Here is a 144179-nt window from a genome sequence, read left to right as displayed (position 1 = left end):
GCTATTAGAGATCACAATGGGTTGGGAGATGGGTACAGTTTGATATCTAGAATGGAGAAACCTCATTGAGCTAGTAATTGGGGTATTAAGGAGTTATCTCAAAAAGCCACATCTTAGCAATAGAACTAAACTAATTCCACAATTAATACTATTCTAACCCCATTCTAATAAGCTGAAAAACAAGCCTCAAAAGTATTAATATGGTTTGCAAATTTTAAAACATTTCTAAAATACAACTCAATATTCTTTTAAAATACACAACAGAATTCAAATAACAGTGTGATATTACTATAGCCACCATCTAATCAAAAATTACTATATATATGAAGAAAGAGAGTAGAAAGCCCACAGTTAGAAGATAAATCAGTCAGCAGAAATGTTTTCAGAAATGGTATAAATGGAGGGTCAACCGTCTTTTTCTATAAATGGCCAGAAATACTTTAGACTTTGAAGACCATTGATAATCTTTATCATATGTTTTTCTTTGTTTTGTTGTGTTGTGAAAATGCAAGTGAGTGTGTTTAACAACACTTCAAAAACATACAAACTACTCTTTGCTCCAACAATATAGCTTCTGAGCATTATATAGAGCAATATAGAATGAACAGAAAAGGAATTTAAAGTTGATTTAAATATGTCGAAGAATTTAAAAGAAAATATGAACACAATTAGAAGAAAAAGTAAATCCTATTCTAAAAGCAGCAAATGGAATTTCTTAAGATGAAAAGTATAGTGTATGATGCAAAAAGGCACCAGATGGGTTCAACCATATGTTAGATACCACAGAAGAGAAGGCTCAATGACAATGGATGATGGTGGCAATGAAACCTATCAAAATTGGTGTGCAGATATTAAAAAATATATAAAAATGAAATGTAAACAGAGATGCAATGACTTTTGGACATTAACAAGATCTCTAGCACATGTATAACTGAAATCATTGATGAAGAGGAATATAAGGCTATAATAAGTTTGAACAAATAAGAAATTTCTTCTTCAATTCAAGGAAATTCAATGCTTCCTTACATTTTATTTAAGTTCAAGAAGCTTAATGAAACTCAAACTGGGTATGTATAAGTAAAACCACATCCAGGCACATCATAGCCTGACTACTGAAAGCCACTGATGAAGAGAAAGTCTTCAGAAGAAAATTATATATTACATATAAAGAAACAAAGAAATTCAAGTGACACCCCACTACATAACAACACAAGCCAAGAGAATGTAGAAAGATATTCTTCAATAGTTTGGAGAAAAAACAAGTTGAGCAGGAATCCTATATCTGGCACAAATATATAGAGTTCTACATATTTCAAAGCTAAAAGTAAAATTAGACTTTTTTAGATTAACAAAAGCTGATAAATTTGTCACTGTGAGATTTGTACTGAAAAGTATGTTCAAGAAAATTCTTTTAGGCTGAAGAGAAAATTTTTCAGATAGAAACTTATACTGCATGAAGGAAGCAAAAGTGTCTCAAATGGTAGGAGGAATGTAGGAAACTGTATTACTTTTTATCTTAAAATTTGATTAAAATTTATTTACCTGATTAAAGCAAAAAAGGTAAAAATGTGTAATAGGGTGTATAACACACATGAGTGCAAAATTATTGACAAGAATCGAAGAAAGAGCAGGAAGGCAGAAATTGAAGTATTATTGTTGTAATGTTTGTACATTATACATGAGTCCATAGCATGCCAAAGAAATTATTTCACAAAAGAATATATACACATAAATATCAAAAAGTATGTTATTATTGAGAAGTTTCTGTATAAAGGTTTACTTCTCCTGCCAGGAAAAGGTCCTGTTAAAAAAACCTGGCCCATATACCACTCACCATTTGCTAGAAAACAAATTAAGTTTGATCTGAAATGTACGAAATCCCAAGTGTATTATTCTTCTTGTGATGGATAACACTAAGCACATATACTGTGTTTGACTGAAACACACCTGGGGAAAAATTGCTGCTAAACTTGTACATTTGACAAACAGTAATATATTATTTGAATCCTGAAAAGGATTTGCTTAACAAAAATGGGGAATTCTATCAGTGTGATGAATCCCAGGAAGGTGTCATCAACAAGTAAGAAGAGTAGTTGCAAAAAATTATCTTGGGAAAGAATTCTAGTTTTTTTTTTTTTTAATACAACAGAATCTCAAATGCATGGAAGAATCTTTTTGGTGTGTGCATGTGTGTATTGGGTGGGGGCAGGGGTAATAGAAAGTTCTTGCACATATTTACCTTTGACTTTATGGGTGGATTTGGGAAGTTTTTGCTAGCTAACAGGGGATTTCACAGTATATGTATTTCACAGGAAGATTTCTAAATAATTGTCTTCTTGGTGGTAATATGCATTGAAACCTTTAATCCGAGGACTATGACAATGGATGAGAACATGTATCTGCCGTCTTAATGCCCACACAAATAAGATATTCCTTAAATTTCATGGAAACAGTATATTTATTTAATATGTGTCTGATGTTTAAATAAATTATACTGCTAAGTTGTCTATTTAATGCAGATTTAAGGTTTATTATAATAGCATTCAAGCAAGTACTAATGTGTAGAGATAACTGAAATGGTAGGCCAGAAAATTAAAAGTTTTAAGACTGAATGGCCCTCTATGGGAATAATTTTACCAGCAAAGGGGTCAATAGCTTGAAGAAGGGAAAGTCAACATTAATAAATAAATGGCAAGTGATTCCACAGTTGCTTCTTTGCCAAAGTGTCCTGCTTATTTATAAACCTTATACAATCATTTGTATTTTAAGCAGATAGTCAAGAAATCAAAAGCATTGGGAAGCTGGTATAGACAAATTTTAAAACTGCTTTTAATATAAACTTAGTAGAACATATATCCTAGTATGAGTAAAAAAGAGTTAATTCATATATTGCTCAATTGTTCAAGAATCTACTACTTTAGTTATCGAATATTCTCCAGAGAATATAAAAATGTCAATTCCCATTTGGGTGGAGAGAGAGGGAAAATAAGTAAACAAACCTATATTCAGTTTTTACCCCAAAGTGCTACCAGGTTGAATAACCAAATGAAGAGATATGGACAGAGAAAGGGTGGGGTGTGCTATTTTAGAGTGGTCAGGGAAGGCTTCTCTTTAAGGTTGTATTTGGGTATAAACTTGCATAAAGTGATAGAGTGATATTCATTTATCTACAGAAGCATAGGTATATAGATTTAGCTATGAATAGTTCTCCGGGCAGAGGAATAGCAATTTCAAAGGTCCTGGGGAAAAATTGCTGCTAAATCTGTACATTTGACAAACACAAATGTCCTTGGCATATTCAAGGAGCAGCAAGAAAGACAACATACCAATGTAGTGGGGCAGAAAGCACCATCAGAGTGGTAGGAGATAAGGCCAAAGAAATGGTCAGGGACCACAACAGGTAGGCACTTGAAAGTAATGTTAAAACTTGGGAATTTATTCTGAGCAACAGATGATATGGGAAATCCTTGAGCTCAGGAGTGATAATGTGAACTTTATTCTGAAAGGGATCGATTCAGATAATTATGTGGGAAATCAAAATAGCAGAGTAAGCAATAAGAGTAATTGCAAATTACTGTGATATTCAGGCAAAAAAAAAGTTAGTGACTTGTGTTAGGGGTTAATGGTAGTAATATTGGTGAAAATAATCCTTGCTGCCCTCCCTCCAAAAAAGAAACCAATTACCCAAAGATCAAAGGTTGCAGGAAGCAAAATCTGACTTACATGAGTGATACTCATATGCTCCAAACAATACGTCTTATGACATTTCTTTCCTTGTTATTCCAAACTTCTGTCTCTTCCAAAGGATTTAAGAACCACCAGAGAGGAAAAAGACACCATTATATAATGTTAAAGCATCCAAAAATAACCACAAATGACCCACTTGGGAAGACATTGCTGTTGTATCATTAGTCCAATGCTTTAGTGAGTCCGATCATGAATTTTAATATGGCTTAGATTTTGGAAAACAAGTTTTAAATAATTAAATTAAATCGTGTCTTTAAAATACATAGACCTCCTCTGATAACACCTTTTATTTCCATAACTAACTAAAAACTACCTTGTAAAGCAACTTCAGGCTGAGGTACTTCAATATAATGTATTTGAACATTATATCATGATCATTAAAATATGGCCTTCTGTAATGATGAAGAATCCGTTTTAACTCACTGTAGTTACACTTCCATGGCAATGGTATAAAGCTTATAAAACATAATGAAAACTTTGAATAACAGAAAGTACCTAATGTTAAACTAAAACCAAATATTTGAGAATCTTTATTTTATAAACTTACATTCAAAGTTACAATGGAAAATCAAGAACAAGAGCTTGGATTAAAGGCATTTCTTGCTCCCTACATAAACTAAAAAAGAAGAATGGCTGTTTCCATTGAGTCTTCTTTTCTTGAGAAGGTGTACAGACGGTAGCTAGGATTTGAGTTGGACTTGAGACTATGACAGCATGCGTGAGCCTCAGCCAGGGACAGCCCTTTTAAAACCTCAGGCAAAGAAAAATTACAGGCTACTGTTTTCTTAAGGCAAAGAAAAATTATAGGCTGGTGTGACTCTGGGTCCCACTAATGGATTCTCTACGGGGTCTTAGCAATGTGTGTATGGGAAGGCGGAGCATGGACTGGTTTCCCACAGTAATTTGATGCCACAAGCAATTCTCTTCTAATGGAGTTATAATAGACTCTTTACTTCAAACAAACATTGATGTTAGTGGACGTTAATTTTCATGGTGTTTTCCCCTTTGAAAGGAGGGATTTTGTTCAGGACAATAAGACACTGTTTCAATTTATGAGATGAAAGTTTTCAGAGAGAAGAAAAAAGAGGAGTCTCTGCTTTTATGCTTTATCTAGGATTCGTCTCAACTCTTTTCTGCTTTGTCCTCTGGCCATATCTATATTCACGATTTACTGCAGTTGCAATTGATAGCTTTGCCAAATGGTTGTGCACTGTGGTCTTTACAATGTTTGCAATAAGTACATTGATGGTCAATCCGATACAGTCAATAAAAGCTTTCTTAAGAGCAAGGAAGACAAAAAGTGCCATGTCAATTAGATTTTGTGGTCATCTGATTGATTGGTGTTTTTTTGTTTTGCTTTTGTATTTAATTCTTCAAGATTACTAGAAAATGTTCAAATCCAATGCTTCATATTGGATTGGACATTGTTTTGGAATTGAGGAGCCTATAGGTGTCACAAGAGACAAATATTGGTAACTGTTTTTTGAGATTTAGGGTTCCTTGACTTTTTTTTTAATCCAGATTTATGATAGTGGTGGTTAATTTCAGACCCTGATTTTAGGCTTAATTTCTATCCACTAATTTGGCACCTGTTTCTGACCCAGAAAAAAAGTTCTGTGATGAATAGCATTTAGATTTCCAAGTGTCATTCTTCATCAATTTCTACTCATACCCATAGGTACCAAGAAGTCCTTTCACATTTTTAGCAGAGATAGGCAATAAATTTGAAGCCTTATTATTATGCATGAAATATGTGCCATGCAGAATATTTACTATAAAATTATCTACTAAATCTCCTGACATTCCACATCTCTTCAGAAACATACTAAATAAAGCACAAATCAACCTGTACTTTGTAGCAGCTTAAAAACCTTCAGTAGCTTTCCACTGCCAATAAGTAAGATCCAACCTCCTTGACATGGTATTTGAAGCCTTTTGATCTGGCCCTTCCCAGGCAAAACATTTTACAATTTACTCACATTCTTTGCTATTTCTTACCTTTGTGATTTTATTAATTCCATGACCCCTGCCAATAATTCATTTCCCTTCTCTTCTTTCTTGAGTTGCCTCTTATCCACAGGAATGATATTTTCATAGAAGCATCCAATCACCCAGGTTATAGTATAACACTCTCTGTTCCCATTAAGGAATTTTTCTGTCCTTCTAATTGGCACATTAAATTATCATTTACTCTATTTTTTTTCCTCTCTGTCTTCCAAGACACTGTGGTCTTCTTAAAAGCAGGCGACGTTAAACTTTAATTCCTTGTCAAGAGCTGTGCCCAGCTAAAGACTGAGCAAAGGCTAAATACGCATTTACCAAGTGAATGAAAGAATGGACCAACAGGGATCAACAGGAATGAAGAGGGTTAATATCAGATACTGCCAGCTTTAGTGTGTTTATTTTATTGGTCTTCATCTTGCCTCCCTTAAACACCTTGAAACAAACACATCTTGAAGGATGCATTGTGCATTCCATTACAACTCAGATGGGAAGGAATTTGATATGCTGCAACAACTAAGGCACAAGAAAGCCCTGAGAGAAAGCGCGTTGGTGCTGGAGTAGAGTTGTAATGATACCAGAGGAAGAGTCCTAGCTTGTGATTTGTTGCCTGAAAGTTTTCAGTGTGAGCACAATTAGTGCACTCTTAGAACGGCTCCAAATGAGGAAGGATTTAATTACATCAAGGAGCTCTACCTCCAGTGCTAGAGAGATAGACATAAATTTGTGTTTCTATTTAATTTACTTGAAAGAGTTTTGATTTTAGCCACAAATTTGAATTTAAATGAATTTAACTGGAAGCTATAGTTAAAGTCCATTATTTCTGAGAATCCAATGATTAGAGATAAAAATGTTTACATTTGTTTAATTCAAAGGAATAGCCTGGTTCCCATACTAAACAGCCAAGCCTACTTTTTCTGTAGTTTCACGCAGCAGCCTGGGAGGGGTTTTCACAGAATCTTACAATCCTTTTTGTTTTAACCTGGAGTGAGTAAAAATTCTAGATGCTGTGAAATTAAGAATTGTATCATTTGATTTAACTCTTGGAAATTTATGTATCTTTTTTGTTTTATAACAATGCGATTTTAATTCTGAAAAGAACTTAAAAATATGTATTTGATATTTTGTTCAGTAAATTTTAAGCTATTTTATTGAAAGCTGGGGTGTCACTCAGTGGTACAGAACTTACCTAGCATGTGTTAGACCCTGGGTTTGATCCCAGAGCGTGTGCCCAAATGCACGCACGCGCGCATGCACGCACACACACACACACACACACACACACACACACACACACACATGAAATTCATTTAACATACTATTAATCATTTCCAGCATGCAATTAAGTGGTGTTTATTTGTGCTTGTGCAAACTTATGCATCCAATAACCCTGTCTAATTTCAGAGTAATTTCATCACCTGCCCCCAAAGAAACCCAATATCCATTAAGCTGTTATAATCCATTTCCATTTCTTCCCAGGCCTTAGCAAGCAATAATTTATTTTCTGTCTCAATGAATTTGCCGTTCATGGATATTATATGTTAGTTGCTGTGTCCAAATACCTGAGATAAATCAACTTATAAAGAGGAATAATTTATCATGATTTCAGACCATGGTTGATTGGCCCCATGGCTTTGGGCCGGTGGAGAAGCAGGATATCATGGTGGGGAGCACAAGGGAGAGGAAATCTGCTCACATCACTGTAGCTAGAAAGCAAGGAGAGAGAGAGAGGAGGAGGCTGGCAGCCAGTGTCACCTTAAGGGCACAACCCTGGTGATCTAAATTCCTTCCATTAGGCCCTACCTCCTAAAAGAGTCAAGCAGCCCCTAAGAGCTCTGTCAGCTGGGGACCAAGCCTTTACCATGTAAATCTTTGGAGAACACTTAAGATCCAAACCATAACAGACAGTTCATATGCAATATGAGGTCCTTTGCGACTTCTTTGACTTAGCATAATGTTTTCAAGGTTAAATTTTATGATACTTCCTTTTTATGTTCAAATAATTTCACTGTCTGAATATCCCACATTTTATTGATCCATTTCTCTTCCTGGCACATTTTACTTCTTGGTTGTTTTGAATAATTCTGTTAGGAACATACATCTGCAAGTTTTTGTGGACTTTTAAAAATTTTCTCTTTGGGATATACCTAGAAGAGTACTTTCTGGGTTGCATGGCAACTCTTTAACTTTCTGAGGAGTGACCAGATGTTCTTCACAGTGTCTACAGCATTTTTAGAGTCCTCCTAGAAATGTTTTAGGTTTCAAATTTCTTCATGTATTTGTCAAAACTTGTTTTCTGATTTATAAAAAATATTCTAGCCATAGTAATAACTGTTAAAGTAGTATCTCATTGTGGCTTTTAATTGTATTTCCCTGATTTCCATCACTCATATTGTTGAGCAGATTTTCGTGTGCTTACTGGCCATTTTATATTTTTGTAAAAGAAATGTCGATTCCACTTCTTTGCCCATTTTTAAACTTTGTAATCTTTCTGTTGTTGGGTTATTAGAGTTTTACAAATCTGTTCTGGATACTTGTTCTCTGTTAGATATAATGTCTACAAATGATCGTCCATTGTTTGGGTGGTCTTTTCAATTTCTATAGTAATCTTTGGTGAAAAAATGTTTTAGGTTTTGATGAAGCTCAAGTTGTCTATATTTTCTTTTGGTTCATATGCTTCACAATCATACTTAAAAGACCACGGCCTACTCCAAGTGCACAACTATTTGCATCCTGCTCTAAGAGTGCTGTAGTTTTAGCTCTTAAATTTAGGTTGTTGATCCATTTGGGATTAATTTTTGTGTATTGTGTGAAGTAGTGTCCCAAATTCTTGCCTTTGTATGTGAACACCAAGTTGTCCCTGCATCTTTTTTTGAAGAGTCTATACCTTTTCTCATTGAGTGCTCTTGACAATCATGTCAAAAATCACTGAATCATCAGTAAATGTATTTATTCATAGACACTCAATTCTATTTCATTGATCTCTCTTTATTTCATCATCACACTGTTTCTATTACTATAACCTTGTGCTAAGTGTTGAAATTTCAATACTTAGAATTGAAAATTCAAAGTGTGAGTCCTCTTTTGTTCTGCTTTCTCAAGATTGGATCACACAGAGTTCATTATGTTGCATATAATTATGGGATAGCATATCCATTTCAGGAAAAAAAAGCATCTGGGATTTTGATAGGGATTGTATTAAATTTGTAGATTAGTTTAAGGAGTATTGGCATACTAATATTAAGTTTCCAAATCCATGAACATGGAATATGTTTTCATTACGTGGGTCTTTAACTCTTTTCAGCAACCTATTGTAGTTTTCAGTGCACAAATCTTTTGTTCCTTTGATTTAGTTTATTCCTAAGTATTTTATTCTTTTTGATGCTTGTATATGAAATTGTTTCCTTATTTCATTTTCCAGATTGTTCATTGCAAGTAAAAGAAATACACTATATATTATATATACATATAATATATATATGTGATGCATATCATAGATGTATAATAATTGTTTGGGTTTTTTAAATTTCATGGACTTTATCGATAAATCAACACACATATGTGGTATATAATGATCAAATTAGTGCAGTTACCATTTCCGTCTCCTTAAATATTTTTAAAAACATTTTAACTAGCATGTAGTAGCTGCACATGTTAATAAGGTATAGTGTGATAATGTATTATTCCTGTAATATGCAGCTGAATTCAGCTTGCTACTATTTTGTTTGGAACATGGGCCTTTATATTCATAAGAATGCGGTCTATAGCTTTATTTCTTTTCTTCTTCTCCCACTTCTTTCTCTTCTCTTATTTTTTTTTTTGAGGGGGTGAGGTAGGATAGGAGTCTGCTTTTATTATCAGTGTAATACTGGCCTTCATAAAATAACTAAGTATTCCCTCCTCCATTTTTGAAAGTTTAATAAAAATTGGTGTGAATTCTCATTGAATCATTTTATAGAATCCACTAGTGAGTCTATTTGCTATTTTCATTGTTCAGAAAGATTTTTGAATTTGAATTTTATTTTTTTATACAAATGGATCACAACTTTTCATTTCTCTGGTTGTTCATGATATCCATTTGTGCAATCATACCCATACATAAGGGTAATAATGTCCATATCATTCTATCATCTTGCCCTCTATACCCTCCCGCTCCTCTCTCCTCCCTTTCCTCTTTCTTCTCTGCTAAATCCAAGGTTCCTCCCTTCTTCCCTTGCCCTGGCTATTATGGATTAGCATCCACTTATCAGAGAAATCATTTGTCCTTTGGTTTTGGGGGATTGGCTTACTTTGCTTAGCATGATATTCTCCAATTCTGACCATTTACCCATAAATGGTTCCTTTCTTCTTTAAAGCTGAGTAGTATTCCATTGTGTATATATACCACAGTTTCTTTATCCATTCATCTATTGAAGAGCATCTAGGCTGCTTCCACAGTTGAGCTAGTGTGAATTGAGCTGCTATAAACATTGAGGTGGCTTCACTGTAGCCTGCTGCTTTTAAGTTCTTTGGGTATTTGATTACCAATTCAATCTCATTATCTGTTATAATAAGTCTATTGAGAATTTTTATTCTTCTTGAATTGGTTTTGGTGAACTGTGTATCTCCAAGAATTTTTCCATTTCATTTGGGTTATATAAATATTGACATATCATTATCCATTGTATATTTTCAGAATTCTTTTTATCTCAGTAATGTCTATCATAAAGTCCTCATTTGTTATTTCTGATTTTAGTAATTTGATTCTTTTTCTTTTTTCTTTTCTTTTTTGTTTTTAGTTTACCAAGTTGGCCAACTTTGTTATTCTTTTCCAAGAACATAATTTGTTGATTTTCTCCATCTTTTTTTCTAATCTCTATTTTGCTTATCCTTATACTAATGTTTATTATTTCCTTCTTTCTGCTTGCTTTGTGTTTAGTTTGTTCTTTTTTTAGGGTGGAAAATTAGATTATTTACTTGAGAGCTTTCTTTTCTCTTAATGAAGGTAATTAAACTGTAACTTTTCCTCTGAGTACAGCTTTTACATCATTTCCTAATTCCAGCATTTTGTGTTACTGTTTACATACATGTCACAGTATTTTCTAATTTCCCCTATTGTTTCTTTCACCTATTGTTATTCAGGAGAATATTGTTTAATTTTCATATAGCTGTAAACTACATGAAAAACAATAAAAAACACTCTGTGTTTACAACTTCATTTCCTTCTGTTATTGATTTCTAATTTCATTCCATTGTTGATAGAGAACATATTTTTCTATGTGACTTTAATCTTCTAAATTTATTGAGACATTTGCTGTGGCTTAACCCCTGTGGTCTATATTGGAGAGTGTCCCATGCAATCTTGAAAAGAATGAATTTTGTGGTAAAGGGCTCCATATTGCCTGTTAGGGATAGTTGGTTTATAGTGTTTTTCAAGTCCTGTAGTCTATTCTTTCAGATCTTATTTCTAGTTTTCTATCCATTTTTGGAAGTTTTGGACTGAAGTCTACCACTATCATTATAGAACTTTCTATTCTCCCTTTTAGTTATCCATGTTTTCCAGTTAGTATTTGCTTCATGTATTTTGCAGCTTGATATTTAGGTGGCTACACATTTGTAATCTTATCTCTCCTCTGTATTATAATTCTCTTGTTCTTTTAATACATAGTCATATATTTTTTATTTCTTATATACACACATATATACACATATATGTATATGTATGTATGTGTTTTATTAGTGAAAGTCCTGTAGATTTCAATTAACATTTAATTTATAATGATCTAGTTTGAATTAGTACAACTAATTTGCAACGTATGCAAAATTTTTTCTCTAATTTAGTTTCATTCCTCTTATTTATATTTTTATTTTTACAAATTACATCTTCACAAATTTTGCCCCATCTACATAGGCTTGTAATTATTGTTTTATGAATTTATTGTTAAATCAGATAGTAAGGAGACATCAATATGACTCATATATTAACCTATATCTTTAATTTACCAGTGTCTTTCTTTTTTTGTGCATTTATGTGAGTCTGTCTACTATGCTTTTATTTTATCTGTAAAGGTTCCATGAAGCATTTCTTGCAGAGCAGATCTAGTAGCAACAAACTCAGAGTTTGCTTATCTGAGAATTTATTAATTCCTCCTTTATTTTAAAAGATATTTTTGTCAAAGAGAATTTTTGGTTGCCACATGTCTTCATCTTTTTTTTTTTCTTTCAGAACTTTGAAGAATACATCATTCTACTATTTTCTTGCTTCCATGCTTTTTGATGAGAAATTAGCTATCATCATATGGATGATCCTTTTTAAGTGATAATTACTTTATTCCTACTCCTTTCAAAATTCTTTCTTTGTCTGAGTCTTTCAGCAATTTGATTATGATGTCTCGATGTAGATTGTTTTTAGTTCATCGAATTTCTTGGATGTTTCATTTAATATTTTCCATCAAATTCAGGAAGTTTGGTGCCATTATTACTTCAAATATTCTCTCTCTTCATCTCTCCTTTGTGCATTTGTTAGTACACTTGATGATATCTCACAGAGCCACACAGATTCTTTTCTCCATTTTTTTTCCTTTTTCTTCCTTAGACTAAATAATCTCAATTTACCTAACTTATTGCTCACTGTTTGCTTTCTTCTTCCTGTTCAATTCTGTGGTTTTTGTCTCTCTAGTGAAGTTTTCATTTCAGTAATTTTCTTTCTTTTTTTTAAAGAGAGAGAAGAGAGAGAGATAATTTTTTAATATTTTTTTTTAGTTTTCGGGGGACACAACATCTTTATTTTATTTATATGTGGTGCTGAGGATCGAACCCAGTGCCCCGCGAATGCCAGGCGAGCTACGGCTTGAGCCACATCCCCAGCCCTCAGTAATTTTCAACCCCATAATTTTTATTTAATTCCTTTTAATAATTTCTGTTTATTGACATTTTCTTTATGGTTCTTTTAGGTCTTTGAACATGGTCTTCTTTAAGCCCTTGAACATATTTAAAATATATGATTTAAAGTCATTATCCAGGAGTCCAGTGTCTGAGTTCTCTCAGAGACAGTTTTTATGATATTTTTCCCAGCACATTTTGACCATATATTCTCATTTATTTGCAGGCCTCATACTATAGTTTTAAAATTGAAAAATGGGACATTTTGAGTATTATAAAGCTACCTCTAGAAAAAGGATTCTTCTCCGCTCTGCTCCATTTGTTTTTGGTGCTGTTGTAATTGTCATTGTGTCATTGTGTGTTTTGTATGGTATATCGGAGAGAGGAAGGTCGAAGTTTCTCTTTGTTATGTCAGTTGTAAGCTAATCATTGGACAGAGATTATTTTAAGGATCTGGATGCAAATTGTAACTTCCACATCCTCCAGTCTTTGCAGATGGGTTGTATGTATTGGAGTACATTTCCAATACTCAGCTGGACTGTTTACAACTTTGCTTTAGACTTCACTTTCTGTTTGAGCCGAGCTTCAATATCAATAATAAGCAAGATCATAGGGCTGTTTCATAGTTTCTCCTGAGCATGCAAACAGTTTTTGCTATGCATGTGGACTCGTAATTTCTCAGGAATATACTAGAGCTTTTGAAACCCCTTTCTCAAAAATATCTCATTTCCCAGCATTTCCTACCACATTTTAGTTAATCTATTGCTTGGCCCAAGTGTGAAATTCACTGCAATATACTAGAGCAATTAGTACTTTCTCTGGCCTTTTTTTGTTGTTGTTGTTTGTTTGTTTTGACAAATGCCCTTGTCATCATTGGAAAAGTGCTGGAGTTAGGTGAGTCAAAAGAAGGTCCTGTGAGCCAATCCTCCATTGAAAGGCACAAGATAGGTCAAAACCATCCATAATTCTTTGTAAATGCAATCCATTCTCTTCCCCCTCGTACTAGCATCTGTACTAGAAATGGAGGCTCTTTCCTGAGGGCCACCACTGAGCTATAAAGAGGGGGATGATAACCATGGCAAGTTACAATGCCACGAATACTATTGTTCTGACCAAATCCATCTGGGTTTGTATAAAATTGAATCCTTGTTGTTGGAAAGTTTTGCTTAGATTCCAGAGTTCTGAAAAAGTTAGTTTTGGTAGTTTGGGCCAGATTTATCAGTTCTTTTATCAAGGAATGGATATTTAGAGCTCCTTACTCCACCATTTTGACTGACATCTGTCTTTGACAACTTTTTATGGCACTTATAGCTTGTTCATCTCATCATTAAGCATGCCTTAAAATCTCAAAAAAGATTTTTGTCCTCTTGAGGTAACAATGCATGCCCCCATCAACTCTTATAGTGTTTTTTTTTAGAGAAGGACTTGAAAATAGTGAACCAGATATTTTATTTCAATTTCTTTTTTCATTCCACAAATAAAAACAAAACAAACTAGGAAATGAATAGTAAAATTTGACCATGACAAAAATGGATATATTCTTTAGTTCTAAATGATCTTATTTGAAAATGCAATAAAAATGTAGAATTACTAGGTAATGTGTACCATTTCTCATTCTCTTCCTTTCAAATAATAACTTAAAAATAATGGATAAAAATAATAACATTTTGTTAATTCATAATATTCTGATACAGAAACCCTGTGCCACATCTTTTTGAATGTGACTTGCAGAACCAAAATCAAAGACTATAGTCTGAAAAGAAACAAGATAGAAGTATATGTAAGGAAATACTAGGAATGGAAGCAGGCTCTGATGCAGGTGGTAGTAGTTAAAAGCAGTTTAGGAAACTCACTTTGCCAGGCCTCTCCTTCAATCCTTAACGCTCAGGGTTTTTCTTCTCTTGACAGTCAAGTGATCTGATACTAATCAGTAAGATTCTAACAAGAATGAAATCCAGAGTTCAGCCTGGCCTGGCTGAGACTGTTGGTAGCAGTTTCCTAGGATCTTTTAGATCCCAAATAACATCTTTACCTGAATTAGATATAATAGTATTTTCCAAGATAATTTTTTCATTTTAATAAGTTAGTATTTTTATCTGCATGGGCTAAAGGGTCTTTTGAGTTGAGAATTTTTTTTTTATCTATTTAGATAGAGAGAAGGATAGAGAGAAGAAGTTTATGTAACAGACTCACACATAAACTTTTGAAACATCTCTTATTCTTCAATCAGGGAACTCCCAAGTTTCGGTCACCACTTATATTCTGCCTCATATTCTCAGGGCAGCCACAGGAGCAAGCAGTTCTATTGCTGCAGCCAGGGCCAATTTGTGCAGGTGTATCCTGACAACACTTGGCCCCAGGCCTTCAGCAAAGGCCTCTGCAGACACAGCTGCTGGGGTGGGGCAACTCTCTACACCCAAGAGCAACCTGGAAATATTCCAAAGGACAGACCCTTGGCTGATGAGAGACAGGAGCTACAGGTACATGTTTCCTCCATTCTTACTCTATAAAGAAAGTCCTAACTGCATTGTAAGTCCTTCAAAATGTCTTGTGGAATTTAACACCCAGCTGCACCACAGCAGAGCCAATTCAGGGTATTATCTTTCTATTAGTTTTCCCCTTTTTCCTGCTTCACTCATTTCTGCTTTCCAGATCACAGTTTCTAATAAATGACTTCCTCTTATGACTTTGTTCCTGGTTCTAACTTCTGGGAAAGCCTGTCTAAGGCATCCTTAATTTAAAAAGATCCATAAAGAATATAGTGAAGAATTATGTTGATGTAAAGTAGGAGGTTTGAATAACAAAACGTGAACACTTAAATATTTGTCTAGCTCTGTTTATAGAAGTAAATGTATTGTTGAACACACACACACAATCATTTTATATCTTTATTATATCCGATCAAAGAATTATATTTTAGGAATGTGGTATCACAACTCAAATATTGGACATGGTCAGGTCCAGTGCTTTTGATTTGACAGTGGAAATAAGTTTCTCTAGGCAAACTAGAATATGGGCTGAGGATTCAATAAACTGAGGTCTTTAGCCTAAAGAAGGGAACGAACGAGTCCTGTGTCTGGTGTTTCCTTTAAGTCTTTCCTGGTGGGAAAATGAAGTGTCTCTGGTTTTAAAATTCGGGTACAAGCTATCACAAAACAATTGTGAACAAAATTCCATCAGCTGAAAGCTTTGCTTAATGTGTCAAGTAGGAATACGATGCAGGCTCATTCTGATAGGCACTATCACATTTTGTTCACACGGCGCCACATGTTCACACTGACTTATCTAAAATCCATGCACTTTAACGCTTTGGCCGGCTCTCCCTGGAGATCACACATGCTTCATTCATAGTCTGAATGCTCCATATGCGTCTTATAGGAGTCCAATGCAAGAACTAGCTAAACTGTCTCCCGTGCACTGAAAGCTCTGTCACTCCATATCATCATTGGTCCTTCTTTGGCTAAGCTTAGACACTTTGTTTTTTGCTGCTGGAGGAGGATCCTGAGAAAGCTATTGAGTGACAGCAGTGGTATCAGCAGATACCACTTGGCATCCTTTATTTGTCCAAATCATGCTCCAGTCTTGAATTTTAAATGTTGATTTCCTGTGTTCCCCCTCCCCCCTTGGTTTAATGCTCTCTGAATAACAAATAGTAGAGTTAGAGTAGAAGGCTTATATGTCCCTATTAATATAAGAAGAATTGGTAAAAATATGAAGGCAAAGTAAATGACTGTCCTCATGGTCCATTATCTCAAGAACTGGAAAAGTTTCCAAATATCTTTCTCAGAACAAAATGGGTAGCTGAACTTTCATCATTATCTGTTTAGTACTGAATTTAAAATCAGAAAACTTAGTGTTTAATGATAACAGTACTTAGCTTATTGCATACCTGTGATAAATTACATAATCTTTTCCCCTTATTTTTACTACCAATAAAGTATAGATTACGATGCATGTGTGACTACTTTATAGAACTGTTGAGGGGGGTGAATTAGAAAATGAAGGCAAAAATGTGTTGCAAACTATATAATCTATACAAAGATAGTGAGTTAGTATTAACAATAATTCTCTTCACTAGTGATAAAAATATATGTAATATCAGTTGATTCATATGTTTATTTGAATTTAATGGATTTAAAACTATATTTCCATACAAGATGCCCTAGGATTTCTGAGGCAAATAGGTAGAAATTAGTTTGCTAAAAAATGATGGAAACAACCAGAAAGAACAGTATGGAGTTCTGAAGATAAATTTGTCTACTTTTTAATAAAGCTGAGATTTGATTTGGATGAGAATAATTTGGCTTCTGTCTCCCAATCTGTGAGAATAACTGGCAGTCTTCCAAGTGGGCTGACAATCAGTGGTGCTACCTCAGGGCAGTGTGCCTGTACCAAGGAGGCAGGTTGCATTGGGCCATTCATGCTCTACCCTCTGGGACTGGGGAGATGAAGGGAAGCAGCCATGTTTTTCCATCTCATTCTTCCGTGAAAGAAAAGTAATTTTCTTGCATTAAAAAACATGCAAGGATTACACTTAATGAATACTTCTGCAACTGATGACTTTTGTCCACTATATTCATGAAGGATGGTGGAGATGCTGACTTTAAGTTAATAGGAAAAAGAGAAATTTCTCTGGCCTGTTGAACTCGAGTGATATGCATTTACTCTCTCTTCTCTGAACCCACAAAGCACTTTACATGTCTCTTGTGATAGTCATCATATTCTGATGTTGTTGTTTTACTTGGCTTTTCCATCCCTCTCACATCATTTAAATTTCAAGAATTCTGAAGACAAAAACAATGTTCTACTCATGTTCCTCTGCATACAGGCAATTGCTGCAGGGTCCTCGTAGGAGTCGATGACTAACTAAAAAACAAAATAATAAATGAAAAATATAGACAATATGATGCACATTATTCTGATATAAGAATACCTTACCTGGCAATAAGGTAATGAGGCTATGTATAGTGGTGATTTTAGTAAAAGTTGGAAAATGGGTTTCTACTTTGTATGCAGACCATCCCGTTAATTGTTTTTTTTAAACGTGTCTTTCTATATTTTCATGATAAAAATACTAACTCAGACTTGATTCTAAACTTGAAAAGATCCAGATATAAAGCCACCTGTGAATAAGGAAACTCCTAGAAGACTTCTTATTTCTTAAATTAAAAAAAAATTAAAGAAATAAAATATGAACTTTTCATATCAAAATAAATTATCTGGAATTTCTGAAATATAAAGGATTGACATGCCTTAAGACTTTTCTTACAAGGAGAGGACACTACTCCAATAATGCAATTTTTTAAAAATGGATTTCTCTACAGAGGAGAGAACTGCAGTTTAGGTAAAGGGAAAAAGAAAAAGTCTAATAGCAAAAATGTGGTATTTCCACTTGAGGAAGACAATCTGTAGTGAAACCATTAGTCTACAGATGAATTTCTTTGAGAAAGCTATTTTGCAGAAATGGAGAGGCCTCATACTGTGCTCAGCACAATGGTCCTACCAGTTGGGGAGTCTGTGGATGAATGTGAAGTACACAGTGGCCTGCTGTGTAATTAAAGAGGGATGTTAGAAAGATTGAGAAACCCCATACTGTGTCCACAAAGAACACAAATACTTTTAGGGAGATGTGATGGAGTTATACAACTAGTCACCAGGTTTTCAAAATAAATTAAAGGGTACCTGTTAATCTTTAGAGGTAGATGACACATATTTTTCTTTTCAAACTAAAAATGTTGATCCATTATTGATTGTTGCTTATCTGTTTTTGATACTACCTTGTTTTCTTTTTCTTTTCAAAAGACTTATAAGTTTGGGAAGAGCAATGCTTTTTTTTTTTTTTTAGGGAAAACTATGGCTACGGTTTTGCAGAATAAGACATTTTTAAACTTATTCATTCTAAAGTATATTATTAAATTTTAAAAACCCTTGGACAAAATATGTGACAAATGAAATTTTTGAGGTACTAACCCATGCTGTGGCCACCATACATGTGTTCTTTTACTGAGTTTCCTTTTCTTCCTAGTCTCTGCTACAAGCCAGTGGAATTCATTTTATGAGCTTCTTGTAGCCTCTAAATAGAAGAAGGAAAAGAGAAAAAAAAGGAGAAGAAGGCATATAGTACATTGGGGTGTCTAGTGGGGTGAAAATGATGATATTTCTTTTCACCATCTCATCTGACAAGTTTTAAACAATCATATTGCCATCCTCTAAGGAATTTCCCCATCCTGAGCTTCTGATTCGGTAGCTTTGAGTGGTATCTAGGAATTCTATTTCCTTCCCCCAACCCAATACCATTTGATTTTGATACACAACCAAATTTGAGAACCAATTCTTAAGAGCTTGCAATTTTGTGAGCATTCAGCATATTTTTGCCAGTCAGGATTAACTAACCTCTTGCATTATTAGTGTATAGAAAATGCTGTTACTCAAATTCACATTTTTTTTTAATGTAGAAGAGTAGATACACTTGCACTGGAATGCTCTCATTTTAATAGTGAACTAGAACTACTAAGGGATCATTCTCTGAACAACAAACCTACACAAGGTAGCCTAGACTTGGGAGAGTCAGAGCACCATAAGTACCAATGGCACTGAAGGAAATCATGTGTGATGGCAAGAATATGGCAAAAACAAAACAACAGCAGCAAACAAATAAGCAAAAAAATACCAGACTCAAGATCTGGAGCAGAATTGGAATGGAAGGGCAGAAGATCTCAACTGCAGCAGAGATAACCTATGGAAGACCAGGATGAAAGCAAAGAAAGAGGTCAAGGGTAGTTTTTATAATGGACTTGATGCCTTTTACTGGCCCATGAGTACAGAGGAGTATTGAATTTTTTATTCCTTAAAAGACAGAGGACCAACAGTCTCTTTTGATTTCACCTTTTACTGGAAATCTTGGTACCTATGCTCGGCACAGACTAGCTATTCAATAAATGTTATTGGATGAAACAACATAATAAAGGATAATTTTCAACGATTAGTAACCCAACTATTCTTCCTTCACTTCATAATATTTTCTACTTCAAAATTAAGTCAATGAGTTGTCTCAAGTTTCCCCAAAAGATTGAAGTTGACTTCTTGGACTGGTAGAATTCAACAGCTCGATTTTGCTTGTGCATTTAAATCAACTAGAAATTTTTTAAACAAATATTAATGCCTGTAACCAACTTCCAGATTTTCTAAATTGTTTGAATGGAACCCAGAATTCAGGATATTTAGAAATCAAACCAACCAAACAACAACAGGTTGTTGTGAATCTAATATGCAGAGAATTAGATGTTCTTAAAACTTATCAAGATTTTTGCTTCAAGACTTCAAATTACTCTAATTAAGACAGAACATTTCAAGAATTCTTTTAGTTCTGATTTCTAGGCATGTTGATGATAGATAAGTATTTTAATCAGTATTTGTGTCACTATGACCAAAAGACCTGATAAGAACAGTATAGAGCAGGAGAAAAGTGTATTTTTTTGGTTCAGAATCTCAGAGGTTCAATACATGGTCACTGACTTCATAACTCTGGGACTGGGGTGAGGTAGAAATCATGGTGGAAAGGGGTGGAGGAGGAAAAAGATTTAGAACATGACAACCAGGAAGTAAGACAGAGAGCTCACATGGGACAAAATATAGACCCCAAAGTCACATCCCCAGTAATGGAATTCCTCCAGCCACCCCCTCTCTCCCTACCATTACCACCCAGTTAATTCACATCAGTAGATTAATCCACTCATTGGATTATACCTCTCATGATCATTTGACTTCTGAAAATTCTTGCATTGTCTTAAACATGAGCTTTTGGAGATACCTCATATCTAAAGCATAATAATAAGAAATAGCATAATGGTTTATGAGCAGTAATAGCTACAGTTTAAGCAGATAGGGAATGCCAAGAATATTTGTATATGCCCAAAGACACATACATTTTTTTTCTTAACATTTTAGCCTCCGTGGTCCCTCTTTACCCAGTATGAACCCTTGGTTTAGTGAAAAGAAGCTGATTTTTTTTTACTTGAACCCCCACGTCTGCTAGGGATTAGATTTGGTCATGTTAAGGTTCAAACTTGGACAATTCCTAGGGGTTTTTGTTTATGGTTGACTCTTAAAGACTCATGTTTTCTAGAGTAGGAATTCTCTATTCTAATTCTAATCCCAATGCCAATCAATTATGACTGCAGACCCATGGCTAGTAATTATCATCTACCCATCTTTAAACACCAGGAAAGCATTAGAAAAACAGGAAGGAGAAGGACATAAGAAATAAGAAAGCAGAACAGAATTATACATTATTATTATTATTATTATCTACTGAGATCAATATAAAGTCTTAAAATTAAACATGGAGTTGAGTCTACTGAAGTGCATGAATAAAGTAAAACCCAAACAGAAATCCACGTTCAGGTTTTAGAAACATTTTCTATGTAGACATTTTTCTTACGCCCAAAAATTTCTGCAGGAAATGAATATCCCTTGTAAATATTTATTTCTGTGATAAACAATGGAAGACACACTCGAATAGCACTCACATATGACTCAGGAAGTTGTGAGGAGATGGAAAGGATGAAATTCTTAGGAAATTGGCCTTCTGATACCTCTACTATAGTTAGAAGGAATGTTTTTTTTTCTTTCTTTCTGTTTCACTGCTCTTTCCTTTTCTTCTCTTGTGGCTCATTTGTGATGAGTTGTGTGTCCCTGGACAAATGATCTCTTAAATTATAGCACTGCTATTTCCAATATATCACATTGACTTGTGGAAATACGTGGTGTATTTAGTGTATTGAAAAAAAAATGTTAGTGACTCCCAACAAATCTGTTACTACCTCATCGTTTATATTATGCAGTTCTATTCATCGACAGAAAATAGACTGTTTTAACTTCTGTGGGAATCTGTAGTTTCTCTATGAGTCTTTCAGCATTTGGCTATTTTCTGCAAAGAGCCAAATTGATCATATATTTGTGTATACCAGCCCAGTTACTCAGAGCATTACAGAGAAAGTGGGGTAGAAAAAAACTTGCCTCTTAAAATTTGGTTGAAATAGTCATAAGTCCTAGTAAACACTCTTGGTAAAAAGAATAAAGGTCAGAGAACTGTGGGCAGGAAAAAAATGAAAGAAAGAAAAGGACAGTGGATTAGAGAATTAAGACACTAGACCAATAAGTAGTCACAATTTTCAAGATTCATGTAGGAGATGAAAAATGTTCTGCCTAACAGCAGTGCTGCTATTCTCATCATGAGAGTGTCACCAACTCTCTATGACCCTGCCTCAGGCAGGGGCATAAAGATGGCTCATAAAAGGACCATGCATGAAAGCTAGAGGGGTTGAAAGGAATTAATTCTCAGGAAGGTTGATTTTCAAGCCTTTTCCATGCTTTTGTTGATAAACACGTGGTATTTTATTTAAAAAGCTCAGATTCTATCTCTTCTATGTATTAACATGGTAGGGGACGGAAAGTGAATTCCATAAAACGAGTAAATTTCCAAAATGTGTTTTTTAACACAGTAACATTCAGATGAATCGTGGGTAATCTCTTTCAACTAATTCCTGCCCTTTCTTTATATAAGAATTGGCAACTCATTGCCACTGATTTGGAAAAGATTTAAGATTTAAGTTAAGTGGTACTTCAGCCCGTATTTCTCGCTTAGAGGATGCCAACCATGTTGGTTATAATCACAACAAATTGTAGCAGCATTGCCTGCATTTAACCAAGCATAAATGAAAATAATTCTCCATAGTGCCCAAGCTCAAAGACCCACCTAATCCTTTGTAATTATAGTTTTGAGCACCAAAATTTTTATTTAATTCTCCTCTTATAAAAGGTTTGTTTTACCCTATTTTCACCGCAGTCTGATTACCACATACCAAAACATAATAAAGACATGAAAACAGACTCTTACAACTTCAAATCTCTAGCCAATCCTTATTTTAATGGAGCAATTCACTGTGTATTCTATAATATGAAACATTAAACTTGGCATTTCCTCGGAGCCATAAAAATTTAAAACTCACCTATAAACAGTTATTTATGGAAAGTGAGTGACATCTGAAATTCTTTTTTAGAATTTGGGAGGCCTGAAACCTCCCCTGTTTCTTCTCTCAGTCCCAGGCAAACATCCACACTTCCAACCAATTCATTTCCAGTCTTAATGCTCACACTTTCTGCTTTTCCTTCACACCACATGCTGGGGTCAGGACCTACAAGCCAGGCCACAGGCTTATCAGACCAAACTGTATGCAAGAGAAGCACCATATTGGATTCAAGTCAGTGTCCTGTGCCCTAGCACATCACCCAAAATATAGAAGGAATTTACTGCCTATGTGTGAATAAACGAAGCCACTGTTCACCTACATGAAGAGCTTTAACCATGTTTTTGGAAATTCTAAAATCAAGTAATATTTTTCATAGGAAGTTCTTGTGGCATTCCAGAATAATGATTTCCAATAATGATTTAAAAAGAAAATCAGACTATGAGTTGTGATTCCTTACTGTGATTCATATGTTTAAATAGACTTTTTTTTTTTTGTACTAGGGACTGAATCCAGGGGCACTTAACTACTGATCTACATCACAGCCTGTTTTTTGTTTTGTTTTGTTTTGTTTTTTAAATTTTGAGACAGGTTCTTACTAAGTTTCTTAGGGTCCTGCTAAGCTGCTGAGCTTGACTTTGAACTTGTGATTCTCCTGCCTCAGCTTCCCAAGCTGCTGAGTTCAAAGGCCTGCACCACCAAACCTGGCTACATAGACAAGTTTGAACAACAACAGAAAATTATGATATAGAAGGTTGAGCAACTAAAAAGTTAATGATCATGGATTATCTCTATACTGGCCATATTGATGAGCATACTTTGTTTCTTAGCATTACATAGCAGAAGATAGAAATTTCACAAATAAATAGAAATAGAATGATTCTGGCAGTAATTGAAAATGTGCATTATTTCCTAGTAGACACAGAGGGACCATGGGTTTTTTTTCTGAGGGAAGGAATCTGATGTTTTTGGGATGTCAATCTTATCAAGACTTATTCATATATAATTTAAAATATTTCATGGATTGGGAATATAGTTCAGTAGTTAAATGCTTATCTAGCATGAGTGAAGTTCTGAGTTAGATTCTTAGCACCACACAAGCAATCAAGCAAACAAATAAAAAACTAACTAGTATGTTTCAGAAACCACTCATTCCCCATTCATTGTGAAACCTACCTTTGAACAATTCCTAGATTTTTTTTTCTATTTAACATTTTATAGGCTCAAGAAATGATCTGAGTAATTGTAACCAAAGAGATCAACAGATATGTAAGTGTGGCCTATTCTCAATGCTATCTTCTATCTTGAGGGGTCTGCAGATATGAATATTAACATCTGATCCCAAGCATTTGAAACACAATTTACTCCTCCTGAGACCCAGATTTATTAATTAAATAAAATCACAAGTAAATTTAAATTGAGGGACTATTTAAATAATATCTTGCTTTCTCCAGCACCCACAAAGTGTTCTGAAATTTGTGGAGCAGACTCCTTTACATTATTCCGTTCGATTCTTGCAACACAGATTTGAAGCAAACAGGAGAGCACACTCTTTTGTGATTGGTGAGTGATGAAATCAGGGTTTGCACCCAAGTCTTCAGACTTCATATCTGATATTCTAAATAGAGGCAGAAAATGTACCTATTGAATGAAGGGTATAAAGGACCACCTTGTACATCTCCATACAGTTTCTCAGCCCAAGACTCACTTATTTCTTCCTTTGGTAAGGCTCTCAGGGAAGCTAATAGGACACCTATGTTGCTTAGGCATTAAAACTTTAGCACATTGCAAGGCATCCCCTTCCTTGTTTATTTGAGGACAGTCAGAAGAGAGCCTTTGCCTGTTGACAGGGGGGAAATTTGGAAATTCTTTCATGTCCCTTAGGTATAACTGAGGGTTTGGGTTGAATGAAAAGTGGTCTTTGCTTTCAAAGTTCTAGAATTAAACATGGAGAAAGAGAAAATCTGCTTCTAAGTCTTCCTGTGAACACTCAGCTCCAGCACCACCTCTGTTTTCCACATGGGGTTATCAGTTAACTATGTACCTGCCTCCCTCTGTTGTGAGTGTTTTAATAACAACGAGAATAAATGTGTATTGAGTGCCTCTTATGTACCAGGCCCCATACAATGGCATTTTATTTTATATACATTACCTCATTAATCCTTGGAACTCAATGAAGTCAGTATTTTTAAATGCCCATTTATGGATAAAGAACTTGAGTGTTAATTAACTAGCTCAAGCTTATAGAGCTGCTAACTAGCACAGATGGGATTCAAATCTAGCTCTGCCTAGCCACAGAGGTTTTATTCTTTTCGTTTTGCTTTTGCATTTTACCCATCCTGAAGTTCATTTGTAATTATTCTATCGTTCCCAAACTCCCTGTTTAGAGAATAAAAGTTGCTGCCATCAGTCATGCTTAGTTGGGAATGAGTTTGGAGTATATATAACATTATTTTACAAGATGATACCAAATAACGTTTATTTAAGTTAATGATCTTTGAAAGACACACAGAGGTTGGAAGAATTAGGATGAATTAAGGTCAGGGGAAACAATTTAAATTGTTGTACAGTCATTGTGCAGAGATACGAGGGGTAGAAAAATATTGGGAAAAAAATGCTATGATTAAATTTCCCTGGTTGTTGAGCACTCCATTTTAAATATTTATACTGAAACATAAACGAAATGAGTAGCATTATTACCTATATGGCATTCCTGGTAGGTGGAAGATGAGCACTGCATTTTGCCATAGTTTTGAAGCTACACATTCAGATCATGTGACAAATGGCACCATGAAAGTAGATGGTTGTCTGCAAGAGCTGCTTGCCGAAAAACCCCATCAATCAAAGCAAGCTCCCTGAGCTCAGAGTGCTGGAGACATCACAATCATTAAACAGTAATGCAAATATAAAAGCAATATCTCACCTCATTAGTACTAAATATGTTGTTTATTCTTTCCTCAAGTAAAATGTTTAGAAGCCTGCATAATGAGGGTCTCGTTGACAGAGGTGTGGAATTATGAAGCTGCTAAATCCAGCGCGAAGACAGAGTGATAAAATAGATTGGATTTTGCAATAGCTGTGCTTAGAGCAAACTTGGGTGGCTGGATTCCACATTAGCACATTGTTTTGACACTCATGTGCTCAGAGACTCTATTTCATGGTGATGGTGGGGGGAGGTGTGACATGTGGATGGAGAAGAGTGTGCAGGCTGGAGTCAAAAAGCTACAGGCTACAGGCAGAGAAGGAAATAGGATCAGTTCTCGAAGTTTTACTCTTTTTTTCTAATAAAGAATATTTGCATGAAAAATACCATGTAACTTGGTTTAGAGACGTAATTAAAGCTGATGGTGAGTGAAGCGATTGAATTAAACTTGAGAATGTTTACATGTCTGGAGTAGTCTTTGTACAACTGTGTAATAAAGATAAAAGACTATCTTGGACTACCTTCAAGTGAGTGTTTATCAGTATCTGAAAGGCAGTTGAATGTCTGTAGCGAAATGTGCTGTTGGCTATTAGTGCAATTCTTGATATGTCAGTGTGCTGGGGCTAGGAAATTTATTTTGCAAGGGTTCATGACTCCTCTGTGTCTTTCTTGGAATGACCAGGCTGCCATTTCTTCCACAGGATTGGCTACACCTAATTCAAAATGCTGAGCCTACCTTGCAGATGTCAGTTCAATCACTGGAAGGTGGATAAGAAAAGGAGCATAAAAAACCCTAATCTGCCAGCTATTTAAGGGCAGCAGCTTTGCCTGGTTCTTTCTGTGTTCCTTGAGTTGGCACAGCACATAGCACCTAGCCAGTAGTCCTCCTTAAATAATTTCTAACTGTCTGAATGAAAGGAGGCTATGCCCTACTTCTTCTCCACCTCCACTTACCTCCTTAAAGATGCTCATTGAGAAAAAATGAGCATTGTCTGAGAAGATTCATTCAGCCCAAGAAGGGCTCTATGAAAGCCAGATTGGGAAGTTTTTGTTCTACTGAGCTGGGTTTTTTTTTTTTTTTTAACTTGGTGCCTCCTGCCCCAGATTCCAACAACATTCACATAGCTGCCTATATCAAATTCATGAATGAAAGAAATGGTTACTACCATAGTGTTATTAATCGTCTGTTTCAAAAGGTAATTTTCATTTATAAATCACCACTGTATTTTACTGATGGGCACCTATTTCTACTCTTGGTCTCTGTGCATCAGTAGGGAAGTGGCTGAAGAAGCATTTCTTATCCTTTTGGACTACTGGATTTTGCAAATTTTTCTAGTGAAAATTCCCCTAGTCTGAGTGCTGAGATTCTTGTTCACAGAGGCAGCAGATCCCCTCTTTGTTCAAGCATCTTTGTTGTGAACTAGAGGGCAGTGACTCCTTGGCCAAGTACAATGGCCCCAACAAACATTTGGACAAGTGTGTTAGTAAAGCTGCCATTATAGTAAAAGGTAAATTTAGAACAAAAAGGGGAAAAGTAAATTTAAAAAGAAAAAGAAAAAGAGCTTATTGTGATTTTTTTTGGGGGGGGATGGTTAAGGAGGCAACATATTATACTGGGGAGAGTGTTTTGGAGTAGACAAAATTACTCTGCCAATTACTTGCGTAAAAAGGTTCATTAACCCCACCGAGCTTTGGTTTCTGCCTCTTTAAAATGGTAATCCTTACACTAGTCAACAAGTATAAAAATTTAATGAACATCAAAATCCTTCCCATACTAACAGCTATTGCTGTAATTTAGTTCTTTGTCATACAACTTTTTAACTGACTATTCAAGCTGCTTTGGTATGTATATTTGGACGCCTCATTTATTTACTTGTTTTTGACATTTAAGGTAGTTCAACTGCCAAGGACCCTGAACATGTGTCCAAATCAAATAGCATTCTAAAAATGGGGAAAAAAACCGTGTAGGCTATTTTATGCATTTGCATATATATTTCATGCTCATGCCTAATGAAGAGCAAGGGTGGGTGGATAAGTATGGGTTTGGAGAGGAAAAGAGAGAATGAGTGCATCCTATATCCTTCCAGCCTGTATGTACATGTACATAAGGGTGTGTATATGTTTTTACACGTGAGTGTTCAGTCAGTCATATATTTGTTACATTATAAATACATTTCTAATTATTGGCTGTGATTCTTTGCCTCATATTCCTCTCCTGTGGGTATAAATTTCTTCACATTTTTTTCTCTTTCTTTACAAACAAGGATAATATTGGCAAGGGTTTTTACCTTCCTGGGGCTCAGTTACAAATCTGAAAAATGCAAACAATAGGTAAGACAGTCCCTTCCATTTCTGGAAGAATGAAGTATATCCGGTTTCATAAGGTGGACAATGTATAAGATCCTGCTGACCTGCAGACATTTGAACAATCCCTAGCATTCTACCTCAGAAGTGAATGAGAAGACTGTAGCTGACATAACAAGACAAGTCCAGGAGAATGCTCAATACTCTTTTCTAAACTTTAGAAGTACCATTTTCCTCAAAAAGAAGAACCTGAAAATGTAGTATCCCCTTTTTATCCAAGATTTCACAGTTTGAAATCAAACACGGAATGCAAGTGTCTTTTGTTGTTGAAACTCTGAATTCTCACTCTCTTAACCCTTGTGCTATTTGTATTAGCCCAGGCCTGCAAGTTGTTATAGTTGGGGTGCTCAGCAAATGACTCTAGTTCCCTCTATTTATTATTTTAAGTTTTTTTTTTTGTCTTTGCTTACCGTGAAAGGGAGTCCCACCATCTATACCTACAACTCTTCTGGAGCACCTTATTTACATAACTTCAGAGATTTTGCCTAGTATCACAGTAGAGTTTTGGGTGACCTCGTGGAAGTTGTTGTTTGACTGTCAAACAAAAATAGAGGAAAAGCCTCCCCAAGAAGCCAGTGTGTATGTAAAAATGCAGAGAGGGGAGGAAGTTGCCGCACACCAAATGTTAGAATTAGGGAATATTTGTCCTTAAATATCTGTTTTGTTGAATAAATATGGGATTGGTGAGAACAATGCTTATCATGAAATCTCCAAAGATCAACATTTAAGATAACACGATTGCAATGACAGGCATGACCAAATAAATCATGTGTTGGTCAGAGGTGGGGATCAGCCAGAAAGAAAAGGTCCTCAAGGTAAATGGTGGCAAAGCTCATCTTAGCACGCTCTAGGGAAAAGTGATGTTGACTCTTCGACTTGATATGTGATGGTTTCATAACAAATTGTTCCTGATGTCATCAAGTGTTATAAATTATATTTTATAATGTTTTATCTGTATAGTCTGGTAACTCACTGAACTTCTTTAGTATGATTATTTTTAATTCATTGTCATTTATTACAGTTACATTTCTTTTGGGTACGTTACAGGGGGTTTATGAGTTTCTTTCAGTGGTATCATGATTCTCTGATTCTTTGTAAGGGAATTCTTTGTTCCCTTCTTTGAGAAGGGAACCACCTATTCTAATCATATAGATCTTTTTTGGCACTGGTAGAACCTTTAATCTAGCTTGCGGTTCTGGATGGATCAACAGCTAGTGACACTAGGCAGGCAGAACTAAATACTTAATGCTGGTGTTAGCATATAAAGGTAACAGTTAAAGTTGAGACTTTATGTGCTAGGTCAGCATATACAAAATAAAAAGATTAGTGTGTTAGTCAGCTTTCCCTTACTATAACAATAGATAATCAACTTATAAAGAGAAAAGGTTTATTTTGGCTCATAATTTTAGAGGTCTTAGTTCATGATTGATTAGTCCTCTTGCTTTAGGTGAGGCAGCACCTCATGGTGGGGATGGTTAGTAGAACAAAACCATTTACCTCATGGTCAGGATGAAAGGCAATGAAAGAAAAGTAAGAGATGGGGTTTATAAAATCCCTTTCAAGGCACACTCCCAGTGACATAAAGACCTCCCACTAGGCTCCACCTCTTAAAGGTTCCACCTCTTTCCAATAGTGGGAACCAAGCCTTTAACATATGAGCCTTTGAGGGATCCGCATTGTAGCAATTTGTTTGAATGTTCATAGAGCATAGAACACACAGGAGAAGAGACAGACTGAGAATTATATGTTGGCTTTCCTGTTTGAGAGTATCTCGATATCTACTCACAATGTTATATTTCTTAAAGGGGAACAACATATCCTTGATAAAAAGATCCAAATACAGATTGCATCTTCCAAAATTCTCTTTTGTTCTTTATAATTTTTTTAATGTAGAATGCAGTCTATCTCATTAATATTAATGTAAAGCATTATGATTTTGATAAAATTGTCTGTGTGTTAATGAGTTTTTAAACTTCTATTTGCTGTCTAGGTTGTCTTACCACATAAAAAATTGTCTCCATTGTGAAGAAATGTGGAGCTGCTTGATGGTTCTCACACCTTTAATGTTCATAAGACAACATTTTTATGTTGCCAGATGTAACCCAGATGGTACATATTAATGTATATATGGATATTGGAAAAATATATAGTTTCCATCTGAGGTCTTTTAGGTATGATTTTTAAGTTGATGTGAACATTGTGAGCTTTTTTTTTCCAACTTGCACCATAATGTGAGTGGAAATATGGTTCCCAGGTGAAGGAACACTTATCTGTTTCATTTGGCATCATTCTGTGTTTCTGAGCTATGACTTCTGAATGAATTTGTGTCTCTTCAGACTTGGTTTCAACTAGCTGAAAAGCAATGTGATAGTGTCAAGTAACTCTCATCATGTTGAAAGGTAGTGCTGATAAGATAAATTTAGAACATCTCTCATCTCATTTTCAATATTAACAACTGTGCTATAGTCTTGCCAACAGACACAAATGTGTAATAAAGTTTAGACATTTTAATCCTTTAGTCTCTCCTGTTTTGATAAATATTAGACCTAGGTGGTACTGAAACACCATCCCCAAATCTCTAAAATTTCAGAGAAAACTGTCCATCATAAACTTATTATAAAACTATTGAAAAAAGAAATTACAGGGCTGATTCAGTAGTCAAATCTGGGATTGTGACCTCCTGTTGGCCTTCTCTTCATTCCAGGGTGAGGACAAAGTACATTACTCTAAAGAAACAAAAGGTATTAACAGTTTTGAACACTGCTTAGAGTGTGATATTAAGAAGAAATCTGATAATAATAGTAAAGGAAATCGTCATTCCTCACATTTCTCTTCCTCTGCTTTCACCTTCTCCGTTTCTATATTCTTCTTTTTTAGCTTATTGTTATTTGATGGACGTCAGAACTTATATTCTCCTTGTATATCACGTATGTGCATGGGCAGATGGACACAATTTGCTCATGGTGTTTAAAATTAATATGGAGGATACCCACTTACTCAAAATAGTGTAACAGTATCACAAGTGTTTTTCCAGACTTGTCTTTGGAGGTAGGGTCCAAAGACAAGTCTGGATAAGTAGGTCTGATAAGTAACCCTCTCCATCCCTATGTTGCCTGCCCATCTTCTGCTGTGAAACTTAGAAAATTAGCTTGAATTGGCTTTTCTTACTTTTTTATATGCACATTTAAAGTGCATACATCCCCTATCAAACTTGGTCACTGAGTTATAGGAATAAACAAAGGTGAAAAAAATAGAAGAATTGCTAAACAGAGGTATATACATTCCTTAAAACAATAGAACATTCAATTCCATATCCAGTATGCTGCAGGCTGCTCAGACTAAATTCATCCACTTCTGTAATGTTAAACATTCCCTTTCACTAATGCATAAAGACACAAAGAAAGCCATCCCCTATTTTTCCTCTTTTTGTTCTCTCATCTTAGGAACATACACACACACATACACACACACACACAAACAACAACAAAATAAAACATACTCACGCACACCAAACACACACCACACCCATAGCACTTGAAACAGCAAAGCTCCACTTCCTGAGTTGTTACAATTAAAAACACAGGTTCTGCAGGACAAAACAATGCTGTTTTATACGTAGATCTATTTTTTGTTCCCACCCACTGTCGTGTGCAATCACATGGGGGAAAGGCCACACCTCTTGGGATTTCAGGGAATCCTTACAGGTAAAAATTTCTCCAACTTCAGCCTGCAGAGGATTTTATACAGAACTTGGATATAGGCCCAGAAATCAATATCCTGAGCAGACACAGAACACTCTTCTCCTCTGAGGCCCTCTGGTCTCTATTACCCTGAAGCAGATGACACTAAGATGTCTTTTGCTGATCGCTGTCTCTTGGTATTTATCTCCCTATGTACCTTCCTTTTGAATGAGGATTGGACATGGTGATTCTTTTCTAACCATAGAATACAACAAAGATGATGGGACATTGTTTCCATGATGAGACTATAAGAATATTGTGACTTTTCTTAAGTCACACTTGTTTTCTTGGCTTGCAAGCTTTAGTAAAGTAAGTTGCCTTGTGGAGAGACCCACATAGTAAAAAAAAAAAAAAAAAAAAAAAAAATTGCTGCCTCTGGCCTATGAGAAACTAAGGCCAGAGCATTCAAGGAACTGATTTCTGCCAATGACCACTGAGCTGAGAAACAGCTTTCTTCTTTTGAGCCTTCAGATGAAACCCCAGCCCTGGCTGATACTTTGACTGAAGTTCTGTTGGAGGTCCTGAATAAGAGGATTCAGGGAAGCGGTATGCAAATTTCTAACCCAAGTAAATATGAGATAATAAACGTGTGTTATTTTAAGCCACCAAATGAGTGATAATTTGCTATACAGCAATAGGTAACTAATAGTCCTCCCAACACATACTTCCAGGAGCTCTGTTTTGCATGTGATTCAAGCCCTGGCAGCTTGACCCACCAGTTAGCACAGCCCTTCTCAGGCTTAAGCTAATACCACAATAATACATCCATCAGGCTCTTCCTAAGAGGCAGGACCACTGAAGACATTTTTGGATTATCTGTGGGTTTCATTTATCCATATTTTTCCATTCTCAAGAATAACAATCAACTAAAGCAATATTTTTTACATCTTTAATTTGTGCAAGGGGTGCTGCCACAGATTCAAAAACATCAAGTTATGGAATAAAGAAATTGCATAAAAGCCTAGATGTTGTACATCTCAAAGCTACTTAATTTTATGTTCATGATCTCTCCAGTTAAGGATCTTTTCTATCAAGTGGCATTTTCACAAAGATTAGTTGACTAATTGCCTTGTTATCATTGGTGAACCTAATGGTTATGTTTAAACTGGTAGAATGTGCCCTGCTATGTAAACTGGACAACATACACATTGGATATAACTGACAGATTTTTTTCCCCCCACATAGTCTGAAATGCATTTTTCAAAGCTAAAATTGATTTCCAGCTTCCAACATGAACCTCTAGAGCTGTTTCTATTGACAGCAACAGAAAATTCACCACTGATTTTAGCACTCTGGAAATGGCTACTGCAGAAATAATGACTGAACAGAAGAGGGTGAGCTAAACCCTGGGTGAAGTATTTCCAGCTTAATGCAGATCTTCAGTCTCAACCCAGTCTTCAGGGTTCTGCATTCACGTAGCATGGTTTGGCAACAGCAAAAACAGCAGTTTAGTGGGAGTAATTAAAACTCTGTCTACTGCATTTCTTCCTTTTCCCCACAAATTAGAAAATATGCCTGGCAGTTTTGCTGACAGTTCAATAATGCACTTCATTTTGCTACTATTCTCAATGACTTTCTCAGTTTCTTGTTTAACAAATCAATGCCAAAATAAAACTTGGAGGTAAACAGATTTTAATTGAGTCTTTGTGATATTAAGTATCTGGGAATTTAGAAGTTGTAGGATTATAAATAATTTTGGTAGTTCATTTTGTTTGAATATTTGGCATTGAGCTTTATAACAGCTTTTTGATGGGAAGACAAACATCTAAAAAGTTCTCTTTGTGGGCTCTCTACAACATTTGGGGAAACAGTTGGGGACATTTGGGGAAACAGTTGGGGACATTTGGGGAAATTTTCTGCCAGAGATTTGTATTTCTCACAACTGGTTTGTATGTGACTCTCTTGATCAAAATTGAGGACATTGGGACTCAAAATTAGTATTACCAATTGGTAAGCTTGGATCTTTTGAAAATTGCATGAGGTTTGTTTTTATTTGTCAAGAAGTCTTTCTATTCAACAATGGTTAGAGGTTGCTACGTACATTGCCATGTAATACCCACAGCAATACCTAATGAAGAGAAAAGCCATCCTACCCCTTGTTTAATACCCTTATTTCATGATAAAAAGAATGGCATGAGAAGGAGAAATGTTTAACAAATGGATATTAATTGTGAAGGACATTTTCATTAAGCAAACATGATCTTGAAGAAAATGCTATATTTTTTGACCCACTAGCAAATTCACTCTGGTAATATGTTATAACCATTTGAGGTACAACAACAATAACAAAAGGGTACTTTTTCTTTTATTCCCCCATGCCTGATAATGCACTACTGCAATGGTGTACCCTTGCCTGAAACCATTTCCCAAAATGCAAAGATTTGGTATTAGAAACTAAAGTTGGCATTATATTTTGGTTTCCTTGCCATTGTGAGAAATGGATAAAAATGTGAAAGTATGTGCAAAGGCATGTAAACAGTTTTTCATGGAGGAAAAGGGTAGAATAGAAATCTATTAAATACTAGATTTTATTATTGTGGTAGATTATATATTACAAAAATAGCCACATAAAATGCCTCCCATCTCACACAATCTTCAGTGTGACTGTGCTATTTCTGCTGGGTAAAGTAGGATATATTCCCTTTCCTTATATGTGGCAGACTCCTGATAGTGGCAAAAGTTAGAGAATATGACTCCTATGTTTAGTAATTAGATTATACAACTTGAAAATAGTTTCTAAACATAGCCTCCATGCCACTAGGAAGCTCAAGCATCATGTGGAGGGGCCTGTGTAGAGATGAACCAATGTGCCACCGCTCAGTTCCAGCTGAGGATCCAGCCATCAGTCAGTGCCCACCGCATTTGAGTGGTAAGACTCTACTGATTCCAGAGCCAGATGTCAAGTCATTAAACTTTCCTCTTACCCCAGTGGATGCAGTGTGGAGTCATTCCAGTGTAGACACTACTTAAAAAATAGAGATTTCTGCACAAAACTAGTGATTTGGGGAGAACTGATCCAGGTATTATTTCTTTTTGCAAATGAAGCAACTGAAGTTTATAGTGGATAAGAGACTTGAGTAATGACACAAACTTTATAAAATATAGAACTTGACTTCAAGTGTTCTTTCTACATTAAAAAGAAAGAAAAGGTGGTCCCTGAATAATCATTTCGTAGAATTAAAAATGATCTTCAATGTTCACCATTTCCTATTAGATACATCTACAAATCATTAACACTTTTTTATTAAGTTCACGGGCAAAATGTTTCCATTACATTTAGAATAAAGAAAATATTTTCAGTTAGCTATGGTGATGAGGTAATTTGTCTTTTCTAGTTTCAAATCATTCACAAGTTTATCTGGTCTAGATCTTATTTTGCTCTTATTCCATAGGATATTGGCTTGTTTTATGGTGGCATTCAGTTAAAAAAAAATAAATGCTGAACACTTGATCAATTAACTAATCTATTAGAAAGACAAATTGAAATACAAATTGAAAGGGACTATTTAGGATTTCATTTTAAGTCTCCTTATACATATTTATGCCACTTATATTTGGTTTCTTTTTTAATACCAGTATTATTGTGAAATTTAGGCTTGCTGAACATTTACAGCTATTCCATGTTCTTTGTCTGATCATTTCAGCTGTTACCATAGAACAGGGAGAATTATCAAGGTGTTTCCCAGGGGCCCAAAGGAAACACTGAAGAGTAAATTTCAGCTTAGAACTTAGAACTTAGAAAGGCAAGAAGAATTCCATTCCAGGCACCTGCCCTCATTCCTGGGCCAGTTTACTCACAGATATTACACTCAGAAAGAAATTTCATAAAAACTACTTTATTGCAGATCTCCCTTATGTGTTATCCAATAATTATTTAACACATATTTGATGTACAGAGTTGTAGTAAAAGCAAAAGTATAATAACTCCTAGAGAATTTCAAGTAAGACAAAGGGAAAAAGCATGTGATGGATATTTTTCAATATCTAAATTAAGGTATGAGTGCTAGATAGATTCTCTTATAGTTGCTAGTTGTAACTCTGTGGGATCATTAAGTCCTCTTCATATTACTCCTGTCCTTTGCCTTAACTGACTCATCTAGAAGATGATTTGGACACTCTGGCAAATGTAACCAGAGATAAGAATATAAAATATAACTAGTGCAAACAAAACATTATTTGAAATGGCTTCTATCCAGTATAGCAGCTTGAGACAATTTTTTTTAAAAAACCATACCATGAAACATTAAGTATCACTATCTTCAATGAAGGCTATTTTGAGCTGAGAACACAAGGTTTGATTGAGTGAGAAAAAGAAAAAGAACAGACAGTTCTGTTACTGGGTGTCTACTACAGCTAAGGTGTTTGATATATATTCCCTCATTTAATTCACACCAAACCCCAGAAAGATCACTCTAATTGTTCATTTGTAGCCAAGGAAACGGAAGCTTCAAAGTTTAATAACTAAACCAAATTCCACTGCCTATGATCTAGCAGAGATTTGAAAATCTTCAGTTCCGAGTCCAAATTGGTACACAATAGACCAGGCTCTAGAGAGACGTATACTTATGTCCATAATAAATGTTGAGCCATTTGTCAGCTGCAAAAGAACAACAAAGCCATACCCTACCACTCATTCATTTATGGGAACTGATTATATTCTATGGGTCTTTGTTTCCCAATCTCTACAATGGGGATAATTTCTATTGAGGATTTGGCGATCCTACATTGCCTTACAGAAAGCTCAGTAGAATTTTGGCTGTTGTTACTTCATGACTGGAAGGATGAAAAATTTAAATCTGCTCCCAATATCTTTTGGGAGACCAAAGTAAAGAACAAAGTTATTTATGTTTCAATCACCATGACACTGCAGGGGTTCTGTTAAAACAACGCTGACGTTTTAAAAGACTGTCTTGTCCCTTTAACTTTTTCTTCAAAGTGCCTGACAACTAGGAATCAATTCATTTCTCCTTTTTCTTCTTATTACTTTTCACTGTCCTCCTGTCAGGTTGCCTTTAATAATTTATCAATTATGCCTGATCAGGCCTGCTTGGCTGGCACAACTAAGCTACAAAGAAGAACAGGAACAGATGTCAAAAATGCATTTGTTTTCTCTTTCTTGCCAAATGCCAGGCAAAGAATGGCACTGTTCTGCTTGCCTGCCCCATTTAGTGGTGAGTAGTGCAAAATGGTTCACACAACATCTGCTTCCATAAAGACCTGCTAGCGTTGCCCACGTATGTCCAGATGTTATTGCACACAAAACACAAATATCTGTAGGACTGGAAGTGAACAAACTCTCTTGGGATGCCAAATCCAGTGTTGTTTTGTTCCGTTTTTGTTCCAGGGTCTGGGGGAAAAATGGCAAAATAATGATAGTCGCATGAACTGGAACAAGAGATCTGGTCTCTCTTTGATTTTGAAGGAAAGAGGACTCTTTCCTTCAAACAAGTTGGCTGCCATTTTAATAACAGTACTAAAGTTTAAAAGGCACATGAGGCCACTTAGCCGTGCCCTAAACACTCTTGAGAGATGACAAGAGAGACTCTGCTGCAGAAAAGATCATATTGTTACACAACCACAAGATTCCAGAGAACAAAGCAAAAGAGTTTATTTTTCTCCTCAGGAAACCTGTGGATCCTTATTAAGTTAACTTGAGAATGTCAGAAAGTCCTTCCTGTGGTTCCCATCTCTGTTCTCCACCTCACTATCCTCCCCAAAATTTCAGGCCACTCTGACTTTCCTTTATTAACCCACCTTATTCCCTTGGCCTCAGATGAGGGCTGTCAATCATTTGTTTCTATTCAGTTTCTCCCTGGGTGGAGCTTGATGGGTAAGGTAGAGACCTTATTTCAGAACTTGTAGTTATGACGACAGGATAAAGGAAGTCACTCTTTTTTGTCCAGTATCAGGAGAAAGCACATGTAAGACCAAAGTCTCTCCTCATTAAGAAAAGACATCTCAAGTATCACTTAAGTAATGGAAGTTAAGCACCTACATCTCTTCATGAGTGTCCTAGTGTAGCCTGGACCACACACTTGAAATGGCATGGATATGTCCTAAGCCTCAGAAGAGTAGAAGAATGGAAATTTCTTCATAGCAGAATGAAAACACATATGATGATTTGAAGCCATTTTTAACCATCCTCCTCTTCCTGTATGACTCTCTGGACTGATACTGTGCCAGCAGATCTAGACTGACAGATGGGGATGCACCATCCAATAGCATTTGTAAGATAGTTACTGAACATTGTATTGCAGAGCTGAAGTTATACAGTTTTTTTCTATCAAGGGCCAAATATTAAATATTTTCAGCTTTGTAGGACATATGGTCTCTGTCACAACAACTCACATCTGTCATTGTAACATGAATATAGCCATAGACAATGCATACATGAATGAATATGGCTGTGTTCCAATAAAGCTTTATTAACAAAACTAGGGGGCAGGATGGATTTAGCCCATAGGTCATGGTTTTGCCAACCCCTGTTGTAGAAAATGAATGCATATTCCTAAAAATATCTCCTTGGGCCAGTGAGTGATATTTTTTTCCTCTGTCCCTCTCTGGACACTTTTTTACCATGATAAATATTTTAACTTCTTTCTATTCTTCTTTGATCTCTTTTCTTTATTAAAAATGCATTCAAAAATGATTAAGGTATGAACTCTGCCTTCAAGCAATGAAATAATGTTATTGATCCAGGGCACTGTGGAAATGAGTAGGAGGTTAATTAGACACGTAGGAAAGATTTACAGAGGAGGTGACAGAAGTTGCATTTTGGAAGATGCACTGGGACTTGTTAGACTGGGCATCACAGGCATTGTGACATTTCGGGTAGAAGGAAGTCAGTACACAGAGGGGGAAAAATGACATGAAAAAGCATGGCCCACCTAGGAAAAGAAAACTTGTTCTGTAAAAGTTTAGTAAAAGATGAAATTAGGTTGTCATGGTGAGGTAAGACTGAAGTAGTAGGTGGTATTTGTTTTTCCTGGCATACCGTGCAAGGCATTGAGGTTAGATCTGCATCCTGTCCACTGACATGGGGTGGAAAGGCATGAGATCATGGACGGAGCTCCCTGTCAGGGCAGCATAGCATGTCCTCTCGTTCCTCCCTCTCCTCTGCTCTATAGTGCTGTTCAACCTCTCTGTGCTTCAATTCTTTCACTTTTAAAAGGGAATGATCATGATAAAATAATACATATAGAGCACAATTTTTCAAGACACTGGTTGTACACAAAGTATTTTCACACCATTCGTGTCTTATACATGTACTTGGGGCAATGATGTCTAACTCATTCCACCATCATTCTTACCCCTTTGTCCCCTCCCTCCCCTTTGCCCTATCTAAAGTTCCTTCATTCCTCCCATGCTCCCCTCAAAATCGACATTATGTGTCCACATCTTCATATCAGAGAAAACATTCGATCTTTGGTTTCTTGGGATTGGCTTGCTTCACTTAGCATTATATTCTCTACCTTCATCCATTTACCTGCAAATGCCATGATTTTATTCTCTTTCAAAGCTAAGTAATGTTCCATTGTGTATATATACACCAAAGTTTCCCTATCCATTCATCAACTGAAGGGCATCTGGGTTGCTTCCATAATTTAGCTATTGTGAATTGTGCTGCTACAAACATTGATATGGCTGTATCCCTGTAGTTTGCTGTTTTTAAGTCTTTGGGGGTATAAACTGAGGAGTGCCACCCACAATTTCTTTATTTAGAAAACAATATTTATTTTCCCAGCCTCTGAAAGGAATATTCCTTGAGCAGAGTAATCATCTAATTATTGAAACTGGAGCATGTCAGTGAGTGAAAATAGGAAGCTGTTAGTAATCACTACAGAACAACAGGCACTAACTGGTACTCTGCATAGCAAAGTGGGGTCTGGGGTCACTCCACATGTGAAGCACACAGCTTACACATCTACAGGTGACTGGAGCATGAGCAACCACCTGCCCAGTTTAGTCAATAAGATAATTTCTTCCTAGAATTTGGGATTAAATGATTGAGAAATTCTTTAGCTAGTCTAAAACTGAGCATTCATTCCATTAGGAAATGTCCTAATCATTACTGATTAATAGAGAACAAAGAGAGAAGTGGACAGGGGTAAAAACTGGTCTTGCTGGAGTTATATTCTAATAGAAAACTAGAGAAGAAAAAACCTAATGCTTGTGCATTGTTGGATACTAGTATGTGTGAAGATGAAAAATAAGGAGAATAAGAGGATAGAAAGTTGGGGGAGCAATTTTTAGATTGCCTGGCACAAAATAGGGAAATACTGAATAAGGATTTGAATAAAGCCAGAAAGAAGTATGAAGAAAATGTGAAATAGAAACTTGCTTGACAAATCTGAGGAAGAAGATGAGTTAAGTACAGTGAGAGAGAAAGGTAGTAGAAAACAAGAACAGGGAGATACTCAGAATCCAGATGGTAAATTGAAAGTGATCATTCAGAACTGGGACTAACTTTGGATTTTTCCTTTGGCAGGCATACACTGTTGATTACCTACCCAACAGATACTTTAATTCCGTACTGCCTGCTAATATTGACAAATCTATTTCCTCTTTGTTTGGGGACGACTCAGGACCATATTTAACCAAGTGTATGATAAAGTCATAATGAGTTCTTTGGAAGTATCTCTCACTTTTGAAAAGAACTAAACACATCTCTCTTCTTTGCACTGGACATCAGGAATTGTAGAGACCATCTTGGGGTTAATGACGGAGTCTAAAGATAAAAGTAGACATGGTAGGGATGGCTGAAGAGAAAGAAGTTGAGCTTCAGTGATCGCATGAGCTACTGAATTAACCAACCCAAACTTTCCCAGACAGGACGAACCCAATTGAATTGGCCTTTATTTTTTATTGGAGCCCAAAGTATCTTAAGAATCTATGTGATTAAGCAATATCAAACACAGTATGAAGTTTTTCTATCATGAGGAAGGCAAGAGTGAACATAACAAAAGCAAGACTAGGCAGATGGGGATAGTACAGAATTACACACAGAGAGAGGGGTCTGCTCTTGTGTCCCCTCTGGACCTGTGTATCCATCAAGAAGTCATGTCAACTTTGAAGTTCAATATTCACATCTGGGGTCAGAGATATTCATAATAGAGCCTAACAAGTCTAGGCACAGAAATTAATGGAATCATCCGGGTAAGATGTGACCCATGGTAGGGAGGATAGGAATAGACTGGGTCACTGGGCCTGAAGCCACATTTGAGTGAATGATTTTGAGGGATTGGGCTGAGAGGATTAGCCTAAGAATTACAGAAGGCCTTTTTTTTCCCCTAATAACACAAGTTGCAAGCCCCTTGGGCATTCTGACCTGCTCCTGGATGGACATGGGGAAGTTAACACATCATTTGGTGGGCAGAGGAAGATATTCTGAGAAGAAACAAACAAAAGATCTAGAACGACTGACTCTTCCCCTAAGTTCTCTCATTTGAAGCAGCAAATTCCTCATATTTTATAGATTTATATTCAAATCTGCCTTCATAAGTTCTGAGGTGGGACAGGGACCATTTAGAATGATCTCTGGACCTGTGTTCTGTGTGTAGACTTACCTCCTCAGCACAGGTGAGAGGTGCTCCTGCTCATTCCTGGAACCCCGCTCACAACACCTGTGTGCAGCTTAAAACCATGGTAGGAGGAGATGCACTTTTTAAATCCCTTAGAAAATAGCACTGAAGGTAATTGGCTCTTAGATCTCAGTAAAGCTTACTGGTTTGATCTATAAAAATATCTTTCCTACCCCCCTACCCATTGCCTTATTTTCTCTTCATGTTGGGAAATGATTTTTCATTTTACTTCCTACCTTGTTCTGTGAAGGCCTGTACTGATTTCTCAAATAGGAAAGAAAAGAAAAATCTCTATATTTGTTTTCTTGCTGCTGCTTAAATATTGATCTTTAGAAATTTATGAAGGATTGCCTGAGGCCTCCTAGGAAGTTTGACTCGATTCCAATTGTGGCTTTTCTTCTTGCTGCTTTGTATGAGTCATTGGAATAAGCATTTTTCTTATTTTTGATGATTATTTTTAAAATAACACTAACACTTTTCTTGGGGCTTAATTTGCTGCTGCAGAGGATGTCACTGCTGTTTCCAAAGCTCCCTGGCATTCATTGCTGTTTCTATGTGTTTGGCAGAAGTTTTGTGAAATCCACCTTTTTCAGTATGCTCAATATACGATTTTCATTATGATTCAGTCTCGATAGCAAATTTACAAATACCCAAGTTAATAGAAAACTTTGAAGTAATTACTTTTCCATATTTGCTTTTACAAGTCCTAGGAGATTCTAGAAAACTTATAGAAGATGTCCATGTGCCCAGAGGGAAGTGGGCTCCTTTAGGGAAAATCTATGGTTCTAAGAAAAATTCCCAATCCATAACTTCAGGTTGCTCTATGGCACAAAATAAGACTTGCAACAGAGTCCTGAATTTTTTTCTGCTTTTGTTTCTTTTGAGTTAAATGCTGATATTGTTTCTTACTTTTTAAGATACATACAAGATCTGCAAAGACTCAAAGAAAAAATTTTTTAAACAAAAATGATTAAATAAGAAGAAAGTGCCTGCAAGTCCATAGGTGATGGGGAACTGGAATATTAAATACATTCAGAGAATGATGAAAAATCAGTGGCAGATTGGAAATATTAACCATTGATCCTGAAATCCCAGTACCACGGACAGAAACCTATACTAAACAAGGAAGTGTTGGCAAGGAGCAAATTTTCAAAATTGCTGAATTGGCAGCGAGGAAAGCTAGACTAGGTTACTTTAAGCTACTAAACAATACAAGTCCAAAATGTTCAAGTGATATTTCTCCTGCGTAATGAAGGGAAGAAAACATCTCCTTTCAGCTAATGAGATGACAAAATTGAGGCTTGCATAGTTTGGAGTACGACTCTTTTGGTGGAAATTTTCTAGTGAATATGCTGCAGTTGTGCTTAATGTCTATGTAATGAACAAATGCTTCTCTATGATGTTATGACATAATTAATCTGGAAGGGAGTAGAACTTGTACTGAGGAAGTAGCATTTGATGGGCTGCTGATTCTGTATATGAGTTGAATTTTCAGTTTCATTCTGGCCTGACTTCCACTTATCCTGTATCTTGCAGTGGATAGAAATTAAAATAGATGCCACAATATACTTTGTATATTGTGTGAATATTCTCTCAAATATGGGAGAAAGTTTTTGAACAGAATGATTTTGAGTATTTCATATTCAGGAAGTATTAACTATATAAAACAAAAATATTTTCCAAAACCAAGGAAGATTCACCATTATTTATTTTTTAATGTGTTTTAAATTGTAGCACATTGTTCAATTTTCTTTTATATTAAAAACTGTCTCCCTCCCCGTGTCTTTGTATCATCAGAATACTTTTTAAAAACAAAAATACTGTAATAAAAATCTATTAAGTCATTGTCAGTGAATGGTTTTGGCCATCCTGAATTTTCAGTAACTCTTAAATTTAGGGGAAAAAATTCCACAAGATAATAAGTAAGGCCTATAATAATTCTCCTTTCTTTGGAGAAGCACAATAGCTTTTGTACTAGTTTCAAACATTAGTGATATAGTACGTAAACATGGCTTTTTGAAGCAAAAATGTTTAATAAACAGGAACAAGAATTCAAGGAAGAGTTATAGGAAATGTAGGTTTTAAGTTTAAAGGAAGGAACTAATGGTACCTGATTTTGTTGCACTTTGATGTATATTTGGTTTCTTTCCCCCAAAAAATGCTGTCATTATTATTTTAAAAAAATTTTATTTCATTTCCAAGTCTTAGAGTGAAGCTCTTCAACTGGAAATCAGAACACCTATGTTTTAATTTATTTAATCAGAAGCACATTTAATATCCATGTGCTACAGTTTCTTTAGCAGAGATGGAAATTGCTTTATGTTTCCCAGGAAATGAACATGAAGAAGATAAAATAAGTTGTTAAGTTCTAAGAAAGTTTCTCTATAAACTCAGGCTATCATGGTTACTGAATATGAGTCTCTTCTCTGGAAGCCGTGATCCTACATTGTTTGCCAGCTCAGCCTTAAAAATGTCAGGCATCACAGAAAAGGAAACCTATAAATGAGAAAGTTGGCTGCAGTCTGTCCCAAGGGCCCCTCTAGCACTGGTGCTATGGGGACTCACAGTTTAATCAGTTAAACCTGTGTCGGGGAAGGCAGCCACCCTTCTAGTGCACCCGCTGGTGTCACAGAGGTCCTGAGCATCAAGCCAACACCTCCTGCTGAGCAGCAAAACGTTTGTGCCACCTGCCATCCTGGGGAAGACAGTCCTGCTGCTGGAGAGGTAATCAATGGAGAGGGAGCCAGGTCACTTCTGCCATCTCGCTCTTCTTCCACCGGGGAGCAGAAGTGACAACTATTGAGCCATCAGAATGAAAATCTTTCCAGGTCCTGCAGGGCTTCAGGGACATAGGATGACCTGCAACAAGACAACTTCAGGGAGGATGCTGGCTGTGTTATCTGGCTAATAGGAAGAGGTGAACCCAGTTTGTATTTTATATTAACTCTCTCTCAGGTGTCTCACTATTGTTCTCCCAACAAACATTCATCATTTGTGATGTCTCAGGCACATCCAGGTTATATGGGGAATTGGAATCAAGTTGGAAACAGCCGCTTGCTCTCAAGGAGTTTACGATCCAGCAAAAGGAAAGAAGATGTATGTGATATAAAGTCATTACAGTACAAAATAGATGAATCTATTTACACATATAAATGAAGATAAATAAAATCTTGGGGGCTGGTTTTATTTCATGTCTCAGGGTAAGTAAGAGGTAAAAAGAAGGGGATGTGAATTGCAATCCACGGATTACTTAAGGTAACGTGGTTACAATTTGTATTTTGACTTTTGCTTTTTTTCGTATGCTGGCAATTGAACCCAGTGTCTTGAGCCTGCTAGGCAAGTGCACTACCACTGAGCCACATCCTAAGCCTTGGCCTTTTTAAAAAATGTACTGATATAAGGCACTATTGAATAATTTGGGAGACCAGGGTGACCAAAACTGACAAACATCTGTCCCCACAGATATTTCATACCAGACAGGCACAAGAAGAGGGAGAAGAAGATCAAACGGGTCTGGAGGAACAAGAATAAACAGCCAGCATACGCAACATTGCCTTCAAGGAGATGCAGGTCCTGGTAATCTCTAGGGTGGGTGCAAACACAGAAGTCTGAGTGAGGCACCTGCAATCCTTTGGTGACATTGCTTAAGAAAAGTACAGGGCAATGTGGGGGGGGGATTGGTGGGAAGGGAGGAGCCATCAATGCAAGTGTTGTGATGAGGTAAGAAATGGGGGCCAAGGATGTCTGTTTGCAGTGTGGGAGAAAAGAAAAAAAAAAGATGTTGTTAAGGAGTTTGCTGATGTGTTTCCAATATAAATCCTCTCTTCCATCTCCCCTGTGAAATCATGGGTGAATTGTGAATTATGGATAAATCCTTTTGAGAGGCTCTGTTATTTATGGTGACCCAGAGATGGGCTATAAGCACAATGGCACAATTGAGAGCAGAAAGTAATGTGGGGATGGGGGACACGAGGGAGGATGACATTCCTTTGAGAAGTAAATGGAAAACAGAGGTGGAGGGAAGGAAAGTCAGAGACACAAAGAGAAAGAAAGAGTGCAGGAAGTGACCAAAGTTCTAGGGGAGGGGAAGGTGACAACAAAACCTTCATTTTATCCTCTTCTGTTACTTAGAACAGAAAAAGATATTAGCCAGAGGAAAATGATATTGTGTGTGTGTGTGTGTGTGTGTGTGTGTGTGTATATACACTTGCTTGAGCAAGAGAATTGCTATGCTATCCTTGAACTTTGAGATGTTAGTTCACAAATCACCAGTATGTGAGTCCCTTGTTGGGGTATTAGGAGGTTACCCTGTAAGGTATCAATCACCTAGCCCTACCTAACCCAGACCATGATGTTCCTACATTAGAGGGATCATACCTTGTGCCTGCACAAGTCTTGAAGTCAGCCAAGTCTGAGTTCAAATCGTGGAGCTGCATGTCTGCACTCTTGAGGCCACTGGTCAGTCACTTGACTTGTGGGCTTTGGTTTCCTTACCTATAAAAGGGATATAGCACATTTCCACAGGTCTATTAAAAAATTAAAGGTGATCATATTTAGTAACTGAGGCAAAAATCAGCCTTTAGCCTCTGCAGTTTCCCTTCCTTCTCAGGAGCAATTTGATTATATGCCCTTTGAACTTTTTTTTTCTTTTAGTGTCATAAGCAATAATAAATATTGCCAAGTGTGATTTTGCTTTTCTATTTTTCTAGGTCTCAATTTGCATATCTGGAAAATCAAATAACTTCCCCAAATCAGTCAGACTGCACTGTTCTTTGATAATAAGTCAATTAAAAAGAAAAACATTTTAGCACTGACTTATGCCAGCACAGCATGATTATAAGTATTTTACTTGTAAAAAACTCAAAAACAAAAACTCTATGTGATAGATAATATTATCATCACTATTTTACAGACAAGGAAATTGAGATGTAGAGACAGTAGAAAATTTACCAAGGTCACATAGATAGTAACAAAATTGGAATGGAGCCCAGAAATCCTGTTGCAGAATCCAGTTCATTATTGCCAAATAAATGTGTCATATTACTTCTCTATAAGGAGAATGAAACAAGCATACCTGTCACTATTTTTTTTAAGTTATACTATTACCTGCCTATAGGTGACAAGTGAGCTAGTTGTTCTAATTTAAAATGGACATCTGGGTAGAGCCCATTTCTCCTACAACTACAAAGGAAAAGTCACCTTCCTCCTCATCATTGGATGTGGTCCATGGAGTGGAGCATCAGCAGCACCTGAGAGCTTGTGAGAAATACAGGTTCTGGTCCCTCTCCACAACTACCAGATCAGAAATGTCATTTTAAGATCTTAAGATGATTTCTATGAGCTTATCTTCATCTGTGAATTGAGTGTCTTGGTCTTGCAATTCCCTAGTTCCATTCTGGGGCTTGAGTAAGATCCACACTCCTGGATGTAACTCATGCTCTGAGTCTGAGGAACCTGTTCCTGCTCTTCCATCTGCATCCATTCATAAAATATTTGTTTGAAGAGAGAGAAATTAATCTAAGCACAAAAAGCAATTGTGAAACCTTTCTCTTAATCAAGAAATTTATGCAACCTTTTTAACTGATTTGCAGGTTGTGTGAAATTTTTTTTTCAAGTGGATTGATCAACCCATCTTTCATACTTCTTACATTTGTAGTTAAACATGGACCTGTCAAGGTCAATGTGGCTTTAGTTAGCATAATTTAGCAAGTGTGTCTTTCCTTCCACAGAGGATACAAAAGACCATTTTACATTTGTATTTATGCCAAGAATGCTCTCTGTGTTTTTAAAATTTTTCACATTTTTTATCACCTTTCTTTGATCTGCATATTGGCTTTCAGTTGATGACTTTAAAAAAAGAGAGAAATTAAATCTATGATAACTTAATGTTTATTTAAACAAAATGAAGTGAGCTAAGACATTTTCTTTAATGTCTTTCTAGTTTCCCATGGCAAATGAAAAGGACTTTGGCAACTGCTTAGAGTGAAATTCCAAACTATCAGACAGGTATAGGGTGGTTTGTGAGAGACTGATCCAAGTTGGAGAAGTTGGGTTCATATATTGTACAAGATAGGTAGGTAGATAGGTAGGTAGACAGATAGATAGAAGACAAAAGACCAAGGACTACTGATAAATAGCTGCATTTTCTGCAGGTGTCTTTAAAGCAGCTCCACCAAGTCATGACTGTTCCCAAATACCATCAGCCTTGCAGACAGACAAACAGGAGGTGTGCACCTTCATAAACACAGAACTTTTGTTGACCACAATTGACCTGAATCTCTGAAAGAAGAGGCTATGCTACTACACTGACCTCATTTTATCTTCTTTTTGCAGGGGAAATGCATTTCCATAATGCATTTTATATTTCAGTGTATGTTTTTTTAGAAGTTGTTGTCACCCTCTAATTTAATATATGCTGTAATTATCATAAGTAAACATAAAGAGAAGAGCCAAAATTCTTTCATCCAATATTCAAGAGCCAGTGGTTATAACATTTTTATATACAAGAAAAAAAATAAATTCTTTAGTATTTTCAAAGAGTTTTGCAATTCTTTCATGGCTCTGGGGTTTTCAATGAGTAGGAGAATGTTAATAATCCATGTCTTAAGGTTAGTGCTCATCACCCCCAGCAAGCCCATCTCAAACAAGTGATCCACTCATCTTCTCCCTTTTATTTTCAGTAAGTGAGAGGACAGGATGGTTTTCTAAAATTGCCTGCATATCAGCTGTCAGCAATTGTGAGGTTGGGGAAATGATCAGTTTAACTCTGAAGTTTCCAAAGTCTTATTCCAAGACCGGCTGGTTTATTCTTAGATCTTCCCCTGTGCCTACTTAGAAAACTTCTGAGTGATATTGGACATGATCTCTTATGATTTGATAATTTTTTTTCTTATGTCACCTAATTTATGCCTCTAATTCCCTATTTCTCCCACAAATATTTTATTGCAGAATGAAAGAATCACATGATTAAAAAAAACTTCAGAACCTCGTCCTGGAACTTCATGGAGATACTTGACCTGCTATATGGATGGATAAAAAGTGGGCAGATAGTTTAGGCCTTAATCCCAATAGGATGAAAAATTCAATTATCAGAAAAGGATAATACACTGTTTGTTGTTTTTCTTCCATGGCTGAATAGCATTGGGTAATAGAGATGGCCTTCAGATCCCACTTAAGTACTTTGCAAACTATAAATCTCTTCTATTGTTTCAGAAGGTGGAATTATAGTATGCATTATATTAATTAAAATTTACTTATTTATTTATTTCTATTTGAGTTGGAAAGGTCAAATATCACCTTATTTATTTTGCAAATAGCGTGTAGATACTCAAACGTAGATTCATGGTCTCCCAGGAACCCTGGCTTGAACTACTACTCTGGCCTCCCTGGGAATTGTTCTAGCCACCACATTGTTCTTTCTGTAACTGCTTTGTAATCTTTCAGTGAATATTTAAAATTCCTTCCCACAGTCATTCTTCTCCCGGTGTGCAGTCAAGCATGTCGTTTGTGCCTGGCAGAAGGAGCACAACAGGAGCAAAGCTTTGGGAGGTGGAGCCCGGGAACCTCTGCACCTCCTTCCCAACAACACTGGATGTGGAATCTGGAGACTTCATTCCTGGTGGGGGTAACAGCAACCTTTCCCCCATAATTAATTTCCGTAAGCTGCAGTTCATTAGTGAGAAGAATGACAGCCTGGAGACGCCTGTGCTGGCTGGTATGTGACTCCAAATCTCTATCACCTTATTTAAAGGTGGAATCGGCCATTAGTGGTAATAATAATTTGAGCATTCTTTAATACCAACAGCAATGCAACCACCTTAAAATAATTCTGGTTGTGAGCAAACTAAGCAATTTAAAGGCAGCTCATGTTCTCTGTAAGTTTTTCATGACTGCTACTGGGAATACTTGATAATTTATGAAGGCTTATACCATCAAATTAATTACATTTTCCGGATGCCACATGTCTTTTTTTTTTTTTTTAATACCAGCTAGCTCTGAATTATAAGTAACAACACTGTAGCTATTCATTCCTCCAGTTTAGGAGGGAAATAATGGCTGAACCATCTTACAAATACTCTTATTCCAGGCAGAGTCAGTTAAAGATGTGTCAGCAATTTTTTAGTTTTCAACCAATGTGTTTTTTGTTAAAAATCAGAAGATAGTATCCCAGCAGGGAAGCAATTTTTTTTTCAATAAAGTGTGAACAAACATTGTTCATTTTTTTTGTAACTAATTTGAGAGAGAAAAAAGAGCTAGTTACTGGGGTATTTGGATTTCTAGTGCATAGAAATGTGAATGGAGCTAGATCTAAACAGTCCTGGAAAGTTAAATGCATTAGTCCACAGTGAGACCCTAACATATAATGGTGTTCCAAGATGAGGCCACTTCAGAAAATAATCCACATCATGGAAAATAGAGCCTACTATGGTTTAAGATATGAGGTGTCCCTCAAAAGCTCATGTGTAAGACAATGCAAGAAAGTTTAGAGGTGGAATGATCACAATGATTCTAAGAACCTTAACCTAATCAGTGCATTAATCCACTTGTATGGATTAATTGGGTGGTAAGTGTAGGCAGGTAGGGTGTGGCTAGAGAAAGTAGGTCATTAGTGGTATGCCTTTGGAGTATATATTGCTCTCTCTGCCTCCTGATTGCCATGTCTTGAGCTGCTTTCTTCCACTACTCCTTTCTGCCATAATGTTCTGCTCCACCGTGAGCCCAGAGCTATGGACTAAAATCTCTGAAACATAGACAGCTATGGCTGTCTATGGATTAAAATCTCTGAAACTATGAGTCAAACTTTCCTCTTCTCATTGCTCTTGTCTGGACTTTGGGTCACAGCAATGAAAAAGCTGACTAAAACAGCCCATGATCCAGGGTCTGTTTCTGCCATCACAACTGGTCTTTCCTTTTTTGTACAGACTTGCCATACCCCTGGACAAATAAATGGAGAGCTGGGGAGAATACCCGAGTCTGATTATGTTTTCATTATTTTTAAACTTTAGTTTCAAAAGAAAGCCAAAAGTTCTATGTGCAGACTTAATGAAATCCAACTCAACTTTTTTTCTCCAGGAAATATAATAATAAAATATATTTTATTTATTCAACACATATGTATGGAGCCCTACTTACTAGTGCAGAAATCACTCACATTAGAGGATAGTGGTTAGGAAAAGGAGTTTTAAGTCAGAGGAACCCGTATTTGCTGATATAATCCTACTATGCATCTTGTGAGCTGTGATGTTGAGCAAATTACTCAATCACACTGAGCATTAGTGATGTCATCTAATACAAGGATGGCAAATACAGCCTATAAGCCAAATTGGTCCACTGTTTGAAATGCAGCATGCTCACTTATTTACAGATTATCTCTAGCTTCTTTTACATGATAAGGACAGAAGTGATATAGTCTCAACAGCTATGGTGTAGTCCACTAAACCGAAAATATGTACCATCTGGCCCTTCACAGAAAATATTTTCTGACCCTTGTTCTAGTAAACTGAAATAATGACAGTACACAACTAACAAGGAGATTGTGACAATTAAATAGCATGTGTCTATTTTGCTTAGGACATTGTCTGGCACATGGTAAATTCTCATTAACAGTTAGGCTTTATTACCTGTATTTTGCCAGATATGAGGCATGATGCTGGAAACCCCAGGAACACAGAGGGCTCCATTCTCAAGGAATTTAAGATGTTCAACGGGGACATATAGGACTCATTTGCAGTACCATCTCTTCCTTATTATAAGACCTGTGACATATAAGTTGATATTTAATGCTTTTTTGCAAGCATATAAAATACATATAAATGACTGCTTGGTAATATTCTTGTTTTTTTTTTCCCTTCCAACTTATGAAGTTGAGAGATATTGTGATTGTCAGTAGTGAGGCTAAACAAAGAATTTGAGCAGGACTGTTCATTAATTTTTCAGGGGATACTAACAAAAATAAAATAGAGTGTTCTATGTGTTTAATTTGGTAAGATATAGGATTAAAATTAAGGCTCAAGCTCATGGGCTGCCAGGACACATGGGAAAACAAGGAAGGTTTCAAATGACCTTTCTATTCTGCTCCCACAAATAAGGTCCCCTAGCCAAACAACCCTTCTGAGCAAATGGACCAAGTCTATGACCTGCTTATCCCTAAATAGCAGGTATCAGTTCCCTGAGGGCCCATAGTGCTATTCAAATAAAGCAATTATATCCTCCTAAGGAACCAGGGGCACCCTGTTGTGTTGATACTACAAACCCTGCTTCTCATAGCCTCTGGCTTTTCACCCTGCCAGACACTTTTCTCAATGTGACACTTTGGGAACTCCTGGAGTCTAGCACAACTCAACACCTAAAGGTGCCTTGGCTTTGCATTTGTGTTTAAGAAAAAGGAAAGAGGGCTGGGGCTGTGGCTTAGCAGTAGAGTGCTTGCCATGCAAGGCCTTGGGTTTGATCTTCAGCACCATGTGAAAATAAACAAATAAAAATAAAGGTATTGTGTCCAACTACAACTAAAAAATAAATATTAAAAAAAAGAAAGAAAAAGGAAAGAGCAGAACCAGGAGTCACTCAACCATAATAAAGCTGCAGAATAGTAAACACTGCTCCTCCAAAACAGCACAAATAGATCATGTGAAGTGAATCCACATAGAGCAAGCTTTCCACTGGTCCCTGTAGAACAAGCTCAGTGTTCAAACCACTCGCCTGTTGCAGCAAAGTATTTTATGAAGAGAATATGTTATGACTAATATTTTGGACTGATTAGACAGCTAATGTCACCATTAATTAATATGTTAACAAAAAGTGAAATGAAGTTCTGAAATAAAAAAAGAACAAAAATTATGTCTAATCTGTGTCCTCACTTAACCCTTAAAATATTTTTTTTTTCAAAAAGGATTTTTACTGAATTTAGTTGTGGAAACATCACTGTAACCCAGTTTTAACTTTCCATAAGCCCTCAAATTTCCTTTGTGTCTATTTGTCTAAACTCCCACCCCTATCTCTAGGCAATCCTGGATCCAATCTGTTTCTATAAATTTTTCCAGGCATTCATACATAAATGAAAGCATACAATATGTGGTTTTCTTTGTCTGAATTCTTTCACTTGAAATAATGTTTTTAAGGTTCAAGTAATAGCTTATTCTTTTTTTTTTTTTGCTGAATAGTATTCTATTTATATGGACTTTGTTTATCCATTAAGCAGTTGTAATATATTTGTACTGTTTCTACTTTGAGTCTATTATTAATAGTATCATTGTGATGTTCATGTCTTTGCAAGGGCTTAAGTTTTTATTGTCTTGGGCACAGTCTTAGTACTGAAGTGTTTGAGTTTTGTAGGTAAATATTCAACTGTCTCTTTTGTTGAAGAGAATATCCTTTTCCCTTTTGAATGGCATTGGTATTTTTGTTGAAAATCAATAACCATAAATCAATGGAAGAGTTTACTTATGAACTCTCAATTCTTTTCTATTGATTTACATGACTTTCTTTTTGGATACCACATTGCCTTGATTATTGATTTTATGGAAAATTTTGAAATTAGTAATATAAATCCTCCAATTTTTTTTCTTCCTTTAAAAAATCATTTAGGATATTCTAGGTTGTTTTGCATTTCCATATGGTTAGGATCAGCTTATAAAATTCTTTTAAAAAGTCAAGTAGGATTATGACAACGATTGCATTGAATTTAGAAATCAATTTGGAAAGAATTGCCATATTAAAAATATTGAATCTTCTAATTTGTGAACATATCTCTACATTTATTTACATCTTTAATTTTCCTCAATAATATATTACAGTTCCAGTGCAGAAGTCTTATATATTTTTTATTAACTTTTTTCTAAGCTTTTATTTTCTCATCTTGTTCTGAATAAAATGGTTTTCTTAATTTAATTTTAGATTGTTTACTGCTAATATAGAAATCTAATTGATTTTAGCATTTTATTGCAGGATCTTGGTAAATCTGATTATAATATTTTTTGTAATTGCTTAGTATTTTCTGCAAAGAGGAGCATGTCATCTGCTTAAAAAGTTTTACTTCTTTCTTTCATATGTGGATCTATTTTGTAAATTTTGTTTCTTTTTTTCTTTCCCTCTTCCTCTGTGTAGTGTTTCCTTTTTTCTTTTTGCATTTGTACACCAGTTGGTACAATGTTGAATAAAAATGACAAGTTCAATTTTCTTTACCTTGGTCTCAATCTTAGGTGGAAAGCATTCACATTATGGATTCCTTCATTAGCATAATATTAACTGTGTGTGTTTTCTTAAATGCTTTTTATCTTGTTATCACATGATGGTATTTCCCTTATACTTCTAGATCATTGACAAGTTTTTTTAAATTTTTAAAAACATAATTGGGTGTTACATTTGTCAAATAATTTATCTGCAACTATTGAAATAATTGTACTTTTGCCTATTTTGGTTTTTTTTACAGTTAAACCATGTTTGTGTTCCTGGGGGTGGGGATCTTACTTGGATTTGGTTTACAATATTTCTTTTGCATTGCATTCCTTTTGAGTTATGTATGTATATATGTTATTAAAGATTTTGCCTCCATATTGGATTCTAGTTTTTTTTCCCTTGGTTGTTTTTCTTTCAAAACTTTGAATATATGATCCTCCTTGCTCCTGACCAGCAATGTTTCTGCTGAGAAGTCCGATCAGAGTATGATAGAGGGCCTCTGTATGTGAGATGTCTCTTTTCTCATACTATTTTCAAAATCTCTCTTTACTTTTGATCTTCTCCAGTGAGATTATAATGTGTCTTGATGGATCTTTCTTGGGTTGAACCTGTTTGGAAGCTTTTGAACCTTTGTACTTGGTGTCTCTATCTTTCCCAAATCTTGGAACATGTTAGCCATTATTTCTTTAGATAAGTGTTCCACCATTTCTCTCTTTCTTCTCCTTTTAAAATTATGTATCTGAAATTATTTTTCTTGATTATGTCCCATAAATCCCTTAACCTTTTTTTAACCTATTTCAGTCTTTGTTCATTTTTTTCCACCTGAATTGTGCCATGTTAGAAGAGGAGTGACATGAGTCAATTAAATTATTCTGATTCCTCTCTTCAACCTGTCTATTCTTGTTGTATTTTGTTTGTTTGTGTGTGTGTGTGTTTTGGTTTTTTGTTTGTTCATTTGTTTGTGTTGCTCTAATAGTGTGCTGAAAATTTTCAAATGGCCTCTTGGCCTCTTGGGGTTCCACAAAGATACTCTGGTCTGTACTGTGAATTGTCCAGATTAGTACTGGACAACTGTTGGGAGTAGATAACTCCTATCCTGCCATCTAGATAATGCCCTGGTTGCCTTTCTTTTTATATATGAATTTCAGATCTGTAAATTTTCCCTTAAGCATTGTTCCACTAGCTTCACATAAGTTTTGATATGTTTATTTTAATTTATTTTTTGTTCACTTCAAAAGCTTCCTAATTTCTCTGGTGATTTCTTCTTTAGTCTATGTGTTGTTTGGAAGTATGGTGCATAATTTTTTAATATTTGGCAATCCCTACATATCCTACAGTTGTTCATTTCTAATTTAATTCTGTGCAGACACACTTTTTGTATCTTTTTTATTCATTATAAATTTATTTATTTATTTATTTTTGTGTGTGTGACTTAAGCATATGATAAATGTGCACTTGAAAAAAAGGTGTATTCTATGGTCAAAGTGTAAAGATTTTTTCATGTCAGTTACATAGTTTTGTCAAATTGTTTGATAGTGTCATTTAACTCTTCCATAACCTTGTTGATTTTCTCTGTAGTTGCTTTTGCAATTATTTAGAATTTGTTCTGGAAATATTCAACAATTATTATTAAATCATGTATCTCTAACTTTCAGTCCTTTCAGTTTTGTATCATTTGTTTTAAACCTCTTTTTTAAGGTATATATACATTTGTAATCATTATGTCTTTCTGAAACATTAGATTTTTATAATTATGAAAAGTTTCTCCTTATCTGTAGTAATATTTCTTGCCTTAAAGTAAATTTTATTCATAAATATCTTTTGAACACTTGCTATGTCTCAGGAATTCTGCTAGACACTCAGGCCTACAGATGATGATGATGATGATGATGATGATGATGATAAATGATTTCAGCTACCAAAGAAAACCTAGATAATTAAGAAACTTAGCATCTAATTTAAATATAATAAAGCAATTGTTAAAGTGCAAGCAGTCATAAGGCACTATTGGAGAACAAAGGGTAGTCAAGTAATTAAACCTAAAATTTTGGTTAAGACTTCTTGAAAAGAATTAGGCATAAACTGAAGCATAATATATATATATATATATATATATATATATATATATATATGAATAAAAGATGTTCCTGGTGGAAAAATTACACAAGTAGAAGCATGACAGCAAAACCAATCAGGTGGATTCTTACTTAATCCAATGGGTCTGATTGGTCATAGTCATAGACTCTTCCTTTCTGCATCTGATTGACTATATTCATAGTCTGTCTTCTTTTGGTAATACCATCATCTTTTTTGGCTAGTGCACATTCTAGCATGTTTTCACATGATGACAAATTTAATAGGTCACTTAAACGACGAAGGCAAAGCTTTTATACTTGTTCAAGTACATGTCAGGAAGAATGACAGTAAAGAAGCTGGCCCAAAGAAGCAGTGTGGGGGGTCCCTGTGCTAGAACTACCTCTATTTCATTAGCTCTTATGAGACCTTTCAGTTCTTTGTATAGAATGTTTTAGTTCTTTTGCTATATTGTTAAGAGTGGGAAAGATATAGACTAAAACCTTTCTATACAAGGTATGCATGATCAGAACACTGATACCATCTGAGAGCTTGCTAGAAATGCAGAATCTCTGGCCTCATCCCAGACATACTGTGTCTTAAGGTCCTAGGTGGCTTATTTGTGCATTAAAGTTTGGAACCCAATCGAATAGATCCTCCTAAGGTCACTCTCAATTTTATAATGTATATAATTATAAACTATTGTATAATCAGTGAGGTTGAAAAGATTACAGAAGTTCTTCTCTTTAGAAACATGAAATAACACAAATTTTAAGTCAGGAAGAAAAGGAATCTAACCAGAAATGAGAAATATGAGTGCTACTTTCCCTTATTTTCGTGTAGGATTTATGACTATTGTACCATGTATATTGAACAAGCAGGACTCAAAGTGTTTTCATAAAGTAACTTTATTTTATATTCTCATACCTTTTTATTTTAGCTTAGTGGGGTTATATTTTCATGACTCAAAAAAAAAAAGGTAGCTCCATGACTTTCTTATCAGACACTTTCTGGTCTATTTAAGTAATAAAATTGAGTCTAAATTTAGATATTAGAACATGTCAATCCTTAATTCAAGAGTATGACTTTTTTCCCATTCTACAACTGGCTGGGGTTCTTGGAGAGAGTGACATACCCTGGAGGAAGCAAGTATGGGCAGCTTCTTCACTCTTTTTGGGATAACTCCTACTCAAATTTGACAGCTATTTACTTGGGTGGGGAGAATCAGGGAAAGAAGTAACCTAGAAAGAGGATGGGCCAGTAAAGTAGGAGAGGTTTTATTTCAGTGGTTTTAAACTTTTCCAGATTAGCCAAACCTCTTTAGTTACTCCATGCTAAGATCTGTTTGGGCTTTTAAGTCACCTCTTGTACAGAACCTCTCTATGTCATATGGCCTTGAAAATAAATCATAGGCACAAAATCTGTATCTGGCTCTGCAATAACTTCTCAATCTTGGAGTAGTCAGCTAGGTTGTCTACATTTAGACTTGAGAGTACTGTAACTTAAGTTCAAGCTATAAGAAACATTCAAGCTCTTTGAGAAGCCCCTTTTACTTGGCCTCAGAATGATGGCCAAGTAAAAGGGGCTTTTCAAAGAGAAGATTTAAGTCAAGGCAGATTCAAGTCAGATTCAAAGTCATCAAGAACTTGCAAACAGTGTCATTCTTTCCAAAAGTTTCTTTTGAAAAATTTCTTCATCTCCATGCTTGACTTAAACCTAAAGCAGTGTGAGAAGATGGTAGCCATGAAACCTATTTCCATATATTTTCCTTAGCAAATTTAAATCTTGACTTGGCATTTGTTTGAGAAGTGTCAAATCTATTGGAACTTTATGCCCTATTGGAATATCCAATTTTAAAAATTGAGGTGATTCATTTTTTTCTCTTTCCCCTCACTTCCTCTTATGTGTAATTTTTTATAACAATGAGGGTCTCCTTCCATTTCCATGCAATTTCCCTTCTCACTTCCTTTCCCTCTCACCTCTCCTCCCTGTTTAATGTTAATCTTCTTCTCATGCTCTTTCTCCCTGCTCTGTTCTTAGTTGTTCTCCTTATATCAAAGAAGACATTTGGCATTTGTTTTTTTAGGGATTGGCTAGAATTACAGTAGATGGAGTAGAGAGAGAAGATGAGAGGGGAGGGGAGGGGAGGGGGGATAGTAGAGGATAGGAAAGGCAACAGAATACAACAGACACTAGTATGGCAATATGTAAAACAGTGGATGTGTAACCGATGTGATTCTGCAGTCTGTATACGGGGTAAAAATGGGAGTTCATAATCCACTTGAATCAAATGTATGAAATATGATATATCAAGAACTATGTAATGTTTTAATAACCAATAATAAAAATTTAAAAAATTGAGGTGAAACCTAACCTGTTTTAAGAAAATTATAGCATATAAATAGCCTTGGTAGGTCTTGTGCATAGATGGAGATACATGAGACTATTTTCTGAGAGATTACAGGTATTCCTTGGCAAATCCAATGCCCTGGTAGATGAGTCAAGAAACCCTTGTTGGTAGGAACACTGATGGATATCTTACAAGAGAAAAACAGGAAAAATGATGAGCTTGATAAATATAGAATAGACATTTGGAGGGAAGTACAAATTTTGTTTACATTGTCTGCTACATGAATATACTTCTAGCTTCAGTTTTCTGGGACATATGAACCTAGATAATACAGTAAACAAAACTAAGAGAACTTCATTCAAAGATATCCTCACTGTGTCCTAAACAATTATATTTTAGGAGTGTTTCATTGTATTTTAAGTGTTTCCAATAGCATGTGATCCAGAGAAGCAAATACTTCCATCATTCCTGTATAGAAACATTCAGGAGAGAGAGAGAGAGAGAGAGAGAGAGAGAGAGAGAGAGAGAGAGAGAGAGAGAGAGAGAGAGAGAGAGAGAGAGAAATACTCTCAATGCCAAAGAGAGGAAAAGAAAGAACAGTTGTAAGGACCCAAGGAGACCTATTAGTGTCAATAGGTCTGAAAAGCAGCATTGTCCAACGACAAACTCTCTTGTGTCCACAGGGGTGTGGAGAAACTCTGGTGCCCCATGGAACAGGGCAAATTTGTCCTAGAGTACCTTTTTCACCACATGAATGAACTTGTTCCTGAACCCACTGGAGCTTCTACCTGGAGATATGGTAGAGCCAGGGAAGAGCTGGAGGAGCAGAAGTTCTGCAGAAACAGACAGGAATTGTGAATACATGAAATTTCACTACAAATATTTGTGAACTGTCATCTATTCCCCACAGGTTAATGAGACCTAAAATCATGGGTGTCTCTTAAGGGTACAGCTCATAATGGAAAGGCCAGTATCTTCAACAGTTGAGTGGAATTATGGACATTGAGAAGAAACTTAGAAAAGTCAGATTCAAAGTCATCAAGAACAGGGGGTCAGACTTGCTGAGTAATTATAAAACCTCAGCAAAGTGCAAGCCTGCAAATGTGCTTCTTTTTTTCTCTCTAGCTCCTCTTGTTCTGAGTGGAGGAAGCACTGCAGCAATTATTTTCATTGGAAGCCACTGACATATGGTTAGCAGAACACATAGAAGCTAACCTGCACCTTTTCATCTTCCAGAAACAGCTACATCCATTTCAATAGAATTAGCATTGATGCACAGGCACCTTAAAAATTTCTGTTAACAACTAACCACTCTTCCTTTTACTGTGACATTCCTTTCTCTATCCATCAACACTGTTTCTGAATCTTCACATTCTGTTCTGCCAATTTTCAAAAATTCCCATCCTCTACCATTCTTTGCATTTCCTTTCTCACCTAAGTCATTTTGCAAAAGGAACAGGAAGGAATATTTATAGGGGGAAAAAATCACAAAATGTCCCAAAATGCTTTTCCAATCAGAAGAAAAAAAATGACTGGTTTTGCTGTTTTTTTCCTTTTAGATAAGCTTGTTTTTGAGTTCTTAATTTCATGGAGACACAATCTCTTGTTAATATGCTATTGTGTTTAATTTAATATCTCAGTGTCTGAATGTCAAGTCTAGGAAGATAGGGAAGGTATTATCAGAGATGTTTGGGCTTTAGGCCAAAGAAGAGAATCAGAGCACCACATGAAAAAGACTTAGAACTGAGAGCAGGGCTCAGCTGCAAAACATATGTTTGGAGAGGAAAAGCTGTTTCCTTCTTTGTAGTAGCATTACCTTTGATAGAGTCCTCATTTGGCAGTCTTGACTAATAAAGCACATTTAAGGAAAGCAATCTTGTGAAGTTCTTGGTTTTCATCTCTCTGTGTTTTAAACTTATCAGATTTGGCAGTGCCCTTTTCAGAGCATTAAGGTTAGTGGTCTTTAACAAAGATTTGTAAGGCACATAGGCGCTGATGTTAAATCAGATGAAATAGACTTAAGTGTTTCTGGAGGATGGAGAGGTGGAGGTTAACTTCTGTCCATTTGACTAACCGTATGATAGTGGAGCATGGTGAAAATAAATGGAGCATAAGAGTCTGATCCTTAGTCAGATGACACGATTCCATTTATCACCAAGGTGAAAGCAGAGACCAGCAACTGGCCGCCATGCTGCGCGACTGTGTTTTCTGCTACATTTGTGCTGTACCTCTGAACTAAAGAGCTCGGTCATTCTCCTATTATGTTAGACAAAGTATGCAAGTCATTGAAGGCCTTCCAGGTAGCAACATCTGGGCAATACTTCACAGTACAAAAAGGGCCTCAAGGAACTCAGCCTCAAGTAGTTGCACATCTGTTTCTGGTTTGAAAATATGGTGTTCTCCTTGTGAGGATGTCCTTGAAATTTTTTTTTTTTTTTTAGCTGTGGATTGCAGATTTCACCATTTTACAAAAGTATTGGTATAATGCTGCAAATACATTTTTATAAACAGATTTCTAAGGAAGGTCTGTGTGCTTTTTAGAGAAAGGACATTTGGGGAACTGCTCAGATAGGAACCTGATTTAAAATGTATGTGTTTGAAATAAAATATATGTGTGTCATAATCATTCCATGAGCAAGATCTGTCCCAGTATTTTCTAGTTTCTAATATGAGAATAATTGACATGTCCTATGTCAGTTCTATTCTCGTTTGGTAGCTCCTAGGAGTTTGTTGACCTCAAAAATAAAAGGGAAAACAAAGGTAAAATTAAAGAATTGGCTTGACGACAGTTAAATGAAAAAACCACACCAAAATGTTCTAGGGATACATTCAAGAACCTTGGTGTGACACTGGGACTGAGTCAGATGTGTGACCAGAGGTTAAACACCTGTCTTATTAATGGATCTTTGGAAGAGTTGCTATTTAAAAATGAAATAATTCATCTGGTGGGTTAACTGAGCCTCAAGTCAGTCCCACAAATGCTAGGTTTATGCATGCTGTCCAAATTAATTACCTCCAAATGATAGCCTGAAATTGGCCAAGCATTAGTATTCAGACATGCAGAACTTGGGCAAGAGGGAAAGACACCAAAAGTCAGAGCATCCAAGTGAAGAATGAAAAGAATGAATATTTTCAAAATAGCAACTACAAACAAATCCAAGAGTCTCTGGACACCATGGTTGTGACTCATCTTGATTTCTCTTCAGATCCATTTATTTGTAGAGACAGTATCTAGTCCTTATGTAGGAATTTTAAAGGAAAGTGGAAGGCCACAGCTATCTGCCACTTTTGGTTATGATGTCTAAATCCTGGTTCTCAGAATTAAAATGAAATTATTTATTTTTCCTATTTCGTTAATAATAAATGGTGTTGTGCTGAATAGAAACTTTAAGTGGTCAGAATGTGAGAGCTATAAATGCCACAGGATAGAGCTTCAAAAAACCCCAAATAAATGATTGTGGATAACAGAACAACCCTGGTGTCAGGAATGGAGCACCAAATAGCACTATGTCAATCTGGGTGGAGGGACGAAGTTTAAAACTGGCAGGACCCTTGGCCTCAGTACTGACTTCCTGGGTTAGCCAGTGGGGTCAGCCATACCTTGAAAATAAACTGCAACTTCTCTAAACTTCAGCTTCCTTCTGTGCATTATCTGACAGGTTTCTCTTAGTCAACCTATAAAAAAGGTTGAGTATTTCTTATCCAAAATTCTTGGGACAAGAAGTATTTTTGATTGGGGATTTTTTTCTATTTTGGAATATTTGCACATACACAATAAGATATCTTGGGGGTGGGATGTAAATATAAACACGAAACTCATTTATGTTTCATATTATACTTTGTATACATACAATATTTTCAGGATGCCCGTGTGTGTGCGCTGTAACCTGTCACATGAGGTTAAGTTTGAAATTTTCCACTTATGACATTGTGTCGGTGTTCAAAAAGTTTTGGATTTTGGAGCATTATGAATTTCAGAATTTGGGGTAAGAGATGTTTAACTTGTATCAGCACTCTTATTATTCATAGTTCACAGGTTAGAAAAGTGAAGTCTAGCAAGGTTACCCATCTCCCTGGGTGACATGATGTGAGTGGGTGAGGATAGAATGGAAAATTGATCCTGGCAGGCTAACCCACTGCCTTTCAATATTAGTGATGTAATGATGAAGTTCCAAGTTGTATCTCAACATAAAATGGCATCTGTGATTGAATAAGCGTCCCAGCTTAGATTCAACTAAAACTCAACCCAAGTTCCTATTTAAACAGATTTTATTTTGTGCAGAAAATGAGCTTAGCTAGAATTATAGATGTAATTTTTAGTACTTTTTTGTACTTAATGACATTTTTCTGATTATTGAAATGATAAATGCTCACTTTACAAATCTGAGCTAAGTCAAAAAATGTATTTAAAAAAGTTTCACTTATATAATCCTGCCAACCAGAGATAACTATTTTTAATGTTTTATTGGATTGCCGTATTCCATGTGCATTATATGTGCATATAGGTGGTAAGGGGTACATGGACATTGTGAATATTTGTGTCCAAGATTACATAAACTAAGTGGTAAAGTCAGAATTCAAACCAAGGTCTGCCTGATGCAGATTTCTGAGTAATTACATTTGTGCATATCTAATGACAAATAGCATGCTAACATATACAAATGAGATTTTACTGAAATACTATTGCTACTAAATGTCCCTTGTAACCTTAGTCTTCAAAGACCACATTCATATTTGTATTGTTTTATAACCAATCAGAAATAATGTGTATTAATTAACTGTCCTCATTGCTCACCCCAGATCCTTTATTTCCAATTTCCCATTCATCATTTGTGTCTTAATTTGTCATAGTACACATTCAAATAGTTGTTTTCCAAAACAACTTTCAGAAAGTACTTGAATGTATATTTTTGATCCTCTTGGATGTTTGAAATATTGGGCACTTATGCAAAGAATTAAAAAGCCTAAATATATATCCAATGAATTCCACTGGATCTGATTTCCTTGTCTCATCTTTCACTGAAAATGTCTCCTTATCTTATTCCTTTAAATTCTATAATAAAATACTAAATCTGTCCTCTACTTTACAAAGCTCATTTTTTTATTATATCTAGTATATCACTAAATATGCTAATATTAATCACAAAATTATGACTTTTACAGAGTACAAATATTCTAATCCAAGAGCCTTTTCTTTTCATGACTTAATAATGTATTCTATTTGTTTCACTATTCTCTTGTGTGTATATGAGAAACTAAGTTAGAATATTTTTAAAATAGTATTTACTACAGTAAACCTACTTAAAAGGCAGACACCTGTGATAATTCCAGAATTGTTCCTCTCTTCTGAACTGCGATCTATTATCAAAAGCATGGTGGTTTCCTCTTGCTCATCCTTGCACAAAGCTATGTTTAGCCAACACTGATTTAAAATGAATTTGAAGTTGAAATTGATATGGGCCTGTATCCAATTCTGTCATTTTCAAATGAATTAGGCAAAAAACTACAAAGGTCATAGTTTTATTCAACAAATTTTGGTATTCTGTAGTGTGGGGGCAGTGAAAATGAAGCTTGAATCTGAACATTGAGCAATCATTGCAGCTCATTTTTCTTCTGGTCCAAGTGCCACCCTGTTTATTACGGACATTGAAAATGAAGCCAGTGGTACCCTTTCCAGAAGCTCTTTGTCCAGCAAAATACTTGTTTCATCGTCTATTTCTGTTTTAGTCCATCTGTTTGCTGCTATGACTAAAAGCCTGACAGAAAAATTGTAGAGGAAAAAAAGTTTATTTGCAGCTCATGGTTTCAGAAGTCTCAGTCCATGGACAGCTGGCTCCATTCCTCAGGGTTTGAGGTAAGGCAGAACATCATGGCAGAAGAGTGTGGTAGAAGGAAGTGGCTCACATGATGATCAGAAAGCTAAGGGAGAGAGGAGAGAGAGAGAGAGAGAGAGAGAGAGAGAGAGAGAGACTCAAAGGCATGCCCTGAGTCACCCACCTCCTCCAGCCACACCCTGACCACTTTCAGCAACCACCCAGTTAATCCCATCATGGGATTAAGCAACTGATTGCATTAAGGCTTTTATAATCCCCAAAGTTCTCCTCTAAACTTTCTTGTATTGTCTCACACATGAGCTTTTGGGGGACACCTCACATCCACACCATCACAGTTTCCCAATCCGTAAACTGGGCAAAGAAACTACTTTCCCTTTGTGGGGTGAGGGGTGCTGTGAAGTTTTGTGGGAGTACAGAGGCATCACCTGTTCGCGGCAACACTGGTCTCATTTCCTCGTAAGCAGATTCTTACTGAAATCCTTTCCACACAAGCCAGTGACCCACCACTCCCGATTGATATCCATCCTCTTCCTTAGGGAAACTTGTGTGTTTCATATACTTTTGTATTTTGCATAGCTCTCAGCCCATGTTTGTTTTTAGTCCTCTCTCAACAAATACTTAAAAAAAACTGTAATGATGAACCTAATTTGGGATGACTTGGGAAGTTTAGCAAAATCATCTTTTAGAGTAATTTCTCACGTCCTGTTTTAAATTAGTTTTTCCCCTCATGGAAGCCCTTTAATGGGGAAAGACTAAAAGAAATGCAACCGGAAGAGTGAGAGCCTGGAGCACAACAGTACTAAAGAATGACGAAAGGCCATTTGTAGTTGTGAACACAGTGTGAAGAACAGGCAGTCCTGGTTGTCACCCGATCACCTTTTCTGCACAGGTGCCTTGCTCCTGGTGTGACCAGTAGCATTGCTGTTCTGTCCTGAGCACTCCCATTAATTCCTGCCCTAAACAGCCTTGGAAATGGGAAGCAGGAGTGAAAAAAAAAAAAAAAAAGGTGGATTGAATGAAAATGCCTCTGTCACCAAACACTGTTCTGTTGCCTTTGTGCTGTATCGTGTCAGTACTCAACCATATGGTGCTAAAAAACACTCCCTAAAATGTGATTTTCTTTTTGTAACGCTACTTCGCAGTTATAATGGATAATTGTGATCTGCTTCACAGCTAGAAATGAATGAAAGTGGCTTCTATGATATCACCCAACTTCAAAATGCATTAGAGGAACAGGAGGGAGGAAGGAAGGAAGCTGATCTCTACTCCCATCGCTCTGTAAATCACAGTGGTTACCTCTAATAGTTTAAGTCAGAAGGGAGCACTAGGGAGGTCGCTTCTAGTCATTAGTAGTCCATCAGACTCCAAGCGGAGCTTTTATAACTGTCCCTCTCCATGGCTCCCTGTTCCACCTTTAAAGATGAGTCTCTGTGTCTAGACTTCAGGGCATCTTAACTTCCTTCCAACCACAAAACTCATCTGCAGCCACAACTGGGGATTGAAGAGGCCCCTCCGTGGGCATTCCAGCCCCGTCAATTAGGTAGGAAATAGTCGACCCTAGCTGGAGCAGTTTGAGTTTGATTAACTGATAATCTACATTAAGAAAAAAAAAATAGGAGAAACTGCCCTGATTGGCTGGTTATGTAGATGCTTACACATCCCCAGAGACAATTTCCCTAGTTCCAGGGCTGACTGACGGGATCATTCTCATTGACTCTGTGGACTAAGAGGACACATTATCTAATGTTTCAACTGTCAACAACAGCTTGCTGGCTACATCTCCCCATTCCTGTCCCTGAAATCAGAGATACAAGGCTGCCAGAGGGCAGTGTTTCCAAAACATCCTCACTCATTGATGCTGGTCCCAAGTCACAGAGCTAGTGACCTCAGATTCCTCATGGTTAAATTGAGGGGAATGGGCCAGGTTCCTTTCAAAGGCTGTTCCAGCCATGACTTTTAATGATAATGGCATGAAAATGGACTCCAACCTTAGTTTCCATACTACTTGCCATCTTTCTAGAGAGCAATCCAAAGTTGGTACAAGTCGCAAACATAATTACAGAAACTCTTCTTGTTGACACTTTAGAAGGGAAGCTCAGACATGGCCCATGGACACCCGTGGTGGCCACGGAGTGAAGACTGCACTCTCAGGAGTTTGGCTGTCACTCCAAGTTCTGCATTTAATCAGCTGAACAACAATGGCACCCTTGCATGAAACTTGTTGGAACTGGTTTTCACGTTTGTAACGTGAGAGGCAGTTTGCTGTGAAGATTAGAATCCGTGTATGAAAAATGCCTGGAACACAGTAGGTTCTTGATAATTCGCAGGAGGGAGTCTACTCTGTGATACTTGGCAATTCCTACTCTCTCCACCCGGTTTCTTGTCCTTTCATGCGTGGAGCAAGAGACACATGAGCTAAAGGCTCAGCCTGGTCTCTGAATTCTCGGGATCATTGCAGAGCTCTAAAAGATTCCTCTTCAAAATAGATTCTGTTTATTTGACACATTTCAGTCTCACTTCCTCAATTTGAGTTCTCCCTACAGTTTTACTTTCTCAAACAGTTTCTTCTGTGACAAAAGGTTTGCAAAAAATACAGGGATAATTGCTAAAGTTTCTCTCTCTTTGACAGTAATTCAATGCCTTTAACAAAATTTATAATCCTTTTGTACCTAAATGTTTATATGTGTTGTTAAACCATAATGTAAAAGCATATAAACATTTTCACATGTTCTACCAGATCAAATATGGTATGTATGATAATAATTAGAACCACCAACCTAACATATTGCGAAAATGCCACATATGCATTTAATTATAGTTTTTGATTTTCCAGCATGCATTCAGGGAAAGAAGGAAGTGGCTTTCTATTTAACTTCTTCACTGCTAACAGAACATGCATGTGTTTTGGCAAGTTTCCTAGGGAACATCTGTCTAAAAGAGAACATTGGGGAGTTAATCGACATCTAGCAAGCCTGGGCAACTGCTGTATGGCTCATGCTGTCTCCATTAAACTTCTTAACTGTGTCTCCTTTAAGCAGAGTCACAAAACATACTATTGATTCAGCTCTTTGAATAAAAAAAAAAAGCAGATCACAAACAAAATTTAAAACTGGTTTATTTACAGAACAGCTTTATTAAAGAGGGTAAACAATTTGACCCCTTTTTTTCTGAAACCATGTTTTGTAGAAGATGCCAATCCTGGGATGTGGAGTAGAATTATGAGGAGGGGTATGTGTTTTCAATCGCTCATACCAAAGGCATGAATGGAAAAACGCTTTCTAGAATTGAGCGGAGGAGCAGAGGGCTCTAGGTGGGATGGAGAATAAAACAAACCAGCGTTTTGACATTGCCTCAGTTTTGGTTGGAGAAAGCAGGATGAAGGATTTGAAAAGTAATAAAGCAACCGACAATTTAGAGGAGTTGGCTGCACAGATATAAATAGAACTGCATTAAGTCTTACTTTCTCAGCTAGGTTTGACAAGGAATGCCCTCATAGCGGCCAGATGAGGAATGACTCTGTTTACACTATTTGGAAAATTAGTGGGAAAGATAAAATTTGAACTCAATACCTTGTTCTCTATCTTAATATGGAAAAAAAAAAGCCCTGCAAGTATAAATTTTTCTCCATTTCTTTATGATGTCTCCACAAAGACACTGAAGACTACAGTGATGAGTTTGAGACCAGACATGGGGCTGCCTGATAAAATGGAGGATACCTAGTTACATTTGAATTTCTGATAAACAATAAACAATGTATTCTTGGCTAAATTTTCCAATCCTAATCAGACAGCAATCTGAGAGAGAGAGTTGGAGGGGAGGGAGAGAAAGAGAGAGAGGGGCCATAGGCAAAATTAAGCAAGAAGACTTGAAGCAATCCTATTGAAATTGCCAAGCTACAGAGAGAAACCACCATAAGTGGGTTAAAACACAACACAACACACACACACACACACAAATACACGAATTTGAGGACATTTGGTGTGTGTGAGGGGGGAATAGTTGCTAAAAAGGAATCAGAAACTGAAAGAATCATATACCCAGAAGAAGATCAAAGTGGAAGAGAAGAGAGAAACCAGTTACTCAAGTAAGGAACATGCTAGAGCAACATGTCCACGGCAGTGGTGTGAGTGTGCCAGGGTTGTCAGAGCAGAGCTCCACAGCAAGGGTGGCTTGCATGTCATTCTTCACACTTCTGGAAACTAGAAGTTCAAAATCACGGTGTCAGTAGGTTTCTTCGGAGGCCTCCCTCCTTGGTCTGCGGATGGCTGTCTTCTTCTGACATCTTCACATGGTCTTCCCTCCTGCCTCTGTGCATCCTAATCTCCTGATCAGGACCTCAATCATATTGGATTAAAATCCTACTCTAATGATCTCATTTTACTTTAGTTACCCCTGTAAGAGTCCTGTCTCCAGTGTAGTCACATTCTGAGGTCCTGGAGGCTAGCACTTCAACATGAGAATTTTGTAGTCTTCCTGTTACGAAATCAGATTGAAATTAATTCAGTTTCATTCTGCAAGCATTTATAACTATTTATATGCCAGGTGTGGAACAAACAAAATTAAAAAGGCATGATTCTTGCCCTCAAATGCGCCATGTACTGGGGCAGCCAGACACCTACTCAAGGATGCTGGCTTAGAGACAATAGATTCAGGTCAAATTTTGGCTCAGCCACTTATTGGCTGCATGAGCTTGAACCGTTTTCTTACTGATAAAGAGTTGTAATCATATCTACTTTGGTAGATCAGTCTTGAGAATTAGTAGTATCAATAACAGGCCTAGTTTCTGGTGCATAAAGGTAGTTCTTACTATTAAAGGCAAGAAGTTCAAGAAACAAAGGGAGATGACAGCTGTTACGATAGGAAATTTTAGAAAATTTCCCCTGAAGGGTTTTTATTACAGCTGAACCCTGAAACAGCAGGATGGTTTTGCCAGGTACAGAAAGGAATTACATCATCTCTCTCTCTCTCTCTCTCTCTCTCTCTCTCTCTCTCTCTCTCTCTCTCTCTCACACACACACACACACACACACACACACACACAAGAAACAAGAGGGACTGAGGTGTAGTTCTGTGGTACAACACTTGCCTTCCATGAGCAAGGCCCTGGGTTTGAGTCCCAGCACTGTAGGAGAGAGAGAGAGAGAGAGAGAGAGAGAGAGAGAGAGAGAGAGAGAGAGAGAGAGAGAGAGAGAGAGAGAGAGAGAGAGAGAGAGGAAGGAAGGAAGGAAGGAAGGAAGGAAGGAAGGAAGGAAGGAAGGAAGGAGAGCATACACATAGAACAGAGTAGGGCTGCTGTGAGTGGCAGAAAATAAGTCAAGAAAAGAAAGTTGGTGATTTATCATAAAGGACCTTGAATATCATGCTAAAAAAAATCTTTATGCTATTGGCAAAGGAAAACACTGGTGTTTGGGGGGTAGTTTCATTGTTGTTTTGTTTGTTTTTATTCTTTCACAGAGAATTAACTACACTTCAAAGATGCTATGTGGGAGGGCTTTTCTAGGGTGGAAATGAGAAGAAAGCTAATCAAAAGAACAGTTCCTGTCCACAGCAGAATCTGGCAAACTGCAGGCACGAGCATCACACTGTCCCTTACAGAGCATTGTGGGTAAAATGGGGGATTCAGGTTGCACCATGACAGAACAAAGTGCAGATCTCTCAGCTTTGGCTGCTCCCTAAGGCTTCACAGTGAGTGCGTAAAGACATGCAGGTCCCCTGTTTTCTAAAGGAAAGTACCTTTGATCTTCCATCTTGGCTATCACTTCACTTTAAAAGTAAGCTTTATATTGAAGAAAACATTCATATAGAAATTGCACAGATAATATAGTACAGATCAATGCATGTTGAAAATCAAACATCTTCAGTGCCCCAGAAGTCTCCCTCTTCCCCACAGTGACCTCTGTCTTGACTTCTAAGCCTATATAGATTTGCCTGGACTATTCTCATATTCTGGAAACAGGTTTACAGTAAGTACTTTTTTCCAACTGACTTCTTTCATTCTGCATTACGTTTGTGAGATATATCCATACTGGTGTATACAGTAATGTTCATCCATTTTTCACTGCTATATAATAATTCACCACATGAATCCACTACTATTTATCCATTTTGCTATTCAAGAATATTTGCAATTCTGATGGGTGTGTAGAGGTTGTTCATATTGCTGTTTTTTAATTTTCTTTTTGAATGAGATTGAGTTCCTTTTCTTCTGTTTAGTGGGTAAATGGTTTTCCTCTTTTGTGAAATGCTTGTTTAAATTTGTTCATTTTTTTCTATCAATTTCTCTGCCATTTTTATATTTTATAGATATTCTTTCTATATTCTGGATATAACTGCTCTGTCAGTATATACAGCAACTATTTCCTCATACTCTGTATCTTGCTATAAAAAGAATCCTTATAAGAATTCTGATTAATGAAGTTGCTTAAGTTTAATGGACTTCAGTTTGTGAATGGTTTCTTTTGTATCCAATGATTTGTAGTTTCTCTGGGTAAAATCTTTATGCCAAAGTGGTAAAGATATCCTCCTATTTCATCTTCTTGAAGTTTTATTGTTCTGCCTTTTACATTTAGATATATCATTTCTAGAATTGGTTAATTTGTATGTGATGTAGGGCCCAGGTTTAATTTTATATTTTAATTTTCATATGCAAATGACTCAGTACTATTTACTTTAACAACCCACCCATTCAGTGCTTGAATTGTCCTCTGAGTAGTGTCACTTCTTTCATATGTAGTGGCTACCTATGTGTGGATCTGGCTTATGGATTTTCACTTGTCTTTCTATAAATCTGCCTTGTACATGGCTATTTATATTTAATTCTAATTGAGTAAAATTATAAATTCAAGTCTTGCATCACACTAGCTACATTGAAGGTATTCAGTAGCTACCTATGGCTAGTGTCTACTAAGGCAAGTGGATAGGAACATTTCTAACACCCAGAAAGTTCTGTTGGATAACATCACTATAGGCCACTGCTAATTCCACAACTCTTGTGACCACCTGAGGTAATCTTATTTTCATTGGCTTATTGTCTTTCTCCATTATTAGAATATAAACTTCATGAGTGAAAGAAACTGTTGGTTCATTATTGTCTCTCAAGCCCAGCACAGTGCTGATGTTTGTCAATTGAATGAATAAAGTTCTGCTATGTTCCTCTGAAGCCTGTAGTTGCTTTACAACCTGTAATATCCAATCTTATGGAGGTTCCCCCAGGATTCAGAGAAAGAAGGATAGCTCATCATGTTGGAATCTTTGGTGTATCCCATATCCAATACTTAGCAACAGTTAATAAAGCATCATTCCTGCAGACATGTATGACATTTTTAAAAGCCTACTTAGCTGAGTATTTATGTTGTACTACACACTGTTCCAAAATTTACATTCATCCACTCATTCAACATCTACACAGCCCTACAAAGCAGGAACTATCATTCCTCATTTTATGAATGAACAAAGTAAGGGTCAAGGAAGTCCAGGGACTTGTTTAACATCAGACTGCCAGAGAGTGGAGGCTACTGGATTTGAATCTAGATGACTGTGGCAAACCTTGGCCTCTCAATGACTGACATCATTGCTTCTCAAGGCAACCATGGGGAGTTTTCAACTCATTTTTCTTTAATTATTCATCTATTAAAAATAATAGAATTTCTGCTCAGTGCCAGATAATGTCTTCAGCTCTACTTATTGCTTTTTGCAACCTCTCTTCTTGCTTCAGAGTACAACTCATATTTTGATTGTTTTATAACCTCAGTACCAATGGGGTACATCCACCCTATCTTAGGTTGGTTTCCCTAGAAACAGAATAGGAACAGAATAGGTGCATCAAGGAATGTTCTTAAAAGAAAGACAGCCAAGGAGGCAGGATGGGGCAGGAGAAAGATTTGAACATAAGTGTCATCACAGCTAGTGTGTTGCCTTAGGCAGATCCCATGGGCATCTCAGAAGCTTGACTTGCTCACAGTCAAGGTGACTGGTCCTGTGGATTGCCATGTTCGTTGTTGGCAGTAGGCTGCCCTTGTGTGTGTGCGTGTGAGTGTGTGTGTGTGTGTGTGAGTGTGTGTGTGTGTGTGTGTGTGTGTGTGTGTGTGAGACAGAGAGAGAGAGAAATAGAGAGAGATTGTGTGTATATAAGTACTCACCTTCCATTAAAATGTTTCCAGCTTATTCATTATTTAAGATTAGTGTGAAACAGTGTTCAACACACCCGTGCAGTTGACTGGTTTTGTGTGGATTTCACAAAACACTTTCACAGCCCTGATTATTGCTGCTGAGTCCCCGCTTCAGGAATACATGTGTTGTAGCACACATTTAAAGACTTCCAAATGGAATGAGATCAGAATGAAATAAGAAAACCCTACAAGCTATTTTAAATAACAACTAGTAAATAAAAACATCTGGTAGATGATTAAGATCCACATACTGAACCCCAGTGAAGAATATGTGATGTACCTTTCAGGCGGAGCACATGCATTAGCATCTCTTTTAGTGACTTTTGGTGTCTAACAGGGAGCTCAGGAAATGTAGGCAGGAGGATGTGGAGTCATCCGGAGAACGCAGTGGGATGAGAGGGCACAGAGCATGTCTCCCCCTGTTTTATTGATCTTTATACTGTGTTCTGTTTATGCTCTTTAGAAGAGTAGTTATGAAAACCCAGATATTACACTCATTGACTGTGAAAGTGATGCCGACATCTGCTTGCCTTGGCTTGACGCCTCCGGTAGGAACCATGGGGAATGCTTTAGCCCACACCTTCTCTTCGGAAACAACACGAGAAAAAAAAGAAAAGAAATCTTCAAAGGCCCGACACACCTGTGTAACCTCTTCCATGCCGTGGAACTGATTCGGAGGCTCCAGCTCTTTGCTCTCTGCTTCCCTTTGGAGATGCTGGAAAGGACCGATCACACAGCTCCTGTGAAGTTCTTATCTCTGGCCTGGCTCTGCTGAGACATGGGGGGAAGGGGATTCCTTAGTGCGTCTAAATGCAGGAACAAGGAGCAGGGACATTGAGTATCATTTTCCCATCCTCACTGCAGCCTCACTTAAAAGGTCAGAGCAAATAAAATCTTTTGGTACCATTTTAGTAATGGATATCTCAGAACAAGTCCCACTGAGCTTTTATGACTTTATTCTCAGTTTTCCAAAATAGGATATAACTTGTTTCAATTGCTTAAAACATAGGGGCCAACCACGTATGATGAATGCATTCTGTTTGAAATCAATTTCCTTCATCATTTTATTAGATTGAATGTTCTGGACTGGGGAGTATTATTTTCCCATTGTGCTTTTTTTTTTTTTTTTTTTTTTTTTGCAAAACTGCCCACTCCTGGTGCTTTGTGGCTAAGAGCTCCTGATTAGTTTCATTGTTTTCCTCTTCTTCTCCTCTCCTGGCTATAAAGACTTAACACTTTGCTCACCTTTGAGTAGCAGGGCAGCACCGCAAGGAAGGTAGAATAAACAGAATGATTAAACAACCAGCATGCAGCAAGGGGGCAATATTTCAATAGCAAATATTGCTACCCATATACCTCAACAGAATGTGCTAAAGTAAACAAAATGATAGCATAATTATAGTAGTTCCAATTATGTTAATTAGACTGCATACACGCTTCATTGATAAGCAACTGTGCTGCAAAGAAACACTGTTAAGCTTGGTACTTCAGCCTTTAGCAGCTTTGTGACACATATGCTACTATATTCTTGGGTAACATTTAGCCTCTTGGAATCGTTTTTCTTTCTTCTATAATATTTTTGTTGAAAAAAATTTAAAGATGAAAGGGCATGCCACCCCATGGTTTTGGAGAAGTTAAAGATTCCCAATCAGATCGTATGCGTGCTAAGTTCCTCAGTGTTTTGGTTCTCTTCTTGAACCTCAAATGAAAAACATTAACATGTCCCATTTGTCTAATTAAAATCCAGCTTAAGAAAATGGATTTGCTTTGAGTCTATTCTAAATTGCATCCTCTGCTTTGATATCACCCATAAAAGAGAAACCCTAAGGGGAGAGGCTCACATAGCAGGTTGCATTTAGGGATATCTAAGAATTGGGAGAATCAGTTTATGGGACACCTCATTGTTTTAAAAAAAGAAGATCATGAACTGCTAAGAAATGACAGCTGTCAATGAGAAATCGCGAAGAAAACTAAATGCTCAGAAAGGGAAAATTACAGTTGTAAGCTGTAGCCGTTTACATTCTTAAACTGAGTGATAATGCAATTAAAATAATTCTGTGATGTACATATGAAACATTAAAAAAGAATCCTCAGTAAAATGAAATGTTGTTTAAAGATTAAGCTAATCATGAGATTAAAGAAGGAAAGGGTCCATGTTGTTTAGTCCAGATATTACCTAAGAAGACACATTGTCCTAAACGTATAGTAAATAATCACTTGAAGCTCCCCCCCCAAAAAAAAAAATTTAAGAAGCTATATTTTTCCCCAAAGGTTGCCAGGAAATTAGCAATCTGAATGAACTGCTTATAAAATCAGAGATTAAAATAAGGAGATCAATAGAACAAGCAGATGGGGAAGAGAGGTGGAGGGAAAGGGAAGATACTAGGGAAGGAGATGGAGCAAATTATGTCGTATGCATGTACGAATGTGGCATGATGTATCCTACTATTACATATAATTGTAATGCATCAATAAAACAAACAAACAAAAAAACAGAAAGGAACAACAAAGGAATTAAGAAAGCTCTTTTCAGGTAGACTAAAATGGAACTGTCTTTTTTAAAAAATTTGTTCTTTTATACTTTTATTTGTTTTTTATTTAGATATACATGCTGGTACAGTGTATTTTGACATATTATACACATGTGGAGTATAACTTCCCATTTTTGTGTTTGTATTTAATATAGAGTTACATTTGTCATGTATTCATATATGAACATAGGAAAGTTATGTCCAATTCATTCTTCTGTCTTTCCCATTCCCATCCTGTCCCTCCCCTTCAGTCCCTGGAACTGTCTTTTGATATCTCTTAATACACTACTTTCAATAAATTGGAATCACATTTTGATGGCAAAAAAAAAAAGAGAAAGAAAGGAAAAAAGAAAGAAACTAAAGAGTGTTATACAGTCATAGCCGCTTAGTAGAATTTTGCTTATTGGAAAGTCTAGGCCAGTTCAATGCCAACTCTGCACCTCACCACAGTGCCTGCTGTCCCTTCTGGAGTTCCTTTAACCAGTTATTCACCTTGTCTCCTTCAGTTCTTGTTTTCTACCTGTCCATTGCCCACAAACTCTGCTCCAGCCTCTGGACTCTGAGATGCCTTTCTTCTCTGCATTTCTCCACCTCTCCCTCTGGGTCAGCCATGGTCATCAAATCCAAGGTCCTTAGGTTGACATTTCAAGTCAGTCCCCAAGGCAATCCTCTTCTATCTAGCTCCTGCCACTTGAGAATCTCCACCTCTGCCTTTCCAGTGAGCATGAGGTTTGTTTTCCTTAAGATTACATATTGAGGAAAAGGAAACACCAAGGAAAAGAAAATGATAGAACGAATATCTGTAAGAGGCAAGTGTGGCCTGTAAAACTATCAGAAAACAAATGCCCTGTAGGGAGAGGTTTAAAACAATGCTGAGCCGATTTTGCAGAGATGAGGAAAAACTAAGGGTTGGGAAGTGACCATCTGTAATGATGTGAAGGGTTATTAGAAGGAGGATGTTGCCAGCTGCTCTCCTCCCTGCTGAGGGTAGAAAGATGTTATTAAATTATAACTAGAGAGATGATGTTGGACTAAGGAAGAACACTATAGCCTTAGGGGAGGTATTCTCTAAAACGGATGACCAAGGGACAGAGTTGTATAGAGTCGTAAGAAGTTTAGAAATGAGACAGACTACTTTCCATTTCAGATAGCTTAGCTCATTTTTTTATAGGTGGAATGCATATTTGCTTAAAAATGGTTGCTAAATGTTTCTCTGCCTGTGCTATATATCTGAAAAGAGAGTAAATGGGCATATAATGAAAAGATAGCAGTTTTACTTTTGGATAAGTATTTTATTTATCCAAAGCACAGTTTCTTTTACTCCTTTGGTCTTGGCATGACAATTTACTACACATTTTTACCTTTGGTTTAATTTTAAATACCTCAAGGTGGAAAGATGGATTAAATGATCTCTTCCAATTTCTGCAAATGTTTAGTAGGTCCCCACTCTCTGCCAGGTGCTGAAGATACAACAATGAGTAAAATAGACTTGGTCCTTGTCTTTCTGAAGTTTAGAGTTGAGGAAAAAAGGCATATTCTAAAATAAATGTTGATGCAAAATATTTTCATAATGTGATATAGAGTAGGAAGTCAAATTATGAGGTTTATGGGAATTTAAAACTAGCTTTTAAAAAAAACCTTCCTCAGGAAAGAGCTTTATCTGAGATTTGAAGGATGTATGGTAGGTAACTAATGTTTTGGAGGATAATGGTGTAGATGAATGCTTCATACCAATGATATAGCCTGTGCAAAGGTCCTTAGGTAGGAAGAACCCGAGGAAATGAAAAAAGACCCATTATAAGGAGTGTCACAGATGAGCAGGAGAAGTATATCAGAGTTAGATTGCGAGGCAGACAATGTGACTGATCTATGCAGGGTGTGGTAGAATCTGTATTCTAACAAACATAGGGAAGCTATTGAAGAGTTTTCCATATGAAAGTGACATAAGGAAACCTATATTATAAAAATATCACTCTAACTACAGTGTGGAGATGAACTTACATGGGGCAAGATGGGCTGTGGAAAAATCAGTGAGAAGTTTCCTACAATAGTATAACTGAAGGTACAGGTAGATGGACTAGAATACCCACAATGGAAATGGAGAAAAATGCAAAAAACTCAAAAAGCATTTAGAAGGTAAATATTTAGGAAGTAAATAAGAGGTATGTAGAAGTGTTTTAGAGAGAGTCATAAATGGCTCTCTAATAAAGAATATTATTTAAAAAATAACTTCTAGGAATCATCCAGTATCTTAGAGATACTCAAAGGTCTTGCTCATTTTTTCTATAAAGATCCAGATAGTAAACATTTTAGAATTTAGGAAGCTATATAGATGATCTATGTTACAGCTATTCCACTTGTCTGAGACTGAGTGCAAGCAGCCATAGACAAACATGAATGAATGATCTTGGCTGTGTTCCAATAAAACTTTATTTACAAAAGCAGTCAGCAGGCTAGATTTAGCCCCAGGGCACACTTTGCCTACCCTCTGTGGACCATAAACACAATGATTACACAGACTGTTATTTACACTGATGGTAGTAGATGGTGAAAAAAAAAATCAATAAATTTTGTTTAGTTCATTTTACTGAATGAAATTATTTTTTTGCCAAGAAAATTTGAAATATATGAAAAGTGCAGGAAAAAAATTACTGGAGTTAATTTTTGTGTTCCAAGTGTGTTTTTCAGAGAACTAAAACAGATATTGAATACTTTATTTCCTAATAACACTATAAAAAGCAATTTGATTGTGATATTGTTAACCAATCTTCAGAATCATCTATTTCAAGGCTTATGTTCATCTCATTCTAAAACACTAAACCAGCCACAAATATGATATCTCACTGTGTCTCACTGTACTATCATCCTGCACATGAATGCTGCTACAATTACAGAAAAGAAACTTCCCTTTCACAGAATTTGCAATAACCTCTATCAGTCTTTTCCTCTTGGCAACGAATGTTCAGTTAGATTTCACAAAGATAGACAAGAACAAATGTCATTAGGCACACTCTATAAAAACTGACACAAATATTCTTTCATTGAAAACTAGTTTTTAAAAAGGCTACAGAATAAATATGAAAAAAAGTATTAAGCAAAAACAGTTATTGGGAAATGTCTGTTTTTAGGGTAATCTCTTTTAAAAATTCTTACTTTATTTCATACAGTCCAATAGGCAATTTTTTAGCCAGCTGTTACCAGATTCCAAATCATACATCCATCTTGTCTTTCCTGATACCTAGACCATAGAATCTTAGAAGTCTTGTAAAACCATTTAGTTTTATTTTATGGCAACCAACTTTCAATGATTATGAAGGTATTTTTTATAAACTATATGAATTTTCTTACTTAACATTTAACCAGATTATGTGCACACATTTAAAAAATCCTTAAATTCCAGCAAGATTTATATTAAAAAGATAGATACATCAGAAGGCTACTTTACAAAGAATTCTTTATTTTGTAAGCCAAGGCAGAATTTTTTTTTTTTTTTTTGCTATTTGTTGTTTTGTTGATGTTGGGCATCAAATGGGGACCTCGGCCACACAAAGCTCTGGCTGTACTGCTGAGCCCCTCCCCAGCCCAAAGCTGAAATTTGGGTTTTTTGTTTTTCTTTTTGAAGTTTCTTTTGAAAATTGTGATTCTTTTAACCATCACCCTCACAATCAATGGATTCTCACAGCAACTTATCTCCTGGAGAGCAGGCGTAGAAACATTTTTATCCAAGGTAGCTGAACTAACAGGTGTTTCCCTTCTCTATACAATTTTATGAAGCTATGAAATCCTCATTAAGTTGTAGCTCATACGCGTCTCTCTTTGAAACCAGCTGGGCTAGATAAGTGGAGGGGTTTTTTGATGCTCCCATACTCTACAGTAGTGTGAGAGCCTAAAAAAGAAAAAACGACAGAAACAAACACACATACACAAATTGCGACCCCAATGCTGTTTAAACCTCTGCTAACCAGGCTGCTGCACTTTCCATTATAGGTCATTATTAAAATGCTGTGACACTTTTCTCCTGCAGCTCTCCTAAATCTTATTCACCAAATTTCCCCTTTCTTGTCCTAGCCAAGAAAGAATTGGCATCTTGATCATTAATTCATGGAAAGGTTAGAGATTCCTGTGCTAGTGATATTAGATTATGTATGAAAGGAAGAGAGATTTTTTAAAAAGGTAAGCCAAAAAAATGCTGCTTATGAGGAAATTGACCAAGGAAATGAGATATAGGTTTAGAGGTAATTAATGATAAATAGGAATTCATGGTAAACCAAAACCATCTACTCAGCTAGAGGAGATAAAAGATATTAAAGAAGATACTGCTTTGGGATTGTCATGGGATGCCCCATAGGGAAGTGGAATTGAGTTCCTTTCTGAAGGATGGGTAAATTAGGAAATATAATCAAGGCGGAAAGACCTCATGTGGGATGCCGGAAATAAACTAACCTCAGAGTCTGGAGTGACATAGCAGGCTCAGGGGACTGTGAAGACACCATGGTGAACAGGGCAGGATTTATTTGCAGATCAATGAAGAGAGAATCCTTTCAATGACTCATCAGTAGGAGGGATTTGGACCTGCTCTGTGGAAGCAAGGAAGAATTAAGTAATGAACAGTTAGAGTCAATAAAATAAAGAAAGAGTGGCAAGGAATTTAAAAAAAAAAATGCCACCAAAATACTAGAGAGAAGAATCTTCAAAGTAGAACAGGTTCAATTATGTTGAACACCAGTTAGAAAATGGAAAATTCACATCTATGTTTGGATGACTATTCAACCAATTAGGGATCTGGAGAGAGAAAGTCTCTGCTGGCTACTGGGAATAGAAACCAGTTTGAATAAAGTTTAGGACAGATGTAGGCACCATGAATTGAGAATAAAAGTGAATGTCTTAAAGTTGAATCTAGATAAAGAGAGTTGGCTTGACATTATCTGACTTCCACTCCTACTCAACACCTGCAAAGAAGTGACAAAAAAGATAGTTAAAAGACAGGGCAGAGAAATAAGACAGCTTTCTCAAACCCTTCTTTTCTTCAGGAAGGAAGTTCTAGAGGTTAATGAATTATCAATGTTGCCTCAAAATGGAAGTTTAAATGTGTTTGTTGAAACTTTAATGGTCATTTCACTGTAATTATTTATCTACATGTAAGTATCTATATCTATTGAAATAGGTGATTGGATATCATTAACTGATGCAAAAAGAATTTGAAGAATATGATGAAAAGCAGATGGAATAACATGTACTAAGCAGAGTAAAACCACAACACAAATCAATCGTGGAGTACTTTTGTGCAGAATGCATAGGAGCAACATATAAAAAGAGCAGGACCATGCTAAGGATTCGCTTGTGTGAGAGATGAAGCTACGTGACTTCAGAGAAAAGGCAACTCAGATAATCATTGCAATCCATCCCTTTAAATGTTATTTGTCAGAAAACAAGTATCACCAGACATTTAGAAAAAAGCACAGAATATGAAAGAAGCCACAAATGAACAATCTAAGGAAACAGAGATATATGAAAAGAGTTAGTAGCTTCAAAGAGATTGTTATTATTAGTAGCTTCAAAGAGATTCAAAAAGAAAACTAATCCACAAAGAAAAACAGAACGCAATAAAAAGTAACAGTAGGTAAACACAGTGGTGTGTGCTGTAATCCCAGCTACTGTAGAGGCTGAGGTGGGAAGATCTCAAGTTTGAGGCCAGCCTCGGCAATTTAATGAGACCCTTCCTCAAATGAAGAATAAAAAGGGCTGGAGATGTAGCTCAGTAGTAGAGCATCCCCAGGTTAAATCCCCAGTATCACCTCCTTCCCCTCCACACCAAAAAAAGAAAAGAAAGAATTCTTTCCCCTCCACACCAAAAAAAGAAAAGAAAGAAAGCATATTTGCTAATATTAAAAAATAGAAGGACTGAATAAGTGAAAGAATATTACTAAAAAATTTAAAGTAAAGAAAACATTTCTGTATCTATATCAAAATAAAAGAAATAAAAATATGAAAAAATATTGAGGCAATATGGAGAAGAGCTCCTTTGAGTTCCTCTGTATTTGTGTATTAGCAAAATGCAGATGAGGAAAGTAAACAATCAAAAGATAGTTTTTCAAAAAGCATTATCAGAAAAGGATTGTCTTCAGAATGAAAAGCCTACTGGGTATCTAGTAGTAAAATGAAATGCAAGGAAATGAATTCATCCTCTCATTCTGTATCAAATAGTTCTTCATTATCTATCATGCTTAGCATTATCCTAGGCATTTGGAAATACTCATAAAGAAGAGAGACTAGATTCTCCCTCCATGGATCTTAAACTCTAAAGAGAAGAAATAAAATTAATTAATTGACAAATGAACAGAAAAGCAATTCATTTTCTGAGGAAAGTATTATAAGGGTAGTGTGATAAATAAGGAGTTCTTTATACTGGGAAGCCAGAGAAGGTGTCTGAGAAGATAAAGTTTCTATAAGATCTAACCATGCAAAAATCTGGATGAAGAACATACCAAACAGAGGTGATATCTGTACATAATATGTGTCTGATCAAATTTCCAAATTTTAAGACTTAAGATGCATATAGGAAATTTGTCGACTAACCTGGGATAATAATGTCCCTGATGTTGAACTTTCATGAGCAAAACTATGCTAGAACAAGAGAGAGAATAATTTCATATGGAGGATTTTTTAAGAAGTCAATCACTCAAGTATTTTTTAGACATGTAAGAACACGGAGTTCATTGTGTGAGGTAAAGAACTTTAGTACATATATCACCAGAACAAGAAAATATCAGAAAGAAAAGAAATACATGGACTGGATGAAAAACAAAATAAATATAACCCAGTTACATCTAAATAATTGTTAATAATACAGCTGTGAATCTGAATTGTTAAGCGTTCTGAGTATACTTGCAGAACAAATCATTGCAAAAATGGTGGTGTAAAACATCAATGATCACTTATTATTGTCTGTAACAGTTATCAATTTGACTCAGTTCACCTAGATGGTTCTCACACTCTCTAATATGGTCACAATAATTATCTCAGTGTCCTCTTAACTCTTATTTGGGAGTTGATGCTGGCTATAAATCAGGACTTTAGCTCTGGCTATTGCTGGAACACCTTGTGTAGTGTAGCCTGGGCTTCCTTACAACATGGCAGTTATCTTCCAAGAGCAACTATCCCAAGGAAGAGAAAAACCAGTTGAAATCTATTTCCATTTATGACCTGGACTCAAAGTCCTAAAGCATAGCTTCCACCACTGTTATGGTTGGAATCTGTCTCTCCCATATGTGTTGTATTCTTAATTCCCAATGAAAAAGTTTGGGAGGCCTAATGGGGAGTGTTTGAGTCATGATGGATCCACTTTTAGAAATGGATTGATTTTAATTATAAAAGGGTTTGAGTCTATAAGTTCAATTTCTTGTTCTTGCCTTTCTACCTTCCACCAAGGGATGGTGTAACAGGAAATCCCACACCATATTCTAGTGCCATGGTCTTGACTTCCCAATTTCCAGAACTGTGACCCAAATAAATTTCTGTTCATTATAAATTACCCAGGCTGTAATATTCTGTTATAACAATACCGAATAGAGTACAAAGACCATCTTCTATTTACTTGAAACAATTCAATAAGAACAGGTCAAATTCAAGGGAGGTGAATTAGACTCAGATATGTTTTAAAGCCATTATGCTGAAGATACTTAAGAAAAAAATATCACAATAAAATTTAAAAAGTTAATAACAATCTGGTGGTGAGATACAAGAAAAAAGAAAAAAAACAGAGCAAAACTAGCCTTTTTTTTGGAAAGAGAGTTTTGGGGGTTAATAAATAATCAGTATTGGTGGAAAACATAAAGGTACCTATGTTTGTTAAAATTACAATGGTTATCATTATATCTGTCTATATTTATAGTCACATAATTTCCTTCAATGAAGAGCTTATTTTATTAAATCATTTAGCTTGAATATTCTCTCTTGTCATTTGATTACATCTCTATCCACAGGCATAGCTCCTTCAACATTGCTTTTATATCTTACAGAGACATCAAATTCCTTGGTATTATTATTTTTATTTCAGCTTATACTTATTGCTCATCTTTTTCTTTATGTAACCTTAACTAAAATGTTTATCATCTCAATTATTATCTTGCACATATACTAAATTTCCTTCTATCTTTTCACTTTTCAAAACAACACAAATCAATACTACCAAATTACTTTTTCTTCTACAATAAGAAGAGACACTATAAATTAGCATCAGAAAAAATCCAGAGTCTCTGTGGTCAGGTAGGCACTCAGACATGCCAATAAATGATTTTACATCTCCTTGGTTAGAAATATATCAATTCAACAGTTTTTATTACTGCTCTTCTCAAGCATCAACAAATCTTTACTGCTTTCCTCAAGCATCTGACACCAGGACAGCTCCTTCATTCTTAGCATATGAATTTATCTATTTCATTATAAAAATCAAGGCCATTAAAGGTGGATTTCTCAAATCTTTTTCAGTTTGTTAAGTCTCCTATATACAAATGTATCTATCTCGTACTCATCAATGTATCTTTTCTTTTGGTCTTAAAGGATGATGCCAAACTCTCCATGCCACCCGTGTCTTGGAGTCCTTTCTTTCGTGCCTTCTTTGAGAACAGATTGTCTCTCTCATTTACCTCTATGCAGGTTCCTTTCCTTTCAGCCAATAAACATTCTCCAGTCTTCCTCTTCTAAGAAAAACTCCAGATCTCCCATTCTCCTTGAGTTACCACTCAATTGTTTCTCTCACAGACTTTACAAAAAAGAATTCTGTACTCTCTCTTCACTGTGACCTCTTAGTTAGAGTTCTACTGACTACAATTCATATTCCGTTTCTCTCTGTTGAAATTATTCTTATTAAAATCACCAGTGACCTCATAAGTACAATCTAAAGAATATTTCCTATTGGCTCACTGAATTTAGGGACATCTGATTCAATCCACCACTTTGCTTTTGTTAACACAAGACTCTCCAGTTCCTTCTATTTTTTTTTTCTCTATCAAAATAAGCCACAGACAGCCACAATGGTGTTTGCCTATAATTCCAGCAGCTCAGGAGGCTAAAGCAGGAGGATTGCAAATTCAAAGCCAGCCTCAGCAATATAGCAAGTCCTTAAGCAATTTAGAGAGACCCCCGTCTCAAATAAATAAAGGAAGGAAGGAAGGAAAGAAGGAAAGAAGGAAGGAAGGAAGGAAGGACTTGGGAATATGGCTCAATGGTAAAGTTTCCCTGGGTTCAATTCCTGGTACCAATAATTAATAAAAATATAATAATAAGCCATGAATATTTTTGAATGTTGATCTTCACCAGAGTTCTGTTTCTGTTCTTCTTGCTCTTTTCATATTCCCTCCAGATGAACTCACTCACTTCCGAAACTTCAGTTTACACTTATGCACTAAGAATTTCCCCAACTTAATTCTTCAATTTGAATCTCTTGGTTTAAGAGTCATATAAAACTATCCATCTTACAGCTGCTTACTCTTTGCAGTAAACACAAAACACTCACTCTTTTTTTCTCTTTGAAATGTAACTTATCCCTCCACATTCTCTCTCAATTGATGTCAATATCATCTACCTGGTCAGCCAATCAAACTAAAAATGTGGATCTTCCTTGAATTCTCCTTCTGTCTTTCGCATTCATTAAATCTGGCCCATTTTTACCCCCTACATATTTCAAACACATGTGCTCTCCTCTCCATTCCAATTATTCTAGTCTAGTTGAGACATTTCACATTGCTTGCAGAACTTCCAAAATGCCATCTTTCTTCATCCACCATATTGGAAAATAAGCAACCATCCCAGGACTTAAAGGAAACAAATGTTTTTGTTTGAGTGAGGCTGGGAGATGCGGTATAACCTGGGTTTCAGAGCACAGGAACTAGTTTCCAGCTGCTGGGTTAGCCCAGGCTCCTGGTATGATATCTACTAGATGTGTGGTCTTGGGAAAGTCAGCCTCTCACTCCCTCTGGCTCCTCACCTTTGTTGTAGACAGTTGCATTACCTAATAGATGTGAGGACTGAGCGTAAAAATGGCTGTGCAACACTTACACCATGTCTGATACACAGTGAGCTCTGGGTAAGTGATGTTGCGAGGCAGTAATGGTAGCCCTTGCCTATTGTCAGAGGAGACATCCTTGAAAGGTTGAGATAGAGCCTTGGACATGGGTTGAAGGGTTGGAAGACTGATGTACACATCCTTGTCTTCTCGTGTCACCTCATCCTTTCCTGCTCTAAATATTCCAAAATTATCATTCTTAGTATTTCATATCAGTGGGAAAAAGAGAGATCAATTCTTTTGAAATTGGTATTGGCTTCAGTGGTGAGCTATTAGACAAAAGTGAAGTCTTACAACAAAATTAACTCTGTATGGGAAAAAGATTTAACTGAAAAAATTTAAAGACCATAAAAGCATTTGAAGAACACATGGGTGGAATTATTTTCCATCCTGACTTGAGAAAATTTTACAAAAACTGGCCAACAAGAAAGTCATTAAAAATTGATAAATTTTGACCAAATAAAGTATTTTGAATGCTTCCTGGTAAAAATACCTAAAACAAAGTCAAAAGACAGATGATAAACCAGGAAAATATTTACAGCACATATGGCAAAAGATAATTTCCCTGAACTAAAATTACATTAATTAAATATACTTAAAGTCTTTAAATATATCAAGTTCTAAAAAAGGCAAGGGCAAAACAAAGTATATGTGATGCTTCCATTTATGGAAAAAGAAAAAGTGGGAACGTGTCCAAATATTTGCCCATGCATTGAATACCTAAAGTGATACATAAGAAAATGGCAAATTGAGACGCTCCTAGGGAAATAAACCCAAGACTTATTTTCACTGTGTATCTTTTTTACTTTGAATGTTTTAACATGCATAAACATTATTTTACCATGACAAAACTGAAACTCTTTAGGAAACTTCTCGAAACCCTGAACAGGAACAAAACATAAAATAAAGAAACGAAAGAAGGATAAAAGGAAGGGAGGTAAGGATGCAAAATCTCTCTTTCATCTACAAATTTTTATAATTATTAATTTTTCACCATTTATCATTAAAAATATTTCATCTCCTCTACTAAGACACAAAAGCTGCTTAGGGTAAAAAAATGTACCGATCTTCCTAGTGTCTTATACTGCACCAAACATTGAAAAGATGCTATGTACACTTTTACAATGAATAAACAAGTAAATGATTATCTCATGGCCTGTTTCATGTGTGGTCTTTTGCTTTGCAAAATTTGCCTCCTGTTACTTCCTGTGCTTCTTGTATGTTGCACAGATTTCCCAGCATTTTGGAAAGTGCAAAATGAATATTGCATGGTAGCTAACATTTTCTCTCCAAAAGGAAGTCTTACACAGCTGACATTTGAGTCAGAAAAGTCAGTCTGTCATCTTGAATATATCCTCTTTTCCCTGAAAGACAGAACCACTAAAGAGCATGACATCTATAGAATTGTATGTTCTTCAAGAAAGTTCCCCCCTAAGAAAGTGGGTAACTTTCCAACAAAATCATTAATATGTATGTTGGTAGCAAGTGTATTAGAAATTATTGGTATGCATTCTGTGTAATTTAGAGCTTTATACCACACACAAATTAGACATCATTTATTGACTGCATAATTCTTAGCTCCCTTATAACCAAATTCCATCAGTACAGCCCTACATGTTAAAATGTATCATCAAAAGGTAGTTCTGGTAATGAGTCCATTAATATTCTTGAGTGGTATGGCAGATAATAAATTGCAAATATATGAGAATGAAGACAATCTTCAGAAGAGAATGGTTTGAAACTGAAATGGGTCCAGTTGGTTAACATGGGGCCACCATCCGTCTCACTGCCTCCACAGGATGGGGTCCGTTCCTCAGGCAGCTATGAAATCTGATTCATAGGCTCTTTCACACCATGTGTGACAACAGCCTTGTTTACTCATCAGTCTCTACAATTTCTCCAGAGGTCTTTTTGATAAAAGATCCATCTCCAGCTAATTTTCTCCTCTTTGCCAAAAAACTATACATGGACTTCATCCTAGAAGACAAAGACTTTTCCATTAAAGCATTTAAGTGGCAATAAAGAACATGTGAAGTCAGAAAATTGAGCCAGAACTCAGGATTAGGACCTCACATTATAAGGCTTTTACAGCATGTACTTCATATCACACTTGTGCAGGGATATATTTATTGTTGGCCTATGATATAAAGCATCATTTTAGGTAAACGTGTCACATGTGCTTATACCCATACAAAAGTAGCCATCTTCAGTTCTCCAGTGTGATTCTGAACTGTGCTTCCTATGAGTGGGAAATGGGGGACATAGTTCAGACCATGGCCCTATCTATGTTTTGAATCTTCAGGAGTCTGCTTTTCCATAATTTCAAGTAAATCTCTTTCTTCCATCACATTCTCAAAATTTATGACCTCTTAAATGCACATATACCCCTGTGCATCTTTCCCAGCCCTGATCTATCCATGTGTTTGAGGGTATCAGACCATAAGCAAGCATGGATGGGGAAGGGATAGGCCTATATTCTGGGGTCATGCTGAAAGGAAGGTCTAGGCAGAAACAGGTGGAGGGCAATGACCAACTGTCCTAATTTACTTGGCAATGAAGGCATGGGGTTTTTAGAGATGTAAGAGTTTCGGTGTTAAAACCAGGAAAGTGCTGGGGAAATTGAGATACATGTTCACTCCAGGTAGGTTACTTATTAGAATAATAATTTTTCAACATTTATCCATATCTGGCTCATTGCAGGTCAAGTTGCAGTTTCTGATTCTGTTTTTCCTTTATTGCTGGAAATTTTCTCAACAAGTGAGGCTATTGCAATCTTATGTATCATCTAGAGGAAACCTCCTGGCGTGATCTCATGTGTTCTTACCAGAGAGAGAATGATACTGTCCTCTATAGTCTTTTGTAGAACAATTTATTTTATCTCATTCCCCTCCCCCCACAACATGGCTATCCTCCAATTCTTCCCCTCTTCTAGAACTTTTAGTGTGTCCAGAGGCAGAGAGTACAGAGCATTAATCCACAGTTGTGCAATCTTAAGTTACATATTTACATTAAATCTGAGACTTTCACCATGAGTGCATTATGTGGGTTTGTTTCCACATGTTGATCATGGTTTATTCAATATGCCTTTGAAAATGTTTATTGGTCTGAGTGTATGACTGTTTCAATGATCCTTACATCTTAAGAAAATTTGAAAGCTTGTGAAATTAAAAGTAACCAGCAGTTAACTCCACATTATTATCATATTATCAGACATACTCTATCAGTGGAATTTGGGAGTGGATTCTCTTGGTTTGACTTAGGAGAATGTGACTGGTTAACTTTATAATTTTATAATACAAAATATACTAGGAAACCAGAAAACGTGAGAATGGTTCGAGGTACCATTTGTTGAGTATTTGGCATTTACCAGGCATTTGCCAACATCTTTACCCGGGTTATCCCATTTCATGGTCACAGCAACCTTCTGAAATGAACAATATCATCTTCACTTTATGAGTGAGGACCCTGGACTCAGAAAGTTAAATCATCTGCCTGAAATCACAGAGCTAATGCAGTAGTCCCTCCCACCCTGACTTACTTACAGTTTCACCTTGCCTGGCTTCAGTTACCTGTGGTCAACTGCAATATGAAAATATTAAGTAGAAAATTCCAGAAATAAAAACTTCCTTCATTTAAAATGACATGCCATTCTGGAATTTTCTATGTCTCTGGAAAGAAAGGGTTAGGTCTGTGCAAGGCAGAGTACAAAGCAGACCAGACTAGGTTTATGCCTCTTCGGTGCTTAAAGCTTAATACTCGTATCCAGACGTTTGTGTGTGATGCATTCTCAAATTTTTTAAAAAGCCAAACTTAAAACTTTGGAAGGGAGTTTTCTTGCCAAAGAAATAAAATATATTTAAAATGTAAATCTTTCCTTCTAAACAGAATATGGACAAGCCCTTCATAATATATGCTCTAACTAACCATTTAAGGAGTATCTGATGAAAACACAATTTATTTCCTTGATCTTTGAATCATAATTTTTAAGAGAGTTATTATCTTTTAGGTCAGCAAAGAATTTTAAAGGCTTAGAATTTTATCTATGTGATCAGAAAAAAAATGCATTTTACTTTTAAATTGGGAGACTCACACACCTTGTAACTTTTATTTTATTGAATACTTTATTGGATAACACAATTCATTGTTTTTTTTTCCTCTAAGTCTCTACTACTTTTAAAGAGCTATGGCATGCCCTATTAAGAGTAAGAATTAATGGTGTCTTTCTCATATAATTTATATGAGTTTCATGCAAGGTCTTAATTAAATGTTGACTTGAGTACTCACATGCTTTCTTCAATCTTCCCAAATTGTACAAGGATAAGCAACAATAAAATAAATAAATACTTCATACAGAAAGCAAATAAATCATAGTGATCCTAAAAGGCTAATCCAATAAACTAATCTGATCAAACCATCGGTTTTGTAAAATCAATCACATTTGTCTTCAAACAAAAAGACGTTAAAAAAAGTTCATAAATGAAATATGTTTTCCACAGGGATTCAACCTCAGATTGATTTATGAAAATAGGCCCTAAGAAAAAGACTAACTTCATTCTTAAAGAATTTTCACTAAAAAAACAATGAAAATTTCTTTATCTCTTGCACTAGTTAAGCAACAGACTGGGTACATTTAAACCTTGTTGAAACAGTTTATTCTGGTATTAACTCTTTGTCCTTCATTTGTGTATGGAAAATGAAAACAAATCCCTCTCATCCAGAAATCTTAGCTCAGGCCATTCTTTAAAATAAATGCTTCTCCCAAGCCCCGTCTGTGGTTTCCCTAAGAACAGAGATAATTCTGTCATCATCAAATTTTTATTCTTAATTAATGCAGGAGACAGCATTTGCAATCCATATTTATCTCAGATTTCTAATTGTGAAGGTGTTGCTACATTAATTGCCATGTCACATATATTCTATCAGGCTAAATAGCTAAACAACCATCCAACGTGATCTGCAAAAGCATTTGCTTTACATCTGGGAGAGATGCTGAAGATGCTGACTTTCAAATGCCTTCCAGTCTCCAGCAAAACATCTAGCACATCAAGGGCCTGACTGCCAAGGAACACTTGAATTTGTTTTTATTCACTTGAATTTAATAAAATTCATTATTTAGAATTATAGACTGGCTGGATTCTCATTAGTCCTATGACTTGAAAAATGTTTTAACAGTGGAATTCTTTATTTCAAATGCAATCTGATAGAACACTCCCCCCGTCCATTGAAATAGACAATCAATTGTAGAAGTTCCAGGCAGAATGTCCACATAAAATTTGGTTTCATTAATCCATATGCAACAAAATGAAACTGAATCCCTTTCTCTCGCCATGCACAAAAGTTAACTCAAAATGGATCAAGGAGCTTGATATCAAATCAGAGACTCTGCGTCTGATAGAAGAAAAAGTTGGCTCTGATCTACATATTGTGGGGCCGGGCTCCAAATTCCTTAATAGGACACCCATAGCACAAGAGTTAATAACAAGAATCAACAAATGGGACTTACTTAAACTAAAAAGTTTTTTCTCAGCAAGAGAAACAATAAGAGAGGTAAATAGGGAGCCTACATCCTGGGAACAAATTTTTACTCCTCACACTTCAGATAGAGCCCTAATATCCAGAGTATACAAAGAACTTAAAAAATTAGACAATAAGATAACAAATAACCCAATCAACAAATGGGCCAAGGACCTGAACAGACACTTCTCAGAGGAGGACATACAATCAATCAACAAGTACATGAAAAAATGCTCACCATCTCTAGCAGTCACAGAAATGCAAATCAAAACCACCCTAAGATACCATCTCATTCCAGTAAGATTGGCAGCCACTATGAAGTCAAACAACAACAAGTGCTGGCGAGGATGTGGAGAAAAGGGTACACTTGTACATTGCTGGTGAGACTGCAAATTGGTGCGGCCAATTTGGAAAGCAGTATGGAGATTCCTGGGAAAGCTGGGAATGGAACCACCATTTGACCCTGCTGTTGCCCTTCTCGGACTATTCCCTGAAGACCTTAAAAGAGCATGCTACAGGGATACTGCCACATCGATGTTCACAGCAGCACAATTCACAATAGCTAGACTGTGGAACCAACCCAGATGCCCTTCAATAGATGAATGGATAAAAAAAAAATATGGCATTTATACACCATGGAATATTACGCAGCACTAAAAAATGACAAAATCATGGAATTTGCAGGGAAATGGATGGCACTAGAGCAGATTATGCTTAGTGAAGCTAGCTAATCCCTAAAAACAAATACCAAATGTCTTCTTTGATATAATGAGAGCAACTATGAACAGAGCAGGGAGGAAGAGCAGGAAGAAAAGATTAACATTAAACAGAGACATGAGATGGGATGGAAAGGGAGAGAAAAGGGAAATTGCATGGAAATGAAGGGAGACCCTCATTGCTATACAAAATTACATATAAGAGGTTGTGAGGGGAATGGGAAAATAATCAAGGAGAGAAATGAATTACAGTAGATGGGGTAGACAGAGAAGATGTGAGGAAGGAGAGGGGGATAGTAGGGGATAGGAAAGGTAGCAGAATACAACAATTACTAATAGGGCATTATGTAAAATTGTGGATGTGTAACCGACGTGATTCTACAATCTGCATTTGGGGTAAAATTGGGAGTTCATAACTCACTTCAATCTAATGTATGAAATATGATATGTCAAGAGCTTTGTAATGTTGTGAACAACCAATAAAAAAAATTGGTTCCATTAATCTGGTAAAACATGGATACATAACCCACTTCCATACATATACTGACCTTACAGTTTCTAAAATATATTTTAAAAGAGAAACTTGAGTCTTATCCTTGGAGGCATTTTTTTTTAATGGAATATGACAGTTTCTCAAAACAAGGTTTGGGAACTTCTAATCTAGTTGCACCATCTGATTTTGCAGATGAGGAAAAATAAAAACTAAAGACTAAAACACTATTTCTCAATGATACAGTGTAGCAAACCCAAACCTCAAATTCAGATCCTTTGAATCATATGAAATCATACTTGCTTGCACACAATGAACACTCATCCTGGGTCGACACTTACCTCATTAATGCTTATAATATGATAAGTGTTGCCATAATTCCCATTTTTTTTTTTTTGCAGAAGCTGAAAATTAGAGTGGTTACGAGATTGACCGCATTTATAGGACAAAGATTAGAGCTTTTATTGAATCCGGACTCTTTACTTTAACGTCTCATGCTCAACTTGACAAAATAATGCTCTCTTATATTTTAATATATGAGATAAATGGAACAGATTTGGAATGCAGTGAATCTGAGGCTAGAAATTCTCAGTCTCTTATCCCTGGATCCTCTTTCATCCGCTTTCATCTAGGGAGATCCCAGAAGAACTATCTAGATTGCCTTTTAAATTCTATTTATCCCAGTATTGGACCTACCTAAACACTCAGAGCCAGCCCTGCCTCTGTTTGTGCCAAGTAGAAGACACTTAATATTTTTTTTTTATTTTTAAAGATTGAGATTTGCACAAAATTGGGTCAATTTCTACAATAGCATTATTGACAGTAATAAGGTGAAAATGTTTCTTTGAGCTGATATAAGTATGACTATTGAAAACAAAGAGCTTTGTGCTTTTCTTTATGTGCCCAAACCTTCCTTGAAATCTATTGGGTTTCATTCTTGCTCTTACTTAATATCCATCATAAATCAAAACACTCTCAATTTTATCAGAGCATTGGCTACATGTAGTAATTAGCATTTAAAATCATTATCTGGAAGCCCTCAGGGAAATTTCATAGGTGAGATGATCCAACTTGAGTCTCCAGCTGACTGTAGGTCAGCAGCCCCGAATCACCCTCTATAATTGTACTCAATTGGTAATCTCATCTCAGCTCACGAGAGGCTCAAGCCAAATTAGGTCGAATTACCTATTACTTCTCAGGAATACATTCCAGCCTGGCGCAGGTCAAATTGCATAGCCTGACCTGTGATTACCCAGCCTCGGGCTTTGCTAGAAACACAGTGTTGTGTGTAGATGTAGCTGTGAGAAAGGCTGCTGGTCTAGAGGGAAGCGCAGATGTAGTGTAAATTATCTTGAAACAGCTTTTAAAGATGGGGTTCAGTCCCCAGCACCACAAAAACAAACAAACAAAAGGATGGCCCTGAGGTATGTGTTTCAAGTTTAGAATCCTGGACAGAGAAAGAAAACCAATAGTCCCCATGTTGTATGTAAGCAAATGATGAAATAAGAAAGTCTCTAATTTTCAAAATTTAAATGAAATAAACAATAATGACATTTTTAAAGTCCATGTGTTGTTCCCCCCCCACACCCAATTGTTTGGATGTAACTTTATTTATTTAATCTCTTTTTTTGATAATTGAAAATGTTAATTTTTTCTCTGTTTTAATACATTGTGATGAACACCAAGTAGTTAAACATTTTTATTTATTTATGTTTTCACCTGTTCTTTTTAGATATACATGACAGTAGAGTGTGTTTTGACATATTTTACATACATGGAGTATGACTTATTCTAATTAGGATCCTAAGTTGCACTTTGATGTGGCGTTATCCTGGTCAAATGGATAAAGAAAATGTGTTACATATACACGATAGAGTATTAACTCAGCCATAAAGAATGAAGTTATGGCATGTGCTGGCTAATGGATGGAACTAGAGAATATCATATTAAGTGAAGTAAGCCAGTTCCAAAATACCAAAGGCCAAGTGCTCTCTCTAATATGTGGATGCTAGCACACAACAAGTGAGGGTGAGGAGGGGAAGATAGATTAAGTAAAGGGGAAGGAAAGGAAGGGAGAGGGGATGTGAATAAGAAAGACAGTAGAATTAATTGGAAACTTTAAAAAAGTTAATGGCTGATAAAAAGAACTATATACAAATAATAATAATAATAATAATAATAATAATAATAATAATAATAATAATTTGAAGAAGACAAAGGAGAAATCTTTATAATCCTCAAACAAACCCATAACAAATTTGTTGTCGTCTTCATTTTTCTGATGAGGAGACTGAAAGAGAAAAGTTCTAAGGCTGAGCCTATGACTTTGCATGTTTAATAAAACCCCATGATTCAAAGGCCTGCACTTAGAAGGGAACTGCTTCAGCTTCTTCTCATGCAGAACGCGGGGCTGAGCTGAACAGGCAGGATACTCCTGCACTTCATCAGTCTCATGATGCCTCTGGGCTCAAGTGTCTTTTTCTGTGCTCATAATTATGAGCACATGGCAAAGGTCTCAGATTCTTTTTTTTTTTCCACCTCCAGTAGAAGGGGATGACTTTGATGCAAGGGACTTCTCTTTTTGACTTTGGCCTCAACTGTAAGGGAGAATCATTTGGTGATGCTCTGGGGAGTTCTTTGGGAGTCCTTTTCTATATGCAATTTATCACATGTTCTAAACCCCGTATAGAGTTTTTCTATTCAAAGGAGAAGACACCCAGTTTTTCCCCAGGACCTCCTTCTCCCATTGTAAAACAATTATCTTGGCTAGACAGAACCCTTTTGCACTCAGAGCTTTTTTGTTTGTTATCATATTTGTTGTGCAAATTGCTGTGAGATATACAGAGAAGGAATTCTTAAGGTCTCCATTTGAAAGATGAGAGAGCTGATTATATCGAAGTATATGGTTCAAGTTCTGCACTTTAAAATACCTTGATATAAGGTTCATTACCTCTATTTAACTTACACTGCCCCATGCACAAAGGCAAATGTAAAGATTTTGTGATATTTCTATAAATACTTGATAAGGCTACTATGTCTACACCATGCACAGTTGGTACAGCAGAATACCTATCTTAAAGACTTCCCAGTCCTACTATGCTATTCAGGTTAACATCATTTGCACATAATATGTATGGGATCATTTTATACAAAAGCACTGCAAACATTTTGTTTTTAGGCATTTCATAGAATCAAGCACATTATTAATCTGAAATTTTGAGATTGGGCTTTGATCAGCCAATGCAGTGGGTTAAAATACAGGGTTTTATGATCATTGGTCTTGACTTCTGTGTCCTATGAATTTTCACAATTAACTAAGAGCAAAGGCATTCAATTTCTAAGACCCAGATTCACTCCTCATCTCAAATCAGCTGACAAATAGTTGGCACTAGACATATAAATAAGAAGTGGGTGATTCGATGTACCTGTCACCAATTCCAGGGGTTAAAATATGCCAAAAGCATTATCTTCAAACAAAGATCATACCATATAGTGAGGCAGTTACATTATTTGATAGAAATTCAGAATCCGGAATAATTTTAGTTACAGAAAAACATAAAATGTCTTACTTAAAAGACCAAATAGAAAAGAACTCATTAGTTTTAATATACTGATTGCTGCTCAAGGACATGATAGGGACTCCTCATATAAAGTTCACTGAAAAAGAATTTATTATAAGAAATGCACCCTTCCTATATGTACAGACACACAAACACATATATAGAGCAGAGTTAAATCAAATAAGCTGTTCATTACACAATTTATTTTCAAGCAGTGTAGCAAACAAAAGATTGGTCTGGCCAATCTTTTGTAATCTGTATAGAAATGATCACAATACCTTGAACGTGTCCTTATGCAACTCTTCATTTACATTTTCACCAAAATTTACTTTCTTGGGGTATAAATTGGGTTAAATTTTTTGCTAACTTCCAATCTCCTTCAGGAAAAATCTAAGCCCTTTAAGTGCACATAAGATCAGTTGATACTACCCTTTCCACTCAAAGTATTTGTAGATCCCAAAAGACACCATTCTGGTTCATGCAAAGTACCCTGTATATCCTGTATCCTTTGCTTGACATATTATGTCTCTTTGTGTACAGTCAACCCAGCTGTTTTCTCCCCTGATATAACCTGCCAGTGTCAATCCCTTCCTCTGACCTGGTAGCTCTGTATCTTCTTTCACCTGCAGTCCACTGGGACTTGCAGCTTTAGTGTTTGCATTTTCCACTATCCTGGGAAACTTGAGAATAAGAACCATATCTTATTTGTCTCTGTATCCTCATCACCTGGTGCTGTTCTTGGAACATGAAAGGTCTCAAAGAATGCCTGTTGAGCAGGTGAACAGTCTATTGATACCCAGGAATCAGGGAATCTTCACATCATAGTTCTGCTCTGTTTCACGCCCTGTCTTTTTTTTTCTTTTTGAATTTTTAAAATTTTAATTTGTTATATATGACAGCAGAATGCATTACAATGCATTACAATTCATATTACACATATGGAGCACAATTTTTCTTATCTCTGGTTGTACACAAAGTAGAGTCACACCATTCTTATCTTCATACATGCACTTAGAGTAAGGATGTCCATCTCACTCCACCATCTTTTTTACCCCCATACCCCCTCCCTTCCCCTCTCACCCCTTTGCCCAATCTAGAGTTCATCTAACCCTCTCATGTTCCCCTTCCCAACCCCACTATGAATCAGCCTCCTTATATCAGAGAAAACATTCGGCATTTGGGGTTTTGGGATTGTCACACCCTGTCTTTGACTTGTACTGGTGCCTACTTTCTGACTAGGACAATTAGCTCTGTCATTGAGTTTCCCTAAGCACCAGGCTGCCATGGCAGGCATTGACTGCTGTGTCTACTACTTCACAGGCAGACAGGCACTCCTGACCCCAGCCGTGCTGGTTGTCTTCGCTCAATCTGCTGTTTTCAAAGAGAAGAAACTCCCTTGATCTAGAAATAGGGGCTAGCCCAAAGTATGAGTGCCATGAAATTCATCTGAAGTGCTTAGTAAATATTAGTTACTGTTATTCTTTAAGTGTTTAAAGACTTTCTTGGGTAAAAGATACTATGAAGTTTTATTATTGACTAGTTGCTATTGCTTTCTCCTTATATTAATAGTATTTCATGATTGTAGGTGTTAAGATCCCATTCTATATTGCTTTTGCCCTTAGACTACAGACTGATTCTGAGAAGAAAAATTAACAAAGAAAGATATAAAATGTTAAATTAGAAAATAAAACGGACAAGTTTATAAACTTGTTCCACCTTGATTTCTAGTATATTATTATTACCTTTTCCTAAATTGCACTTGTTTTAAAGGTCTCTTCAAATTTATATAATGCATGTAGCAGTTCTATTCCATCAGCTTTGAGTTTTGGCTAACTGTTCTCATCCTCTTACTGAAAACAAGAAGTCTACTTCCTAGAAGGTTCATTTCAGTTTTAAGAATGGACATCTGCTCATCTCAGTCTCTTGCAGTCTCCCTGTTTTCAGAAAAGATGATGAATTCCTTTCTTTTCTTGGCCACAGGAGAAATACCTCTGGTCAGATATAGAACAGAAAAATAACCTGTGTCTTTCCTTGGTCTTTTATTTATACTCTTCATGATTTCTTTTCCCTTGGGTATTTTCACTTGTGTGTGTAGTTGGTTGTAGATCTAGCCCTACTTCAGATCACTATTACGTATAACCATAGTTTGGGTCTAAGAAACTTAACATTTACAAACTGCAGTGAAGCAAAATAAACTCGTGAGACAGATTTTTCCTCAGACTTTTGCTTGATTATGCAAACTGTAAATTTCAGAGAATAGGTCCTGTCTTATATTTTTAAAATTAAAATGACTAATATATATGCAAAATACTAAATTATCATACATTCAAATGGCAGTTTACTTTGGTAGAGAGAGAGGTTTTAGAGAAGATGAAGTTGAGTAGAATAACATGGAAATTTAGAGACAGATTAGCTCTCATTTAGATGATATGGTACCTAAAGCAAATAACTGAGCTTCCCTGATCTTCCATCCGTGCATTTGGAAAAGGGACCAATGGAACATGATTCATAAAGTTATTTAAGCATTAAATAATATGCTGAAGGCCCTGAACATGTAATAGGAACCAAATTAGAGATTTTTCATTTCTAATTCTTATACCCTCTTTGAATTTTTGTCTGTTGCACAAACTGATCACATAACTTCCTGTATTTGTTAATTCGTGGTTGGTTGTAGCTATAGAGTAGCCCAGCAAAAATGTCAAAAGTGAAATAACTTTGTGAAATTATACAAAGATATTATGTGACATTTCTTGGCTCCAAGGAACACTACTCATGACCCTTTATTTTAACAATGAATAGGAAGTATAGCCAAAAGTTTTATAAGGAGCAAGACACACTGGAATTCACTGTGGTGGTTTGATGAGATACTTTGACCCATTACTAACTAAAATGACAATAAAACCACACAGTTCCCCTAGTCACTGTATCAGAAAGTTATTACTTCCAGTGGAAATAACTGTAGACATCTTGGGCCACTGATACACCCCATGGGTAATTGCAGGGGATCTCTTGTAATTAATATGAGCCACCAGTGCACAAAATCAAGAAGCAACAAAATTATGACTTTTTTCCAGCTGTGAGCAGGTATTAGGGATTTCCTTTGATCCACTTTGCTTTGGAAACTGGTTCCTTTTTATACCCCAGCTGTATTCCCTTTTGAATTCTATGTTTTAGTATTTTTTTCTGGGTCATAAAGTTATCATTTGATGCTCTATGCATTGGTGAATGCATAAAAGAGCATCTGCAGATGGAAGTAAAGCCTCAGCAACTCCAGAAAGAAGAAAGTAGCCTTTGATAGCTGCCTATCAAAGGGGTAACATGCATACTGATATGGCTAATGGGAAATAATGGTACATACTGATCTCTAAACCCACAGTTGTTTCCCTCTGCAGAATTGAAGGGGAAAAAAAGTTGATGAGCACAACTCCAACTGTTTCCAAAGGGGGCAATTAACAATCAGAAACTTTGAAATGGTATGTTATGAAAAGTGTGCTCAAACTTCACTGTGTGGCCTGTGACAAGTCTGCTAACCCCTCTGGTTATGTGCTTCCACAGCTGGAAAAGGAGAGTTAATAACTATTCCCTGTAGCACAGAGAGGACTAAATGAGGTAATGTATATAAAACACTTAGCTGGTGCCTGGCATATATTAAATATTCAATAAATGTTAGTATGATTACTTTCTATTGATAGGCAGTTTCACATAGAGCATTTATCTTCTTTTGGTTTATTAACTTCCCAGAGGAGTAGATGAGCTCAAGTGGTAAGGTAGTAAATAGAGAAGAGAGTGAAGGGATGGGAAAATAAATCTCTATGGAGATAGTTTGGGGAAAGCCATTCTTCTCAGTCTATTAAATCAGTTACAGCCTAAGATGGCCCGGTTTATCCAACCACATAACTCATTCTGTCCAATTCGATTTAATAACCTTTTTAAGATAGGGCACTACACAGCTCGGCACAGGAGCACCAGAAAGTTGAATTGGACTTGGCAAACTTTTAGTACAATGATAATGTAAGCACAGACATTTAACTTTCCTTTTATTGGTGGACACACATACCCTTTGTGTCCTACAGAAATTAGTATTGGAATGTACAAGCACGAGGAAATCTGTACCAGTTCTAGAAACTATGATTTGTTAAACCTTCATGTTGATGTTTTATTGGCACAAAATGTCAAGGAATTTCTACCAGATAGAGTGCAGATATGTTCTAAGTGTCAAAAGACTAGGGCAATATCATGCAGTGCTCCCAAAGAACACATCCTTAAGAATTTGAATAGAGTCCTTGACCAGTTCCCTTTTGACACTTCCTTAGCTAAAAAAGGACAAAAGCAGACCACAGTTCCTAGGTAAGGCTGCCAGATAAAATAAAGGAGATTCTGTTAAATTTGACTTCCAGGGAAACAATAGATTCTGGGGGGAATGGGGTGGTAAGTATGTCTTGTGCAATATTGTGACACACTTACCAAAAATTCATTTAAAGATTCTCTTCTAATGAGGCAGAAGGGTAAGCCACAAACAGTCTCTGTGGTTACATTGTGACTGGCTAAACTCTTGTTAAAGAGATTATAGATACAGGAGCTGTGTAGACGTGGGCTGCATTTTCTATTCTGAATCTGACAGCCCCCACTCACAAGGCCACCACAAACAAAGCTTAGGGAAGAGCTTTAGGCTGGGCTGTGGCCAAGACACCTATGATGGACAGAAGGCAGGGAAGAACTATAGCCTATGCCTGAGCAGGTGGCCACATCAGAACAGAAAAGAACAAAGAGGCAATACTTCAACACAGTGGTGGAGCTCGCTTCCTAGGCTTCCTTGGCTCCTTCTCCTTTCTCCCAAGGCCGTAGGATCTCTGAATAGATATTTTAATTTTACAGTAAGGGCAGTGTCCCTTCATCTGGATCTAAAGGTTTCAGACAATCACCTGTGTCAATAGCTGACAGAACCTTCCACCATCTGCTTTATCATGGTCCAGTACTGGATACACATGGACCTCCCCCTACACATGAGCAATATCCGTACTGGAAAAATAGAACTGAATTACAGAGGAAGTCTATTTTTAATAATTCCCAAACTCCACGATGAAGACAGTTAGTAGCAGAATTACCTCTAAAGAACATCAAATTATTTAAGTAAAAACTGAACTTAGATATTTCCAGAAATTACAGGAAAAAGAACAAAAACTATAAGACTTGGTATAGAGATTTAGGAATTCAATCTATGCAAAACAACAACGTCATTTAAAACACAGCAGTTCATATGATGAAAAGGTAAAATTTAACGAAAAGTAGAAGAAAGTTTTCTGAGATTAAAAAATAGTAGGTCACAGATCAAAAGGACTCATGATCCTTTTGAGTATCTCTGTGTCTACCGTTTTTTTTAACTCACTGAAAAAAATTTTATTGATACTTTTCAGTTATATATAACATTAGGATACATTTTGACATAATTACACAAACATGGAATATAATTTTCTCTAATTCAGTTCCCAATATTTCCCTCCTCCCCCTCCTTTCTCTCTGTTCCCCTCCCTTTTCTTCACTGAGTTTTTTGCAAGTTATTTATAGTTTTTTTTTTAATTAGTGTCTCATGGATAAACTTGAACTTTCTGAAACCTGAAACTGATTTTTCATATTACAAGAAGCAGTTTCTCAAAGGATCATCCCTCCGTCCTATTGGTACAGGAACCAACTTCCTTAATAAGACCCTAAAGCTCAATAAATAAAACTAAGAATCAATAAGTGGGATGCCATCAAATTAAAAAGCTTCTTCAAAGCAAAGGAAATGATTAAGAATGCAAAGGGGGGCCTACAGAATGGGAGAAGATCATTGCTAGCTGCTTCTCTGACAGGGGCTTAATATCCAGAATATAAAAGAACTTAAAAAATAAAACTAAGAAAAATAAATAACCCCATGAGTAAATGGGCAAACAAATGAATCAGACATTTTTCATAAGAACAAATACAAATATAGCCAATAAATATAGGAAAAAATGTTTAAAATTTCTAGCAATTAGGGAAATGTAAATCAAAACTGCATTGAGAGATTTCATTTCGTCTCACAGTTCATCAAATATTCAATGAAGGTTTCTCTTCAGATAGTATATATCTTTTGCCTTTTACTGATTTTTTTTACAGAATAAAACATAAACTATTAAAAGTATTCAGGCACAGAAAAATCAGCAAATAAACATTATTATTAAACACCAAAAATAGACTGCTATTAGTTTTAGAGCTTTGAGCAGAAGGCTGGTTCTAAGAATCTTGTACCCAAAGAGTCCCATAATAAGGACACAGACAGACATTCTCAGACATGCAAGAACTCAGAAAGCATACCACCCACATTCCTTTCCCAAACAGTTAGTCAAAGATGTGCTCTAGATGACTGACAAAAGAAAAAAAATGAAATTTAAAAATAAAGAGAAATGATTATATATAAGATTAAAAGGGATCAGTGAAATTGGATAAATATAAGTCTAATGGTTATTCAAATAGAGTATTAAAGCTTAATGTACATACCAAACATTATTCTAGAAAATATAATGCACACTCTTAAATCATTAGTTTTGTAATCATGATTTTGGTTTAAGTTTTATACTTTGTAAGTCCTATAAATAAAGGTAGAGAAATAGCAGATGTAAAGTTCTAGTCACAAAATTTTTTATCACACACAGTCTGGAAATCTAATTTATTGTAATTATAGGAATGACTTAAAATTTAAAAAGGTGTAACTGTACCCACTAATAGACTAAAAATAGGGCATATATTCCAATTTGATAAAATGAACATTAAAACCAGAAAAATACTTAAAAGGGCATACATAGTCAAAATATCAATGATGTTTATTACTAGGTATTACATTGGTAATTTGAAAAAAAACTCTGTCATTTCATAAAAACTATAATGTAATAAACTATAAACTGAAAAAAGTAATAGTCTCTCTGCCCCTTTCTGGTTAACATTATGAATCCCCAGACCTGTAAAGAGACTGTGGATACAAGAGCTCTGAGATAGAGCCATGATCACAGCCCTCTTCTCTGATATCACACTGGTATATTTTTATCAATGATTACAAACCTAATTGATGCTGTCTGTGTAAAAGACATTTGTTTACCATGGGGACTTCTTGCAAAGTAACGGGAAGCTTCTGCTGCACAGGTATGCAATCGATAGGTTTAAAAGTGAGACGAGACACAGTGATGAGCATGCCCCTGTGTGCGGTGCTATGATTCCTTCAAACATGGCCGCTCAGTGAAGTGTCCATTATGCAAAGTGTCCTTCACCTTGACCTTGGCCACTGACGTGTAGCCTGAGAGAGCAGTCATGGCTGATCCCAGATAATTCATTTTATATTAAACAAGTGCTAAATTCCGTAGTAGCTCTTAACAGCAAGGGACTCTCAAAGGGCAAAAGACTGAATAAACTTAAACTTCAGGAAACAGCAAGCTCTTACTTGCAGCAATCAATAGCCTTTTACTATGGAGAGCAACAAAACCTTTTTGGCTTCCTGACTGCAAGTCAAACCTCTGATCCCCTTTCTAACCATCATTCATTATCAGGGCACTTTGATTCTGTGTCTCTCATGTGGAGGCAACAAGGTGCTGGCCCCTGTTTGAACTCAAGTCCCGTGGAGAAAAAGATTCCCCAACAGAGAAAATAAATACTTCCCAACTTCTTTGTTTGTCTTCCAGGCTCCCAGTGGGCACAGCACTCCTGCTCCCTCTGGGTAGCACTCTTCAACTCTCCCTGCTAATTAACCTCTCCTACCGGGTTGCCAAATGAGCTGCTGACAACCAGCCCTGAGCAACTAGAAAACACTAGGATAGCAGACTGGATTGTTAAATTCTTCCATTAAGTCTGGGAGCAGAGAGTGCCTTTGGAGTTTTGCTTGGATGCAATAGTGATAGGTTGACATCACAGTCAGAAAAGGGAAGCATTTGTGCCACACAACTAGCTCTCTCGCTACAATCAGGATACTGTTTTTGGATATTATTTCTTATAGAAGGGTTGGTGATAAACTGTAAAAAGTAAATCTGAGACTCTCTCAGTCTCCTAGGTCTTTTCACAAGAGGAAATAAAAAAAAATATTTTGAGAAATGTTAAGGGTCCTCTTGAATTTTCAACCTTCCTATCTCCCTTTCCCAAAACAAGGGGTGATTTTGTTTTTCTGATTATTAGCTAAGAGATGAGAGTGACTAATATGGCTGCTAAGTTGTGGGTGTTCAATAAATATTTAAGAACCAACATATCATAAAATACATAGCAGTATATAATTTATAGGAATACCATAATTTATAGAAACCCCCAATAAGGATCCAGCTGTAAATAATTTACTTAAAAGAAAAGCTTTAGTGAAACCAACTAAGAAACTGTTTTCCTTCCTTCCTTTCTTTCTTTTCTTTTCTTTTTTTTTTCTCAACATCAAAACCAATTTTTAGTCCCATGTGTGGCCAGATGGATGCATAAATTGTGGTGACCTTCGAAATTCATGCTGCTTTAAGTCAGGATCACTGTAGCATTTTCAATGGACCAAGTCTCAGGGGCCAGTGCACAGCCATGCACACTTTACAAATCTCAGAAATTTTGATGTCTCTTTTTCTTCTGAGTATAAGATTCTGTTTCTTCATATTTCTCACTTTTTTTCAGTCTCAAAACCCTATTTTTCTAATTGTTCTCTTTCCCTTATTTTCTTTCTCTTTCAGATCTCAGTAGTCTCAGACTCTTTTATCCCAAGTCAGCTTTTCCTGGCTCATTTTTACCTTAAACATGACTGTTTCCCACCCCAAAGTTTCTCCTTTCAACCTTACCTTCACAGCTCATCTAACAAGGTAAATATTCATCCACGCTGTTTGATTTGAGGGATAGCATCCAGTAGAATATTTTTCTATTTTCTGAAATTATGAGGTTGACACATTCTTCTTTTGGATTAATATCTCTGTTTATGTTCTCCCTTTATTTTGTAGAAAATCCTTGATGACATAATTTACAAATGCCTATTCTCTTGCCTACCAACCTGTTAGGTGGTATCGATGCCTACAGTGTGAAGGATTCTGAGGAGGAATTCAGTAGAACTGTTGGCTAGTTGACTGATGATGTCTGCCTTGGGCACAAGATGGGAGAGTGCTGATATTGTCGCACCTTTTGCCAATTCCTTCTGTACACTCTTTGTAAGGAAGCATTGGTCAGTCTCTTGTCAAGTGTCAGGAGAGCTCTTACATAAGGTGGAGAGTTTATAAAGGAAGGAAATTCCAAAGTGCAAAGAGTTTAATTGCAAAGTTCTTGTGTGCTGCTATTCTGCTTCTGGGGCCCTGATCTAGTTCTGAATGTTCACCATAAAACACTTCCTCAAAATGCAGTCTTTTCCTCCCAAATGCCTAATTGAAAGATACCAATATACACATTGGTAAGATATAATTCCCAGAGCTTGTCAGTCACAAGAAAAAGAAAACATATTATATATGGGAACAATCTGCAAGTATTTTGTTTTGTCTGTAATTGGGATGGCCATATTGTTAAAAAATTAAAATCTGGGATTAGTATATTGTACTTAATGTTCTTTTAAGAAAAGGAGAGGATACTTATACCTAGAGATATACCAACAAGAATGCCATGTGAAAATGGAAGCAGAGATTGAAATAATTTATCTACAAGCCAAGAAATGCCAAGAATTACCAGCAATCGACAGAAGCTCAGAGGCATGAACATATTCTCCCTCAAGCTTCCAGAAGTGAACAAACCTGACAACACCTGGATGTCAGACTTCTGCTCTCCTGAACTGTGAGAGAATACATTTCTATTTCTTTTTTTTAATATTTATTTACTTTTTTTTATTGGTCGTTCAAAACATTACAAAGCTCTTGACATATCATGTTTCATACATTAGATTCAAGTTGGTTATGAACTCCCATTTTTACCCCAAAATCAGATTGCAGAATCACATGTTACACATCCACATTTTTACATAATGCCCTATTAGTAACTGTTGTATTCTGCTACCTTTCCTATCCTCTACTATCCCCCCTCCCCTCCCCTCCCATATTCTCTCTCTACCCCACCTACTGTATTTCATTTCTCTCCTTGTTTATTTTCCCGTTCCCCTCACAACCTCTTATGTGTAATTTTGTATAACAATGAGGGTCTCCCTCCATTACCATGCAATTTCCCTTTTCTCTCCCTTTCCCTCCCACCTAGTGTATCTGTTTAATGTTGATCTTTTCTTCCTGCTCTTAAAACCACCCAGTTTCTATAATTTGTTTTAGTAGCCAGGAGAAACCAGTACACCATCTTCACCCCTGCTAATTCTATTAAAATCTCAAATACCACTTTTCCAACAAGTGTTTTCCTACTGTGTTTTTCCTACTAGCACATTGACTCTTCTTTCTTTGAGATCCATTTATGACTCTCTGGTAGATTACATTTTACCTTGCATTTGTCGTTTTTCCGTGACCTTCCCTATTTACCAGACTGCAAGCTTCTGAATGGTGTTAATTTACTCATTTGATATCTTTTTGCAACAGTTTCTAACACTTTCTTAGACTAAATCCCACCCAAATCAAAATCTAAGGGAATAAAACATATGTAAGAAAAGTTTTAGGAATGTGGAACATCAGAAATGCTCAAAAGGGTATTAAAAAAGGGGGTATAAGGCAAACACTCAATGAAAGTTCCTTGAAGGAGTACATGAATAAATAATCATGAAACCCTGAAAGACAGACATCCTGTCTATTTATTATTAGCTTAGTGTCTTGTATACTGCCCGGTGTATATAGTATGTCTTCAATAACTATTTGTTGAATGAATGATAAATGAGGTCGGTTCAAGGGGCTTCACCCACATGAGTCCTTCGTTTTATGATTGTCCTCTGTCTCTCTGAACCATGCTCTCTCCTCTAGTGAGAGAGGAACCATAATAATATTGAAACTCCTGAAAGCTATGATCATCTCTAAATGGCTATTATATTTATGTGATCATAATGTACATAATCAAATTAGCACATGCAATCAACTTATTATACCTGCTTGATTAATTCTGTTGGTAAAACTACAGGTTCATTGCTCACCTATTTTTATCAGCTCATTATCTTTATTCAAAATTCGACCTGAATTTTGAGACAAAATTGAGGCCCCCAAGTCATCTCGAAGTGTGCCCAAGGTCACACAGGTAGAAAATAACAGAGCCAGAATTTCAAATTAGATTCACCCGATTCCAAAGCTCATACTGTTTTCACTATTCCAAGCTGACTTGGCTTCAAATCACTTGACTTTTTCTGACCTCAAAATGCCGCCCCCCCCATTCACCAGCTCAAGTTGATTCCTTTATTTTCACCATCCTGCTAGCTTTGAATTGTTTCTAGGCTTCCCATCATCTTGTGATAGGAATGCCACCCACTTATGCTGTGCTGACCTCCGTCTGGTCCTCGTCAATGTGATGTTACCTTCATCATCTCTTCAGGGTACTTGCCCTTTCTCTGCCACCTTCTAACACCATATGGCACATTCTTCTGCCACATGGCTTCCATACATCCTGCCTCCTTATGCTCTCCATGCTGTTAATTCCCTTTATATACAACACTCTGACAATTTTTCCCTGCTCTTGGATTTCTGATCTCTACTTTTATCCCAGGTTGCAGGGCTGTGCCCTGTTCTTTGTCATCTCGTGGCAGTCTATACGGTTAGGATTGCAACATATGTCTATAATTCCTTCGTAGTATAGGGAACATCCATCACTCTGCTGACACCACATAAATTCTGTGCAGACGTTTCAGATTTTAGGGGAAGGGAGGATACTTCCATCCAAAATGAGCCGACATTGCTTCACAAGTTGATTTGGGGTTCTGCAAGCCCCCTACAAAGTGGCATCATATGAACATGCAAAAAATCCTAAGGCAAGGGTTTTGTTGAATTTCTGGAGATTGAATTACACATGTATACACAAATAAAATCACACACACAAAACACATATGCCATTTTTCTTTTGTTCCAAATTTGTATTATATATTTTTAGCCCTGAAATGTTTAAATGAACAATGTATATCCATATGCCCAATGTCTAAATTCAATGACTTTTGCCACATTTGCTTAATGTAGCTATACATGTGCGTGTGTTTTAAAAGAAATATGAAAATCAGAGAAAGACATCAAGATGCTTCAGCATGTATCTCCTAAAGAATGAGGACATTTTCATTTATAGACTATGCTACATCATTATCATGCCCAAGAAATTAACAACAGTTCTATATAGTATCATCTAAAAAGTGGCCCATATTCAAATTTCTCCTATGTGTTCTTAAAATGTGTACTTTATTGCTTAAAAAAAATCTAGGGTCAATAATGTTTCACATAGTGCATTTTGATGTTTTGCCTTTGTAGTATTTTTATTTACAATAGTCTCCTCTCTGTTTTGTTATGTCCATGCATGACCAAACCAGGCTGGTTCTCTTGTAAAATGTGTCACATTCTGAATATGTCTGAATATTTTCTGGTGTTGTCATGTAATTTCTTTCTCCATTTATTTTCTATAAATTGTAGGCTATTTTAAAAGTATTGATTATGTTCTGGTTAAAAATGTTTTAAAGGATGTTTTATACATGATGATATGTACTTCAAATTGCCTCACATCAGGGAGCATATAATATCAGATCTCTCCCATTATTTGATTTTTTTGGTTAGGGTGGAGAAAGCCAGATGTCTCCATTGTAAAGCTCTACTTTTCCCATTGCAATTGGCAAGTAGTCTGCGAACTGACACTTTGTCAGGGTGTGAATTACCTATTCCCCTAACTGGTTGCCTGTAATGATTTTAGCTTCCACCGTTGATCCTTCCTGAATAAATTATTGTATTGGACTAACTGTACATTACTCACTGTATCATTCTTTCTAGGTAGAATTACTACCTGGCCTTCTTCTATAAAGGAAAACTTACTCTCAACAATTAAGACAAATTATATTTCCTCTTAATAAAGGCAGAATAATGTTTTTTCTCTTTAGAGATTGTTGTAATCATTATCTCCATTGAGGCAGGTAAGCTTCATTTTTGGGGAATTTTTTTCTTCTTTTAGATTGTTTGGGTTTTTATTTATTATATTACTTAGAATAATTAAAGTCATGATTCTTATCCATTCTCAAATTATCCCAAACTGGGCTGGTGGAGCACCTTCTAGCTGGTTTCTTTACTTTCAATGCATCTACTTTAGACTCCTTGCTATCTGGCACAATGTGGCTATGGCTCCCCTTGTACTTTACTTCTCAGGACCATCTCAGCAAGAAAACTTGACTAATTTTTATGATTATATGTTAAAAAAACATGTACTTTATAATTTGTGACAGGTTGTTCCAAAAATAAGCTTAATGTAATGCAGTTATATTTACCCCGGAAATGAGGTCTAACCTCAGAGAAAAGATGTTCAGGCTCATAACTAACTTCCTATGTTACTTCACAAATGAGGAGGAAGCACACAAAGGGACAGAAAGCAAAACTGACAGAACTGCTGGACCACATCTGTGAGGTGCTAGTCTACACAAATAATCAGAGAGAGAGTAGAGAAGTGCTAGTAGTAGGACAAATAAAAACGCCTCAAATTAAAAGAACATATTAAATGTCACGCTGTAACATTTACAAAATAGGTCATTACATTCATAAAAGAAAAAAAACACTTTTGTTTTTACTTAACAGCATGCTATTACTTAATATTTAAGGGAAACAGTAGCAGTGTGAGTTAAATATTAGTTTGGAAGTAACTAAAATCATGAAAGCAATGAAATAAAAACCTGATATGCTGCACCAAGAAGAGATATCAAATGTTTCATATAAAAACAGATAGGTGCCTTAAAAATAAGTGTTCTCTACAAATGAGCACCAATCATTAGATTTCTATAATTTGTCATAAATACCAGAAACTAGAATGACCCTCAATTTGGTAAGTCTAGAGCTCTTACATGCAGTCTTTTAAAAAACATTAATAGCATCAGTGAGAATCCTGACAACATTTCAGTCTGTTTATCATACTCTGTCTTCCACATAAAAAAAAAAACCCTCTCAAAAGAACATAAGCATCCTACAAAGGTTAAGTGAACTACAGGAATTTAAACAAAAACATTTAGACATTCCCGGAACAAAATAAAGTTAATGGATCACTCATGGAGCTGGAATTCATAAAAGCAGGGCTCAAACAACTCCAAACAGATGTTAATAAGGGCAATGCAAAAGAAGAAATGTGCCAGCTTATTTTTCAGGGACAAAAACAGTGATATTTTGGCCCATCGTAACACTATGCCTTCATGGTGGTAAAATACACTAATAGATGAAAACATTGCCATCTATTTTCTTCCTTCTAGAAAGATTCAAGATGGACAATATCCACCACATTTCCATACACATTTATCCTCTAGTACACATATGTGTTGCTCCACATCAATTTTAAAAAATATATCAGGCAAACGCATTCTTTCAGTTGTCATCTTTTCTGAAATAGCAGCTACTTTTGCTGGAGGTGGTTCCTTGGGAATTTAGGAGCATCCATTCCACAGCTGGAGGGAAAGAAAGGCTTACAGTATTGAGCTAAGAACATGTTCCTTTCACAATATCTAGTTTTTGCCATTAAGTGAAAGCCATTTTTACCAAAAGGTACTTGTGCTACATGGCCAGGAACAGACTTGCTTTCTAGTATGTTTGCGACAGGAAAAATCAAAGCCAGGCACACTTCCTAATGAAACTTACACTGGGGGAGTCAAGATCCTTTCAATGTGTAATGAAAACCTTGGATTATCTTCCCGGAAAAATGCACAATATTTTGCCTGCATTTGGGAGTATCCATTGATCCCCTGAATCTGTTTCTCATTCAGGTTCTTGGAGTCAACCATGAACCCTGAAAAGAGAATGTGAACTCACACAGCCAAGGCTGCAATGGATAAAAAAGGAGTGGAACACTCCATTTCCCTCAACTTTTCACTGAAGAAGAATGTATTTTTGTGTTGCTATCTTAAAAACCCAATGAAATTCTTATCTCAGCTCTTTGAAAATGCAAATAAAGTGCCAAGAATAAGTCAATGATGAAAATTGTGGCAATCCTAGACATTTCCATGCAGCTTCCAAACTTGTGTAATTATGACAGAGTTGGGGGAAAAAATACTTCACATGACAAGAAACCTCATCCTGGAAGAGATAGTGACTTAAACCACATATCTTGGAGGCCACCACATTTTCCCCATACAGCTCTAAATAGCAATGACTTGGAAATGGATATTCATTTTCATGTAAGATCTTGGTCTCTATCCTAGAATGGAAATAATTAGTACTTGTTTGGGGACTCATTTGTTTTTAACCCCAAGTAATTTTACGAATTGGTTTTGTTATGCCTAGACACTTGTGAGGAGTTATAAAAGAACACTTGTCAGTATGGTTTATATCTCAAGGGTCCTGGCTGACAAGTCCTTAACCGTACTTTGACCCTGACCTTCAAGCCTTTGCAATGGGCCTTCAACATATGAACTTCATTTCCCATGGCCACCCTTTTAAGAAGGTTTGTAGTTTCCTGCTGGGCCCTGCATCCATGCCCTTTGGTATACCTTCCTAAGTGCGGGGATGCTGTTTCCTGTTTTCTTCTACCTAATAAAGAACTTTTTATACTCAAAATCCAGTTCAGCTTGTCTAGCTTCCAAGAAGATTTCTCCCATTGGTCCACTTAGGCTCAGTCTCTTCTGACATTGCCGGAGCTCTTTATTGGAAGGCAGGGAAAAGGAAGAGGGGGAGGAAGGAAGGAAAACAGAAGAACACTGTGAGTGTCACATGAGCAAAGATCATGCCTGTGCTTTCATCTGTGTGGTTGCAATGCTTACAAGAATGCCTGGTGTTTGACCAATAAGTATTGAAAGGAAAGAGGGAAGGAAGGAAGGAAGAAAGGACGGATGGAAGGAAAGAAGGATGAATTCCAAAGTTTTTTTCTCTTTTTAAAATCATAACTTACCATTAGGAATTTATTTGCTTATTTAGGAATTTAACATATACTTCTTCCACAAGGCATAAATGTCATGAAGTGTATCTCTTTTATCAAGTTTATTTAAAAACTTTATTGATGTATAGTTGATATAGAAAGAACTGAATATATTTGACATGTCATATTTGGTAAATTTGAACACATACATATATTCATGATGCCATTACCACATTCAAGGTAACATACCTGACACCTCTCAAGGTTTCCTTGAATTCCTTTGTTTTTTGTTTATTGTGAACACTTGAAGTAAGATCTGCTCTAATTAACTTACTTTTAAATTTACAACACTGTATTATTAACCCCCAAAATGCAGATCCATAGAACTTACTCATCTAAGATAACTGACACTTCAGACCCACTGAACAATTCCTCTCCATTTTCCCTACCACCTAAGGGTGTGGTCCACTTCTATAACATTAAAGATACTTTATGTAAATAGCATCATGTAGTATGTTCCACTGTGACTTGTTTATTTTACTTAGCAATATGCCCTCTAGGTTTATCCAAGTTGTAGCAGGTGGCAGGATTTCCTTCCTAAGTCTGGACAGTATTCAGTTGTAAGTATCTATCACATCCATTCACCTGTTTGTGGGACACTTGGCTTCTCCATACATACTGGCTGCTACTATGAACATGAGAGTACAGGTATCTCTTCAAGATCCTGCATATATACCCAGAAGGGAGATTGCTAGATAATATGGTAGTTATATTTCTAATTTTTTATGAAATGCCATACTCTTTCCCATAGTGGCTGCACCATTTTGCATCTCTAGCAAGAAGGGACAGAGGTTTTTTAATTCTCCACAGTTCTACCAATATTCAGTTTTTGTTGTTGCTTTTAATAACCATCCTAACAGGTGGAAGGTGTTACCTCATTACAGTTTTGATTTATATTTCCCTCATAATTCAGAGTAGGTCAAAATGTCTTTTACATCTTTAAAGCAAAATTTATACTTTAACCACCACTGGAAAACATACTGGGCATAAATGTGAGAATTCTCAGAAAAACATGGAGTATCCTGCTATTTCAGATCAGGAAGCAGTATAATTTAGTGATTAAAACCTTAGGCCCCAGTGTCAGACTCATAAACATTGACTTAGCTAATTACAAATGTACTCTGTGCCTTAAGGAATATTAATAGAACAAATACTATAAGGTTTAATATGTGTATTAAATAAGTTAATACTATGACACTTAGTTTGGTGTCTGATACATAGGAAAGAGTTAATTAAAATTTAGCCAGATATGATGAGAGACGTGGTGGTGCAGCTGATAATGGTAATGTTTACTGAAAACAATTAGAGTTCTTAGGAAGAGAAAAGAAGGAAGGAAGGAAGGAAGGAAGGAAGGAAGGAAGGAAGGAAGGAAGGAAGGAAGGAAGAGGAAGGCAGGCAGGAAGGAGAGATGGGGGGGTCGGAGAGGTTGGGGGAGGGAGAGGGAGAGGAGAGGTGTTGGGGGGAGGGAGGGAAAAGAAAGAAAACTGATATTACATCTGGAAGCAGAGAATAAATTGAGGAAAAATTCTCTGACATTTCAGTTATAATATTATAATATTATAATAATAAGGAAAGAATTATTCAAAGAGAAAGATAAAAAAAGGAAAGGAGGAAGGAGGATTATTAACAAGAAGCAAAAAACCTGGTGGAGATCAAGAAAGAAAAGGAAGTCATAATGATCATTAAAAGACGACAGTACATTTGATTAAAAACTAATGACATGAAGAACAGGCAGAAGGAAATGAAACAGTAAAATGAAAAACGAAAAGATATCACAAGAACTGAGGTGACCATATTAGGTATAGGTTATAACAGAGATCAAACTTCTTGAAGAACAAAGAAGAGAACCAATGTAATAAATACACCATGAATAATGGATATAATATTTCAACGTAATAGGGAAAATAGTGGAAAGCTTTTTTTTTGAAATGAAGACTTGAATTTGCAACATTAAAAGCATACTATTTATGCACTTAACACTACTTCCTAAATATTAGGGATAAATAAATAACTTTATGGATATTCATAAAAAAACATGAGGGGAAATGATAAATCCTCATAAACTCATTTCCAGAAGACAGTGGAACAATGCCACAAAAATCTGAGCAAAATTATTATTAAAGATCATAAAAAAATAAATACAATTAAGACAAAGTAGCACACCTGTAGTCCTGGCTCCTTGGAAGACTGACGTAGGAGAATGACTAAAGCCCAGGAGTTCAAGGTCAGTCTAGGCAACAGCGAGACCCTGTCTCAAAAATAAAATTAAAAAAGGCAATTTTAGAATCAACAAAATAACAAAGTTGTCCTTTCAGACATAAAATCAACATACAAATATTCGTAAGCTTGCAGATGGCCAGAGTACTGCACCTATGAACCTTATTGGGAAAAAAAAATAATAATACTCTAGGATAAAACCTAGTTAAACAGGTAATTTATCAAAATAAAAAGTGGAGGTAGGAGACTCCATGGTGAAACTATACATGAACACTATAAAATACTAAATATAGAGCAAAAACGTAAGCAACAATGGACTTACTGGTATAGAATCAAAATGTTATAAATTTTGATCATGTAAAAATAATCATATTACTAATAAATTTGAATATTGGGGAGGAGAAATAAAAAATAAGTAATTATTTTATCAGTTGTAGTGGAAATAACTAGATATTACTGATAATTTTTTTTTAAAAAAACCTAATTAAAACAATTACTTCTCATCCTATGAAGATTTTTTATCCTAACTATAAATTAGTACAACCACTATGGAAATCAATGTGGAGGTTCCTCAAAACTCAAAAGACTAGGCATGAACCCACTGTTTGACCCAGCCACACCACTCCTCAGTGTTTATCCTAAAGAATTAAAGTCATCTTACTACAGTGATACATGCATACCCATGTATATAGAGCAGCACAATTCACAAAAGCAAAATACGGAATCAGCCTAAGTATCCATGGATGGATGAAAGGATAAAGAGAATGTGATAAATATACAGAATGGAGTTTTATTCAGCCATAAAGAAAAATGGAATTATGTCATTTGTAGGAAAATGGTGGAACTAGAGATCATCATGTTAAGTGAAGTAAGTCCAACTGAGAAGGTCAAGGATCATATGTTTTCTCTCATATGCAGCTGGAGAGGAAAGAGGGGGCAAAAAAGGTGGAGGTGTACCTCCTAAAAATCAAAGGGAGAACAGTAGAGAAAAGGAACCAGGGCTTAGGAGGAGGGGAGGGAGGGGGTAGGACTGGGGAGTGTTATTGGCCAAATTATATTGTTATATTGTGTGCATGTATGAATGTGTAACGATAAATCCCATCGTTATGTACAACTCTAATGCATCAATAAAAAATGTGGAACAAAAACTAATAAAAGAAGACTTTGAACCCTAGATGTAACTTTTGACAATCATGCTGTAAAAAAAATATATCTATACACATGTAGATCACACAAAGAATCTAAAATAGGCACTTCCTAGATCTTTTGCATTCCTCCCTAAATTTTAGAATCAAATTTTCAATTTCTACAAAAAGCTCACTGGAGTTTTAACTGCAACCACTTTATATGTGTAGGTAAATTGAGGAGAACTGATAATTAACCATGTCTTCTAATCTATCAGTGTGACCTTTCTCTCCACTTGTTTAGATCTTATTAATATCACTAGAGTCATTTTTAAGTTCTTTGTATGCTACTTTCCACCAGCTATTTCTTGTCCAGGTGCTCAGAAAATATTTACTTAGGTCATCAGTGTTCCTTAGACTAAAACATTCAGGAAACAGTATCTAGAGGTAGAGATGAGAATAAGAATGGATACAACAAAATTGCAGATAAATATTTTGTTTCAGCATCAATTTAAAGTTAAAATCCCAATGCTTTTGTATAATATGAAACTTGAAAGACCAAATATTTCATTTAGATGGTGAAATTTCCATTGGAATCCTAAGCCTCGTGTCTGCTACACATATAAGGATCACTGAATGAATACTAGTTGAATGAATAAATAGCCTTTGTACTTTACCTCAGACTGTTTTGTTCTTAAACCTGACTTATTTTCAAGAGAGAAACAGTCCTGCCACAGATACTTGTTTAAATCCCACATAAAACACTGTATTGCAAATGAGCCAGTAAAAGTATCACGAGGATGATAATCAAATAACATAACATTTCAGCACAGATGTCTTGACTACAAGGATCTAAAAAGTTCTTGAAAATGTGGTTGAGCCATAGAAAATTAATGATTATAATAACACCAAACTGAGTGTTTGAAATGAAAAAAAATTGAGGGAGGGGATGAGGACCATTCAGTGTATTTAGGGGTAATGAAAGGAAATAAGTGAATGAAAATAAACATTAATAATTGTAATAGAAATGCATTTGGAGAAACATTGGTGGAGTTTATAGAACTACACTTTCATGTGGCCTATGTAAAAGTTATTCTATGTATGTCACAATAAAGTAATGAAGACATCAATTATAGGATATTGTCCTGCTTTCCTGAGAGTTCAGTCCAGGATGCCCTGATAGCCAGCTGCTATGCTTTTCCAAAATGACTAACTAATGTTAAGAACATAGTCCATTATATTGGGGGGACATAGCACTTCTCTTTAGACCTAGTGTTTTGAACCTTGGCCTCACATGCTTGAAACTCTAACTCACAAAGTTAATTGTCCCCAATTAAATTATTAATTATGATACAACAATATAATTGCTGTTGAAGTCATTGCTTATTATAGAAAATATGAGCAAGTAGCATTGGCATTTCAAGAATAATCAGTATCTACTCACTCACAATAGGCAAGAGGGTCCAGCAGCTCCTCTGGACTGATCTGGTGTGAAATAATTGCATTGATGACTTTCTTCAGGTTGTCATCACCAAATATTGCCTGGCAATTATTCTGCACAGCTGGCTGCTGTTATTGTGCATCTATTTATAAAGCTGTCCTCTTCAACAAAGGAAGGGTCTTATAAGCATCTGTCTGCAGCCAGCTTTTTGTCTCTCATGAAAGATGATTTTTTGCAGACCTTAGTTCTTGTCAGTCCCCCCCACCCCCGCCACCCCATATTCCACATCCCTTTCTGGATCTTCTTTATTTATACATTGTTTCTATTAACAGATCTGTCCCATCCAACCAAAATGAAAACAACCCTGAATTAATTAAACCATGACTGGCTTCTGTCATATCATAAACCAAATAAGATTATGTCTTATCCCTGGGCTTACAAAGTCTACTTTCAAATGCTTTTGGGACAACAGCAATAGTTCTTTATCTTCTGATTTCCTCTTTAGGATTTCATGATTTTATATAATGTTTTATAGATGCAATTAAGTGAAAAGAAATAGAGTTAATTGAAATACTGCTTCAAATTAAAGAATAACATTTCTGGAAGTAGTGCCATAGAAAAATTCATCTTAAAAATACATTGTGTAGGGCTGAAGCTATAACTCAAGAGGCAGAGTGCTTGCCTAGCATGCATGAGGCACTGGGTTCCATCTTCAGCACCACATAAAAATAACCAAATAAAATAAAGGCATGCTGTCCATCTACAACTACACAAAATACATTGTGTAGTTGTGTATCCTAAGAAAAATTACACAAATATGAAAGGAGATGGCAGCTTAGTAGTGGGTTGTTTTCTCAGAGGACTCTCTTTTATCTGTTACAGGTTTGATCATTGATGATATCATTTTTTTAGCAATTTTTTCTCTTTTTATTAGTGCATTATATTTTACATAATAATGGGATTTATTTGTTACATATTTGTGCATGCACACAATATAACAATATAATTTGGTCAATATAACTCCCCAGAACTTCTTCCTTCTCTCCCCACCTCCCACCCTTTGATCCCTTTCCTCTACTGATCTCCCTTTGATTTTTAGGAGATAGGCTCCCGGCTCCCATCTTTTCCATTTTCCTCTCTAGCTTCTGCATATGAAAGAGAACATATGTCCTTTGCCTTCTGAGTCTGACCTACTTTGCTTAACATAATGGTCTCTAGTTCTATCTATTTTTCTGCAAATGACATAATTTCACTTTTCTTTATGGCTGAATAAAAATCCATTGTGTATATACACTACATTTTCTTTATCCATTCATCTGTTGATGGACACCTAGGTGGGTTCCATAGTTTGATTTTTGTGAATTGTGCTGTTATAAACATGGGTATGCATGTATCACTATAGTAAGATGACTTTAATTCCTTGATAAATATCAAGGAGTGGTATAGCTGGGTTATGTGGTGGTCTCATGCCTAATCTTTTTTGAGCAGACTCCATATTGATTTTCCCTAGTAGTTGTACCACCAACAATGCAAATGCATTCCTTTTTTCCCCTACATCCTCTCCAGCATTTATTATTAATTGTATTCTCAATGACAGCCATTTTGACTTGTGTAAGATGAAATTCGTTTTGTTGTGCCTGAAAAACTAGTTTTATGTGATAAAAAATTTCACCTTGTTAGTTTCCATTCACTCACCTATTCTGTTTTTCTTTTTGTTTTTTATTTGCTCTTTGTAGTTATGTGTGACAGTGATGTTGAACTTTTTTTTTTCATGTATTTGTTGGCCATTTGTATTTCTTTTTTTTTGAGAAGTGTCCATTTAGTTAAATTGTCTGCTTATTAATTGGTTCATTTGATTTTTTTGGTGCACAGTTTCTTTTTTTTTTCAGAAAGAAAAGTTTTTGTTTTACATTCAGATAAATTACGTTTTTTTGAATGTAGTGTGATAGTATCTATCATTTCTGCCTGAATCTGTAGAATTCTCCACCTCCCCCCTCCCCCTTCCTGTTGTTGTTTGTATTGGTACTTGGGGATTGAACACAGAAAACCTTAGTGGTAACTGAGCTATATCTCCAGCCCTTTTTAAGACAGGGTCTCACTATGTTGCCCAGACTTGCCTGGAACTTGTAATCTCTTGCCTTTGGAGTTGCCGAGATTTACAGGCTATTTACAGAACTTACATAAATTTACAGATTTATGTGCCACCATGTCCAGCTAGAAATTCTATATTTTTATTTACCTTTTTTTTTTGGTACTACCTTTTCTCATCCATTAAGCTTATTTCTCTTCTCCTCCCTCCTCTCCTCTGCCAACCTCCCCTCAGCTGCATTAATAAATACACAATTAATTTCCTTCCTTTCTCCCCTCCTCCTCTTCTTTCCTTTCTCCCTTCCTCTCTTCTCCTCTCCCAGGGCGTCCTCATGAGTGCTAGACAAATACTCTGTGTAACCACAGAGTTACACCCTCAGTCCAAAGATTTTTTATTTGTTTGTTTAATTTTAGTTGTCTTTAAACTTTCTTGAGTTGCAGTGGGCTCTGTCATTGGCTGTGGTTTCAGGGATCATGTAGGTAATGCTGCCCACGGTGCACAGTTTCTTTGAGTTCTTTCTATATTCTAGTTTTTAATCATCTGTCAGAAGAGTAGCTAGCTAAGTTTTCTCTTATTCTGTGGGTTCTCTCTTCACACTCTTGTTTCCTTTGCTGCACAGAAGCTTTTTAATTTGATGCTGTCTCATTTATTATTTCTTGGCATTAACTTCCTGAACTGTAGGAGTCCTATTGAGAAAGTTGCCTGTGCCTAAAAGCTGAGTCTTGACCCTATGTTTTTTCTAGGAGTTGCATAGTTTCTAATCTAATTCCAGGATCCTTGATCCATTTTGGGTTGATTTTTGTTCAGGGTGAGAGATAAGGGTCTAGTTTCATTCTTCTACATATGGATAACCAGTTGTTCAGCACCATTTGTTCAAAAGGCTATCTTTTCTTCAATGTATGCTTTTGGCCCCTTTGTCAAGGATCTGCTGATACTATTTTTAAAGGTAAACTCAGGAACTAAATGTCTCATAGAAAGTGTCAGAAAGTAGTAGGCTAATTACTACTGCCCATAGAATTTTCTGCAATGTTGGAAATGTCCCGTATCTGCCATTAGCCATGTGTGGCCATTGAATACTTGAAATGCAACTGGTACAACTTGAGGAACTGAACTTCTATTTAATTAAAATTTACTTAATTTAAATTTAAAAAGTCATATGGACTTGGTGGCTACTGTATTTACAGCTTCACATAATATACCTTAATCCCATTAAAATATAACTTTATTTGTGTGATTTAAAAAATATATACATCACCAATATATAAATTTGTATATTTACATTTCATAGGAAAACATCATGGGAAGATTCTTTTTACTCAAAATAAAGTATGTTCCTGGCATACCTAACCTTTTCTATACTATTATTTTGTTCATATTTCTCTAAGTTCCATAATTGTTATTTTTTGTTTGTTTGCTTGCTTGCTTGCTTGATTTATGGTGCTAGGGATCAAACCCAGGGTTTCATGGATGAGGGGCAAACACTCTACCATTGAGCTACACCCTAACCCCTCATGAAAGTTGTGATTATAGAGCTTGGAAGTTGAATGAAACCGAAAAGTGACAACCTAACTTTATTTTATTTAAGGGCAAAGAGACTTCCAAAGAATTTTAAAATGACTTCCCTAAGGTCAGCTGGCATTGTCAGAAGCAGGGTTAAAACTAACATCATTTTGAAGAAATAATGCCATTTGCAGCAACATGGATGAACTTGAAGGACATTATGCTAAATGAAATGAGCCAGGCAGAGGAGGGCAAGTGGGACATGACACTCCTTACATGACACATGTAAGATAGTCAAACTCATAGAATCAGAGAGTGGGATAGAGGTTCCCAGAATCTGGGGGCAGAAGAAATAGGAGGTGAGGAGGTTGGTGAAGGCTCACAGAGTTTTGGTAATATGAGTAAGTCCTGCTATTCAACACATTGCTATAGTTAATTATACTCTATTATATACTTATAATTTTAGCTTCTGTGAGATGCTTTTCTTATAGTAGTAGTGAGAAATAAAAAGGCAAGAGGAACCTTTGATAGGCAATGGATAGGATTATGGCATAGATCATGGTTTTGTGCGTGTATATTTATCTCCAAACTCTTCAAGTCATGTATGTTAAATATTTGCAACTTATTCTATGGCAAAAAAATAAAAACAACTAACATTTTTCTACAAAAAAACATTTATTTCATAGTAGAATATATATGAGTTAAAATTTAACATTTTAAACATTTTTGAATGTTTAAATCAGTAGAATTAAATATTTACATTATTGTGCAATTATCACCAGGATTAATTCCCAAAACTTTAGATTCTGTGGACTGTGAAAGGCAGTAGGCATGATTTCCAAGAACAACACTTACCTACTTTAAGTTTTTACCTTATTAGCATAAGCGAATTCCTAGAGGCAGAAAGCGGTACAGAAGCTACAGGGGCTGAAGGGAGGGGAAATTGGGAAAAGCAACATCCTGAACTTCTCTTATATTCTGTCCTTTCCAGGGCTAAGTTGTTCAGTGGCTATAATCTAAAACAATGAAATATTCTTTCTATGTTCTAGTAATAATAAATATTTTATTTCATGTATATATTTTGTTATATATATATATGATTAACACAACACATATAATTTTTATAATATACAATAGAACAAAATATTATACTGTATATACAATAATGTAATAGTAATATAAAAATTCTGGTTAGTGAACATTTTATATAGGTTAGACACTTTTGCATATCCTGTCTCACAATGAGCCTTCCAAATAGATCTACTATTTCTATTTTTAGATGAGGAAACAGAGGCACAATTGTGGCCAAGAAATTTGCCCAGTTTCAAACGTAAGTAATAGCAGAAAAGTTATTTATAATTCACTGGCATGTATGTGTTTTTAATTACCATTAATTATATTAATTCTTCAGCTATTCTCCTGAAGTTGGGTCTCACTCTTGTCTACCTGGGTGTGTCACCACTACCAATCAATACTTTTATAGACACTGAACAGACACATCGGCCCTTCATTATTCACAGGCATGTCCTGTGCATTCCAGACTTGCTCTCCTGTGCCTCCTCCTTCCCACTGGCTCATGGGGCAGCTCCACTGTGCTCTAGCCTGTGTTCTCTACTGAATCCGCCTTGTCCAGGTGCAAATCAACTCCATGTCAGTAAACCCAATGACCACTCTCTTTCTGCCTCTTATTAACTCTCACAAAAGCACTCAATGTTGTTCATCACTCCCTTGCACTTCAAATAACCTGCACTTGTGATTACCTTCACCTCTATCCCTTTACATCTGTGTTTGGTTTTTCACTGGATGCATCATTTACTTCTTATCCTGCTGTATTCAGACTTTAAATATTGCTATTTCTCAGGGTCCTTTCTCATTCTTCCTACACAACAGAGGTAATCTCATCCATTCCCACTTCTTAAAACATCGGTTTTAGGCTCTTGATTCCCAAACTTAAACTGCAAGCTGAGTCTTCTTTCGTCTTACGCATCCGACTTTCCCCCTGATACTTCTGTTTGGTAGTTTCTCAAGCATGATAAATGTATCAGATTGAAAATAATCTGAGGAGTTATCCTCAACCAAATTTCCCCCTACTCTTTTGCATGATAGTATTTGGTGCCACCTAAAACAAAAACAACAACAACAACAACAAAAACTACCAGATAAATTATATTAAGATCAGTCTTTCCCTTGTGCATTTTAAGTTGTGCCAATTACACTAAAATATACCCCAAGTTTATTCTTTTCTTCTCCACCCTGATCCAAGCCACAATCGAAACTCTCCTGGAGCTATTTCTATAACATCTCAAAGGGGTCTCCCAATGAATCTCAAAGGAGACTCCCCTTGCCTTATTCAATTTCCCTAGATTTATCCTCCCCATGGATAACATTGATATTTTTATATGTCACATTTTCCTTACTTAAACTGCTTAAATGATATAATGCTACATTTCAAATGAACTCAGAACATTCTAATTTTGTCTGACTTTCACTTTTATTTCAATCTCCCATGTCTCACTCTTCTCTTCCTCGGGATAGTTTAACCACACTGGTTATTTTCTATCTGTTCCTAGAATATACTAAAGGCTTTCCTGCGCTGAGACATTCGCATACACTTTGTCCCATGCCTATTTCTTCACAGCACTACTTAGATTCTAGATTAAGTATCTCCGCCTTGGAGAGGTCCTTCTTGAACACTCTATCTAAAAGGGCCAATCCTCTTAGAGAATTAGATAAGGCATGTGGAGATCCCTCTGAGGTGTAGTTCAGTGGTAAAGTGCATGCAAGAGGCCCTAAATTTTATTTCCAGCACAGCAAATGACAAAATATATTATTATATTTTTTAATAGCCTTTTGCATTTTATAATTATTCATTTATTTTCTTTAAATAATAAGCTTCAGAGATAACAGAGACAGTATTTCTATTTCTGCTCTATACTCACTATGCAGGGTAGGGCAGGACACAGAAGAGGTCCTTAAGAAACATTTATGGAATAAGTAATCAGACAAATAAAACAAATCACATCAAATAGTAGAGATTGTTCGGGCACTAAATTTTGGATATTGATCAGGAGTGAACCCTTTTGTGAGGTATAGGGATTGTGGGAACAATAACATCAGATTTATAAGATTATTTTGCCCCTTGTACCCTTTAAAGTGCTTATATAATAAAATGTGTTAAGTATTTACTTAACAAGTATTTAGTACATAAGTATTTACTTAATTGAAATATGCAGAATAGTTTTTGGAAAATGGTTTTGAACTTGATTTTAGATAAATCTTTGAATTATCTGTATTGAAGAATTAGAGGCCTTATCTATGTAAACATATTTCTCAGTTAAAACATTTTAGTGTTTCTAAAAGGATTTAAGCCTTCATTCTACCTGTATGGTACTCAAAGAACATTAGGTCTTCCTTTTATGAATATCTTGGAATACCTACACTCTAGGGTTGTGCCAAAGTTTAGCACTTGAAATTGTCAGCTATATCCCCCTCCCAACCCTCTCTTCTGCAAAAGGTGCTACTTGCAAAAAAGACCTAGTTTGCTTTATCTCTTATGCTTTCCCAGTACCTAGCCTAGAATCAGATACAGAGTAGGTCCAGCAGAGTTTGATCATCATTAATAAATACAATACTGTTTGATTCTTACAAAAACTCATTTCTTGAAAGAGACACAATGGAGACGATACATGTTTTGTTTCTTGAGAGTTTACAGTCTTGACATTTTAGATATTTCTACTAGATCTACAAATTAAATCCTTAAAGTCAAGCCATCAAAATATGCTAACCCTAAAAAATATTGTGTTCATGTGCTCATATAAATGTCTTTAATGAATTGTGTTTAAAATGAGATTTCCAGCTCATACGGTGTTACCTGGAAAGATTATTTATTGACATTTAGTTGAACTGAGCATCTAATTTATGATTTGATGGGACACTTTCTCTTCCCTTAGAAGAAATATGTTGATCTTTTTCACTTATAATTTTACTTTGAATATACATTAAAATATAGAGCATTGTGAAAACAAATTTAAAGCATGTAAGTTGATATTAAAAACATATTCTAAATTTTTATTGTAGGAATCAGTGCCATATTTATATCCAAGCTTCAGAAGTATGACCTCCTACTTCTATAAATTTAAAGCTGAAATATGCAAGGTTATTTCAGAAGGTACATGAAACCATGCATAAATTGGTACATCTTCCTGAATAAATTTATTCACTAGTAAGTAATTTAAAACAGTATTTTAATATTAAAACTAGCACATATATCTTATATAGTAGAATGTAAAACTCACATGAATTTTTAAGATAAAATACAGAGACTTCAAAGAAATTCCATGCCTAGAAAGCAGCTCTGAGCTCTGCTTTGGGTACCCATGGGAGTATACATTCTTCTTCTCTGAAGTCAGAAATTCTTTGGTGGAAAAGATTGAGATACGTTGAACCGGTTTTGAAAAGAGAGTCACCTCAGAACTAAAAAAAAGGGGTCCTGATAAGGTGACAGAACTACAGGAAGGCTTTAGACAGGGGAAAAAGCCCAGAATTCTTCAAGGAAGTAGTTATGAAAAGCCTAGGTAGAGATGAGAGAAAGGAGAACACAGAGGAAACCACGGGCAATCCCAAGAGCCCTTCTAATAGCTCAGAAAGAGGAATCTCTGAACGCAAAATAGAACTCATTATGGGGAGAGTTCATCCTCCTCAGATTCGAATACCCTCCCTTGCCCAGATCTGGTGCTCTTCCAGCCAGGTCCCAGAGTATGGGGTCTTCACAAGTTACAGTGTGAGATGGAGCTGGGGGAACATACTGACTGAGGATCCCCACACAAGGGATGGGATGGCTCATCCTGAAAAGGAACATCAGGAAGAGTGACTGAGGTAGACTCACACAGACCAGATCCCCTGCCCAGATGGGGAGAGGAAATCATCAGTCCCTTTGTTGCCAGCTCCTCTAAGGACTTCCTCAACTAAGGAGAGCAGCAATGCCCAAAGTCACACCCTCCCCAGGCTGCCCAGGGAGCCTGACAGCAGCTCATGCCTGCCATTTGGGCCCAATATGAACAACTCTGTTGGGTGACGCTCTCCAGAGTTCAGAGCTGGCAGAGATTCATTGATTCTGCACACAGTTCAATTTCTCCTTCAGCCTGATTCCGTTTCCTCCCTTCTTTTTGCAGGTGGTCATCCCTCACAAACTCTGCCTCAGCGTGTGCTTCTGAAGAACCCAACTGAGACTAAGCCCATATTCTGGCAGGGCCAGAGGCAGTACCTGGTATTAGAGCAGATCTGCAGAGATGCACAGCAGGAAGACAGAAAATGAAATGGGCTAGGAAGAAAGATGCAAAGGAAAGGAAATGTGTGGGAAAATGGAGCTCCGAGTGAATTTCTTGGGATTTTAGCTAAGCTGTTTGTTTTTTTCTTTTTTGTGGTGCTGGGGGGTTGAACCCAGGGCCTTGCACATGCTGTGCAACTACTGAGCTGCACTCTACGCCCTTAACCAAGTTTTGAGGCTACCTTTTGAGGGCTAGCAAGTGTGACAGATGGGGAGCAGGTTTATATGGCCAGAAGTGGGTAGATCCTGTTCTTTTTACTGCCTCTTCTCCTAAATAGGGACCCAGGTTTGGAACCCAAGTTTATGTTGTGGGATAAAGGTTTCCTTGACTAATATTCAGCCTTATACTTCCAATTTTACCTGTGGTTAGAGTCAGCCTTCTCACAAATGTTAATCCAAGATTCCCCCTGCCACACATTCTCATTCTCCGTATCGTTGTCAAGGCTAGATGCAGACCTGGGCAGTGAAGTGTGGGACTTTGGTGAGCCAGGCATGGCAGGTAGCAGCAGAAGACAAGGTGGGTGCATGGATAGACACAGTTGAAGGGTTGATGATTCCTCTGACCTTAAATGACCCTAAGTAGCAGTCGTGCAGTATTTTGAGCAAGAGCAGATGGTCCGTGTAGATAGGAGTAGAAACAGATGGTATCTCACTGTCAGATTTTCTCTCCTGAGACCTGGTGCCTGTCGTTGTATGCTTTATACTGCTCTCTGGCATGCCAAAGGGAGTTTTTAAGAACTCCTTGAATAGCCAGTGGCTCTCCCAGGATCTTGCTGGCCGTCTGCTCGGGTGGTATGGGATAGTTTGGGCAAAGGATGTGAGTTAAAGTTGTAGTTACAATGCAAGGATGAATTCCAGTGAAAGGAGCATAGTAAGCAATAAGCAAATTCCCAGGTGGTGAGTTAGATAAACCCATGCTGTCATTTGTGAAATGTGCAGCAGTGACATGATCACAGAGAAGTGATCGAGCTGGGGCTCCACTCCCAGAGATTCCACTTCTATAGTGCAACCTTGGGCAATTGACTTAACCTGTGTGCATCCTAGCTCTTCATTTGAGAAGTAGTATAACATCATAGTACATACCCTTTATAGTTTTGTGAGGATCAAATGAATTAATATATGCAAAACGTTTGCCTCGATGTAAATACTCAGCAAACATTAACTGTTACTGTTATTGAAACCTTCCAGGTAGCTTTTGGTTTGACAGCAAAACAGCAACTAAGTTGAACCAGAAGCAGCTGACTTAACTACTGGCTTCTACAATTGCATCATGACCCAGGAATTTATTCAGAGATGTTGTTTCTCTGTAATATGAATTCTGGAAGGATCTTTAATTAGTGGGGAGATTGTTGATAAAATGCAAAAAAAAAAATGAAATGAATTTTCCCCTTGAGGGCACCTGTTATCACCACCATGTTTCCTGATGTTGCAAGAGCTGGCAGTGAGCCAGCTGAGAATGTCCCATGAGCATTTGTAGGTTGGGAATGGGCACAGGAGTTCTTCAAGAATCCTGAATGTGTCCTTGGCCTGAACATGTATCACAAGTGCTGATACTTTTAGAGAATATCAAGCAGGAATTTGGAAGTCAGATAGCAACACTGAATATTGGTTTTCTTCTCAGGGAGGAGCAGCTGGGTATTTCAGGAAAAGGATGCTCTCAAGAGCCCCATCTCTTCCCTTGTTTTCCCTTCTCACATTCTCCAACTCTCAGGCCCTGTTCTGAACCCCCCAAATTATTTTACAGGCACAGCTTTGTTTAGGCTTCTGCCTCTGTCTCTTGCCAGAATGTCTCCATCCTCTGCAATTAATATTGAATGACTAGAGTTGTCAAGGAGAGAAATTTCTTGAGAAAAATGGTTGCTTTCATCGCTTGATGGTTTTGTGTATGTGACAGAATGCTTGGTAATTGGTTTTGACTGCTCAGCTCATTCATTTGTTCATTCATTCATCCCTGCCTTTTGATGAAGTTGCAACAAGATGTACTTTTTAAAAACACAGAACAAAAGTAAGGAAAAAAAAGGTGGTAGGATAGTAAAATGAAGCTAAAGGATATAAACTTAATTTGAGAATGCATATCATTGGCCTATAAAACTGGGTGTACTACAAATTCAACCAAAATGTTGCTTTATAAACTTGACTTTGTATCCTCATATTATGATTACTTAGTGCTGCTGCTTTTTTTTTTTAAATATTATGTAAGAAAACTGGGTAGGGACTCAGATCTGCAAGTCCTAAAAACTTCCCAGGTGAGACTGAGTACAGTCAGAATTCAATCACTTGAGCAATGAATGAAACTATTATTTGCTCATGAAAATCACAAGTTCTTAGCCATTTGACTTAGAGGATCATAAATCTAGTTAACCAAGCCATCCAGATAATTCTATGATTAAGAAATTTGGGGAAAACATTAGTTTCTAAGGTTGACAATTTTATTTGCATGTAAAATACTAGTTCTCAGATGCTTAATTTTATTTCTGTTTTTGTTTAGTTTCTTTCTGGGGTACTGAGGATTGAACCCAGTGCATGCTAGGCAAGCACTCTACCACTGAGCCACAACCCCAGCCTTGAAAAATCAAGACCATTTTTATGAATGTGTGTGTGGTGGTGGCAGGGGTGAGGAAGTTAAGCAAATGATGTGCTACAAGTAGGAAAATGGAATTGAATAACAACCCAGCCCCAAAACAACCATGGCCAATAAACAGTACACCTTTAAATCTCAAAATCTCAACATAACCCGTGTCAAAACTGAATTTTATTTTCTAAATCTTTTTTAATGAGAGAATGCTGGATAATTTAAGATAGATTATCTGAAAAAAAAACCTGAGAAAAATTACTGTATGATTTTTAATAACAGATTCATATGCCTCAGTAATTAATAATTTTGATTCAGAGTCTAAAGCTTTATTTTTGACTAAACCCAATTAGGATCTTGGGTATAATTTTGTGGAAGAATTCATTCTTAGCATATACAAGGCTCTGGGTTCCACCCATGGAGCCAATTATAAAAATAATAGCAAAAGAAACAAAACAAAACAAACAAACAAACAAATCAAGAGGCACCAAGGGAGCATCCTCAAAAAACAGCAAACTTTTTCTTATAGAAGATTTCAAGTTTTCCTCTAAAACTTTAAAATAATGGTCCACTGAGTTTCACATTTTTATATTTCAGAACATGGCTGTAATAATTTTACCTGGAAAATCTATAAGCTGTTATTAAAAATTGCCTGTTCCAGTCAAGAGAGAGCCCTATTATTTTCCCATGAGACATGTAATTTTAAGCAAGGTTACTTCCTGGTGAACCCTCTGGGAGAAATTAGTTGGAAAACTAACCCTTAAGCAACAACATGGGCTGACCTATAGCTTAGAATTGTTTGACTTAAACCAATTAAATGTGGGAGGATATCTGCCAACAATGATAATTTGGGTGTTGGAATACTTTGGCTCAAGTCATTCTTTCTGATAATAATTAGATAGTAGGTTTACCTATCTGTTCAGGCTACTCCTGATTTGTGACAAATAACACAATATTATTGCCCAGAAAAAAAATAAAATGTTTATTGGGGTAGATGGGTTCTGTTTTTCCAAGAGTTGCTATAAATCATTAAGATATATATATTTTAAATGGACTTAACTATGATTTCCTTTTCATTTATTTGATTTTGTTAGGTGACACATGAATAGACCATCCCCACCAACATTGTCCTGTAGAGATCTATACTGTGGGTCCCACACATTTAGAAATGGGCCATCCATGCGTACATGTTGAGTTCATACCATTAGTCTGATCATTCCTTGTTAATAGAAATGTAAGCAACTTCAATATTATTTCTCATAAGTGTCTTGATAAAAATGATAACTTTTTTAATAGAGAGAATTTTTAATATTTATTTTTTTAGTTTTCAGTGGACACAACATCTTTATTTTATTTGTATGTGGTGTTGAGGATCAAACCCGGCTCCCTGAGCATGCCAGGCGAGTGTGCTACCACTTGAGCCACATCCCCAACCCTGATAACTTTCTTTTAAAGGCAGCAATGAAATAGCCAACATTACCCACAGTGAATATTGGGATATAAGCCCAACTTTTCAGTTTTGCAAGATAGAATATGATAAACACTTTAGGTAGAATGTCCAGGAAATGAAATGAAATGAGTAGTTCTGATATTTTGCGAAATGACTAAATTTCTTCTTGGAAAAATGCAGCATGAATAGCTCCAGTCAAACATTCTTCACTTCTTGCCCTCTTGTCTTTTTGCTGTAATCGAGTCCATTGATCCAATCACGTCATATGAAAAGACAGCACCAAGGCTAAATCAGAAAAGAATGAAGAGCTCAAAAAGTTGAGTATTTTTTTCTGAGGTTATAAGGATGAATGAAGTTTACTACTCACCCCTTTTTTCTTGTTGATGTTTTCTTTTTTATTTTTATTAGTATATACTAATTATGCAAATATTGATGTTCACTGTGGCATACTTGTACATGCACATAATGTACTTTGATTATATCTGCCTCTAGTTATTTTACCCTCCCCATCCTCTGATCCTATTCTTCTTATACTATAATATTATCATTTTTTCCTGTAGATTCCACATGAGAGAAAATATGTGATACTTGTCTCTCAGAGTCTAGCTTATTTTACTCAACATTATGATGTCTAATTCCATTCATTATCTTGCAAATGGCATGATTCTGTTCTTCTTTATGGCTAAATAATACTCCCTTGTGTATATATACTATTTTTCAATCCATTCAGCGATTTATTTCTATGGTATCTATACAAATTTACATTCCCACCAACAATTTGTAAAGGATAGACAAAATTTTATAGGTACAGAATATATAAAAGATCAACTAACAAAAGGTTAAAATGTGTACTGTCATCTTGGAGGTCTTCTGTACAGTGATGAGGATTCTTTAAGTAACTTTCTATTCATTTGTTTTAGAAAGATTAAATTCAGGTAAATTATATGTTGATATCCAATAAAATTTGTAAACCAAAGACTCCAAGTTGACTACTGGAATTGGAAGGTGCACCTTCATGGGAGAATTGAAACTTGAATCAAGACAAGGAGTATAAGTCGTATTTAGTTTCTCAGAGAGGAAAGGATAAAGGATAACTGTATAAGAAAAATAGCTGGAGCAAAGCCTCCAAGAGCTGATATCAAGCATGACATCAGGCAGGAAGAGTCCAACCTGAAATGTCAGAATCAAAGATGGGCAAAAGAAGTCATGTCTGTGCAGCTCTCTACTTTGATTTATTTATTCCTTTAGTATACATTAACTGAGCCTGGCTTTGTTCAGATACAGTGATAGGTACTGAGTGATGGGACATCAAGGTGAGCAAAAACAGATATGCAACCAGCCCTGTAGAACTTCTTATCCAATGGAATTGGTAGGAGATGGATTTCCATCATCCTTCATTCGAAAAAAGTCTAGTGAAGGGGTCAGCAGAATCTGGCATTCTTGCTCCTACTCTAGCATTGTCTCAGTCAGTTTGGCAATCCATAAGCCACTTGAGATTCTTTTTATTACTCAACTCTGCTTGACCTTTTCATTTTATAAATGAACATATGGTACATTTGGTTTTACTTTGGATGAGTGCAAATTTCCAATCAGGATTATTTTTAAGACTGAAATGAGGGGGAAAATCTCTTTCAATCTGAGTTGTTACTGTTTGGGTAGTGTATTCCCTCACTTAGTTTGTCTTTCCCATCCATATTACTAAAGCACACTAAGGTTAAACATTGATATACTCAAATTCTAATGTTCAGCCAGGCAAGGTGATGTATGCACACCTGTAATCCCAGCAGCTCAGGAGGCTGAGGTAGGAGGATGGTGAGTTCAAAGCCAGCCTCAGCAATTTAAAGAAGCCCTAAGTAACTTAATAAGACCCTGTATCTAAATAAATACCCCCAAAATTTATGGATGTGGCTCAGTGGTTAAGCACCCCTGGATTCACTCCCCAGTATATATATATATATAAAATCTCTCAAAGTCCAATGCTTAGTCCTGAGAACTTAACCCTAAAGATAGCTCTTTTCTTAAACTAAATCTTTTCTTAAACCATGTTTTTAATAACCAAGAAGTTTGCAGAGTGCTGAAACAGGAATTCTGTGGAAAAGTGGTTTGCATAAGTCTAAATTAAGCCTATTTAATTACTAATTCAATGAATTCATAAAATATATGAATAATTTTACTGTTGTTTTAATTTGAATTAGAAAATGTTTTCAGAGGTGTTTGATTAATTAATTATCAGTCTCTAGTCTCATTATTATCTAAAGGGAAAGAAAAGAAGAGCATAATAAAGCTAAAACCTATTCCCTGAGGGAGAATCCACAGCTTTTCCTGTGGTATGTGAGGTGTCCAAAGGACCTGTCTGTATACTTATGAATTTCCATCATGCTGCAGGAAAAAAAAATCATCATATCACTAGGAAGTTCATGCTAAAATGCAAACATGATGGTGCTTTTTTAAATGAAAAGACATGCTGAACTTTAAATTCAGATTTCGGTAGTGGAAGGGAGATACTTTAATGCTTTAGCTGTAAAGGGGGCTAAATCCTAGCAAAGTTTGTACATCTCGTGGTAGAACAGCATAAAATGTGTCAGTCACTACAGAAACTAAATCTAGGAAATGTATTATCGATGCTATGTTTAGGTCATCATTTCACAAGGTTTTTGTTTTGTGTTGTTGTTGTTGTTGTTTAATGCTGGACAACTGAGTACATTGAGAACTCAGATTTTCAGGTCACCTCTGCAAATCCATGACATGATTCCTCTCCAGGCTACGTATTCACTGTTGAGGCAAGGAGAGGCAGTGCCCTGTATGATTTTCTTTTTGTGTATTTCAGCAAGGAGCAATTGTGTTGCCAGTAAGAAGCAATGGTGCTTAAGATCAATTATGAAGACAAAAGCCTTCCAGCTGGTTGAGATGGCCAGAAAAGTTGTTCCTCAGTGAACTCAGCTTGGGTCAAACACTTCCTTGCTAAGCCAAGGAGTAGTTGAGGCTGTTGGCTCTAGCCAAGTACACTGCCCCAGGAGTCAAGATTTTCTATAGAAAGAGTTAGTCACCATTGATTACCTGTACTTTTGATGTGGGGTTTTTAGTCTGTGTGGATGTGTAATGGAGAGAGGTCGGGGGAGGGAGGGGAGAGAGAGAAAGACACACACACAAAGAAGAAGTATCACAGAGCATGTTGGCTTTGCCTGGACTTGGGTGACATATTCTAATCATATAGAGTTCACAGTGACATAAAAATTCCAGGATGGTTCCCTCTCATTTTCTTTTAGCGGTTACAGAACCTCCACCCACCCCTAGCCCTGTCATGGATTATTCCTTTCTCATCATTTGGAGTCTTTAATATTGCTGTAGCCTCTGCACCCCTCCTTCTCCCTGCATCTTCCTCCTAGGCTAATCTGACCACACAAGTTCTCAGTTATTGGAACACTCTGGTTGAAGATTAACTTCTTCATTCACTTGGTGGAATTGGGAACTGGTTATCTTCCATTCAAGCATGTGAGTCTTTTCTCAGAGAACACAACCCATAAAAAATAAAAATAAAACAAATGTTAGTCTGACTCCTACTTAACACCTTCCCTAGGCACAGAAGGTAGGAAAAGAATGGATTCACTTGAGAAGGGTTTGTTTGATGAACATAGCTGCACCATTGTTTGGGGCATATATATTTATAATTGTTAAGTCTTGTTGGTGTATGGTTCCCTTGAGCAGTATGTAGTGTCCTTCTTTATCCTTTTTGATTGACTTTAGTTTGAAGTCTACTTTATTTGATATGAGGATGCTGTTTTCTTTGATATAATTAAGCTGATTTATAGTGGGTTAGGGAGTGAGAACATGGGAGGAATAAATGAAATCTAGATAGGGCAGAGGGGTGAGAGGGGAAGGGAGGGGGCATGGGATAATTAATGATGGTTGAATTTGATGATGATTATTATCTAAAGTATGAAGACATGAATTGGTGTGAGTATACTATGAATACAACCAGAGATATGAAAAATTGATCTCTATGTATGTAATAAGAATTGTAATGGATTCCGCTGTGTTATATAAATAAAAATAAATAAATATATTTTTTTAAAAAAGAATGGATTCACACACCATGAAAGTGTGCAGGTTTTCAGGGGGACTCACTGATACCTGGATGGGGTAAGTAGACATTATCCTTGTCTCTGAGAAGTACTGCATCCCTCACGGAGGGTAGGAACAATTTTTTTTTTCTAGCAGGTACCAGCAGGTGACACAACAAGAACAGAAACTCAAAGGTGTGTTCTGTCACCTGAGCTGCCATGAACAATTCTCTTTGTAAGGTCACCCAAGCATAATCCAAATTTTTGCAAGAGGAAAGTAGTCAGGCATCAGAAATGTTTCCAGTTCTTTTTTTTTTTTTTTTTTTTTTTTGGTATTGGGGATTGAACCCAAGGGCATTCAACCACTGAGCCAATCCTCAGCCCTTTTTATATTTTTATTTGGAGACAGAATCTTGCTAAATTGCTTAAGACCTGGCTAAGTTTCTGAGGCTGCCTTTGAGCTGGCAATCCTCCTGCCTTGGCCTCCTGAGCCGCCACCACCCCCAGCTTCCAATTCTTTATAATGAAATTTTAAAAGGTAAAAATCTCATTTCAGACACTGCATTGTCTCTGCATTAAAAAATACTGTACAATTTTTCTTAGTATATAGGTTGTAACAGATTTTATTTAATTTAGGTCACAGTATTCTGACTGAAAAAAAGAATCTTATCTACAGTTACTGCTTGAGGGCCTTTTTAAAGGGGTTGTCTTGGTGATGTTGAGCTTAGAGAAGATGGCCATTCCTATCTGTGCACTTCTGGATGCGCCTCTAGTTCCTGAAAATGGAAGAAAAGAGGTGGGATATCCCTTAAGATTAAATGGTCACCAATTTATTTTGTAAAAGGAAATCAGACTTTTGATACAGCCAACATTAGCTTCCAACTAGCAGATTTTCTATATCTTATTATGAAAAAAAATAGTCGCCTTTGCTGCTCTGATTTGCTTTAACCTAGGTAAATGTCAGTCATCAAAGACAGATGAAATCCACCCTGCTCTACATACATTTCCTCATATAAGCCTCAAAAGCTGTAGGAGGTCGTTTTTACCATCATCATTTTACAGAGGAAGAAATACTTAGGAAGTTTGAAGTTTCCCTTAGATCACAGAACTAATAAGTGGCAGAGCAATGTTTAAAAGTTAGATCTTTTCCCCTCTAAAACCTAAGCTCTTTACCACCAAAATACAGGGCCTGTTGGCTGTTAGAAAGGTGATATTGTGTTCACTTATTCGTCTTTCACTCATTTGGTGAATAACCTTAATGCCTAATATGTACTGGTCATTATAACAATTTGGGGCATACAATAGCCACAAAGCTCACAGCATTTCAGGGCACAGAGAGCTCCCCTGAAACTCCAGAAATCTCAACACAAAAAAACCTTCAAAGCATAAATGCTTGCTATTCTCATGTGCCATTGAAGACAGAGTCCTTGAACCCTTTAGGAGACACTAGTCTCTTACTCCCTTAATCAGTTTGTCCCAGATAAGACTAAATATCATACACTAGAAAAATGAGCTTATATATAAGTTCACTTTTGCCCCAGACTTGAAGCTCTTACACATTGTTAAAAGCTGGTGTCTGTACCACAGTCAGATCAAGGGCTCTTTGGGGAATTCAGGGCTATGCAGGTGGAGACTCTCACTGCTGCTTCCCAGCCCTGTCACCTGGCATCTGAGTCCCATAAGCAACAAGTCCAGGAAAGATAAATTGAAGAGGGATGTTTCTGTTCTCCACGTCCAGGTGTGGAACAGCTGGTAAAGGCCAGGGGACCCCAAAGCTGTAAGCAATAAATTCTGCTGAAACTCTGGCCACTTCACATCACTCCGGATTTCTCACATTAATAATCACTGCCCTGAGCAAAATGGAAGCTCAGGTGTGTTCTGTCACTTTGCTTTCCAACATATCCACATAGTCACCTGGTTTGCATTCACAGCGGGGCCTTGAAAAATGACAGGCAGAAAGTCGTGATTTATACAGGGAGTGAGTAATTAAGGCAAAGTGCCTGGAAGGGCAGTCTCAGTTAAAGTCGTTTCACAGTCTTGATGAGAAGCCCCCAAATCCAAAGAGTCAATGTAAGAATTTCCTGAATAGGTATGTGTTTTCACATGCATGTGCACACATGCATATCCACCCCCACACAATAGACTCATGAAGCTAAATGTCTCAGAGTCAATTGAGCTATTTAGATTACTGCTATTAACTCCAGAGATGATGAGGGCATGAGCTATGATATTGGGCTGTATGCTTCTTATGAAATTTTTATAGGCAAAATAAAAAAGGGAAAAATTAGATTTTATACAATAAAATAATTTGGCAATTAGACTAAAATTAATGGTTTCATGTATGATTAATTACAAATAGACACTAGATAGTGTCTCCCTACAGAAATTTTTTTTGGCACATTTTGATCTTAGATACATGTATTTCCATATATAAATACAAAGACAAAGATGCAATCTATAGAGTGCAGATTTTCATTTTTCTCTTGGTGTATGGTTGAAAGCTTATGTATTTTAACTCTTTGATAGAAAAAAAAAAAAAACCATGTTCTTTGCAATTCCCAGTGCCTTGTGCTAACTTCTGATTAGCTGTCATGTAGCCAGAGTACTCAAATGATAACACAACTAAGGATTGTCTACACTTGCCTCATTTTATATTTTTCCAGTTTTACATATTCAAGATAGAAGAGAACCCTACTGGGGCAAGTGTTCCTTGAAAATGAATTATATAAATATAAAATACACAAGATTTCAATGAATTATTTGTGCTCTGAATGTATAGGTCATCGATGAGGCAGGTCAGAAAAAAACAAAGGTCCAAGTGTACTTCTATGGCCTTGCAATTCCGATCACTAAAAGTTTACAAACCCATGCCTAGAGACTAGTAAAAATAATAATAACCAACTGCGGAGCAATTATTATTTTCTAAGCACTGTGCTAAGATTTCATTTAATCTACATTACCACTTTACATGCCATTTTATCCATGTGGAATTAAAGTTCAGAATACTTTAGTCACTTGCCTGGAATTGAAATATCAGGATGTGATGAAATAAGATTTGAGCTTAGGTGATATAATTTCAAACCTCATGCTCTTAATTTCTATGCCATTCAGCCCCCCAAACAAGGGACTCTAAAGCCTCTAGGTAATTAGGAACACTTGAGAATGCATTACTGTCTTTTCTCCTCCAGTGCTATCACTGCCACTTAAAATCCTTCCCCTTCTTTGTCCCTTATGGCTTTGAAGATTTGGAAATGCAATGGATGTGAATCTAGGTCCAGTTTATAAAGTATCTGATGTCAGGATTACCCTTATATCACCTATCACCTTTGCTCAAACACCCCAGAATGGATAAATGTGCAAAAGCTGTATGGTTAAAATTCTGGCACAGAAATGCAGTCAAGGAAGGAAGAGACTATGTGAATTACTTAATTTTTTTTAAAGTTTAATTCGTTCAAATCATGAAAAATAGAAAGCTGAATTAAAGGAAGTTGGAAATTGATAAAATACACATTGGATTGGAAATGTCTATACTCAGCACTCTAATCAGACAGATTGTGAGTGACATAATGATGAAAATGACACTATCTGAAACAATGGTGATGAAGGACCTTGTGATTTCATTAGGCCATCACACTAGCCTTTGCACAATGCAAAGCTGTCCTGCTGCAGCATGGTTGACATGGGTATTGAACCACTCTGTGACTTGAAACATCATGAAGGCCACCACATATATTACACAAAGCCATTGGTCTTAGAATAGTCTAAAAGGAAGATACATAGTAAAATTTTCATGGACACATGGACATACAATAATTATTTTTCTTCATGATTGAGAATATAATCAATTATACTTTTATCATGTAAGTAATAAAGGAATCAACCTGAAATTAAATGTTAAAACTGAAGACTCCCAATGTTTGAAACAACAATTGGCAAACTAAAATGTCAAACTACTCCTAAATTCCTTAAAGTCAGTAATGTGTCAGTATAAAATGTTATTCTATTAATATAAACACTATTTCATGGCACATGGTTGAACTATAAGAATTGTCTTCTTTCAATTATGCCTAAAAAAGCAAAAAAAAAAAAGCCAAATAATTAAATGAGAGATTAACAAAGAAATTAAAAAATCCTAACCTAATAGATTTGCTGAGAAAATATCAGCAAATCAAGGATCATATTTTAATAATATCAGTAAGAATAACATAATAACTTCTTTGCCCATTAGAAATTAGAACCCTTCAACAAAATCCAGGTGACTTAACAAAGCACCTTAGATGAGTTTTCACAAAACCTCCCATTTAGGCATTCATTCATCCATTCATTCAGTTATTTTTTTTTCATTTATCTGTGTATGCACACATGTGGGTTAACATTTACTGAGCACATGTGCACCTTGTGCTAGATGCTGGAGATGAAATTCATCCAATCAGGTCACTTCCCTCAAGGTAGATCACAATTTAGTGTAGATTCCAGGCATATAACTAACTAATTATAATATACAATTACTGTTGCTTTAATTGGAAGGTGAATAACTGCCTGTGGCAATCAGGAAAAGCTTCTCTAATGAATTGACATCTTAGCTAGGCCCTGACAGGTAAGAAACTGGTGGGTGGGGGTGGTGCTTACCAGATGGAGTAGGTTAGAAAGAAGGTTATTGCTGGCAGAGTAGAAGATAGCATAGAATGTTTGAGAAATAATAATCTGGCTGTATTATAGGTGCCAGAATAGGAATGATAGAAGAAAAGGTTAGAAGATTACTTTGGGAATAGTCTTTAAGGACTTTAGTGTCAGTCTTTAAGGTCATTGAGCTTTATCCTCTAAGCAAAATAGATGATATTTTTAAGAGAAAAAAAAATCTGATAAGCAGATCTCTGTCTTAAAACAGTTCTTGCTAAAGACTGCACACTTAAATTGCTTTTTAAAAAGATTTGGGAAAGAGAAAATTACTCAATTCAGTAAAATGATAAAAGGATAGCTATATTTATGAACGTAATCTGTATGCAATGGGATAATTATCTCTTTTAGCTCCTCCTTCCCTGCTTGACTGGTTTCAATAAACCAGATATCATTTAAGAGCTTAAAATTATTTGATCAAAAGTCTAAAATTAATTAATAAAAGACAGTTAATTAAAGTAAATGAAAACAATTAAAAAAAACGGTAGCCTAAAATGCATTGAACTGACTTGTAAATGTTAAGTTATAATTCACCATTAAACATACTCACAGGGTAAGTGATGAGATGCGAGATAATAACAAAATGTTTCATTTATCAGGGAAAAATACTTACTCAAAGTAATGTATTATCATTGGCTCTTCACAGACTTCAGCTATTTTTAAAATTTAATCTTTCTTTTTCATTTGGAATGTAGTACCATAATTTGCATAAAACCAGAGAGGAAAAATATCTATATAAAAATAAAAATTACTGTACATAATGAGAATAAATACAAAGAAAGAAAGATAACTCTAAAGTTACTGTCTTTGGTAGGTATTTTTTGTGAGAAATAGGTTCAAGTATTATACTGACCTAAAAAAATACTGACTTTGAATATTAGTAAGAGATAGTGTCTGATTGAGGAGATTATATTAGTTGGCTGCACTAAGCCAACCAGATTCTCTAGACTAAGAACTTGAAAATGGTGCACGGGGTCACTGGTCAGTTGATCAGAAGTCCCAAGGCTGAGATGCTAAGTAAGGGATGGAACTTTCATATTCCAAGAATATGACAGGAGAAAGGGTTAGTCTGAAAAAAAAAGAGTGAAAGCAGAAATTCAGAGAGAGAGAGGCTAGAGATATGGAACACTAAAAGAGGAGATTTAAGAAAAAAGAGTAACTAGCTTGACTGATAACTACTTTTCTACAGAGGGTCAAATGTCTTCTGTCTCTTGGATTCTATGAAATCCCTTTGTATTTTTATAAAATATTTTTAATTTTTGATCACCATTATTTGAGTGAGTTTATCTTTGAAGTCAAGTAATTCCAAACCAAGTAATACACATTTCTTGTACTGAGAAAAATAAAATTATATCCACTGAAAATAAACTATTTGAGGATAAATACAGCAACATATTAAAAATGTACTACTCCTTCTTCTAGCTTTCTCCTTAAAGTTTATAAAAATTTAATGCAATTTTTAGACTTATGTATTAGAGCAAAGAATGTCTCAATTTTTAAAATGAACGTTTTGCTTTTATCACATCTTGTAGTGTTCTAAGGGAATTTTTGCCAAACATCTTCAAGTGTCAAAACACTTTTTGCCCTGAGCAAAAAAGCTATGGCATAACTGGATCTAATCATGGCTTGCTGTTCCAGAGCAAAAGTGGTACCTGTTCTTAGTCTAACCATTTCCCTTGCTTCAGGATGCAATCTATGCAGATCTGTTCCTAGGCTCTTAGGGGTTAACACCTTTGAGGGTGCAGGAAAAAAAATGTAATATAGACATATAAGTGTGCCATTTCACTGCTACCAATAATGAAAAATAAAATTATCAATAACCTAAGTTCAGGGATCATCAGAAACAATTTCTTCTATTCTTGAGATGTATTTCATAGCACTTGTATCATTCTGCTCTGATATGGTCAGTAATTCTGAAAGATAATAGTGACCTGTCCATTTGACTTACAAAATCAAGAGATATTTGAAAAATCCAAGATATTTGACTGTGTTTTAAATTAAGAAAAAAAATTTTAATATAGTGAAAGTTTGACTCATTGTCTTTTAAGGAGGGAAGGTTCCCATGGAAACACTAGATCAGCAGGAAGTCAGGTTGACAACTTTCTCCAGTTTTTCTCTTCAATTGTGGATAGCCATCATAGTTCTGGAATTAACTGGGTATCAGTTTGGAAAATGATACTATCTGATTCTTTTGGATAGGACATAATTGCTTTCTCAGGATCCCTAGAAAACCAGAACTTGACTTCTCTAGGATTAAGCCTTGGATGATAACTCAACACTTATTCACATATTTCTATTATTTTACCTGCTGAACAGAGGATGGAGACATTATGACTACCCAGGGTAGTGAGATATTTATCACTGTGACCAAAATACCAAAAAAGAACAACTTAGAGGGGGGAAAGTTTATTTAGGCTCAGTATTTTAGAGGTTTAGTCCATAGACAGCTGACTCCATTGTTCTGGGCCCTGAGAGGAGCAGAGCATCATGGCAAAAGGTTGTGTCAGAGGAAGAAGAGAAAGAGAAGAGGAGCCAGGGAGACAAGATGAATCCCAAGGGCATTCCCCCAGTGACCCACCTCCTCTAGCTACACTCCCACCCTCCTATAGTTACTGCTCAGTTAGTTCTTCAAATTAAAAATCCACCAATAATTCACTGATAAGGTTATATCATTCATAATCAAATTATTTCACCTCCTGCTCACACAGGAATACTGGGGGGAAATCTCATATTTAAACTGTGATACTACCCAAGGAACATTCAAAAACAAGTAGGATAGGACCATTACCTCCCACAAGAATATAAGAACTATATGAATTTTCAAAACTCCTTTATCTAGAAAAAAAAGTCCTGGTACAAAGTATATTCTCTGTAATTACTTGTTAAATGAATAATTGAATAAAAGAGATAATATAAGAATAAATGAACTAATTCATAAGCACCATGAAAACAGTAACTATCCTGTTCATTTCTGTAGCCTCGATTTCTGTCACTTTTTCATACAATTTTTCTAGCATTTAGTATGCTTAATATTCAGAATAAATAGATAGATCACTGAAAAAAGCATTGGTCTCTTAAAAAGCTGGCACTACATCTTTTACCTGTAGTTACAGACTTGGTATAGCTTATGAAATAAGTAGAAGTTTTAATAACTACCCACAAAAAGTTTAAACATCTCCCTCCATCCCACTCTACAAAATAAAGCTGCAGCTAATGATGTCCCTCCTGATAGTGAGACTCTGACAGGAGAATTGCCCTCCATTGTTCTAAATACAAGGCAAAGCATCCCCTGCATGTAATTGCAAGGAGGAGACCGGGGAGTCAGAAATAAACCAAATATGGGCAATGAAGAACTGTCTTCTTCAATCAGTCCTAACAGAGATTTGTATTTATTGCTTGTTATAAAAACTTTATTACCCTTTTTACAACTCTAGCTGTCCAGTGTTTGATTTAACCAGAAAACATGCTAGTAATTTGTTCTTTGGTATGTACATATTTTTCAAGATCTAGAAGTAATGGTCATAGCTCTGCTGTACTGCTTTCCTTCCATGAATGAGCACTGCGGAATGAAAATGCAGGCCAGGCACAGGATATTGAGGAAGGACCTCAATATCAGGTAAGAAGGCATATTGTTAGATTAATTTTAAATCACCTGTATTGGGAAACTTATCTAAGTTGAATACAAAGTACTTTGCAATTTTCTACATGCAAAACTAACATGAGCCCTAGAAGACATGTGGAATGTACTGTTCATTTAAACAATAGTTTTGAGGACTACATAGATGTTGAAGTTGCTGAGGGATTTACATAAGTGAGTCTCTTTTAAAAAATTCACATTGGCTTCTTTCTCTTTAATTCACCCACTTCTATGTCTAGCTGAGGTCTAAATCCTCTGGAGATTCCACTATAGCTTTGATTTCAAAATGATATAAGACCTATGTTTTATTAGGTGCTACTACATGCTTGCATCCCCAAATGAGAACTTGATTTAGAATTGCTCTAGAGAAATATTAATTATTTATAATTATGTGATTTGATTCACTCTGGGAGAAGAAGTTAGAGCATTGAAATGTAATGTAAATATAAGCAACACATAGGAAGCCCTACTGGGCTTCTCTCCCAAGTTTTATCTAAAACTAAAAAAAAAAAAATCTAACAAAAATTTGTTAAACTAAAATATGTCCATTAGTCCAAATGGGATCAAATTAGCCAAGGGCTCAGTTGAGTGTGCTGTCACTTGGGAAACCCTGTAGGGTTAGGGGAGGAGACTAATGGGAAACTATAAAGCTCTTGGAATAAACAGGAGTGTAAATCATTCATGGGTTCAGTCAGTTCTAACCCCAAGAATGTACGGGCTTGGGAAAGGATTATCCAAACAATATTTCTTTTCCAGGCTGCTCTTCAGAGAAAACAGCTGGCTTGAATTAAAACGAAACAGATTTCAAAAGGAGCTCAATAGAAATGTTTTGAGCACCTTACCAGATTCAGGTAAGGGAGGAAAGAGGAATGCATTTTACCATGTCCCTGTATTTCATCCCCCTTTGGTGTCCTAGAGGAAAGGGGATAGAAAAAATATTACTCAGGTTGCTTTAGCTATTGAATTACAGGTTTTTAGTTCAATAATATGTGACAGATTTACAAGACCCCACTGAATGACAAAGCTACAATTCTCTTACCCAACCATTCTGAAATCATGCTCCCTATTGAAAAAGCACACAAAACAAGTAATTTGATAAGATTATGCCAAAAATATCAATTTTGTACCTAGGTAGTCTTCGTTTATTTATTGCATGTTGAATCCATCTGAGAAAATATAGTGCCAAATAATAGGCTTTTCTGAAACTCCAGTTTGGCACCTTTTATGCAGTGAATGGCTAAGACTGCCAACCAGCCAACAGAGCTCGTAGTTTAAACTATGTTTGCATAAGTTTAAAATCCAAGCAAAAGTGAAGAAGGTGAGAGGTGGTAAGGCAAAAACATCTGCTCTAACAGACTGGAAAAAATTTATAACAAGCGACAAGGCTCAATTCCTCCACACCTTCAAATGCCTTGAGGCAATACACAGTTAGAGCTCATTGTGTTTGGAATGTAAGGAGATTATTTTTAGATGACTTTTCAAAAGCAGGAGTAATACCATATTATATTCTTGTATTCTTGAAACTGAGAAGTAATGGAATTTCAGAATCTGGACACTGTACATAGCTCTAGCGTCTTTTTCAGCCTGAATTCTCAGGCATGCAGTGCCCCATTGTTAATAGCACTTCCTTTCTTCTGCTTTCAATTAGTACAAGTTACTGGGGCTGATGTTCTTGGAAAGAGACACCTTGTTAAATTCATTGTAGCTGCAGCTGTAACTCTTCATAAAGCTGCAAATAGGCCTGCTAAGGTTGTATGGTGATAAGCTGAGATGTTTTGAAAGACGTTTAACTTCCTACCATGTCTGAGACCATTTAATCAGTTTAACAGAGGTTCCAGTGAATAAATTGTAAAAGATTCAAGCCATTTCCTATGTACACAGCAGCCAAGGATACATCCCAGTTCCATTGCTCTGCACCTAACAAAAAGAGCTAAGGGATTTGAAATTTAAGCCCTGGATTTAAAATGAAGTGGTGTTTGTTATATCTATTAATGACAAAGCTGTGTGACTTAATATACAATGGTTAAATATTTGATTTTATAAACACAATTGAAAGTGCTTCCAAAAATAATATGATAGGTGGATCCTGCCTTAAGAATTAAGGAAAGCTGAGATCTGTGTGAAGACAAGTGTCCTTCTCTGAATTAGCAGATATCTCTTAGCTGTTTTTGTTCCTCTTATCTCTACTAACCCAACAGAATAACATAAATCTACTTCATCTATCAAATTGCTCATCAAAAACAAACAACAGAAAATATTTTTAAAAAGAAACTCTGTATACATTCCTTTGCTGAAAAATACCCAGTTAAAGATTATATATACCAAGAAACTGGATCCTTTCCTTGAAAACAGACCTAAAATTCATGAAAGCTTGACACATATGCAACAATCAAGAACTGTTAGGATTGCTTCTTAACTAGTGGTGCACAACAGAAATATTCATTGGCTTTTTAAAACAATATCTCCCCTAGTCTTAGCTCCAAATTAGTGGTCCAAGTACTTAATTGTTGTTACATGTTCACCAGTGATTCTAAGGTTACAACTATTAATTTGCTTATCCTGAGTTTCTGTATACAGCAATGAGAAATTTTAGCAATTAGTTCACCTTTAGTCTTGCCATTGCATTTAAATTAGTTCCAATCACATCCTATGGCAAGTACCACCTAGAATTAATCCAATCAAAGACAGGTCAACCAAAACATTTGAAGTAAAAGCTCAGAGTCAGGCAAATCTGTCATGGTAAATGCCAACAAACAGTTTAGCGAGAGGGCACACAAATTGGTAGACTCCCCAAACAGAGAAACTCTAAGCAGGAAGTCTTAGGAGGAGAGAAATCAGCACCAAGGACAGCACCAACCAGAGAGGCTTTCCAAGTCATTCAAAATTGCCAAGGAAGATGGATTCTGGAGCAGTTTTGCAGACCTTGGATAGTCCAAAGCCAGAAGTGTTTATCTCACAAGGAGCTATTTCAATCAATTCACACATCCTACCTAAGATTCTTTGAATGACGAGTATTTATTCCATAAATCTTACAAATGCCTCAGTTGTATATCACTGAAAAGAAGCACTTGATTCTCTGATTCTCAAAATAGAACATGCATCAGAATCAACAGGAGAACTGGTTAAATTTGGATTTCTTAGCCCTACCCCCAATTTCTGATTCACATGATCTGGGATGGGGCCTGATAATTTGCACTCCTAATAAGTTCTGCTGCTGTGGGTTTGGGAAGGACAGTTTCAAAACTCCTGACTTAAATTATGATAGGCTGCTGCAAGACCAGTTCCAGATTGAATAATTTGATTTATTTACCAAGAAGATCTTTGTTAAGGGTCCCAAAGGAAAATCATATTATCTAGCAATTTTGTGATGCATCTTAAAGAAG

The sequence above is a fragment of the Ictidomys tridecemlineatus genome, chromosome 7 (assembly GCF_052094955.1).
Source record: "Ictidomys tridecemlineatus isolate mIctTri1 chromosome 7, mIctTri1.hap1, whole genome shotgun sequence".
Lineage (NCBI taxonomy): Eukaryota > Metazoa > Chordata > Mammalia > Rodentia > Sciuridae > Ictidomys > Ictidomys tridecemlineatus.
Note: the sequence above shows the minus strand (reverse complement) of the source record.